The sequence below is a fragment of the Gymnoscopelus microlampas genome (assembly GCF_963454915.1).
Source record: "Gymnoscopelus microlampas genome assembly, chromosome: 6".
Classification (NCBI taxonomy): Eukaryota; Metazoa; Chordata; class Actinopteri; order Myctophiformes; family Myctophidae; genus Gymnoscopelus; species Gymnoscopelus microlampas.
Window position 1 is genome coordinate 40,602,726 of NC_139943.1, and position 114,430 is coordinate 40,717,155.

A 114,430-nucleotide genomic window follows, 5' to 3' on the forward strand; every position below is an offset into this window, starting at 1 on the left:
GATTGTAAATATCAGTGTCCCCACCGCATCACATCCCATCACCATCACATTCATTGTTGTTTAAAGACTATCAAGAAAGACTATGGGAAGATATTAGCTATAGCACCAGTTTTAGTAGGCCTACGAGCAAGCTGTGCCAGGACGTGAATTATTTTTGGCAAGACCAGCAGGGCCAGCCCTATAGTATAGATGGCCATTTTAACTGACTGTGTGACCGACTGACTGACTGACTGACTGTGTGATGAAGTTACAGCATTGTCTGCTGATTGCCCTAACAATGCACTAGCCAATTGCAGCCCAATCATCACTCCAGGCTATGGGATGTAGTCTATCCTTGGTTGGTTAAACAACTGACTTGCTAATTCCAGATCAGTCGTCCCTCCAAATTCAATAATGTTTGATAGATTTTTATTTCCCATGAGCTAAATACAGATTGTGATTTCCTACTGAAATCAATCAACCTGAATACATTTCAGACATATAAATACAAAACTGCCTTGTTAGTTCAATTTTGTTGACAAAGACATCTATATAGAAATAACCCTAATGAAAAGTAAACATGAATAACCCTAATAACCTCTAATAGACATTGACAGAGTGGTTTTGTAAAATTTGCATTACATATAATCGTTACATTAGGATAGTTTTATTAATTTGAATACAGATACAATAATATAATGAAAAGAAAACAAGACAGGGAGGCCTTGAGGCTTGTGAGGTGTGCCTGGTCATGCCATTCACTAGTTGAGCGAGTGCCTGCTCACCTAGTGAGCGGGCTGATGGCCTTGCGCATTAAAAAGCATGGCTTTCGAGTTGGCAAACTGTGGTGAATAGAATAGGTTTTCACATGTTTCAAAATTGCAAATGTACGCAGGACATTGAGTGAAACAAAACGAGTACTCCCCCGTCCCACAACCTAGAAATGTGGTCCTAAATTTGCAGCTGTTGCACAAACCACCTACTCCTTCTATCACTATCAGTCTTCTTTTAGCTTAAATGTCAACAGGGCCATGAAACAGTCTGGGGTGTATTTGCCTGGGCTGTAGCTCTGCCTATGCTCCGGGTCTGTAGCCTCAGCTTAGCAGCTGGTCACATGTTGTAATGCACAAACCAAGCTGCCACCTCTTCCTGTGGAAGTTCTTTGGTGACTTCTCATTTGTAAGGAAACGTTCTATCTCCTGGTAGGAATGTTCCTTGTTAGTAATGTTAAGTTACAGTACATTTATTAAGTCAACCTACAGTAGAAATGTTGCATTTTGTATCATGTGACTAATTCCTACAGTACCGGAGGTGATTGTTCTGGGCATGAAAGTGCACATTAGCTATTACTGCTACGGGGTTTGATTGTTTTAAAAATATATAATGTTTGAATTTATTGTGAAAAAAAATGGTTTTAAACAAATGCATGACTTTTTAAAGGCATGCAAGGGCAGGCAGGCCTGCCTTGTATTCAAGTGATTAAAAAAGACAGCAAGGCCTTGAGGTGCTCCTGAGCAGCCAATGGCCTCGCACTTCCACAAGTGCGCTATTCGAGTTGGCAAGCAGTTGTGGGCAAAATAGGTTATCACCTGTTTCGAAATGTTACATGTGACACGAAACGAGTGCTCCCTTAACCCCAAACACTTACTCTGCAAGCCTGCAGATGGACCATTCCCCCTTGGTCATCCACATCACTAGGTGGTGTTGGTGTCGCAAAAAAGTAGGGTCCTGGAAATGTGGTGCTAGGAGTGTGATGCTGAGGTCTCCAATACTGCAAGAACCCCCTCCTGCAAATTTGATGCAGCTTGTGCCTTCGAGCCTACATTCAACAAGTCTTTCACAAACGTGGCACCAATCAAGCCTCTTGTTCAACAAATGAACAGACCAACATGTTAACTTCTCGGACCATGTTTTTGAGTTTTTGTTTTTATTTTGTATTTGTTTTTATTTAGCTGAAGATGGCTGAAGCCACGGCTAAGTAAGTTCAAATGAAATAAACCATTAAAATGATTTGGGATTTGATATGGGATGTTCTACACACAGCCAAATGTTGATGCTACCTTGGAATTTTGCCACATCAAGGTACCACATAACTAGAAAGGGTCGCTCAATGGAGTGCATATCTCAGCCAGCACCAGGCAGGGTGTAACTCAGTGTGGAATTCCATATTTTGGCAGGAGTGATGCATTCTGATTGGATCAGGCATGCTTTGATTTGATTTGGGAATTGGGAAAGACTGATCGGTGGTTCAGCAGATCGGTGGGATAGTGATTCTGATATTACGACTTCACAAAATGTGAGAAAAAAATAATATTTACACTGATTGGTGCAGTGGTTTGTGAAATTTGCCTTGGACAGACAGAGAGACAGACACACAGACAGACAGACAGACAGACAGACAGTTGAAAACATAATCTCCCTCAAAATGATGGTGCCTAAACTCACCCCAGGCACACGTTTTTGTTTTTAATCTTTTAGTCTTGTGTTATTTTCTTTTGTTGATCTTTTTTATGTAAAGCACTTTGGGTTGCATTTGAATTCATGAAAGGTGCTATAAAAATAATGTTTATTATTATCATTATTACAATGTAAAAAGGTACCCACCTAGGAAGTTTCCTTGCCAAAGACAGAGCCTTGGTGTGCACCTGAGGTAAGCACCCAATATTGCTATTCTTTCCCCATTTGACGAAAAGGAAAGGGGCTTTGTGTCTTTGGGCGGAGATATGCGCTCCACTGGTTTGCCAATTGTTCAGTCCTTTTATGTGGATTATTGTAGAGACACAGCGCTGGACAGTTACTAGTTACATAGAGTAAGTAATCTTACCAAATTATTAATTTCCCCATTAAGCTGAAATGGGGTTTGATTGACTTCCCTAATTGGCTAACAAATTGACTGCACACTCACTGTCTGCTAGGTCTACTCTGATGCTTTGTGTAAAGTTATGATTAAAGATAACAGGCTTAGAATTTTTTATACTCGTGGGCCCATCACTTGTCACTAATGTCACTTTGATGTAATGACAGGGCATTACATCACTTTTTTAATGCCAACAATTCCAAGACCGCCATTAGGGCAGGTACAATTGCCCTCCATGTTCCCACTGCTGAGACTACTGGTCACGACCGACTACTATATATGATGAATTCAATGAGATCTTACATTATGCATATATATATCTTCTACGCCAAAATAACAAATTGACTGTACACTCACTGTCTGCTATATACCCATACAGTGTATGTACAGTATGTGTGTATATATATATATATATATATATATATATATATATATATATATATATATATATATATATATATATATATATATATATATATATATATATATATACACACACACACACACACACACACACACACACACACACACACACACGGTATATATATACATACACACACACACGTGTGCAAAATGGTGAAAATGGAAGTCTGGCACAAATGGCCGAGGCCTATGGCAAGTTGCGCCATGATCCAAAGAATCCAGGGGACAAATTGGTTGGATTGTATAAGGGCAGAAAAAGGGTCTTCACTTACAAACATTTTATAGGGATACATTTCGGTCACTTGGACCTTCATCAGGTCATCAGGCAACCTGATCCAAAGTTTGATTGTATGACCTACTGGTCATGTTACAGGCCAAATTGTGAATCGCCCTGTTATAGCGCCACCATGAGGCCGATTTGAAACATGTAGGGCATTTCTTCCTTGGCCCAGTGGGAATGTACGTATAAGGTTTCACGCCAAACAAATGCTACGTTCATGATTTGAGGCATTTTGTTCAAAACGAGCCACTCCTGTAAACTTTAGATCCCAATCTTAGGCAATCAGGATGGAATATGAACAATCAGACAGATCCGTCTTGATCACATGACTAGAGAGATAATGTGTACCGATTTGCGTGATGTTTGGACAAAACATGTATGAGTAATATAAAAAAAAAGTTTTGCCTTCTGGGCTATAAAAGGCCAATGTGAAAAATGCAGAGCAGAGGTTTTTCCTTGGCTTCTAGGGAGTGTGCGTGCAAAGTTTCACACCGTTCGGTCCAGTCATAGGTAAAAACGCGAATCAGCCCGTTCTAGCGTCACCAGACGGCCGATGATTTGAAAAATGTAGGGTGGTATTTCATCCTTGGCCTAGTGAGAATGTGTGTGCAAAGTGTCACGGCAATCGGATGCTGTGTTAATGATTTGGGGCATTTTGTTCAAAACGGGCCCCTCCTACAAACTTTGGAAGCCAATTTTAGCCAATCAGGATGGAATATGAAAAATTGGATCCGTCTTCACATGACTATAGACTATACTGTGTGTGCCGTCGGCCTGGTGGAGACAATAACAACACAAAGAAATGTACATGAGAATATCTAAATAAATGCAGTACCCTAATTTAAAGTAGGAGAATACCGAGCTACAAAATCTTGTACTTTTTATAATAATGTCCAATGTCTTTGAATATATCGTGTCAAATCTGTTACACAGATGTCAGCATTAGGTCAGCCAGAAAATTGACCGACTGTATGCCCCCCAAACTAACCGTGCCCTAAAAATGTTGGCCTTGTGTGTGCCATTCTGCCAATTGTGTTCACAGACAATTTGTTGGAATGGCCAGCCAGTGTGTGTGTGTGTGTGTGTGTGTGTGTGTGTGTGTGTGTGTGTGTGTGTGTGTGTGTGTGTGTGTGTGTGTGTGTGTGTGACCTTACCTAACCCTGTTTTTGCCACCTTCCTAAAATCACAGATGTAATCACATGAACCTGGATTTAGGAATTGGAATTTCATGTAGTGTCAGGTTTAACATCCCCATCTCGTCTGGGAATTCTTCTGATTGAGGCTTCATTATTACAAGCTGTCAGAAACATTCCCAGCCTGCTGGAAAGACATTTGTGGGGTGGTCACAGCTCTTGTAGGCCTACAGTTGTAGTTCTCATCCAGGACATATACGATATGACGATACTTTGACTAATCAGTGGCACCGAATTCAAGACAAAAGTCTACTTTTAGGACAGATTAATTTGATTTTTAACCATACAATTAGCCAAAGCCAGCCCCATATCGAGTGGTTTCCTGTGTACCAGTGTTGCCATGTCTGCTTATAATAAGCGACTTTGGGCTTGTTTCTAAAGTTGATTATTTGGACTTAACCTAATGTTTTTTAAACCAGTAGTTCCCACATATTTCATGTCAAGTTCCCCCAGATTAATATGTATTTGTCTGCGGACCCCCATCTGAAAATACCCCCATACAAATTTGTGTTAAAATGTTTCAAAACATATTCTATCCCCCCCCCCCATATTAAAAAAATAGCAGATCTACAAGCTCACAACATGTTGCGATGTGATGCGTTGTGAGCTTGTAGATCTGCTATTTTCAAATATCCGCTTTAAAGTGGTAAAACGTAGCCTAGTTGGTTCTTTTGGGCTTGTTTTCATAGACGTGGCCGCTTGTTTCTCTTGCAAAATCTGGCAACACACTGATTACCTGCATTACACCTGCAGCCTGCTATAGGGGAGGAAGTGAACAGATATTGAATGAAGCAGCTGAAAAGGGCAATGCCGCTGGTATGGAGAAGGGCCAAGAATAAGGTGAATAAATAAAGTTCATTATTATTATACTGTATGTCTGAGTCATAGTGTTGGGGGCTTGGTCAGAGTACCCATTGTACCCGTCTGTCTGTGTCCCTTTTATGCCCATGGAGATATCTGTTTCTGTCAGTCCTTCGTCCTTCTACCTTTATGCCCATATATGATATAGGGTTCTGGACAACTGGATATCTGCACTACTCGATGGCGGGCACCGCACTATGTATGGGCATGCCTACCTTTTGTGCCCATATATGGAGCTGACTGATTTGTTTGCAGCTGATGCCATGACGAGACATTGAGGTTAGATAACACACTCCAACTTTAATATAGGTAAATATAGATAAAATCAATCAAAACATTGGTAATCACGTGGTCTAGGTCTAGGACACTCCAAAATTGGATTGTATGGGATACCCAAAAATATGCTGTTGGTCGGGCTCAGCTTGAGGTTGCTTACTCATCCTCTTCCTAGCTAAGGTAGCCTCTTGTCAGAAAATCCATTGTCCAAAGAAGCAACAGCAGTGAGTCAGTCATTCTGACAAGCAGGTTCTAGCTGTCTGCAGGGAAGTAACATTAATTCAAGAGCAATATGCTGCCACAACTAAAGGGATAGTTCTGGTTTAAAAAAAAAATCCTAAAAAAACAACCCAACTATATATGATTGATCTTAAAACTTGTTTTAGTTCATCCAAAAAGCCCTTGTTCTTTTTGTGCTATCAGAGGCAAAAGCTTTTGTCTAAAAAAATGCTAGTTCAAATCAATAGGGCTTAAAACGGTTTCTATTATACGTAAACGTTTTTCTGAGGGTTTGCATTAGCTGAGATCAAGTGTTTGCTAATGTGTGAAATGGCACACTGCCATTTTCTCTCTAAAAATGTTTAATTTAGGTTTCAAGACTAAATTACTTATGGATTATGTCAAATTGTCACGCAATAATTACAATTTGGCCTACAATATCTGGTTGAGAATGGATTGTTTATGAGGCGTTAAGCTGTTAGAAATTATTCTGGAAATTGTGTTTCAAGTGGACTTTTAGTTCTAATTAAATTATAGAATGCCTTAATTTACTTCCAGCTTCTTTTCTGGTTTGACACATTCATTGTAATTTTATGGTCAAAGCTTTAGGATAAAAATAGTCTTGACAGTCGCATAATTGACTGTATCGACTGTTATGGTTCAAAACCGCCGGTTGTCATCTAAAAACTAACCCGGATATTCAACTCCACTCATCAGAAATATGTTGTCAGTCATCACATTATGAAGTGTGTGTATTTTCTTTAAAAGCCTGTGAGTACCAGTAACATCTGAAACGATGTACCTGTATCAAATGAGCACATTTGCCACATTTCTAAGCTATCCTGTATTAAAATTGGCTTATGAGATGGCAGGCGGGCGGACCACGGCCACTTCACTCTGACTCAGACATAACCATAAACAAACCCGATACAGCCATATATACTGTAGGCAGGACCACGGCCACATCAATGACTCAGAAATAACATAAACAAACGTGATACGGCCATATGTCACTAAGACTCAGACATAACCAAATAAACCTGACACACCCATACTGTATAGGCATATATGGAGATCCCATACGTATATGGGCATACTGATGACATCAGAGATCTCCATATATGGGCATAAAAGAGGTAAGGACTGACAGTTACAGAGATCAGATTCATGATGGGTGGCATTTTGTGCAAAACAGGCCACCCCCACAAACTTTGGAAGCCAATCATAGTCAAGCGGAATGGAATATGAGAAATGTGACAGATACGGCTTGATCACATGACTGCATAGATAATGTGTCTATGCAGTTATAGCATACGATAATGTATGCTGTAACTGGCCGATTTGCAAAAAAAATGTGGGTGGAGATTCTCCCTTGGCCTGCTGGGAGTGTGCGTGCAAAGTTTCCTGCCGATTGGTCCAGTGATGCTTGTAGCATATCATGCAAAACGGGCCCCTCCAGCAAACTTTGAAAGACAATCATACTCAATCGTGATAGAATCCGATACATCTGACAGATACATCTAGGTCACGTGATTACAGAGATACTGTGTACCAATTTGAGTGAGGTTTAGACAAAATCGGTAGGAGTTGTCAGTAGCAAAAACTGTGTTTTGCAAAGAACGCAACATGGCGGAAAACTTGTCAGGTGGGAATGTATGACCTAGGGTTGTTGCTAAGTGTTAAGTGTTGCTAATTTGTATTTGAAAAATGTATGGTGGCATTTCTTCCTTGGCCTAGTGGGAATGGGGAATGTTCGTGCAAAGTTTCAAGGCAATCGGATGCTACGCTGCGTTCATGATTTGAGGCATTTTGTTCAAAACGGTGCAAACTTTGGAAGCCAATCTTAGACAATCAGGATGGAATATGAAAAATCGGACCGATCCCTTTTGATCACATGACTATAGAGATATGTGTACAGATTTGCATAATGTTTGGACAAAATCTGTTCGAGTAAATTCAAAAATTTGTTTTGCAGAAATCCGCCTCCTGGTAGCGCTATAACAGGCTAATGAGAAACATTTGGGGCAGAGGTTCTGCCCTGACATCCAGGGAGTGTGTGGGCACAGTTTCGAGTCGGGCCAACGGTGCCGGAGATTAGCTGTACACACACACACACACACACACACACACACACACACACACACACACACACACACACACACACACACACACACACACACACACACACACACACACACACACATGCAGTTATAGCATATGATAATGTATGCTATAATGTATGCTACACACACAGTCTCTGCCACGCCTTCGGCCTTGCGGAGACAAAAGACATTAATATGAATAAAGTATACAGATGTATACATACATACACCCTATACAATCATCCTGCCTGGTGCAGAAAGAACAAGAGACACCATCAATAAATATGAAATAACATGGTATAGGCTATGTTCTCTTATTTGATGTTTCAGACAATTAACCACATCATTTTATTTCATTTCTTTTACATAACACTTTTACAGAAACATCATGTTAACCCATTTCATGGTGCAAAAGGTGTTTAGACTTAGGCCTTTGTAGTAGGCCTAAAAGAAAAATGTTGTTGTTTGCAGCCCTCTAGATGACCAGTCCATGACCCGCTTACAAATGAATACAAGAAGACTCACCTCAAGACAAACTCACCTCAACTGAAAAAGGAATACTCACCTCGGGGGTAGGAACAGTCACCCCGGGGGGTGGGTAAACTCACCTCAGGACCTGAGAAAACTCACCTCGGAACACTCACCCCGGGTGTAGGAAAACTCACCCTGGGGGTAGGAAAACTCACCCAGAAAAACTCAATGGTGTAATGTACAGTGAGTTTTTGTTTTGTGGGTGGGTTTAACCTTTCCCCTCTACACCAAGTCTGTATGTTTAAAAAAGGCACATCTACCGGCTTGTGAGCTTTCCTTTTTCACAGAATGCTTTCATAATGAGACACGTTTAATCCATACTGGATTAAATTCTGTCTTTGAAGGTATAGAATTACCAAATTATGTTGTTCAATGATATTTTTGTGTTTAAAATATTGTCATCATTGTCCATGTAGACAGGAGGCAAGATTATATTGATTTCAGCAGAAAAGCCCAAAACTTGTAGAAACACAGCACTTTAATTAGCTAAATGTAATTTAACAACATAAATTGACATTGGAATGTTCATTTCTCTGGGTTCTTTGTTTGTTTGTTTGTTTGATGGGGGCACAGGAGTGAAGGGGAGGAGGGGGGTTGACCACTTAACACTAATATCCCATTCCACTTAATGATTCATTGTTTGATATCTAATAGGTGGATGGGGCAAGGTGTGGAGCTGGAGACACATAGCAAATGACCATGCTATTTGCTATTTGCATTCCTTGTTCACTTTTCTGATGAAATCTACCTTCTTTTCTGATGAAATCTACCTTGTATTTAAAGCACTTTAATTAGCTAAATGTAATTAAACATCATTATGAAAGCATTCTGTGAAAATGGAAAGCTCACATTATGAAAGCATTCTGTGAAAATGGAAAGCTCACAAGCCGGTAGATCTACCTTTTTACCTTTTCTGATGAAATCTACCTTGTATTTAAAGCACTATTTAAAGCACTTTATTAATTCTATACCTTCAAAGAAAGAATTTAATCCAGATATGGATTAATCCAGATATGGATTAAACATCATTATGAAAGCATTCTGTGAAAATGGAAAGCTCACATTATGAAAGCATTCTGTGAAAATGGAAAGCTCACAAGCCGGTAGATCTACCTTTTTACCTTTTTTTAAACATTGGGGTGAGTATTCCTACCTCTGAGGTGAGTCTTCCGAGGTGAGTTTTCTCAGGTCATGGGGTGAGTGTTCCTACCCCCCGAAAATCTTGGGGGTGAGTATTCCTACCTCTGAGGTGAGTCTTCCGGGGTGAGTATTCCTACCTCTGAGGTGAGTTGGTTTTGAGGTGAGTCTTCTTGAGTCTTCATTCCAGCAATTCTGCATCTCCATGCCAGTGGTTCTCAAATATTTTCATGTCAAGGACCCCCAGTTAAAACATATTCTGAAAATATTTTGTGCCAAGGACCCCATACAAGATTTGTGTTCAGTTGTTTCCAAGATTTTTACAAGCTCACAACACATCGTATTGCAAATTCGTGAGCTTAGATCTGCAAATTGCGTCTGTATTTAACGTTGAAGAGTTTCAACTGATTTTGATGATATATTAACTCATTTAGCTGGGGACCCCCTGGAACCTCCTCAAGGACCCCTGGGGGTCCCCTGACCCCACTTTGAGACCCCTTGCTCCATGAAATACATTCTCCTGCCAGAAGGGGGTACCGTGCACCCATTCCTGATTGGAAGAAATGTGCTGAAAATCATGAGCTATGTTAAAAAGTTGTTGCCTGGTAAACCCTCCCTCCAGAAATCTCATTTCCATTTGATTTGGGTTTACCAGGCTAAAAAAGTTGTCCCATCTACCATTTTTATGCAAATTAGCGCTGCCATTATATTTTCTATTTTCACTATATCTCAACCAATATTGCACTTAACTTAACAAATGAGGTGTCTAGACCTACGTTTTGAGGGTCAAGGATCATAATGAAACTATTCTTAAAGTGATCACATGTACCTGTGGCATGTTGGTGTGCAAATCAGTGCTGCACATCAAATTCATAATTTCTTTCATGCCAATTATTATTATGCAAATATTTTTTTTCCTTCTGTAAAATAAATGTATTGCATGTTTTCTTACAATCATCTGTACATCTCAATGCATTGATAAAGATCACAGAGACTATTCATGGGTTTTAAGTTTTTCTATGTATTATTTGCAACTGTTAAATGATAAGTGATTAATATTGTTTGTCACCAATGCTGTAAAGGAGGGGGGTTTTGTCCATGTTTAAGAGTACTCTGAGTTAAAATGTGAATGAATTGGCGCCTGGAAAATGTATTTGTTGGTAAAGGATCATTTTTATGTAGGTAAATAACTCATGGGCCATGAGTAGCTTTGTGAGTTAATTGATTACCAATTACAGTTCATTTTCTAATGGTACGATCCACCTGGTATAATGGGCAGGTTGGGATATGTGATGTTTAGTTTTGAGTTTGGCTGACAACAGACAACAGCCAGGGGAGAGAGCTGCAGGGCCTTGGTTAGAAGGTTAAACCTGGTAGCCTAAGCGCTGCCTGAGTTTGTTTGTCTTTTTGTCTGCAGTTATCTATGTTTTCAAGTCTACATTTGGATGTATTTTTTATTTTATTCGGTTAACCTATGAATTTTGCCTAGGCCTGCACTGTAAATACTGCACAGGACTTTCGATGTTGTTGTTTTTTGGGAGAAATAAATATACCCCAACTACATTCTGGACAACTTCACAATGAGCTGCTCTTGTTTGTGCATAGCAGGTCACCACTCACACTATGAAGAGAGCATGTGGGTGGGAGGTGAACTTGTGCTGGTCAATGGCTTCTTTCAGATTGATTTCTGACCCTGATTGAGCAACAAGTAGTATTTGAGCAAACAGGGACCTGTCATCCTTCAATTCCACCACCTGATCAACTTTTCCTGCACCCTAAACTCTTTCACATCTTCTGTGACAGAGGGAGGCTGAGTGGAGCCAGTCACAACATGGGATCCCCCAGTCCTAGCCACCATTAAACAACTCATCAAATATGTCTGCAAGAAGACCTATTGCATGTCATGCTGTTCTTGGAGGTCTTAGAATCAACTGCTCTGAGATGTGCCTTTGTGGAGCAGATGGAAGAGGTATGTGGAAATGTCAGCCAGGGACATCTGGTGGGCATCGATGATGACTAGGAAGATGGAGATGCATTTAATAGTATTTATTTTTGTTTGGATGTTGATAATTGGTCTTAATTTATTGTTTTCTTATATGCATACTATGCAGTTTATTGCTACTACAATGAAATTAATCAGTGACTATTTTTCACATTCTTTATTTTTCTTGATTTAAATGTTTACATAATGGTTGCAAATGAGACAGTCTAAGATCATCTTGATGAGTTGAGGGGAAAAAAGTATATTTTGCATAATGTTTGCACATTATGCTAATGAGGAAAGGTTTCATGACTGCACCATGGTAAAAGATACATTTTTGGACATCACAAACATGGACTTATACTCTTAGATCACCGTTCAAAGTTAATGCTATATTATAGCCATTTGACTTTCTAGGAACCCCAAGAATGAAAATGGATCGCTCGACAAACATTTACAAAAGTTATGGCCACCACAATTTGATAGGAGCCCGCCTGAAAAGTATGCATGACCAGGGTGTTATTTGTTACTAAAAAACTAATAGTTGGAATGGATTTGTGGATTCCCCCACAAACCCCTAATTAGACATCCCACAAGCTCATATTGGCCAATTTGTATTTTTCCAGTTTTTCGCCCAGGGCCTCTGAGTAGGCTACCCCAACTTTGATTGGCTCCCACAACGTTTGAGTTGGATTAGCACTAATTGAGAGGTGTTAGTAGATACCTTTATGAACACATTGGTGAAGAAAGTTATTGGTAACCATTTATTTTACAGATGGTAAAATTGTGGCTGAGATTTATTGAACATTGATTTGATTGATTTTCTATTATGGCGCCACTCATTTGCATACAAATGGTAGATGGCACATTTTGTCAACTTTTTAACATAGTCATCATCATCATTCATCATTTTAAGATTTTTTTTCCCAATCAGAAAACAGTGAGACACTGATTAGAAGTATATTTCCTGGAGGTGCACGATACCCCCTTCTTCCCACTATACTATACTCATCATATTTCACTGCTAGCTCTATAGTGAGAATGTGTAGCTCCATTCAGCTGCAACACTCCTTGGCTCTAAATTGTTTTCAGGTATTGTATACAGTTCATTGTCAAATGAAGGTTCTTTCAAACCAGCCTTGAATCATTGTGTTACTGTCATAGACCATAATACCATTAGTATATTTGTTTGCACTGTGCTTTACAGTATATTTTTGCAAAGAAAATATTTGCACATCCACTTCGCTCAGATGCAGGTGCGTTGAACAGTGACAAATGAAGCAATCATGAACAAACATTGAACAAAAATACCGCACTCTGCTCTTGCTCAGCAGCATCAGTTTTATTCAAATTGACACAACGTTTTGGTCCCTCTGGACCTTCATCAAGAGTGTCTTAAAGTGTCTTTGCTTTACAGTATATAATATATACATATAGCTTTAACCACTTAAACCCTACATATTTCATTGATCAGGGTCTCTAGGGGTCTATACTGATCATCACCTCCTTTCCTTCTCTAAACCATCTCTTTGCCACAAATAGCAGATCAAGCTCACAATGCACAGTGTTTCAATGTGTTTTTTTGTGGAATTCTCACCTATTATGACATGCCCAGAGTCGGGGCACAAGGGTTCATGTGGATAACATTTACTATTACTTTGATTAAAGGACCTGAAGTGTGTGATAGCTACTGTATGAGTGTTATAGTAACTTAAACTATTGTCTTTAACACTTTTATGAATGGAACAAATGGGCAGGAGCATTTATTGTTTTCGTCCCATTAAAAAGGCTTTAATGGGTTCATGTGTTCTTGTTATAGTAGTTTAAGAAGGAAGAACATAATGGAGCTCAAGCATTGTTATCTTGCATCTCTAAATTATTTTGTACACAGTGGTGATCTCATATGGAATCTAATGCTTTTTCTACATTAAAATTATGTTTTGCTGCCTTTGTAGGTGGCCTAATTAGTTGACAATTAGCTCCTACGTAGATGTAACACCCTAGATTTGAACCAAACATCTACGCAAGTCAAGAAGGAATTCCCCCTTTGCTTCAACTCCAACTTCAATTTCTTTATTATCACAGGTTTACAGGGGGAAAAGTGGGTGAAATTATTATTCGTAGCTCCCATAATAGGCCAGGGGGATATTAGGAGGCTTTTTGGCTGAGCTTCAGGCTGAGCTACTCTGCTACAACAGTAATTGTTGACATTGAAGATGACATTCAGTCCAATTTGTCTAATGATTTGTAATTCTGCTCCTACCTAGTGCATTTGTTTTATTCAAATGTCATCCATCACCAAAGATCTTAACTATAATATTATTCTTAACATTTGGGTAACATTTATTCTTAAATGTGGGTAAGATACAAATTTTAAATGGGATTAATAATGTTGTCCTTAAATTAATCAATGATGTACCATACCAAATAAATCCCTCAGAGTTCACTTCTCATTAGACATGCAGAAACCCACTAACTTTTAAAGAGTTGGGGTCTTCTTCTCTGTTAAACCTCATCCTTACTGTACAACCCCAACTGCTGGCCAGCAAAGATGGATCAATGGGTTAACACAATTATGATTCTGTAGATAAATTATTTTCTTATAAAGTGCATCTAGCAAGTGAAGTTTTCCCCTGTCCTCTCATTACCCAGAATGATTATTACTGGAGCTCCACAGAGTTGTGTTTTGTCACCAATTGTATACACCCTGTAGTGTGCCCTAATAAATTATTAGCACTTGTGCTCCACAGGGTTGTGTGTTGTGGTTTCACCAATTGTATACACCCTGTAGTGTAAACTAATGAATGTCAAGACTCTGCCTTGGCCCATGCAATGTGCATGCAAGTATATGGGTATTATGTGATGGCATTAGCGTTCCAAATTCAACATCCCTGACTGCTTTTGAGAGTGGTGCCACTGGTGCACTGCACAGGCAATTATCTGCAAGTGAATGTTAAAAACAAAACAAAAGAAATGGTCATAGGTTTTAGACGGAAAAGGTGATATGTCCCTCTTACTCAGATCAATAATGAGACCGTTAAAACAGTATCATTGTATACTGTATCTTGGTCATTGACAATCAACATATTTAACCGCATGAACCCAGTCTGGGGCCCATGGGCATATCATAATTGGTGAACATTTGGCAAAAATAGCCAATCTACAAGTTATTTTCTGCAGATTTGGTGTACAGGTAAAAAAAAATCACACCCAGTGTGAAGAGAGTGGTGCCTTTCATGAGTTCATTTCATTAAGCTATTATTAGCCTAAGACTGCTTTAAAATAACTTTATATTGGCAGAAACATCTTTCAAGTGCTTTGACTTAAATTAGTTTCTTTTTACAGACTTTGATGACTTTAAAGTATTTTTACTAATTTTAAGTATTTTAAGATGTTTTTTACTGACTTTTACGTGTTTTTACTAATTTTAACATCTTTTATGTATTTTTACTCATTTTAAGTATTTTTACTCAAAAGTGTGTGTGTGTGTGTGTGTGTGTGTTGCACTCCTGTTTGTGTATAATTAGTGTAACTGGTTGCATCTTTGTGTTGCAATCAGCCGCAGTTGTTGAGGCCGTGCTCAAACGGACGGACGGACGGACAGACCCACACACAAAGTCAGTCTTTGGAGTGGCTAGCACCACTCAAAAAGGATGGGGCCCAGTATAGACCACTGGTCAACAAAGTATAGGGTTTAGTGGTTAAGTGATTATGCAACAGATGAGGTAAAACAAATACAATGGCTGTTTTAGACGGAGCAAAGGATTTTAAAGTTGTTTTACTGTACATCCGTGCTACCTAGTGTTTGTCCTTTTGCCTTTGTGCCCTTGGAAAGCACTGGCCGGCTCATCCTCTCCACCAAAAAAATCAGCTTAACATGGTGGTCAAGACTCAAGACTCAAGAGGTAGAATAATAGAGCAAAAAGTCAGAACAAGGTACCACAACTCATTGGTTCCCTCATCCATCAAATATCCAAATATTGGTTTACTGGATAATGGTGGTAGCTTAGACAGTGCAGTATTATAATTGGAAGAGTGCAATATTATAATGGTGGTGAAAGGATAGTGCAATATTTAGAATGAGAGAGTGCAATATCATGTACTAGACTGTTGCCAATCTCATGTTTTAGGTAATTTGTCTGTTGTTTTTACCAGCATGTTTTCCATTTTATGTTATCTGAGCTATTGATTGCTGTCCTATTTTAACTTCTCTTTGACCTCATGAATTTTCTCTTACGTGGGGATGATGAAGTTGATCTTGATTACATCAATTACTCAAAGTTTATGTTGCAGTAAGCCAGAATGTCTGACTAAGTGGTTCCCATTAAGTCCTTGAAAATGATGTTAACTGACTAGGTTGATTAATAGTAAGGTGAGGGGTGAGAGCATTGTGCCTCATGTTTCCTCCATTCCAAATCCCACAAGTTTTGATTATGACGTATCATTTGAAGGCCAAACCTGTTCCAAACAAGAAAGAAGTAGGGTTAGTATCTCACTTGGAGTGAGACACAGTATACTCTCACTCCATAGTCTTCAATCTTTCATGCATGAAATCCCAAACTGCCACTCGGGGGGGGGCGCAGTGGCAAAGTGCCTGCCCACCACCACGGGAGCTTGTGGGGTCAAATCCATCGTTTTGCATCCGGCTTTGTCGAGCGTCTACACGAACACAATTGGCCTGTATTCGGGAAAGGGAAGCCGGACGGGATGGTTATAAGCTAATTGTCATTGCACGTAATCCTACGGGCTGGGGAGGCACCTGTCAGCAGGGAATGTTGGGCGGGAGGAGTAGGACGAAGGCTCTATGTCCTCCCGGTGGGGGCTCCTCACTGGTCAGTAGGATACAACAGTAGTGACAACACACATGTGTGTGGGGAGGAATCAATTGGCATAACATAATAGTAGGGGAGAAAAAAGGGGTAAAAAAGCAAAAAAGAGAACTACATAGTTAATTTTCTTTTGCATTTACCCTAGTGAGCTGCGGCGTTCCTCAAGGAAGCATACTGGGGCCTTTATTGTTCCTAATATATGTGAACGACATGACATCATGCATCAGCATGTGACTACAATTTGTTCTTGTTCACGGTCCACGGATGACTCTGCACTCCTGGTCTCTAGACTCTGGCAAGGACAAATTGCAGGTTGAAAAAGCCCTTAGCTCTGAACTCTGTAAAATCTGCACCTGGCTTGCTGATAACAAACTATCATTACACCTGGGTAAAACTGAATCCATTCTCTTTGGGTCCAGAATTTACCTCTGCAAGGCCAAAGACTTCACGGTCACAAGTGGGTGGCAATGTTATCACAAGAAAAGAAGAAAGTACCTACCTGGGTTTTAGAGGAAAATCTTTCCAGTGAAAAAATGGCAACCAAAGTAATCAAGAAAGTCAACCAAAGAACACGTTTTTTTAACAGGATCTCCTCGTTGGTCATTAGGAATACACTGAGGACATTATCTGGAGCACTCATCCAATGTCACTTTGACCATGCATTTACCTCATGGTAGCACCACAAAGGCATTAAAAACAAGGCTTCAGACATCCCATCCCAAAACAAACAAGTCAGGTTACTAGACCTGCTTGGCCTCACACCTAGAAATCACCTAACCCCTGCTCATTATGCTAGGATGGGATGGCTCAGGGTAGAGGACAAAGTACAGCAACTTGCAATGGGCCTGGTCTTCTGAGACACCCATGTACCTGTCAAACTACTTCAATAACGTTAAAGACAAACACAAACACCAGAGGGAGCTCCACTGATCTTGTTCAACCCAGATTCGGCACAAACAAGGGGTTAATTTAGTTATACATAGTTAGTGTAGGGCAACCAGACTATAGTACTCTACTAAAAAAACTTTGGACCGCATCTCCTCCCACAGTTTGTATGCCATATATCAAAATGACCGTCTTGAACGGGAATCGTGCGCTTGTATTTTGCTAAGGGATTGGTTGAATAGTTTAATTGATATTAATTTATTAGTGAATTACATTTCCCCATCCACTTCAATGGAAAATGGGACAATGAAAAAACTAGATTTCAAGTATTTCTTTCTCAGAAACCGTAAAAGCTAGAGATACCAGATTTGGAGGGGAGGTTCATAATATATTGCAAAATTATTCAAAAAAGAATCACACCAGTCAGCCTCATGGTGGCGCTATAACAGCCCCCTTTACGTTTTCGCCTATAACTCTTGAACCGTAGGTCGTAAAATCAAAATTCCCTTTTCCCTAGATTCCTTGGGTCAACACGCAACTTCCCATATAGGCCACGCCCATTTGCGTCAGGATAGATTTTCCGCCATTTTGAATTTTCTTCAAAACACACTTTTTGCTCCTTGTCCTTCAAATTTTGTCCAAATCTCACACAAATCAGTATACATAATCTATGGACCCTTGCGATAAATATCTCCAAGCGGCATTTTGATAGTCCTTACCATTCATCCGTAAATGGCTTCCAAAGTTAGCGGGAGGAGCCCGTTTTACAAAAAAGGGCACAAATCACGAACGAAACGTCCAATCGATCCCAGATTTGAATCACATGTCGAGGGTGGTTTACTCAATGAATCCCCAAAAGCATTTTCACTTTGATCCATAGGGGGCGCCACAAATGCGTAAAATGTAACCGTTTGATGCAAAAACATGATTTTCGGGGGGATCAATCCTCTCAAAATGAAACGCAAGCCATCTCAGGAGTGACGACACAATGTAATTGGCGCAGCCTCCAACGTTATTCCTCCCGACGTATTCCTCGAGTCCCGGCGGCCGCGACCCGCGACCGGCGTCGGCGCAACCACACTTTGCAATTTCCCCGGAATTGCGACGTGTCTAGTTTAGTATAGTAGCTATGCCACCAGTATGTGGAATGCCCAAACATACATAAAAAGTGTGACTCCTTCCTAACCCTCCTTCAAAACCGCCATAAAAGAGTACCTATCTGCAATTTGTGGTCCCTGCATGTAAAAAGTCTAAGCTTAACACCAGAAATTACCCCCCCCCCCGACTCCTCAACTGTTTACTGTACATATCTTTCTTTTTTTATTACTACTAGTAGCCTATTGATTATGTTTAGCATATACTTGTATATTATTGTTTGTCTTAATCTTAATGTCTCGATGAATTGAATACAAAGGACCACAATGGAAATAAGCCCATATGGGCTTTTTGTGTTATCCCTTTAGCACCATTTGTATAATCATACCATTGTACCTTTTTCGAAAACTGTTAATAAAGTATCAATCAATCAAAAACCTTTTTGTTCTATTATTGGTCGATAGGTATATATCTCAATCTCTAATGGAGAATCCTACAAGGCTGTGTGTTTCCTCTCAAACTACCATAGATCTCATTCTAACAACGGACAAGGAAAAAATCCTAAATAGTGGTGTTTCCACCTGTGGCATATCTGATCACAACATGATCTTCTGCACCAGAAAGAAACGTAAACCTAAGACCGGTTACCACAAAACAGTCACAATCAGAGACCTCAAAAATTATAAGAGTGAGGACTTAGATCACAGACTGGAGGAACAGGATTGGTCCGACGTTCTAAACAGCACACAGGTAGACGAATCCTGGCTTTGTTTCAAAACCAAATTCATTCAAATTTTGGACAGTGTGGCTCCCATGAAAACCATCAGGGTCAAAACCCGCTCGGTACCATGGATGAATTCGGACATCCTTACTGCCATGAAAGTCAGAGACAAAAAGTGTTCTGAGCTTCATAAAAGTAGGATCAAACTAGCCAAATGTTTTAACAAAGGTCTCGAATCCCACGTAGCTAAACTTGAAAAGGAAAAAAACAAGCTAAGAAACAAGGTAAATAGCATGCTCCTGTTAGCAGAAAAAAGCTACCTCGATGACAAGATTGAGGAAAATCAAAAAAAAACACGAGAGCTTTGGAGGCTACTCAAGAACCTCCTAGGCTGCAGCAAAAAAATGAAAACCAGGCTTTCAAACTTAAGCCTCAAGGTGAATGACACTCTCATTTCATCCAAACACGAAGTGAGTAAAATCCTCAACATATTCTTCACGACCGTAGCCTCAGATTTGGTTGAAAAACTTCCTCCACACTCTGGGAGATATGGTGAGGAGTATGTTGTCTCATTTTACGAAAAACAGGGTGTTTGCAAAGATGACTTTAAACTCTCCCCTGTGAAAACAGAAGAGGTGTTTAAAAAATTGAGTGCTCTTCATCAACACAGAGCCACAGGCCTCGACAATATCCCCCCCAAATTTCTAAAAGACTCAGCCGCCTCCATTGCTCCAATCATTACCCACATATTCAACCTCTCCACCACACAGGGACAGGTCCCCAACGACTTCAAAAAAGCAAGGGTGACCCCTCTGTTCAAAAAAGGAAACCAATTAGACCCTGGCAACTACCGCCCTATTTCTATTCTAAGCTCCATCTCGAAAGTCATGGAAAAAATAGTCTATGAACAGGTCGACAAGTATCTTGCCGAGAAAAATCTAATCTACAAATTCCAATCTGGCTTCAGAACAAACCACTCCACTGACACATGCCTTCTCTATTTGAACGACTCTATCAAACAAGAGATTGAAAAGGGCAAATATTGCGGCATGGTCATGCTGGACCTCCAGAAGGCTTTTGACACCGTTAATCACCCGATTATGATCAATAAGCTCAGAGCAATAGGTTTTGATGACACGTCAGTGAACTGGATGAGATCCTACCTGGAAGGGAGGGAGCAAGTGGTGGAAGTAAACGGCACCCAGTCCCCCCCCCTCCCAGTGACTTGTGGTGTTCCCCAAGGAAGTATACTAGGACCCTTACTGTTCCTGATGTATGTGAATGACATGTCGTCAGCCTGCGACTGCAACCTGTTCCTGTTCGCAGATGACTCGGCCCTGCTAGTCTCGGACAGGGACAGGCTGCAGGTTGAGAAAACTCTCAGCTCTGAACTCAACAAGATCTGCATCTGGCTCTCCGACAACAAGCTCTCATTACACCTGGGCAAAACGGAATGCATCCTCTTTGGGTCCACTCCTAACCTCAGAAAGGCAGAGAGCTTCACGATCAAAGCGGGTGATGATATCATCAAAAGAAAAAACGAAATTACCTACCTGGGCTCTATCTTGGAGGCTGACCTCTCTGGTGACAAAAATGCTGAAAAAACGATCAAAACGGTCCACAAAAAAACACGCTATTTGCGGAGTATTGATCGTAAAGTCAGTAAGAAGACTCTGAAGACTCTTGCAGTGGCCCTCATACAAGGTCATTACGATTATGCATGTACTTCATGGTATCACAACACCACCAAGGCCTTAAAAACAAGGCTCCAAACATCCCAAAACAAACTTGTAAGGCTACTTCTTGGCCTCAACTACAAAATCCATCTAACCCCTGATCATTTTGATAGGATTGGATGGCTTAGGGTTGCGGACAGAGTACAGCAACTTGCTATGGGCCTGGTCTTCAAGATATATCACAACATTGGGATCCCCCTGTATTTGTCAAAATACTTCCAAAATGTTAATGATGTCCACGATCACAATACCAGAGGCAGCTCCACAAACCTTGTCCAACCCTTTTTTGGCTCAACAAAGGGAAGTAACTCGTTCTCATGCTATTCATCAAAAATGTGGAACGCCCTACCAAAAGGAGTAAAGGAGTGTAAAACCCTACTCTCTTTCAAAACAGCCCTAAAGATACACCTTCAGGAGGCTGCAATTGGAAAATGGCCCCTGTCTAAGTCCTAACCTAACCTACCCCCCTACCCCCCCCCCCCCTCTCCCCTTCTCCTTTTGTACATATTTCTCACTCTTCATACCAGTAACCTGTAAACTGATTGTATGACATTCTATAGTAGTTGTGTATATCTGTCTGTCTCTTATATGTCATCATGATTTGTGTGCATGGGGAACTCATTTGAAACAAGCTCTGTGCTTTTATGAGTCTTCCAGTTTAGTAGACCTTGTATTGTGAATTTGTACTTCCATGTACTGTTGTTCTCATGTCTTACTAAATAAAGTACATCAATCAATCAACAACTACACCCAGGTTTGAAAGAACACAACTTCTTTATATCACAAAGACACTCTGCATTGACATACATTACATAAACATGTCATATGTTTTAGAATATGCGAAATTGGGAAGTTCTACATTGACGTTTGGGACAATCCGACAATGCAATAATTTGCGAATAAAGAACCAAAGAAACATTTTGGTGGGCCTCTCTGAACATGTATTTCATAAAGTGTCCATGAGATGGCACTAGTGCTTTGTTGAAAATATTGTAGACCACCCGCATCATGTGCATTTGTGGGTGTGTGTATACTGTGTATAGTGATGTGTGTGCAAGACTGTGAGAGTGCATGTGCCATACCCACTTCCCTCCTCTTATCTTAATAGGTTAATTAATTGGTGGTAAGTGGTACATTCAGGTCACTACAGGATTTCAAATGAGTTTTGGGGGTACTGTATCAAATGCCTAATTGGTGCTAAAAGCTTTCTTTTCCTTTTCCAAATAGGTGAACTGTGGGAAGCTTGTGAAATGTTATAGCCTAGCGCTATGGATCATAGGGAGCTAGCCCTAGGCCTAGGCTATTGACTTACTACAACTAAACTATATTATAGTTTATAAATGTTGGTATTTTGAGTGCTGTTGCTAAAACTTACAGCCAACAGCCTACTATCCAGATTTTGCGAGTTTAATATCGACCGAGCAGCGAGCAAATAACATCCCAGATATCCTTGTTAAGGAGTCGAGAATGCATGTGCACTGTCCTGTAATTAAATTAATAGGGTAATTCAACTACATTGTTCCCTTTCTGAAATAGGCTAATGAAATGTGTAGGCTGTGCAGTGTTTCTGCCAGTTAATTGTTTGTAGCCTAATCGGTGGCAGCTATTGTTGTAGGTCCAGGTTATTGTGATATTCACTGTGTTGTTATTATGAACAAAGGTATGGAAACCAGAGAGAAGTGGAAACACCTTTCTCCACTTAAGTGGAACTCTTTTGGGCTTAAATGAATGAGGCAGTATAGTATATTGCCTCTTTTGCACTGAACAACGAATCTATCTTTCTCAGACAGGTCCCAGAGATTGCCCTCTGTCTGAACTGGACTCAGATGACCACTAGAGGGAACCCTTACCACCATCACAAGACAACATACAACCTCATTTGAAGGTAATGCATCATCAGCTTACTCATTTCTCATATAGGCTAATCGACTCTGAATACAAGGAAACTGATGAAAGCATAATTTTGAATTAATATAATCCTGGGCAAAAATACTAAAATAGTCAAACTAGATATAGGCTACACATCTTTGTTTTCCCTATGCCTCCAATCCTAATGTATTGACAATAATTGTCACTGTTATTGAACAACAACAACAACAACAACAACAACAACAACAACAACAACAATCAAATAAATATGACATAGCATAACTTCCCATTCCTTTCCATTTAAATAACCCTTTCAGGGTAAACCTATAGAAAATCATAGCACACCATGATTTGGAGTATTTTGATCCAAAAAAAGGAAAAAAGAAGGGAAAAAAATCACTGTATTACATGTAGTCTGTCCTGGATTAAAGCGTGGAAAAGTCAAGTCACAGCTTCACACTTGAATCATCCTAATCGATTTATCCACAATTCAAGGGCAGAGCATTACCGCTTTCCTCCAAATCTAGTGAGTCACAGAGCAGCTCTGTGGGTTTTATGATTGATGTGAGTGAGCAGACTTTGGTGTACATAAGATACTGTTGAGATGGACACTGAACAGATGAAGGCTGTTAGACGTAGAAAACCGCATTGGTCTCCCTTACACACGAGATACCGCTTTCCATAAATGTGAAAATAAAACTTGATGGTAGAATAGGAGACATCAGCTTTTTTTTTTTTTTTTTTGCTACAGAGTTCAAAGTGCAGTGCATGCACTATGCAAACTACATACATACTCCTGATGATAAAGCGCAAATGACATATTTAATATAGTCACTGTCAGGTAGAAACCTTGTATGTCCAAAAGGTTACGTTTACTCAGGAAATGGAAAAAATAAGCTGTGTTCCAATGGATCTAATGTAGTTATTGTTTAGTCCCCAGCTCTTGTTAATATTTTCATTGGTTCTAAATTATGTTTATATAACCCACAGACACACTTAACCGCATTCACTTAAAAAGAAAATGTCAAAGAAATTCAAAAATAGCTGATCTACAAGCTCACAATGCGTCACAATGCGATGCTTTGTGAACCTGTAGATCAGCTATTTTTGTTACTTTTGTGTGACATTGTAGTATGAAGAATATGACATTCATTTACAAAAGAAATGTATAAAATAAAATAAAAAGTTGAAATGTGGAGATACAGGGTTTCCGCCCGTCAGCAACTATATGCTACAAGGGCAAGCTGTCCATGCATTATCACCCATTTAATCCTCACTACTGGTCTGGGCCTGGGCTAATATTACTCACAACACGGCTGTCTGGGGATTGTGTTGTGCTGTGTGATGTCATGGCCCACAGCTCCCAGCTGTGCAGGTGTAGACCTGTCCTGGCCTGTGTTGTTGATTTACTCACATGTTCACTGGAGAACGTCAGGGTTAAAATCCACCAGCCTAGTGCACTGGTGTAAAGTAACTAAGTACATTTACTCAAGTACTGTACTTAAGTCAAATTTGTTGGTACATTTTTCCATACTTCTACTCCACTACATGCATCTCAGAGGCAAATATTGTACTTTTTACTCCACTACAATTTTTTTTAAACTTAAGTTACTAGATACTTTGCAGATTTAGATTATTACAAAACATACAGTTAAGCACGATTGTATGCTTCGGCTTTTCGAAAATAGCAGATCTACAAACACATTGTTACTCAAGTAACGTTGAATGCAGGCCTCCCACCTGAAACTGATTTTATATTGTGGTATTATTCCCACTTTTACTTAAGTAAAACATCTGAGTACTTCTTCCACCACTGGCCCAGTGCATTATTTATGAGCTGGGCCTTGGCTTTGAATACACACATGGGGGCTATAGGCTAATGAACCGGCAGGGGAAGTTGTTTGACTCAGGGGTAAAATAAACTTTAACCACTTAAGGCCTATATACGTTGTCATACAACAATAGTGAAAATAGCAATAACACATCATGACGCTGTGCGTTGCAATGCAATGCATTGTGAGTTTGTAGAATGGCATTTTTGTCTCCGCCAGGCTGAAGGCATGGCCAAGACAATGTTTTGCTCCCTGTCCGTTCATCCGTGTGTGTGTCCGTCCGTCCGTCTGCGAGCAGCTAATCTCCAGCACCGTTGGCCCAATCGCAGCGAAACTGTGTACACACATTCCCTGCATGCCAGAATTTCTCAGATTGGCCTTATATAGCGCTACCAGGAGGCCGATTTTGGCAAAACACATTCTTTGATATTACTCTTACAGTTTCACGTTTTTACCTATAACTGCACCGATCTGCGTGAAATTTTGCACGCACACTCCCTAGATGCCAAGGAAAAACCTCTGCCCTTCATTTTTCACATCTGCCTTTTATAGCGTTTTTCTAGCATGCACAATTTTCAAGTCAACCTCACGGTGGCGCTATAACAGGCCGATTTGTGTTTTAACGTATAATTGCACCGATCTGTGTAAAAATCACACCCTGTGTGAAGGAAGCGGTGCCTTTGGGGCGGGGCTTAACTCATTTCAGTTCGTCCCTATTGGTGGTCTGAGTCCACTTACCAAATTTGTACTTGGTAGCATGCTGCAAACTGGAATGATGGCTGTTTAAAGCCCAGCCAATGGGCAGACAGAGGGGGCGGGGCTTAAGTAATTACAGTTCGTCCCTATTGCTGGTTTTAGTGTATGTACAAAATTTGTACTCCGTAGCATGCTGCGAACTTGAGTTATGGCTGTTTGAAGGCCAGCCAATGGGAAGACAGAGGGGGCGGGGCTTCAGCAATTCATGCTGGTCCCTATTGGTGGTCTAAGTCCACATACCAAATGTGGACTTGGTGGCATGCTGCAAACTGGAGTTGTAGCTGTTTAAAATCCCGTGCTCATACGGGCGGACGGACATAACATACGCTGGGGGTCCCTGGACCCCGCTTTGATAACTTCATCAATTCATGCTCGTCCCTATTGGTGGTCTAAGTCCACATACCAAATGTGGACTTGGTGGCATGCTGCAAACTGGAGTTATAGCTGTTTAAAATCCCGTGCTCATACGGGCGGACGGACATAACATACGCTGGGGGTCCCTGGACCCCTCTTTGATAACTTCATCAATGCATGCTCGTGCCTATTGGTGGTCTAAGTCCACATACCAAATGTGGACTTGGTGGCATGCTGCAAACTGGACAAACGTAGAGCGGTTGGCACCGCTAAAAATGTGTATGTGCATCTGTCTTTCATAGCGCCACCTTATGTAAAACATTTTTTTTTAAATATTACTCTTTCAGATTTTATCAAAATTTCACGCAAATCGGTACACATGATCTCTATAGTCATGTGATCAAGACGGATCTGTTTGATCTTTCATATTCCATCGTGATTGGCTAAGATCGACATCTAAAGTTTGCAGGAGGGGCCGTTTTGAACAAAATGCCGCAAATCATGAACGCAGTGTCCGATTGCGGTGAAACTTTGCATGCACATTCGCACTACGTTGAGGAAAAAATGCCACCCTTTTAAAATTGCCCTGTTTTTGCAAAACCATTTTTTTTACCCACAATGACCTGACATGGCAGAGTACCTGTGCTCCGAGGAGCACTTTTTCTAGTTTTTCATGTAGAGAGGACAATTGTTTACTTGTAGTTTTGTGGTAGTTCTTGTTTGTCCAAGCAATAGTGGAGTAGAAATTAACAAATAAACAAATCTTTCTAAACGTAATGTATGACTCTGACCGAAACAGATTAGAATACAATATGAAGGAATATGAGGAATTGAAACAAATGCTATTTTAACTTCAAGTAATCAGACACAAATTCATTTTGGGTGGAACACCACTGGTTGGTTACCCTAAGATCATTTGTGTCTGAATTCTATATTAGCATGCCTTGTTAGTTTTAGAGATAATTTTGAATTCTCCCAATTTCAGTCAGCCTGAGAAATATGCAAGTATGAGTCTGGTTGTATTTTCCAGGCTGGTAAAACAAAACGTCTGGATGAAAAATGTTAGCTTTTTGTTTCCCATATGGTACCTGACTTTGGCTGGTGTACTCCTGTAATTAAATGGCAGAACATGGCACTTACACTGTCAGGATTAGTGTTTGTACCATGGGGCCACAACTGCTTTGCCCCTCTGGTATTGTATATCACTACTTTGGACAGGAGCACCCACAAAAGAATCTTAGTATAGAGTTAAAAGCTTTGTTCACTGCTATGTTTGACTGCAGACAAGTCTTTACAGCTAAACTTCACCACAGTTTGAGAACTGCTGTCCTTGCCTGCATCTTACTGTGTGCATGTCTGTTTTTCAGGTATAACAGCTTTTCAGGTACACAAGACATTCTTTAGACTTCAAAATGGACCATCCTATAAATCTGTATGCTTTGTGAATTTTATATCATCTTATATATGCAAACCATGTGGTTTAGCCCACACTTTACAATGTACGGTGGTATCAGTTTTTAATCTCGCTTTGTCTTTTGGGTACATGTGTAAATTGAAGTTCATATAATAGTTTATGTAATTTGTGGATCAAAGGCTTGAAATCACCTAGGATATCTCAATGTATTGTTTTTGGGGCATGTTAATAGAAATGATTACTATTTTATTGCATTTACAGTTGTCTTTCAACACTCCTTGCTTTTATATGAAATGCAATTGCAAGGTCTCTCGTTACAAGCTTTGACTTGACTTCTGTGGTGACAAGCCAAGTAACAGACACTAAGCTTTTGTCTATACCCTTCTGATTTAATCTAGCACCTGTTTGCCTATGAAAAGCTTCAAGAAGGGCTCTTTGATATAGGGGCTGTGTGTGTGTGTGTGTGTGTGTGTGTGTGTGTGTGTGTGTGTGTGTGTGTGTGTGTGTGTGTGTGTGTGTGTGTGTGTGTGTGTGTGTGTGTGTGTGTGTGTGCGCACGTGCGTGTGCAGCTCGCGTGCATGTCTCCGCTTAATCCACCATTGCTAGATCCCATGTTATCAGTTAAGGATAGGCATCAACTAATCCATGCTACAGGGGTGGCCATTCGTCTTTGATTTTTTTGTGAATATATCACTTAAGATAGTATAGAATAGCTATAGGGACACTCAACATGGTTTAAGCGTGTCACCTCAAAGGCAGTTTTAAATTTCATTTCACTTTTTGCCTGTTTGCTATAGTTTTTAAATGTGATTTATAAAGAATAGACTATTTGACTATTTAGAGCCGCTGCCGTGCTAAAAGCATGCTTTTTTAGACTTTGAGTGCTCTCTGCACTTGTCACAGAGAGACGAGAAGATCCATACAGGGGCTAAATATAGAACAAAACCAGCCATTGAGATCACATTATGTATGTGTCATGGTCCTTGACTTCTTTTTATTTCTCCTTTCCACATTAAATATTCCAGGCATCAGCGTTATTGAAGCCCTTTGTCAAAAAATCTGTCTTGTGAAAAGCCTTTGCCCTCGTGGATTGATTGGATCTGGATGAATTTTCACTTTAATATATGTTATATATAAAGCATACGCTTTATATATAACCAAATATGTTCCCATTGGTTTTTAATGGACAGTGCATATAGAAAAGGATTGTTGTGCTAGCCTGTAGCTCACTTTCCAACAACACTCACAGTGCTGTGTCATTGCAGCCTGTTTGCAGCAGGGTGTATGATAGAAGTGTGTGTGTGCATGGCATAGTGGAATAGTGCATTATAATGATATGAGACTGCACATATAGCCTACAAAAGTGGGCGCAATGTGCTTGGGTGTGAGTCGCTGGCATTCTCTCTCAACTCACATTTTTCTCTTAGAACAACTTGAGCATGCTTAATTTGAACCTGCAGGTGTGAGCTCTGTGGGGACATGAAACCGTTAGAATCCTAATTGCTTGGAGTATGCCACGGCATGGGTTAAGTAGAGCTGGGAAATTAACCGAAAATATATCAAAACTGATATTTAGAACCAATAACCGACTTAGAAGAGAAGCACGTTTTTTTTATTTTTTATATATAAACCAATTGACACGAAATAATTTGAATATTTTTTTAATAATCCATTAAATCGATCAGTATGAATGGTGGCGCACAGAAATTGTAAAAATAGTTAAAATGGTTAAATGGTTAAAATGTTCACTATTGCTTTTAAATAATCATTCTTCAATCATAATTGAGGCAAAAGTAATCGTGATATTAAATTATAGTTATATCGCCCACTGCCCAGCCCTAGGCTGAAGTATGTGTGTGCTATGTGCTTCAACTGATGTACACATCTAAGTTCATGAAGATCCTTTCCATGCAAGTACAAGATAATTGGAAATCAGAATATATTCTGTACATTTTTTGCACATGTCTCCAGTGATATTGCAATAAACCATTTCACTGGCTATCGATGTTGAGCACACAGGCGAGCTTTCCCTCCTTAAATAGATTAATCATATCTACTCTATAGGCTACAAATAGGCTGGCTCTCCACATCAAAGGACATAGGAGTTATATTACATATTTATCATTCTATTTGATCTTGCACTGGAAATTGCAATTCTAGCATGAACATGCACTTTATATAGGAATATTTTCTCAAATGTTGTATTTTGCTTAAGATAAGAAACAGATCCTTGCTGGCTTGCATAGTAAATAAAAATAATTTGTGGCTATGTTAGGGCTTGGCGATATGAACAAAATCAATTTTTTTTTCAATTTTCTTTTTTCACCCCAAACTTTTCAGGGTTGTTAGGGACAAATCTATTCTCTCTGTTAGGAGTAATTTATGATTTTCTTCTCTGCAACGTACTAATGCTTAATTTAGGCTTTGTTTACAACTGTGCTGAAAAAAGCAGATCTACAAGTTTAGATTGGCTGGACTTTCAGTGTGCAATACCGCTCTACGGTGAAGTATAAATCAGGCTTAAACCTTGTAGGTGTCTTCTCATCGTGAATGTTTTGTCTGAGCTTTTCAGCTCTGTAGTGAAATATCAGCACGTAGTGGACAGTGCAGTTTAAGTGCAGAAACCGTCAGTATGTGGTGGTCTCATAGTGTGATCAGGGGCGTAGCCACGGGTGGGCATAGGTAGGCCTGGCCCACCCATTTGTTTTTTCTGCCCACCCCCCAAAAAAATTAAAAGAAAAAAATTATAACTTTAGGCTATTTTTTAGTTCTAATTTTTTTGCACGCGCTGTACTGTGCGCTGGACTGTGCGCTGGACTGTGCGAGTGCGCACAGTCCGGGCACACATGCACACGCGCTGCACGCTACGCTAGCCAAGGCCCAGCCTTGGCTAGCGCTCTGGCTACGCCACTGAGTGTGATGCTTTCTTGTCAGGGGTGTGACCGGGTAGGACATCTAGGTAGGTTAAATAACAGTCATACTGTAAACTTACCGCTGCTGTCAGTCTACCTCAGTGTTAATTTAACCACTTAAGCCCTATTTCATACTTCATCTTGAGACTCTCTCAAAAATGGGAAAAATAGCAATTCAGGTGTCAGTAAGTAAGAGTAACAGTAAGAGTGTAACACGGGAGTGGTAAATGTACGTGTAAAGGTCCCTCCACTCCAGTAGTAGAACATGGGAGCGTTAAATGGATTAGCCACTATTCATTGTTGTTTTCAGAGCCCAGCTACAAATGTGCTTAAATTATGATCTAATTTGACATTGTTCTTGAGCAGGAGCTGAGCAAGGAATGTAATGAGTACTGAGATGGGCACAGTGACAAGTGTTGTGGAATTATGGATCAATCAGCAATCGATGAGGCACATAGGAGTCTAGACAATATTCTAGGTGGTGATGGTTTATGCTTTATGTACATGAAATCATGGTCAGAAGTACATTAACACTCATGTCAGTGGTACGGTAGTTCTGCCTTGAGCACAGGGGACAGAGATCCTAGTTATACTGTAGCTGCTTGAAGGACAAACTGAACCATAACAAGATAGGCTGTACCAAAACAATAGCTATTAGGCCTAGTGGAGACATTTAGGCTCTTACAAGCTGTCAAATATAATGTATTGTGGAAGTATTATAAGTGATGGTAAAATATAAAGGTTAGATATAAGCAGCCATATCATTTCTTCCTCACAGGGTTCAGTCTGGAGTGTCCCAGGTGAGGAAAGACCCCAACCAAAAGTCAAAAGAGATTCTTCTGGCTACTTTAAAAGTGTAAGAAACAACTCAGACTCATGTTTTCTAACATACAAAACAACTCTAATATTGTGAAAATAAGACATTAACTGGCTGGCTTACTGTTCTGGGAGGACGTGACCCCCAGAAAGGGGGTGGGGATAAAAAAAATAATGAATAAGGATAATTCCTTTAACAGGTCCGTTCATGAAAGTCCTTGCGGTCTTGTTTCCAATGAGGGCCTGTGAGCAATTAGGGGTTAAGAGTCTTGCTCAGGGACAAATTTCATTTCATCGACACATTTGCTGGCCTGGCCTGGAATCGTACCTGGGGCAACCAAGGCCTCTGGCTCCCTAGGCGGGCTCACTAACTCATAGTTTGGACAAAAATCCTACGGGAGTACACCTCGTACAGCACTAGTGTGGGTCATGACCGAAAAGAATACGATTGCTGATACAAGTGGCCAAAATTAGTTTTCTCAGATGGGTGGCCGGCCTCTCCCATGGAGATAGGTTGAGAAGTTCAGTCATCCGCGAGAGACTTGAAGTAGAACCGCTGCTCCTTCACTTGGAAAGGAGACAACTTAGGTGGTTCGGGCATCTAGTACGGATGCCTCCCGAGCGTCTCCCTAGGGAGTTCCTCGCTGTACGTCCCACTGTGAGGAGACCCTGGCAGACCAAGGACCAGATGGGGGGATTATATCTCCACAAGATCTGGCCTTGGAACGCCCTCGGTCCCCCAGGAGGAAGTGGCTAATGTTGCTCGGGAAAGGGTCTGGAGCTCTCTGCTGGAACTGTTGCCCCCACGACCCGATTCTGGATAAGCGGTTGAAGATGGATTGATGGATAGAGCAGAGGTGTATGTTGGAGAATTTTGTCATATATACTGTAGGCATATATGACATGCTAATGCAGCATTATCACCAGAGTGACGGGCAGGTGTGGCAGCTTAATACATAAAATGGCGACTGGGATGTTAGGACCATAAAACTCACAATACACAAGCACACCACCTGTGGCAGGATACTTGACTTTTGCCAGGTTGAGTGTGCCTGAGGTTTGGTCAGACAGAGAGTGCTGTCTGTTCTGATCTGAGCATAGCCCTGTAAATGGATATCTACTTTAACCTAAATAGCAACCAGCCACTAAAAGGGGAATCCCTCCAAGTTTCTGCACTTCTACTGGTCTCAGTCTGACTGAAACCCCCATCACAAAGACCTTCCAGGTCAATGATACTCAACAGGCCTGCACTGTGCCACTTGTCAAGTTGTGCTGCAGGCCTAATTCTCTGCTTTGATGATATACTCCATCACTTCAAAAGATATCATTTTCATTCTTTGTAATGCGTGGTGCCTTAGCAAAATTCCTTTTTATTTGTAATTCACAGACTGCATTGTTCATCATCGCTTTGTATTTACCCTCCAGCAAAGACATGAATGTGTGTAATACCAAATACACATTTTGCATGCTTGAAAAACTAAATAGAACTGTCATGAAATTACAATGAAAGGATGACATTGTAGTAGATTTGGTTTTCTCCATGAAATGGCAATTCAGCATTTCTGTGAATGCTGAAAGGCCGCATGAAAATGGGCATCCTTACCCTCACTATGTTATTTTCCCCTCTTTGTCATGTCAGAATAAAGCATACAAAAGCATTAAAATTATTTAATGAAAAAAAAAAGAAGAAAAAAAAGACTGCACAAATGCTGAATCATCTCCTCACATGTTATATGAGTAGAACAACATGAAACAACCTTCTTGGATTTCTCGAGACTTAACTTTGATTGTAGTTGTAACCCAAGGTTACTCTGAGGTCAATGTCATCTGATAATGAGGTGTTGTATTTCACAGCCTACATGTCATGATTCTCCAGTGCCCGTATCTTGAAAGCAGGTCATGATGGATGTTGCTAAGTAAACAGGGGTTCCATGCACTGCTTTGGCTTTGAAGTGGGCTCCTCAGAAGCACTTATGTAGATGTTGTGTATCGTTATTACTTACACTCTCTTGATGCGTTTGTTTTATGGGTTTTGAGGGCTTTGCTGCTTACTTTTGTCATGTTGGTACTTTCTTTGTACTTATCTGTAGGTTGGTATTACCATGCTGGTAAACACCACCACTATGCACCGATGTGGAACCACAGCTCCACTCGATCTGGGCACTTAAAAAGATCATAACAGAAATAGTGCATAGATGCTGTATTGAACCTGTCACTGCTTTCTTTTAGGATATAAAACAACTCATTGTAACCCTGATTGGGTCATGCAGCTGGATGCTTACGTGGCCTTTAATGTATAGTCAACCATTGTGTACGATTGTCAGCTTGAGAGCCACTTAAGTCATAGAAGTGGCAACATCAAAGCTTTTAGAAATACCTGACTCACCTTCTGCTCACGTACTGTAAATAATTCTTCAAGTGGAGTAGTAGTATCAGCAAATCACACCAGAAACGTACTCCCTCATGTGCAGTGGAAAACGTCTTTGATTTTGTTGTTTCTTGTGCACATGGTGATGAAACTATATGCGGCATGCCACATTGCTTCTGCCTTTGACTTACACCTCTATTTTTTGGGGGGAAAGCAGTTTTAACCATACAATGAAATGTGCTGAAGTGCACATCCTACTATAATTCTAGTAACCTCACGGCGGTGTCTTGGATGGACTCTTGATCAAACTGCGCATGTGTCGTTGCCAGGTTTCGCGAGAGAAACAAGCAGCAAGGTCTATGAAAACGAGGCCAAACCAAACAAACCCTATACCACCAACATTGCCCCTACAGCGCTTACAGTACGCCGACATGGCAACACCGAGACCCCGCCCACTCTCTCAGTACAATTCTTTCTGTGGAAAGTAAACACACCAGACGGACGCGGGGCGGGCGAGTAACATGCCTACGCCATTCTCCGTGCTGATATATATATATATATATATCCGCCCGTGGGGAGGGGTGACCACGGGCCGGGGGTGCCGCGACGGGGGGGAGGGGAGGGGAGGGGAGGGGGGGGCCACGACGGGGACGCGCGCGGGGGAGAAACCGCGCGACAGGACGTGCATTAACCCCAACTTTGCAACTACTTTCGCCTGCGCCCTTCACCGGGTATGGTCTAGTTCCTTTAATTAATGGTACTCATTTCCATCATGTCCAAGAGGAGTGATAGCACAGCAAAACTATCAAACTCATTAATGTGTACAAGGCACGTTGCTGATTACAGAGAACTTTGAATTATAGCAATCAGAATTGTGGTATTGATGGATTAATCAAACTGAGCAGTGTGGTGTGGTTAGGAGCGAACGCAGAACGCAGCACAAATCGTTAGCCTAACTGGTGATGCAAACACAATTGACACAAGAAATGAATAGTCCCACTTCTCTCCATGCTGACAAAGGGTCGCCGGCTCGCCGCATGACACGTTGTGAGCTTGTATATCAGATATTTTCGGTGTGCACAGCATGCTCTACACTACTGTGAAAGAGGCGACCCGTTTCTTTCCAAAACCACACGTCTAACAACCATAACAGCAGCAACCTTTTCTTAACATACTAGGATTAATGAAGGATTAAGTGCTTGAATGAAATGCCACCTCAATTGTTGAACATGAGGGTTCAGATCAAATGGATTTTGATTGCAATCAATGTGTTGATTATTTGTTTGGATTAGGCGCCTGGCTTCACAATGTGCTGCGCTTCCAAAATAACAAAAAACACCTGCGCTGCTGTCAATTTGCCCCAGTGCAACAGATAAGAAAAGCTCCAAGTTCGTCTTAAGTTGGAGCGCAAAGTCTGTGTATGAAGATAGCTTTGCGTATGCGCCCAGAACACGCCTCATATCAACACACACCTCTACGCACAAACTCAGCACACAGCGGAATGTAGACAATCTATAACAAAGCAGTTGCGAGTGGAGAAGATATAACGCTGGCGCAAAACGCTATAATAAACTAGCATAGCACCGGTCACAGAAGACGTATCCGAGTCTTGCAGAAATCGGGGGGGGGGGGGGGGGGGGGGGGGGAGCCGCCGCCGCCGCCGCGAGCATCCGTTCTATAGTAGTGGGCAGTTGAATGTAGGCCAAAGCAACAGAAACAGAGGAAAAGCCATTCTTCCAGATCGAATTACAACGAAGAGAACGGGCTGTTTGTTTTGCAATCACGTGACCCGCTGCTCCTCTCCTTCTCTGGGAGCCAAACGGTGACCCATAGGCCAGCAAACAGCGCCATCTAGTGGAAAACCACTGAAAACACGAAATTGGTCATTCTCGTCATTGGCAAGCTGCGCCTAGGCAAAATATTACATAATTGGCAGTCAAAGAGTTAAGTTACACCATTGGTCGACCCGGCAGAGTGTTTATGTTTCCCCATTGGCCGTTGCTTTTTCAAAATGATTCCACGCAAACAGTTTCCTATTATGTCATCTGTTTATACTGACTCCACAATCTTCAATTATGCTTGCAGGGGTCTACATTACAGTACAATTGCATCATCAGAATCAGTTTATAGCGGTTCCACTCAGCTCTTTCCAAACTAAAATGATTCCACTAAGAACAGAATATATTTCAAATCTTCCATGGTGCCTCTGGCTTGGCCCGGGCGCTCCAACGAACACAATTGGTCATGTTCAAGTGTTGGAAGCTGGTTGGGGAGGGCAATCTCTGTTGCTGCACTAGTGACTCCTATACAGATTGTTTGGGGCACCAGCTCAGGAGGGAGCAGAAATGGTAAGGATTGCATGTTCCTCCATAGGCCCTCCCGGTGAAACTCCTCACCGCATAGGTCAGCAGTGACAGGGACTACGTGGGGTAATTGGGGTATAGGCATTCCAACTATATTGGGGAAAAAGATAAAAGAAAACAGAATATTTTCCTGTTCCTGGATAAAATAGTATCCTGATAAATATACTGATAACTTCATGAGTCATCTTGGTTGAGTGTCACCACTTCTTGTATCGTTTCAAATGAAAAGCCCTCTAGTGTTTTATACAAGGTCCAGCCATATAGGATTTGAACTAGTCTTGTATTTTTACTGAAAGACCAAATTACCCAAAGCCAATATCATGTTTCTGAACATTGATGACAGTGAGAGACTTGATGATATCATACAGTATGGGTGCGATTGGAAGGAACATGGGCTGATTCGGAATACAATGGGGTATTTAGATTTGCATGCTGTATGCATTCATGCATGGATGTGTAATTATGCCATGCAGTGGCGTTATTGAACCCGCAGGGCTAAAGGGAGTGTGAAGACGGGGGAGCTCAACTTAGAAAGCATCACTGTGGAGTGTGGGCTCATCCAGACAGTCATCTCAGCTAATCCTAGCAGGTTGAGTCCTGCGTTGTTGTCAAAATAAATCTTCTCAGATGATGCATCGTTGAGCGATTCCAGTAAACACCGGAGATGCTCAACACGGGAGGTGCGAGCAACACAAGGCCCTTGTCCAACAGATGGTCAGAAAATAGAGCGGCCAGCCTAGAGCTCATCATGCACCACTTTGACACATTCCTCTGTCTCTGTGTCAAAAAGCATTCATCTGATGAGTCACAGAGGTACAGTAGGCTTTGTTGTCATCTGATGTCTCTGAGGTGTTTGTACGTCAGATCTTCAGCTGGGATGACATACTGTCAAGTAGAGTTTGATCATGAACAATGAGGACCAATCACTAACTGTGGTTGAACTGTTACATTACTTTTTAGTTTTGTGCAACACAAACAGAGGAACACTGCGTTCACCAAATTCTCCCCTTTAATACTGATGTTCCTGTTTGGGGTATGTCATTAATTAAAGGCAAAAATGATCAAATATTCTGAAAAGAGCAGATCTACAAGCTCACAATATTATGTTGAATTCAAGTTGATTTTTGAACATTTTAGAAAATATACCTGAAGCGGTGAACTCCTGCATTGTCTTACATGGAAAACAACAGTTCTGTAAACTATTTTGTTTGCAATGAGTGTAAATGGACATTGTACAGAAATAACAGTCCTTTCAAAAATCTTCACATGAGATTATCGATGTCAAATACTCAGTTCAATTTGATGGGCAACAGTTGTACCCATTGACAAAGTACCCATACCTGTCTGTCTGTCTGCGAAGTCACTCACTCACCAAGTTTCGTAAATTTATAGAAGGACAATATCACAATTTAGATGATCCGCTGTGGCGACCCCGGTGTGAATTAGCCGAAAGAAGAAATCACAATTTAACACGTTTATAAAAAATATGTTAACCACACCTGTCATTATTTCAATGAAAAATTAATGTTCACAATTTAAAAGAAAATGCAGATCTACAAGCTCACAATGGATCACAACTTGTTGTCAGCTTGTAACTATTTTAGCTTATTGTTGAAGTATACAGGGCTTAATGGGTTAAATAATCAAACTAAATACTCAACGGTGCAAATACTCAAGAAATGGGTCTTAGTTACATTAGTAGGTTCAGAATCTTCGTATTCAGTACTGTCATGTAAGTCAACTCGGCTTATTATCCTGACCACATTATCAAGCTTGCTCAAGAAGAAGCCACAAGGGTAGGCTCATATCATGTAGACTAGAGTGTAATCAATTGGCTTCAAAACGTCTGGTATTGTCCTCCCATGTGCTATTAAATTAATAAATATGTTGGGTTTTCAGGTAATAGTGGGCTGAGTAATGTGCAGGTTCATATCATATTCCAGCTTGAAACCCCTAAATGCACACATACTGTAAGTGCATGTAGATGCATGTTTATGGGAGTTTGATGAAACCAGACAAAGCATTGTCTAGTATTGACAAACCCAGCCCTAACATTACACACCTGGTATATCTGCAGAGCAGAGTGTTTTTGTTTTCATTTGGATGGAAGAAAGAAAGAAAGATATATTTAAAAAAAACATTATTTGACATGTGCTCGTGTCAAATAATGCCTCTGAAAAGTCTTCATAGCTCTACCACACATAAACTACTCTTCATAAATACGTATCGACTATATGGCATATAGGCATCTGAATGGCGATCTATCTTACTCCCCTGTTCTTATAGAATTGTATAAGTTATTTTTGGTTTGTTTGTTTAATGGGCTGAAATAAATAATGCACTCTTGGGCTGAACTTGAGACCAAACAATGCTCATCTTTGTGTTTTCTGTTTGTGGTATTGTTGTCAGTGGTACTTTATTGCAGTGTTCTTCTGCACACTAATGAGCCTTCTTTTCCTCTCTGTAACCCTCTCATCTCTGTTCCAGTTCTTTGAACAGACTCATTTGTTGCAGTCCAGCCTCGGTCCCTGAGTGAATGTCTCTATTTAAAAAGAAAACACTGAGAGGTCGGCCTTATGCCCTTGCATGTTTCTTGCAGCTGCAGATAGTTCTAAATGCTAAAAGGGAAGCTACAGGATTTGTTTTATTTATTTGTTGCTTTTATGCTCATTGTCAGTGGTCTCCGACTGATGAATACCTTAGGTTGGCTTGGATTATCACATTTTATATTTGTCTTTGATTCACAAAGACAAATTCAGGTGACAAGGTGTTCATCCTTTATAAGGCCTTTGACTGATTCAGATTGAACATTAAACGTCCTAATTGGCTATTTACTGTGTGAGTATATCTGGGCAGGTAAAGATAGATTGTGTAAGCTTTCTGTTTGTGCTAAAACATTTTGACTGCATTAATCTATGTGCATCACATTTATCTTGTCGGTGTCATACAGTCAGACCATCCAAAGAAATTGGTTTGATTTTTGCTAAGCTATTTGATTGCTTTGCCAAGACCAATAGTCTTATTGTTGGCTTATACAGCACAGCGCCAAAAACTTTGCTGTCGTGGGACATGCACGTAAATTATAAGACATTATAGTGAAGCCTTGCATTTTAAATAAACTAGAACCTGTAATAGCCTGTTTGCTCGCCCCTCCCGTTTGTATGCGAGAGCTGGCGAAAACTTCTGGGAACTCAGATTAGTAATAGCCGATTTCTTATGCATTATAAACTACCGTATTCACAGAATCATAATACTAAGATACACAATATCTTAAAGTTTCATCCCGGTGGTTTTGTGTTGTGTGTCTTGTACTCAAGCCTTTAGCGAGCTTGTTTCATTACCACTGCAGAATACTAAGCTAGCTGAATGAGGCATGAGCCTTGTTCAGCAGCCTGACAACAGGCGGTACTGCCCAGCTGGTCGCAGACTTTTCTGGCTCTTCCTGAACACACCTGTGGATTATACCAGGGACAAATTACTTGGATTAGCTCCGCCTCGGACATACCTGTGGACTACACCAGGTACAAATGACTTTTTTTTGTTGCTCTCCCTCATGGAGCTACTTGGGGATTATACCAGGGTCAGTCCACCTTAGGTAGACACGCACTGACCTTTTGCACCTTAATCCCATGTACAGTATAACGCACTGACTTTTTTTTTTTTTGCTCTTTTTTTCTCTAAGCACCTTAACGTCCATAAGTACATCATGCACAGTATACATACATTGCTGCTATGCTCAGGCACCTTAGTTTGTTTCTTTATCTCAGGTACTATGTAAATATGTAGATAACTTGTTTGGCCTTCTGTTGTTCTCTTGTTTGATCTCCTTCCCACGTGCCCCCCACCCCTCTTCTTCTTCCTCCCACCCTCTTCTTTCTATGGAAATTAACGTTGTGATGGGAATGATGTACAAAAACGAATTTCACCCACTTTTTTACTTTGTAAACCTGTGATGTGACAATAAACCTGATTCTGATTCTGAATACGTAATATTAGACTAATGGAGGTTAAAGCCACATGGTTTTGTTGAGAACCTGGCAAAATACCAACAGTGGGGTAGTTTTCAAGATTCCATTCTGTGTTTACCTAGTACCCGAGATTAAACTTAATTTAAGATAAAGCTATATTTATATTGACACCATCAGTCATATGTAAAAGTGTTCTAAAATCCCTGCTGGTTCTGGCTATATGCCATTTATAACCGCATATGAATTTATCTAGGAAACAGCCAGTGAGCCATAGGCTAACACCATTGATATATTCAGTCACATTGCTTGTGCAGTGCCTGTACATGAGTGTCCAGTGCCAAAAAATGTGCCCCCTCTGTCACAGGGCTGCCAGTTTTGCTTAGTGCACATCACCCAATAACATGCCCCGCAGCTGGACGTGTGACTCAGAATGACAGGATCGATAATAAGCCCCTCTCGCTCTGTGAATTGCACGCCCGTTCTCTGCTAGTCAGAGGTCCAAGACGACATGCTAGAGGTCAGATCTGGATGTGGCACGGGACCCATCTGTTTTTCAATGTGAGGAAGCGGACAGTGGTTTCTTTTAATGGCCGCACTGAGAAGAGCATGTCAGCTTAAATAAATCCCATCTTTGCATCGGATCGTGTGGTATGTGCCTTAGGAAGTAGGCTAAAACTGTAGAAGTGTTCCCCGCTTATTTAATGTCTCTGACGTGTCCTTCATTGTCTGGCATTGGGAAGGCCTTGGTAACAACTCAAACCTCTGGGGATTAAAACTGTTGTTGCGTCCCCCACACCGCCTAATGCTAACAGTTGTCACGTACCTCCACACCCCTTTGAGGGTCTGCCACGCGACCTAGTGGCAGGTCCATGTTGTCTGATCTATGGCCTGCTTTCTGGGCTGAGCTAACTTTAGAAATCTGCAGAGAGAAGTGACCTGAGAGGATTTCTGTGGCCGGTGCCAGAGAAATGGACGCCTCTGCTCTCTGTTGTGGCCGTGTCCCTTGCCTGCTCTGGTCAGTGTATTATTAGGCCTGGCACGGTACCACACACACACACACACACACACACACACACACACACACACACACACACACACACACACACACACACACACACACACACACACACACACACACACACACACACACACACACACACACACACACACACACACACACACCCCTCAGTCCCAGGGTAAACCTCAGCTGACTGAGGAGGACTGCTGTTGTTCTGCACACTGTAAGATCCTGTTTTTTAATTAAAAAGTTGACCCTTATGAGTTAAATTAACACTCAGGATTAGTTATGTTTGGGTAAAGTTCCTGTCCATGGCTGGGTTTTGTTTCCTCTTCGGTGCCTCTGCCTTGGCCAGGTTCTCCAAGGAACACAGTTGCCCATGATCACAATTGTGTGTTGTGTCACTGCACTAGCGACTCCTACAGGTTGCCTGTTCAGCTGCATGGAAGCAGAACTGGGAGAGACGTGGTTGTCAACACTCTCCCCAGACCAAACAGTAGGGCTTGACCATGACAGGGACTATACAAACATTGGCAACAACTAAATTGGGGAGATTAAAAAATATAAATATATTGCAGACAGTGTATGCAGCATGAAAACATGTCATCAGTCATCAGTTTATTTCTGGAGAGTTTATGGGAAGGGGAAATGTTTTTTTGAAAACTTGACTTGCTACAGCTATATGATTGTATCATATGGGAGATGTTACAATGTAGGCATTTAGCAGATGCTCTTAAAATGCAGCAGTGTTAGGGCAAGCGGTCAAGTAGATGCCAAGAAAAGTACAAATGTGCTAGTTACTTGCCAAAGTAACTTGGATAGCAGCAGGTAAACCTAGCATCTGTCTAAATAACATACTTAGCATCTCTACAAGCAAAGTTATATACACTAGACCATACCCGGTGAAGTGCGCAGGCGAAAGTAGTTGCAAATGTGGGGTTATTGCACATCCTGTCGCGCGTCCCTGTCACGCGAAGGTGGGTGTGGGGACGCGTTGTGAGCTTGTAGATCGGCTGTTTTCCAAGAGGCAATGTATATGTGTGAAGGCGCTTCGTGTGGGCTTCTTTTCATAGACCTTGTTGCTTGTAGGGCTCGCTTCGTTTGGGCTTGTTTTCATAGACTTTGCTGCTTGTTTCTCGCGCAAAACCATTGTTTGACACATAAACGCTAATAATAAGCTGAGATTTGAGGAAATTGAAAAAAGGGCTTCGCAGTTGAGTTCGGATGGTAATGGTCAATGGCTGTGTGCAAATTCAGATCAATTGCTCCAGCCACTGAGGAGAACGGGGCACACATTTTTGCTCTCAGAGGTTTGTCAAATTATAGGAGGATAACCTATTTGAACAAGTAACCAACATACGCACATTTGGATAACATAACTGGCATCTACAGTATCTAGGCAACAAGTACTGATAGAAGAGGTTCTAGGTTTTTTTTTTGTTTACAAACATTTACATTGTTCTCAATGCAGCCAGCCGCTCGCCGGCAGAGAGACAAAAACACGTTCCAAAATAACTATATACAGAAAATACTATGCACGCAAACCGTCTGTCAAGCATGGCCAGGCGGTTAAGACTTGTGTAGCCTGGTTCCAGACGAATCTGCCATTGCAAAAAAATTGCAGTGATATTGTCTGGCCACGCGAGGTTGTGTAGGAGAAAAAGGAAAAGAGTGAAATAAGAAGAAAAAGGAAAGAAACCTGTTACGCTAACTCCAGCACGACTGCCTCTGAGGGCGCGTGTGTAGATGAACAAGTTTGAAACACAGGTGAGGCACGAGTAAGAGTAACAATCAAAAACGTCAAACCAAATAAAACTCACACGGTCTATAACAACAGTCTGTCAACCTGTTGGATGTGCTGGTGAGCACAGCAAAGCTTGAACCCCATATCAGAGCTTAAAACTGGCACTGTCTGTTCTGTTCTTTTGGGATTACTGACTCCTGTTTTGACTCTGGCACTGTCTGTTCTTTTGGAATATAGACTCCGGCTTTAACTCTGGTGCAATTGTACATGGACTACTAAGATGTGCACTACAGAACCTTGACAGATACATGTTAAAGACAATTTTCTGTTTAATAAATCGATTCAGTTGGATCGTTTCAAATCGATGCATCGATGCAATTACTGTATCATTATGGCACTAATGTTAAGACTTGTATTCATTCATACATTGCTGATAGACTGTATATTAATTAATATATTCAATTAATATATTCATTGTTGATAGACTGTACGTGTAGTCATTCATACATTTTGAAGGCCTGTTTACACTGTACATATATTAATTTTCATGTTCACTGTTTATAGTCTCATACGTATCTCGATTAATATATTCATAGGTGATAGATGCATATTAATTCATATATTCACTGCTGAGAGACATTTAGACTGTATTCTATATATTTATTGATAGACTGTACCATGTTCATTCAGAGACCCAGTGCAGATGTCTAGTAGTAGTAGTAGCAATCTATTACTGTGTTTCACTCTCACAGTGTTGCTGCTATGACACTTGATTTCACCCCGGGATCAATAATGATGTATCTTAATGATGGTCTGAATGAATATACAGTATGTACAGTCTATCAACTATTAATATGTATATGAATATAGTCAACAACTCAACAGTTAGGCATTCCACTTGTCTGTGTGCAAGAGTCCACATGCAGGAGTGCAACAGTCCACATCAACAAGGCAATAGTCAGTGGACAGTCACTGTTCAGTGAAGGTTTTAAGTCTTACTGTAAGTTCTGGATCATATTTGCAGGTAAGGGGTAGCCTGGTTCCAGACGAATCTGCCTGCACTTTAGCTCTCGGCAGATTAGGTCTGGCCCCCCTCCATAGAGAATTTATTTCTCTCCCGCAGAGGTTGTGCGGGACCAATCAGGGCCCAGTATCCAAATGTGGGCGGGCTTATCACCTTATTTGGAGCAATGACGAACAAGGAAGCACTGCTCTGATTCGTTCGTACAAGGATGCACTGCTCTGATTGGTTTAGGTCTAACCAATAGAGTCCGTTTGGATCTTTTTGTAACCGCCCCTTGGAAAAAAATCTATCGTTGATAGGGACCAGACTAATATCCACGCAGTGTGTCATGTGATATTGTCTGGCTACGCGAGGCTAGGTAGGGGGTGCAATGTCCTTTGTCACCTTGTAGGTCATCACCACGAGCAGCATATATGGAAGCCAGTGGAGGGGGCACAGTATTGGGGAGACATGATGAACATTTTGGGTGGTTGAAGACCTGGCATGCTGCCATATTTTGGAGTTGCAGAACCACGATCTGACCGATAAGCCCATATATAGGCATATATGGAGATCTGGTTGTCCAGATCCACATACCCGACTGCTATGCCCATACATACAGTCTGGTCATGCGCATGTGTGGGACCGACCAACTTCAAATGCAGTGCGCGCATCAGCAAGGACTCGAGGGAGTGTGTTGCCCAGCGTCGAGTCGTTCGGATAAGGGGTTGTCCAGAACCACTGATCTGACCGATATGTCCATAGGCGTATATGGAGATCCAGTTGTCCAGAACCGCAGATCCAACTATCAGAGATCCAAATAGGGATCTCCTTATATGGGCACAAAAGGGACACTGACAGACAGGTACAACGGGTACTCTGACAACTGGTACAAGGGGTATTGCATAATAGGGTGGGGCATGCATTTCCAACTTGTATCGTTCCCAAGTAGATGTAATGAACAGGAATTAGGTGTTGTGTCTAAATGTCCAAATGTCTGATCAATGTCTCCCCTTATGCATCAAAACAACATTTGCCTAATACTGTACCTAGTCTCTATGGTGTGGCAGCAATACTTCAGGAAATGGGAAATTCAGATGATGAAAACATCAATTTTCTGTGACAAATTGTATGACTCAGTCAGACAAGAGCTAAATGTAAAGTAACAAAATAGACCAAACTTAAGCACTCCTTTGACGCCTGGTGTCACTGGATGATAACTGCAGCTTCTACTTTAAACTTGGTTTGGTTCATTTTAGGACAGCACAGCACAGCATGGAAAAGAGCCCAGCAACGCACAACATACCCTCATCTCAACTCAGCCGTGGCTCCGAAACTAATCCTGAGTGACTACAGTATGTACTGGTGCCTGCACCGCAGCACTGTTGCATGCATCAAACACTGAAATTTTTATGAAATGACCTGGGATGGACCACTGACGAAAGTGTTATGCTAAAACGCAGTGATCCCATCTCAATTCTGACAGTTTCCTCCTACTGCTTACATGCTGCTTTTAAGAAGGTTCTGTCAGCGTTTCATTATTTCCACAAACCACTAACAGATCACTGAATTTTATTTCCACAAACCACTAACGGATCACTGAATTGTATACTCTTTATATTATTGTATAAAGAGCATTGACAGTGACCCATTGTAAATAGTCTTAGTTTGTACAGTTACTTTTAAATGCATTTTGAAAGTGTTCATATCTTTTTATCAGTGGGGTGGCAGTAGCTGAGTGGGTCGAGAGGCACCAGAAGGCGTCCAGGCTGTGTCAAAGTGTCCCTGACACTTGAACCCGGCCTGCTCCCCGGCTGCTGTATTAATAGCGCCCACTGCTCCTAATCGTTAGGATGGGTAAATGCAGACAAATTTCATGTATGTTCAAATGTATAGTGACAAATATCCCAACAACAAAAAATTGACTAAATTATTATTTATGTTGTTTGCATTAAATGGTAAATGGTGCATTTATGTTTATTACTTTATATTACTGTAATTTTGAAAATTACTAGACTACAGATACTCTAATCTTCAGCGAAGTATTTTTTATCCATGTTGTTCTGTATGACCATGATTGATTGTAATATTTAAGGTACTGTAAGTGTTAAATACGTACCTCTATATTATAATTGTAATAATTGTTATTGTTTGTTCAGTAACATCTCTCCAGCTCAACATCTCCAGCTCTTTAATAAACAGAAAATACATTTTCAAGTCGGGATACGAGTTTCATCCAGGAGAGAGATCTCATACAAGATAAACAAGTAAATTGGAAGTGATTAATTAAATAATTGAGTAGACCAAACTGGAATGCTATAAACATTGAATCTGATAAATGGGTACTCTCTCCTGATTGGATGAAATTGGTGACAGACATGAAAAGGTATTTTCAGTTTAACACACACAAACACACTATAGCAATGATTACTATCATAATAGAGCTTTGACTTTTTAACAAAAATATCACTTGCACCACCTTTAATTCATGTACTCCTTGTGAATCAAAAAACGTATGCCGCCTATGCAACGTATTTATAATTCATAGCGTCCAAGCTTGTGTATGAAATGAGATGCTCTGGCATTTATTACCATGCTTAATCATATTATCTGAGTGCAGTAGACATGAAAATTGAGATTATGTCCCCAACTGATTGATTGTCTAACTGTGTCCCAGTGTTGCACTGGGAGATGTCACTCAGCATACCTTCCACTGCAGGGCTGGTAATGAAGCCCAGTCCTCTTCTAGTCCTCTGAGGACACTCATACATACGCAGCAGTATCCCTATGGGCAGGATCTGTCTTCATCATGCTCATACATATTGTAATATTTCACAATACAGTATAGTATGGCTGGGCAATTAACCAAAATATATCAAAACCGACCTTCAGAACCAATAATCAACTTAATCTTAAATAATCGAAAAGTAAGCTTTTTTCCCCTTATGTATCAGCAAATCAACACAAATAACATGATATAATAATAGTGAAAATAGTTGATCTGCAAGCTCTCAACATGTCACATCGAGACACGTTGTGAGCTTGTGTATCGGCATTTTTTTTTATAACTTTGTTTTTATTGAGGATACTTTTAAGACAGTTACATTTATCACTTTATAAAACAAAACAAAACAAAACAAACAAACCATAAAACAGACATTTACATGTACTTATTAACAAACAAAAAAATAAAGTAAAAATAAGAATATAAATAAAATAAATTACATATTTTGACCTTTGTGGGGGTGCACATTAACCTTATTTTCTTACATCATCACATCCCTTCTCTTTGGATTATATATATTATCCATTTTTCCCATTTTTTTCATAGAGATCTTCCCTTATTTTCAGTTTGAATGTTAATTTTTCCATGTCCTGAATATTGTCCACTATGTTTCTCCACTGTTTATAGTCCGGTGTGTCAGTCTTGAGCCAGTTCCTGGTGATAGCCTTTTTCCCAGCCGCTAGGAGGATTTTGGCTAGATAACAGTCTCCTGGATGTACAGTTCCTTCCATATGACCCAAATACATTACAAGACAAGAATGGGGAATTTCATAGCCTAAAACCTCACATATTGTTGAGTGCAGAGTTTCCCAAAAAGGCTGGATTTTCGTACAGCTCCAGAAGACGTGTGTATGATTGGAGTGAATGTTTCCGCAGTTTCTCCAGCATGGCTGTTGATTTTTTATTTGTTTGTGTGATGAAATACCGAATTTGATTCTTCCATATGAATTCCCTCCATCCCTTTGACTGCGTTGTTGTCTGATGCATTTCCCACATATCATACCACGTCTCCTCTGGAATCTCCTCACCCAATTATTTTCCCCATTTACTCTTAGCATATATTGTTGAGTATTTTCGGCTATTTTCACTATTTAAATAAAGTTCATTAATTGTAATCGAGGTAAATAATCTTAATATTGATTTCAAGTCATATTGCCCCGCCCTACTAGCAAATATACATTAAGTGCCTGTGATATACTGTAGATCGGATGTCAGCCAGTTGGTATAGATACCTACAGTATGTGCCATGCGTACAAGCTCTCCTCCCCCTCCTTCCTGTCTCTCTCCAGTCTCTACTGTATCTGTCTCTAAAAGCAGAAACGACTTAAAATAATCTTAAAGCTACTGTGATACATGCAGAGATGTGTTCATGCTCAGCGCATGTGCCCTCTGATCTTTAGTGTTTCTAATCCTCAAGGTCGCATAGAGGGGGCTGATTATTCGTTATATTATCAGAATCACAGCCTGTCATTAGAAGCGCGGCAGACAGGCGTGTGCAGCAAATAAACGGGTTGGCAATGTGCTTACAGTTCAGTGCGCCCCTTGGCATACCTGCTCTTTAACTCCAGCCCTCAAATTACCACTGCTCATCTTAGACAGAGACAAAAAAACAGAATAATGTGTAGTTTGGGGAAGGAGGTGTCATTGAGAAGAGCAGGCGAGGGCTGCTGCTGCATACAGAGGGGGGATGTTTTAATCTTACCTCAGGGACGACTGCACTTGCCTAATACTGAGGTGAAATCAGGTGAAATGTACTCTCAGAAAGTGTTATATAAGTTATAAGTGAACTAAAGCCAGTCTGGTCTGTGTTGCTAGTTGAAGGACAAGTGTAACAGCAAATGTCATACTAGTATGAGCTTATTTTCCTTGTTGCAAGGACAGGGTAACGAATGAAGAAGATCTTCTCACATTCACATTACCCCCAAACTCCATTCAGCATACATTTTTGGAAGCAGAATCAGATGGAAATCATTGAGTTATAAGATTTGTTTTTGGATTCGTTTGTGTTTAAATGCAAACTCAAATCGCCTGTGCTACAGGGACACTTGCAGCCCGTGATGAAACTGAAACATTTTTATATTTTATATTTCCTCGTACGACGGAGCATAAATTGGGCACGACGGTGCTTATTGTAATGAGTCTCTCTTTTGTTTGCTCGGACTGTGGTGACAACCAGAGTGTTTCTTGGGGGGACGAGAGTGGTACCTGAATGGATAGGTGAACATAATCACCTTGTTGCCGGGTAACGTAGAACATGACACTACAGTGAGAGTGGGCGGGGGAGGTGACTGGACAGGTAGTGCAGTAACATAAGAGCCTACAGCAGTTTACCTGTAGCTCAGCAGCAGAGGGGGAGGTGATAATGAGCTTGTGTAGCTCCACAATAGAGTCATTATTTTCCACAAAGAGTAACAGTTATGTTGTTTTTTTCATGTGTCACGAAAAAAAATTGCCCTGGGTTGAAAATGCATCTAAATAACAATTCTGCTGTTGTTGCTGTGCTAACCTTGTCACTGATATATAAAAGCTTTAGACTTTAGAAAAAACACAGGGTGGTGGGGGAGAGCTTTGAGGCCATTTGGCAAATCTAAAGAGGCATATGCATTTCACTAAAATGTAAAAGATCTTTAGACATGCAGATTTGAGATGATTCTTTCTCTTTTGCACACCTACTGAAATGAACAGGTGAGAAATTTGAGAAGAGCAAAAAGGGGAGGAGTCCCGCACACTGGCTTCACTTACAACAAAAATAGTTTAATGCAGATACAACGTTTCCGTCGCTCAGACTGTATTGTAATAGTAGCAGTTTGTCTTATCGTCTCATTTATCGGGAAAAAATATACTGCGCTGTAGTGCTGTGCGCACACCAGTGAGTGCTTGGAAATATCTGCCGTTAAGTCCTCTGGTTGGGGAGCGAGTTATTAATGTTTATTGTGTGATATCTTTAGCTAGCCTACTGTAACACATGTCCAAATACCTCTGTACTATGAAGGGATTGCGAATGCCCTCCATTGCACCAGCACTTCTTCAGAGCAGCTGACTCCATGGTCCCTCAGATCCTCGGAGGCAACGGGGGGTCATGTCCGTTGCCTTTCATAGTACTCTTCACATTCTGACTGTGGTGAAAGGACTTTTAAGGCATGGTGCCAATAAGGGTGGGGCTCTGTTATCTCCCGGCTTAAGTCACAGCGTATGCTGGGGATTACGACTACCATTCCAAGGCAACGGCGACAGTAAGGTGCAACTGCTGCCCTTTACTGACAGCAACATCTGCACCGAATGCCTTCCACTAAACTAGAGGGTATTAAATTAAAAGCAATAGCCAAATACATCCTTGATAACTTCTCATATCATGCCTTTTTTCTTCATATTTATACTTTAGATACATTAAATAAACTAATATCCTTAGTTTAGGCAGTTGCAGGATACACAGTAACAACTATTTGATGTACCTGATGGCCAAGGTTCAGTAATGGCCCTGTTTCAAGCTAAATGACTACTGTTTATGTGAGAGATTTAAAGAACAAGGGCATTCGAGCCCGAGGGACGGAGAATAACAATGCAATGGGTCATGGGTTACCAAGTATCTCACTAGGTCATATTTGAGTTATCCGTGGCGCAAAAACACGTTTCCTTATCCCGTGATGAAGGTCAAATGTCTGTAGCTCTCTAACCCACTTGTATGTTCTCTGCATATCTGAAGTGGAAGTTAGCTCATTTAGGCCTAAGATGTATATCCAGCATTGTGGTGTTTTGACGTCGTCTTGGAACTACATGTTACTGGTATAATAGAAAGAACCCAGAAAAAGAGACCAGTTTATCAGTAATATATGTAGCTCAGTCTGTCTAATATATGTAGCTGACAGAGCTAAAAGCATTATGCCCAAACCTCAATGCATTAACCCCCTGTTACAGAACTTGGTCATATAATTGTGTGCTAATTAAATATATTTAATGCCTCGTATTGATGCTATTGCTGTCCGGCAGAAACCAGCTAACTCCATTTTTCCGCATTTGCATTTTTTCCCCATAAATCAGTGCTATTGAACACCCTTTACGTCTGTGTGTTGATTAAAAAAATATTGAACCAATGAAAAGTATTAAAAAGCGCTTCTGACAAAACCAGCTAACTCCATTGAATCCTCAAAATTTAAGTCCACCAAAGGGGGTAGGGTTAGGTGGTTTTGCTGACTCCAGGCTCCACCCCTTTTTGACCTCCAACCTCATTGTGAGCTTGGCGGTCCATTCAGCTATTCTTAATCAATGATGGACAAAACCTCCTAATTCCACTTTTTGTTTTGTTTTTGTCATTTCCTGAAAAATGAACATTTTGGAGTTAGCTGGTTTCTGTCGGACAGCAAAGATATACTTTGTGTTTGTACACATCTCTCATCATCATTTTATATTTATTGGAATGTCACCTATGCCCTAATATTATGCATATTTTAAGCCAATAATTATATTTTATCATTCATATGAATGTATCCTATAGACCAATTATTTGTTTACCAACATTGAGACTGGATTCACAGGTGATTGTTTCATACAATCAATTCTCAACCTGTTGTTTCGGGGTGCGCTGGTTTCAGCACACCCCGACCCCCTCTTGTGTGTTGGCTAGTGCTGCGCGCCCTAGTGAGACCTGACAGAATGGGTTTGACGCTTGCGCAGTATGACGCTTGCAACCAGTGTGACGTCGTCTGTTAAGGGGCCTATAAAATGTTGTTTAAAATATATATATACATTATATATAAAATAGTTTTACTTCATCCTTTGAGATTTGTTTTTGCCCATCTTAGTCAACAAAACAAAGTTATTGTATTTTAAATATTGGCGTTACCCTGAATGACACATATCAGTATACAGCCCATAGATATTGATTAAATGTGATTCCTTCAGCAATAATAATTATGGGCCTATGAACTATTATTACTATTCTTTTTCTTTGACCTATTAATCAGTTATGAAACAGCAAAATAACAGGATAAGAGGTTCAAAATGTGCAGGCTGGCTGAACTTGCTTCCATACTAGAGCTAAATGGCCATACAATACACACATAATGGAGATACGTTTGACTGCAATTGTCACATGAGGAACAGTTTCATTCATGTATGACCAGTATTAACTCGGCATTCAACATTTAGAACAAATCATTAATTCAATAAATCCACAAACATTGTGCTGAAAACTAGTTCATTTTTTTTTATGGTGCCCCAAATGTGAAGCAGCTATTAACTAGTATAATTAATTTAGTAATCAGTTTGAATTCATAATTATTCCAATATGACTGTATCTTCAGCTTTGATTTAAAAGAACAGAGTTACACTATACAGTAACAACAAAACAATGAGTGGAAAAAAACCAAAGCCATACTCATAATACAATGTTGCATGTACAGTATTGCAACTGTAATGTCTTTGTCACCTGCACATCTGGTTCATCATGGGAGAAGATGTCATATCGAGGGTACATCAGCATGGTTGATTGTTCTTGTCTGCTCAAGGGCCCTGCCAATCACCTATGACCTTTTAATCAAGGAAATGTTCCCTGCGGTTCCACAGCTGGGATGCTATTGTCAAGTGTGATCAATCAGCACCATGCATCATGGTTGAACACTTCTTACTCCATGTGTGAAATCTGGGGCACTCATTGACATTTAACCCCAAAGTCCTTATTTCAAAGTATTAGCCAAATAGATTGCTTCTGAAACACATACTTGTAAGCTAGGTTGTAATGTGTCACGGCTGAAAAGCTAAAACAATTTGTCTTTCAGCACCTATATTTATAAATATATTCCAAACTAGAAAATGCTCTCAGTAGAGCGCAGACTTCTGCCAAAGAGACAGCTTGTCCGCAAAGTGTTGTGGTGCATTTAAAAGGTTACATTTAATATTATTATTATAATAATACAAGATTTGTTCATGGGTTGAAATATTATTATATCTGTTTATTAGTGAATTTAGTATAATTATCATTCAAAGAAGTGGAAGGGGATTGACTGGCAAATCAGTGGCTATGGGGGACACTGTATGACCCTACATGGCCAAGTGCAGACATTTGAAAAAACTGAAGTGGCCTTGACTGGGATGCAACTGTCGAAGTTCAATGACACTTCACATTGTGTGTGACCCTATATGGCCAAGAGCAGACATTTGAAAAAGCAGAAGTGGCCTTGACTGGGGTGCAACTGTCCAAGTTCAATGACACTCCACAAGGCCCCCTTCAGAGACATTGGAGTACTGGAAGTGGGAGTGATTTGTTTTTTCCTTGTCCCGTCATAAAACCTTTCCTCCAAATACAATAATCTATTCGGAAGTTTCTGTATGTGACTTTCTGTGACGAAAGGCCACTATCGAGCCCCCTTTTAGCCAGCTGCACTGAAAAGTTAATTGGGTCTTACTTGGCCCATAACAAATCTTTCCACAAAGTGTTGTGCATATCCATTCATAACCTTTTTGAGCTATGCTACTAGCGGACAGACAAACGGACGGGGACAAAAACATTTACCGAGATAATAACACCTGAACATGGGCATTCATAAGATTTACATGGAACATTTTCATCTTTAATTTGGTTAAATATTGAAGTGTTAATATTTGTGTGGTAATATACTGTAGAAACAAATCCACCCTGAAATTGTTTTTGGAATTATATACTGTATCGAGCTGTGTTAAATAACCTTACTTCTAATCATCTTCTCTACACTTGTACTTGCTTTATAGAGGATACATTACTGGTATTGTACTGTACGCGTAATGAAAACATTCATGAATGTGTGTGTAGCTCTTAATTATCTCTTGCTCTGGATCTAAGGAAGCATTATACTGAAAGTTTCAAATGATCAAGTGTTACTACATTTTCATTTGATTCTTATAAAAGACTTAGCTTTCATATCACATTTATATTGTGTTGTATTGCTGTGGTTGTATGAAACAGCTGAAATGGCTTATTGTCCAAGTGCTGTGGCCTGTCTTCATTAGGATCTCATGTCAAGGTCATCTTCTCTTCTTTCTCAATACAGTCATTGTTTTTCTCTCTCTCTCTGTCCCTGCAATGACATACTGGAATCTATTTGCAACTTTGTAATTGAACAATTCCTTTAGAAAGAGATTTTATTGCTGTGGGAAATAGAATGAGAGACTGTACTGTAGCAATAATATTTCAATGCTGCTGTCCCCTGCGGTCATAAGGGTTCAACCAATTTGTATTAGCAAAGGTCAGGTCCATCTGGAGTGCTGTTTACATTCTGGGGTAGCCTCCCTCCTCTGCGGTTGTAACACTGAAGAATAGAGTCACACACTGGAAATCTACAAGAACTGTAAGCATTCCAGACAACCTACAATACTGCATGTTTGGAATGTTCTATGTTCCGCTTTGCAAAATGTCATACAAAAGAGTTGTTGGATTGATTTTCTCCCTTGTCTGTCACACTTGTTACGTTTTGCACAGGGCACACAGCGCTCCTTCATTCCGTACGGTTCTGTATGGGCGGATTGCAACTGAGATGATAATGTTGCTGTGTTTGCAAAGATCACTTCTGTCACTTATTGTATGATGTTGGATCTGTATATGAACCCCTTAAGTTAATTGGTTGCTTTTTGTAGTCTAGTGTAGTAATACTAGTGTTGAAATGATGTCACAAGGCAATGAGATATGGCATTATTATTATTATTTTACAAAGGGGTGACTCTTTGTTTTTGAGTTATAGTGTAGGTTGCAAAGCTGGCCATTGTCAGTTTTCTGTGATCATTTGAGGGTCGAGGATCAGTCCTGTAGCTTGTCATCAGGGCTACAATTAAAGGTCTGTGTACAGTCTCAAATTGCTGCACTCATAAACGGGTGCCTGCTGTTAACAAGACTGCATTTGAAACTGTTAACCTTCCATGTGGACTTGACTGACAAGACATGCTGTGACATCTGCCCTTCAAGCAGAGGGTAGCCCTCCAATTTCGTATGCATCTCTTGTCCCCCCAATCTAGTCTGATTTACATTGGATACTTCTATCTGAAAACCTCTGTCAACCTGCATATTTTTGGTTGACAAAAGTAAAATTAAAAAATATATTTTATTAATAATTATAATAATATTTATTATTATTATTTATTATCTTAATTAGTATTATTACCGGTACTTGTAGGGTAGTCTAACCTATTTGCTTTGTGTAACATGTAGCATATGAGGATGAGAATGCAATAGAGATACAGTACCTTCACAAATGGCATTCAGACCTCATTAGATTTAAATTACATTTTGCACATACTGTAGATCTACAATGTAGCACAGGGTAACCCATGTTTTGAGCAAGAGGTTAGTTGTATGTAAAATAGCCCACTGAGAACATCATTTTGGATTCCTATCCTGAGCTCTAAACAGGTGAGTGGAGCGATGGGCACAGGACTTAACCACATGAACCCTAGCATGTCAGAATAGGTGTACATTCAGTGAAAATAGCTGATGAAGAGACTTGGTATAGAGGGGAAAAAGGAGGGGACCTAATATAGACCCTTGGGGGACAACAATGTGCATATGTTTTAACACATACAGTAAGCCTTAACTTCTGTTCAAAGGTATTATCAGTCAGTCCCCCTAGTGAATCAGCGTGACAGGAATCGGAGGCCAATGCTTCTGTATCTTTGTGTGTGTGTGCGCGTGCGTGCGTGTGCAAGGACGTACAGTCTGCACTCTGCCTATAACAGCTGGCTGTGACTGGGAGATGAAAAAAGCAGCTATTTTATGCCGCTTTGACTAAATGTGCTGTGTCAGGCCCTCCCCAACATGCACTCACCCTCCCTCTCAGTTAGGTTTTGTGAACATATCAGGCCAGTTCACTAAGGCGTGTCTCGAAGACTGCATGTATGCGCTTGGTGGTTGTGTGTATGCATTTGTGAGGCTCATGCTTAAGCTCCGGTGGTTCTGATTTCTCCTTGCTGCGGGCTTTGTTGACATTGTTGTCGGTGCCGGTGATCTGTAGTCTTTCAGTGTGTGGGTGGTAAAGAGCTGACCACTAGGAAAACAAAACTACCACGTCTGGCCCATTGTGGCTGGTCGCTCCGTCCCAGACAAAGTGGCAGACATAGGCCTATTTCTAGAGTGAACCTTATTATGACAGGCGGATTTAACTGTAATCGATTGATTCTCTATTAATTCTATACCCTTTCTCAAACGCTGTAAGGGATCTGAATTGACCTTATTTAAAGGTTGAATATAAGCACGCTACTGTATATGAAGATATGTAAAGGTTGAATATAAGCACGCTATATGAAGATATTTAAAGGTTGAATGCAAGCACGCTATATGAATATCAGTAAGCAAAGTCTCTGTCTCTCTCTTTCTCTCTCTCAAACACACACACACACAAACACAAACTGGCTTTGCCCTTGGGACATTAGTCATTAGATCTCGTCTACATCATCATGCGAGTATCAATGGTGACATTAAGCCGCAGTGACGGTACAATGCTAGGAGCATTTAGGTTAATCATTAAGTGGGCTCAGCTGTAGCCACTGAAAGCATTTTACTATTATCAGATCATAAATATTGCACTCCTTCTTGTGTACACATTTCAGGGAGCTCATCGGTGACAGAGAGAGTGCTGTTATACGGAGCACCTCCCCTTCCCGGTTCATTCCTCTCACCCACCCTCTTCCACAGGAGAAACCTATGATGTAATGTGCCTGCTGCTGATAGAGCAATCCCCCTCTCCTCCTTTTGATTCTTTCCCCTCCCCTTCCGACTTGCTATTGCTGCTGCTGCTGGTGGCAGTGGTAGTGGATGAGCCCATGTGTGTGTGTGTGTGTGTGTGTGCGAGAGTGTGTGTGTGTGAGTGTGTCTGTTTGTGTGTGTGTGTGTGTGTGTGTGTGTGTGTGTGTGAGTGTGTGTGTGTGAGTGTGTGGGTGAGCGTGTGTGGGGTGCTGCTACAGCTGCAACCCCGGGCATCTCTGGGATCCCTGCAGAGCTTCTGTTCTTCTGTCACCACTCGACTGAAGGCTGACGCTACTGAGCACCGCAAGACCTTGTCCTCTCTGCTGTTGAAGGTAATTCTATTGGCTTATGACAAAGGAGATGCATTGTAAAATAGGGATTAGAGAAGGGACAGCTAAATGGCAAGACAGAGAGGGAGAGAGAGCGAGAGAGGCTGAGTGTCCAAGATAGCTGCTGAGAGAATTGGTCTGGTCGTGTCGGTGAAAGCTTGTGGTCGCCACGGCGCTGGGAGTCATGGCAATAGATGAATTTGGCTTCCCGTGGCGAGTGTGAGTGTGTGTGCATGCAGCATGGTGTTGGTTTCCATGGTAAATATGGGATGGATTCCCGGGCTGGCTCAGGGGTAAATTCAACGTGTCTCATAGGGAGCTTCAGTCAGTGTTTCCTTTTCACCTAAGCAGATTTCATAGATTACAGGAAACATTTTTTCCTGCTCAATTATGTTAAACATAATTATATAATAGTTTATTTTTATTTTTATTATTCTTGTCAATTATTGTGTAACAATTTTATCTCACTTTCTTGATTACTCATTGGGATGTTTCACTTTCATTTCTGACTTCTGAGAAAACTGGGCGTGCACAAGGACGATGATGTAGCCTACTTCATGAATACAGTATGCATTACAGAATACAGATGTTTGACTATAAATTTATATATTTTCTACATTATTATTAGTATTTAGTTTTTTACAAAACATTATTTGACATGTGCTCATGTCAAATAATGCCTCTGAAAAGTATTTGTAGCTCTACCCTACATAACCTCACCTACATCATCTATTGGTTTTGCTTTGGATGAAATGGTTGCTTAACCTTAACTCTTGTACTTTGTCTGATGCTGGGTTAATATTTTATGTCTGCCCCACATGCAGATGTGGTCATAACTAATTCATTCTGATTTCCCTGCCCAATACAGTATGTTTTGTTTTTTTAAATCAAGAATGCCATCACTGACTTGCAACCATTCAGGGTCACATTTTATTACACCCATTCACCTCATTAAGGGCTTTTTTGTGAGGATGTTCCATGTATATGCTATGGAGCGCAACGTTTACCTCTGCTGTAACTGTGGGCAGATGAACTAACACATTCCCATTAGTCTCCAAGTGAACAGAAGGAAGGCGTGAATGTTGAAGCCCTTTGTGGTCTCGATTTATGGGGGGGAGAGCAACTGTCTGCTTTGATTGGTCAGGGAATACCATGTGATGCTTTAGGGTCATTTCATGATTTCCCCATAGGGAAGAGGTCATGTTTACAGTGAAGGTAATTGGCTCTTTGAGACACAGCAGACACAGTACATATTATCCTTGCAGCAATTTTTTCTTCTGTACTTGCTGGCGAGCAGACAAGCGAAGCCATGGCATGTGTTTAACAAATGTAAATTGCAAAGCTAAAATTAAAAAACAAGTCTCCCTGTTGGCATGTTGACCTTCAGAAGTGTTAGACAAAATGCCATTAACAGGATTACACCAAGAGTAACACATTCTCAAGCGAGGCAAGGACTAGGCTACAGTATTGTGGAAATATTCTACTGACACATTACTTGGTAAGCAAGTTCTGAGGTCTTTGACACCTACAGTATTTGACACTTGCGTATCCTCAGAGATTTTCTAACCGGAAAGGTTTGCTCGCCATGGATTTCATCTGAATATACTGTAGTATATAGATGGAAATCATCTCTGGAATACAGAAATCAAGACTACATCTAGGCCTGTCTTGGAAACAGAATAAAATGTTTTGGTTTATTAAATTATTGTACAAACAGAACATGGAGAGGCCACTTGAATCATACAATTCCATTTTTGAATTTGCCGCCTCATTAACCGAAGTGAAAATAAGTAAATGACCACCTTATTTACTATATGTGGCTGAAAGTAGAGACTTCCATTTCCTGCAGAACAGCCAGGCAGGGTGTCTTAGGTAATCAGTCCTTCATAAGCGCTGACCTCATCTGATCACAGCGACACTAACCCTCACCTGAGAGTAAAGTCCCCCGAGAGAACTGTCTGGGAATAGGCCCTAGCAAGCAGTAATTGCATTGACAGGGAGAAAAAAAAGAATTTCCTCTGAGTCACTGTTAAACACTTAAGCCCTATATACTTTGTCATATAGGACAAATTGTGAAAATAGCTTATCTAGATCTGCATTTGTGCTATTTTTATTATGTATACATTTATTTTTCCTTTAATGGCAGACCCAAAATAGGGATGCCAGTTTAAAGTACCTTTTCTTGGAAGAAAGAAAAGGAATACAGAACCACATTCATGTTACATCATTGATTTGAGCTCTTGAGAATTCAGATGATGGACATTGCTGGACTGCAGTATCAAATTACAAACAATTTGCTTGATTGATTTCCCTCCCCTATTGGACAGAGGAGTCATGTGATACTGGCACCTGCTGATGGGAGGGGGAGGGAGAGGGATTGCCGCTGAAGTAGAACAGACATGAAAGTTGACGCCTTGCCATCTTCAACACGCACACAGGCAGGCCACCTGAGGAGCGTACGAGCTGTTCCCCCTCTCTGTAGCACAGCTGAATGTTAAACTGACTCACTTGACTTGGAGCTGTGCCTTTGGTTTGGCTCCGTTACGAGCATTTTTATTCCCTTTCCTCCCTGCAAATGTTAGGATTGGCTAGTCCTAAATGGTAGTACAAATAAATACTTCTGTTATTTAAACACACTGTAGAGGCAGAACAGATACGACGGCGACAGAGAGGAAGAGATAACCGCAAATGAAGAACGGAAGTTCCAAGGGAATGGTTCTGTGAATTCCTAGAGGACTGTAGACTGATGACATGACATATTCACTATTAGTCACGCTGGGTTGAAACAGAATGTAAGATTCAATGCGACCATCTGATGCAGTGAACACACATGACTGGCAAGTGCTGGGAAGTGCACTGTTGTGGTGAGTAATAGTAATTGGAGGGTTACAGTGGGACGAGTACACATATGCTAAGCACTCTAATGAAAAGGATGAGGCTGAGTCACAAACATTATCACAAAGTGCTCGTACACAGTCTCCTGGGATGGGGCATTGGCATCACACTGCCTTGCCAGAGGGCACACCGGTTCTGCCTTAAAGCCACAGCATCAGGGATACGGGATAATGCTTATGTCTTTAGAGAATATTTGTTCTGTATGCTGTTATTCCCAAGTCTAATTTATACATTGGCGTACGACTACTGTACGTCTCTCGTAAGCGCCTTTTCATTAACACAAGACCTGGTATAATAATGTCGTGGCTTCCCTGTGGATCTCTTGACGTCAGGGGTGATACTAAAGTCTATGGGGGCCCTAGGTGAACATTTCCAGGGGGGACTTCAACTTGCGTGCTGAGCCTTTTGGGGCCCTTGAGGCCTTTCTGGGGGTCTTTTTTGTACTAGAGGTTCGGGGCCCTCACACCTATGTTGCACTGCCGATCCGACCAATATGCCCATATATGGAGATATCTGTATCTGTCAGTCCATGTCCTTTTTATGCCCATATATGGAGATTGCTGATGTCATCAGTATATGCCCATATACGGGCATGCCCCCATTTGTGCCCATATATGACTGATTTGTTTGCGCCTGATGCCATGACGACACATTGAGGTAGCTGCATTGGGAACTCCTTATATGGTTATGGCTGAGTCATAGTGACATGAGCGTGACGTGGTCCGCCGGTCCTCCCTTAAGCCAATTTTAATATAATATTATTGAGCGGTTATAACTAAGCACCAGAAAAGTATACATTAGCCTACATGTCTTATAACTGCCTGGTTTGCCTGCTGGGAATGAGCGACTCTACTTGACATCATTTTGATGATGTTTAAATTGATTGCATCAGTAATTGCCCAAATATGGAGGGCAGGTGGTTCTGAGATTACAAATTCACAATATTCCCACAAAAAAAGTATTCACAATATCAATTACCCAGGTTTTACTTCCTTATCTTACTGGCAGCATGCCCAGGAAATGTAGTACTGATAAGTCCTGTGGTTTGCAAAATGAACCACAGACAGACAGACTGACACCCAAACAAATTCTTCGACCCAGGCGGCTCGCCCGATCCACGCTGTAGAAATGTAAATATATACTGGTGAAGTACCCCGTTATCAGAGTGCTTGGAGCGGAGGCCATTCTGGAGACATACAGTACATTGTGGTACTCCATATTCGGGACGGCCGACCTCTTCAGCCGTCGACAGCCAGTACCTGTTTGGGGAAGTGATGTCATATCAGTCATCTCCATATTTGGGCATAAAGAGAGAGATGAATACACAGATTATTGGAATTAATTAATATAAGTGAGGCAGTCATACAAAGGTCGGGCCAAAGACTTAATCTGACAAAGCACCGTGTCATCATTTCATCACCCAGACGGAACATTGACCTCTCCACTCACCTGGTTGTCTGACTTCAGTCATCTGAGAAGGGCACTCTGGATCATGAGGGATGACGTAGGTGTACACCTCTCAGCATGCTCAACTTGTAGTTCTCTTTTGCCCAAAAAATGAGTCACTCTTGCTTCAACAGGGTGACATAATTCCACTCCTGCTGGTACTTTTCCGGACAGCTGATTCACCTGTCAGAGGATATAATGAGCAATTTCACGTTGAATTGGTGGTAGCAATGATGATCGTTACCACTGGGGGGGTAAATCTAGCTTGACGTCTACAGTTTATTGCATTGTCAAATTATTATACAGTCCAAGTCATAATATTTTTGCTGAACTGATGTATAGGAGTAGGCTAATAACCTCAAATTAGTTTTCGGGGCTGGAAGTGTTTGTCACATTGAGAGAATATAGACACAACTAACACAAGGGCAAGGACAAATCTACTGTAAGTACGAATACAAGGAGTGACCTTGACTTTTGACTGTATGGTATCGCCTAAAGACTTACCAAACATAGATTTTGTTTTCCCAGTGTGTGTTTTCTTTTTCCTTCTGAATGAATTTACTTGGACGGTTGAAAAGAGTCTGTCACTGTGTAACTGATATAGTGTTGCTTGTACTATGGAAGGGCTGGGCGATATGACTTCAAATCAATTTAATTTAAAACATTTTCCTCTATTACGATGAATTAATGTTTTTTTTTTTAAATAGTGTAAATACTGTCGCAAATCTACTAATCTCTCAAGAACAGATTAAGAGCTGCACTACTGAATCTCGTTCAAAACATGTGCGCGTTAGCTTACAAGTGGGCGTGCCTTCAGATCAGGAAGCAGGCCGTGCTCTACCCAACCAAATGTAATGGTCGGGATTTACACCTGTGCGCTCGCTTCCCACTGGAAACAAACCGAAACACATTTAACAATAGCGTCCTCGGAGCCGACAAAATCACGGAAAGTTAGTAACATTTTAACTTGCTCTTTCATCATAGAAACAAGTGGGCTTATAACCAAAATGATCCATGTTCTTTGGGAGAAATGGTGTTAGTGATCCGTGGAGAAATATTGTTAGTGGGAATGAAAACATAGGTGCACCACCAGAAGTGGAGGGCTGAGGGCATGTCCAAACCCCGGTTTCCAGTCAGCATAGGTCTAGTTAATCACCCCCCCCCCCCCCCAGAGTCAAATGCAAAAGTGAAAAACGCTGGGGGTGCTGTTTTTAGCGGCGCTAGCCGCTCTATACCTTTAGGTATAGAGCGGATCCTGTACTATACCTGTACTATACCTGACTTTGTCCGTGTTCACCGTCAACGCTCTGATTGGTCAGACCCGTCAACGCTCTGACGGGTCTGACCAATCAGAGAGTTGACGGGTCTGACCAATCAGAGCGTTGACGGGTCTGACCAATCAGAGCGTTGACGGGTCTGACCATTGGTAAAATATCGTTTTTGATATATTATCGGATAATTGCCCAACCCTAGTTGTTGGTATTGTGTAACTGGACTGTGAAAGTGGAACTAACTACACAGTGTAGCTTCTTCTTTTTTAACCATTAGCAGAACAGAAACGTGCACTGCTGACCATGGCTGTTAACTCTCCTACAATTGACAGTCTGTTTGAGGATGGCTGTATTTTTAACATCTAGTGCTCGCTGCCCTTAGCACTGTAAACATACCAAGCACTCAGCACCGTCTGGAACATGCAACAGTGTTTCCTCTGCTTCTGGATAGAGAGAAAAGAGATCCAGTGTTCTACAGAGAGGTGTAGTTATTCTGTAGACCAGTGGCTCTCAAACTTCTTCATGTCAAGGACCCCCAAATTGATACTGCATGATGTATCTGATATGCAGACGCCCATCTAAAAATACTTTGTGCAAGGGACCCCTACAAGAGAAGGTTAAAATGTTCAACGTTTTTCTAACTTTTTCAAGATTTGTAAAGAAAAAAAGTACGACTGTTAATTTATAAATGAACACTGAGATTTTACTGTGACATGAGCTGCTGCAGGAAGGGAGTGCGTCTGAGGTTTGTTTGCCTTCTAGCACATTTACAGTAGTTTGACTGACAGGGTCAATGTGTTAGGTACAATGTTAATGTGGGAATTATTGCATACTGATGACATAGCAAAATAGCCATTTGAGCACAGAAGTGATAACATTAAGCAACAAACGGAGCTCAATTATTGTCTTATTGGCACTGTCAACCTCAGCTATTCTAAGCAGCAAAGCCTTGCTATCTTGTGTGTCCATTAAGCTAACATGTTTAACATGAGGGCTTATCTCAGCACAGTAATTCCTAGACTGTCCCCCATTTATATAGAAGGACCTGTCAGCGCTTCTGGTGGTGGCTGTGTGTGAGTAAAGCCTGATTTATACTTCGTATGACAAGTGTCGCTCACTGAACATGGCTGTGTCATTTTGAGACTGGTCATATATTATGGGGTCACAAGGAATAAAGAGAGACCGGTCTTCCTCTGTTTGACTAGTCTGAGCCATGTGTTTAGATGTGAGAGGTTCACTGTGCTCTGTGGACTGTTTACACAGAGTCGTCTGCATGGCATTTGGCAGGTGGCCTGACTCAACGAGAGAATGGTTTACCGATACAAGACAGTGGGTTTCCGATGGGGACAGGGCAGTCTGGACTGCAGAATGTCAGAACTTGGCTAAGGAGGCTCTGTGAGGCCTTGGTGTGCGGATCTCGGGTGACAGTCCGCAAAGAATCTCGACTCCATATACTCCCTCACCCAGATGCTGCGAGTCGACATTCCGATTCCCGACACCTCAAAACTTGGCATTCCGTCTCTGCCTCTTTAGCTGTGCCTAGCTGTGACGTATATAATTAGCACCTGCTATTTTAGAGAGAGGCGTCCCCGTCTCAACATCCCTGCTCTCATCACACCCCTTTCTCGTGGTACCGTGATAATCTTTCTTTGAAAAAGCATATTCAGTTATATTCTAATTCCATATCATGACCATTATGATGCAGTCATAATATGCCATTGCGTCATGGCCCATTCACAATCGCAAACATCCCAGTATAGTGTATACTACACTATCCTGGGATAGTGTAGTATACTATACTATATATATATATATATATATATAGTGTTTTTAAACCAAAATACATTAGTATATAGGATTATGGTGCTTTATATTATAATGACCCATGCAAATGGATACGGATAAATGTTAATACAGTAGATGTAAATTAAAGTGCACTTGTCTAAATGAACTGGTTCTTGCCAGCCCATGTGTGTCACACACCTTCCGGATCTGCATAATATACAGTATTAGCTAGTAGGTTGAAGGTATGTGTGTTAGGGAGGTAATGAATGAATGCCCCCAGAGCTAAATACACAGCAACATCTTCTGTGTTAACTCTCAGCTATACAGATAGTTAGATTTGTGTATAGACATAAGTAAACTTCCCGCGGTTGTATATCCACATCTGCCTAACTGCCTTAATTGCTCTCACTCACCCCCCCTTCTCTCTCCCCCCCCCTCTCTCTCTCTCTCTCTCTCTCTCTCTATGTGTGTGTGTGTGAGGGGTGGGGCTAGACAGCAGAGAGTGGCCAGAGGCAGGCAGCACTATGACAGTGTGTCAGAGCGAGCTAGAGAGAGAGAGCGGACTCACACACGCACAGTGCAGGCAGCGAGAGCTTTAAACCCTGTCACCTCTATTTTGGATAAGCAACTGGCTCTTTTTGGGAGGGAATATTCCATCTCAAGTCGTACAAAAGGAAAGGTTGTTTAATGGCATATCTGAAGAGAATTCTGTCTTGAACCTGTGCGGGACAGACTGAGTAAGTACTCCCGGTATAGAAGCTACCCTTGTGTTCATTATCTATGCTGTGCCTTGGCTATTATTAATCATTGATGTGATGGCGTTGGAGTTCTGGTTACCTAGTGAAAATCATGCTACTGTGGTCTGTCATTTTGCTGTTGAAATATGCTAAACTTTTTCTTATGGCTAAAGGCAGTATGAGGTTTGTTGTTGATAGGGCAGAGTGTGTGAGTTAATGTGAGACAGCCCTCCTTTCTCTCTCCCTCCAGTAAGTCTTTATCACAAGGTGATACCAGGCAGGGGGGGTGATTAAATACTGTGTGTGTGTGTGTGTGTGTGTGTGTGTGTGTGTGTGTGTGTGTGTGTGTGTGTGTGTGTGTGTGTGTGTGTGTGTGTGTGTGTGTGTGTGTGTGTGTGTGTGTGTGTGTGTGTGTGTGTGTGTGTGTGGAGAGAGAGAGACAGCTTGTGAGTGCGTGTAGCTACCCTTGCATTAAGAGATATTGGCTTTGGACTTATTTTCTGTGGAAACACAGCTATTTACCTGGGTGTGTGCACACTTTAAGACCTGCTGGCTTGTGTGTGAGGCTGAGCACCTCTGCTAATACAGAATAGCAGTGGCTTTTCCAACTGAATCTGACGTCTCATTCTGCAGCTCATTTAAGCCAGTGCACGACCCATGAGCAATGAGCGTGAGTGCCTGGGGCCTCTCCGTCCACACACAGGAGTGAACCAATGTGGCAGCCAGTGCACGCACATCCTATCCAGTGTTATCTGCTTATTATAACTGACTTTGCGCTTGTTTTTTCTGTAAAGTCGCTTGTAAATATTGGTAGCTGCAGGTTGTGTGTTTTTTTTTTGTTGGCTTGTTTCTAAAGTGTAGTTGCTTATTTGGGCTTGCTTCCTAATGTTGTTTAAATCAGTGGTACCCAAATTGTTTCATGTCAAGGACCCCCAGATTAAATATGTAATTGTCCTCAGACCCCCCCCCCCCTTCCATCTGGAAATATTTAGTGCCAGGGACCTCCATACAAGATTTGTGTTGTTAAAATGTTTCAAATAATATTCAAAATGTTTCACTTTTTTCAAGATTCTTTGGAAAATAGCAGATCTAATCAGCTATTTTCAAATATCCGATGCATATAGGTTTAAAGTGCTTGTGTCCATACCATAATAGTCGCTTTTGTTCTTGTTTTCATAGACCTGGTTGCTTATTTCTCTCGCTTCTCAATCTGGCTCACTGATCCTATCCCAGCTAGGAAACTTTCCATGAACTCTGAAGCCTGAACTAATCATACTTTGTCGCACGACTGTGCTGCTTGCTGAAAATAACACATTTTTCGTGTCCTGTTTTTACCGTGAAAATCTAAATTTGTTTTGGCAAGGAGATATAAATTATTCTTTAGGTTTGCAGTTTGAAGTTGGATTCAAAATCATTCAATCAATTTACTTCTCTTGGCAATTGGCTGTGTGCAGCTTTATGAGTGAACCTGCGGTGAAGGTTTGTAATTGCGACGCTAGCAAAGGGTTGATGATGTGAGTCTAGCGGTGGGGGCAGACGCAGGGCAAAAAGGCTTCAGGTGTCTGTGTGTGAAATTCAAACCTCCCACCCTCCTCTGCTGCCAACAGCATTGTGACGAATGCCTGCCAAAGATGTGTGGGAGGTACTGTAGTTACTCTATCAGTGGTTACTAAATAGAGACCATAATGGATACTGTATTAGGTTTATGAAGAGTTCAGCAACACATTATTGTCCCATTTGTTTTGTGATTCAATAGGATTTGACTTAAACAGCTTTTACTTGCTTTCTCCTCAGCATAGTATGTATGATACAGTATGCACCGCACGATGAGTGAATATGTTTTCTTTTATTGCCTCATTACGATAATAAGGCAATAATAATAAGGTTTTATCATTTGATTGTTTTATGTTGTCCATTCAGAGGCACCTGTCAGTACTGTATGTCAAGTGGGCAATCAAAGTCATTGTCTTATATGACCCCAGGAACGTGAAGGCCAGCCTATCTGATACTGTGGGTGTTGTCTATCCTGTCTAGCGTGCAGTCGGACAGCTGGATGTGAGAGATAACCCTCCCAACCAAGCTTTAACACACACACACACACACACACACACACACACACACACACACACACACACACACACAGACACACAGACACACAGACACACACACACACACACACACACACACACACACACACACACACACACACACACACACACTCACACATTTAGCTGATCAACAAACACCCATTTATTACAACATTGTAATAAAGAGGAGCTTTCATGGGTTATGCATTATTTATTTATTTTTCTCGTAAAAGAGCGGGACTTTCTCTCGAAGTAAGGAGGCGGAATAATGGACAGTTCTATCTCGGAGAGGATCTCGGAAAGAACAGAGACAATACTGTTTTTAGACTTTGTTACATACATGGTGATTCCTCTCTCTGTTGTAGATTTCCAAGGAGAAAAGCCTGGCTTTTGCTGATGACCTTGCTCCGGTGTTTTCTTTTGGTTTGATCCACAAAGAAAACAGCTGGCTACAGCATTCTGGGTAAGCGGGGCCTTGACAATGAGCTGCCTGTATGATGCTGTCAGAATGAGTTTGGCGTGTTGGTAAAGGATGGTGCCTATTATATCAATAGCTGAAATCCAGACCCCATCAAGATAATATTAACAGTCATGAGAGGGAAATGAAAATATCCCGTTTATGATGCGTCATGACCTGGAAAAGGTACTTCCGTTGGATTTGTTGAGTTGTTGTAGGAAACGTCTAGTCTGATTAATGTGCACCAAGTTTGGCATAAGCAACCTTGATGCCTTGTCTGCATTCCATGTCATTGTTTGTAGATAATACCTTCAGGGAAGCCTAATTAGCACTGCTGCTTAACTAATTTCACCACCACTGAATCACTGCCTCTCAATGAAACACAATGTCACTGTTGTACTGCTGTGAATGATATATCACCACTGTTGAGAAAGATCAGCAAAGAGAAACTATGCTTCTGGGTTATGAAGCAAGAGTCATAGTGAAAGCAACAGACAACCTGACTTTACTTTTTCTAAAGAAAAGAAAGAGAAAGAAAGAAAGAAGAGAACAAATGCATGACACTGCTGTATCACAGCATAATCCCTTACCCTGGCCCCATGAGCACATGTTTCCAATCATTGTCAGCATATCCCAGGGGCATTTACTCCGCATTAGACTTCATCTGTTTATATAGGCAGGTTGACTAACCAATCCACCCCCCCCCCCCCCCACCCCACCCTAGTTGTGTGTTTGTGTGTGAGAGGGAGAAAGAGAGAGAAGTATTTGTAAACACGCTTGCTTGTACTTGCGTACAGTACATGTGTGCTAGCGATTATCCTCATAGGCTGGTTGTCTGATGTGTCATGTGTGCATTGCTGTCAATTAGATCACAATTCAGTCATGCAATACGTTCTGGTAGTGAAATCAAGGGATGTATATAAACTTCAGTAACAATAGCGTATCACCTCAAAAGACCCATTTGCTCAAGTTCATTGAAGTGCCAAAGTATGGCCAACTAAATATTGCTGGCCCCAGATGTGAGATTTAAGTCCTAGTCATTCTGGAGAACACTGGCTTCAAAGGATGAACAGATTAGAGGAATAGATTGAAGAATCAGCTACTGTCAAATAAATCAAATAAAATCAAAATTTTGTATGGCTGTTTTATGCAGCCATAATATGTTACATTTTGTTAAGTTGTGTTTAAAAGGTGTCTGTAAAATCTGATGTGATCACAGAAAAAAAGGGTTTGCGGTAGTAATTATCTTATTCATAGCATACCATTCATTGATGACGTCTTTTGAATCGACTGTCTACGCTGTGGCAGTGGAACTTAGCGTAGGGTCAGAGTGTCAAATGCAGTGAGAGAGCTTTTGTGTCTCGGTGGCGACCAAAGCGAGTAAGAAAAGGGTTAATAGTTGAGACGATAGGGTAGGGGGTGGGCGTTGGGCTGTCCTCTGGAGTGGCCAGCCACTTGTAACCTGAAGGTTAAACACAGGCCTTCAGGGAGTTCTTTTACTGTGTACTCACTGATGGGAACTCTGTAAACACATGCATTCTGGGAGCACAGCGGTTGCCTATGTCTTTTCCCAGTCCAGCACAGTGCCATGACGTGGGAAATGACTGTGGACATGGAAGGGGGCCAGATCGTTGTGTTTGCTGTGGCGTCTCAAAGAGCCCTCACATCTGCCTTTTAGCCCCTATAAGACGTGCACAAAAACAGCACATACGTACAAGACTTTTTTTCTGCGCAGGTCCTTATTTTAACTGTACACAAGTCTGTGGAATGTCTTCGGGAAGACGTGGGGTTTTGTTTACACGCGCGTCAGCGTTTCTCATGTGCTCGGTGTGTGTGTGAGAACCGCAAGATTGTCTTTTTGGCGGAGGGCGCGGTGTCCGTCACCCTTTACTTCACACCTGTTCCTCTTGCATGTCCATGTTACGCGCATTATATACGCTTCTATTTTAAACAGTAGCCGACGCTGGTATGTGGACATCCATCCATACGCCTCTTCCCAACGCTGGACCAGAGCTAAAAGAGGGTATGCGCCCCGTCACGTACCTCAGCGACTGTGTAGGAGGTTTTTCGTTAGCCGGCATGGATTTGTTTGTGTGCTTCCTGTCATGAGTAACGAGAGCAGGGCTGATTAATGGAATCAGCCTTCAGCCCAGCTTCAGTTAGCAGCCTGCCCCCCCCACCCCAGGCCAGCCCACCTCCCCCTGCTGTGATTTGATATCTCTGAGCATTCCAGGTTGTGCCCTTTACTCTACTAATGGCGCTACTGACCTGCTCAGACATTCCAACTGCAGGCCGCTGATCACACACTTCTAATTGCTTCACTGCAAAAACAAGCCAAGCTTTAGTCTAGTCTCACTTGCATCATAAAGTGTTGAACTTTCTGAATAGGGACATCCTGACATTTCATGGTGCGTGCGCATGCACACAGACACTGCACACACACACACACACAAACACACACAGACACAGACACACACACACACACACACACACACACACACACACACACACACACACACACACACACACACACACACACACACACACACACACACACACACACACTAACACACACACTAACACACACACACACACACACTAACACACACACACACACACACACACACACACACACACACACACACACACACACACACACACAGTTTCATATTCAGCTGCTAGTGTAGGGTCCCCCCAACACATGGCACTCCGTTTACAGATACGCTTACTCTCAAAGGACAACAATGGAAATGAGCTCTTGAGCTTTATAGTTTTATCCTTGTGAAGTTGTGACAGATATACAGTCATGTATTTGTGCATATGCATTTTCTCAATAAAGATGTCAATCATTCAATCAATCAATCAATCCTCCTATTGGCTTTGTACATGCATAGTGGAGAATGTTGGGATGTATGTTTCTCCATTTAGCCTGCTGACAGTTGTAAATCATAAATGTGCAAAGGAGGAATGAAAGATGCTGGTGTTTTACCACTTTCAACTTGGCATCCCTATTTTGGGCATGTCATTAAAGGTGAAGTCCTAGTCCTAATCCTAAATAGCGAAAATTGCAGATTTACAAGTTCACGACGTGTTGCATGGTGACACATTGTGACGAATGACTTAAGTCATGCAAAGATAAAATCCCAAATCATTAGGCAGTGCAGGTAACTTACACTATATAGTGTGTGTAAGAGCAGGAGTGTGCTGATTTTGTTCTCCCTGGCCACTTATTTGAATTGTCACCAAGTATGAAAACACAACATGTGCTGCTCTGCCTGTCTCTCCGGGTGAGCATGATGCAGGCCAGAGCTGGAATGTTTTACAACCGCTCGCCCCAAAGTCAAAGGCTTTGCCAACTCTTCCTTTCTTATGGTAATGGAGGCAAGACTTGACTTTAGTTACCCTTGAGTTAGGTTATAGCATATGACAGCATATGACCCAGTTATAGCAATATAGTCTGCAGACGTTCGTCTTCCTGCACACCAAAAGATCTACTGGAACCATTCTTCCCCTACATTTACAGACTCATCTCTTTTTTCTTTTTTTTTACGATTTGATAGCAGACTGTATCTTTTCGCTGATACTTGTGCTTCTAATGCCCGACATAAAGACAGAGAGGGAGGTTAAATGTAATAGGGCCCAGGGTAGGATAAGACAGCAGCGGTCCAAAGGCTTCCTGCAGCAGAGCAGACTGTGCGCCAGGCCTAGCAGTAAGGCTGGCAGGGCAGATGTTTTTAGGTGAGAGGCACAGTAGATAGTGCAGTCTGAATAATTCATCAGGTTGGATCGAAGATGTGATATATTAAGACACAGGGCGAGACTTCCTGTGGCCCTTTCCCGTGCTTTCTCTGTGGTGTTTAGGGGCTGCAGGGCTCAAATCCCCGCGTCTTCCCTTTCTTCCTGGCACTTGTCCACCGGCATCTGGGCAGTCTGGAAGACGGTTATAGATACTCTGCTTCTGGGTCTATAGAGAGGGCCTCCAGACATCTGGAGGGGCCGAAGCTGCTTAGCATGCAGGTATCTGCTCACAGGAACTATCACCGTTGTTGCTTTGCTCTTTCTCTGTACGGCTTCCAGAGTCAACCTGGTCTAATTTGCTCAGGTAACAGGGTCCATTCATATCCAGGGATGCTGTAGCATGTGTTACTGTCTGTCAACATGAATATGTGCCATATGAAAGCCAGCCTTCCACAGACTAGTTGGAGGAGGTGTGATATGGTCCATTTCAAGTTCATTTGACAACAAACCACTTTTGACGAACTTCTCTGGAAAACATATTCAGACCGTGTCGGATGTCTTTGTGCAGAAGACGGTATTCATTCAGGCCAGTATGCAGAAGGACTCTATAATTGTGAGTACTTCATGAGGATACTTTGAGAGATTGTGATGTTTGTATCTGAATCTTGTCCTTTTGAGATTAATATTTGCCTACTTTCGCTCCCGCCGATGAGTTGGTTTACTTTGGGTAAAGCAGAATGTCTGGTGTTTATTCAGAGCCCACTCAAGGCCCCACACAGTCTCCTTACATCTTTATAGCCGTCAAATCCAGGAGAATTTAGTGTATTTGATGAATTAACCCATGATGAGTACAACGATAAATCATGTCTGGAATATATAAAGAGTCTAAGAATAAGAGTAGAACTAGGATTAGTGACCAAGTCACTCAAGCACATAAACATTATGGTTTTAAGACATGAAGAGATATGAGGTCAAGACCTCCTTCAGTTTAACCTAGACAGTTTCATATTGGAAAAAACTGCATGTTGGGGAATAGCATTGCATCAGCACACTGTGACTCGACTTGTTCCTCCAGACCCTAAGTTGTGAAAGTAGGTGAATGTGTGTGAGGCCACGCTATGTGGGCTCTGATATCACAATGAAGAGGCTCAGCTTTCCTCTTAACAGATCATTTCACCTCCATCGCTCTGTGACATCGGCACCCACCTACGCGCATCCAGCCGCAGGGACTGCTGCACTGTGTGGACATGTCAAGGCTCTGACTGGCTCTCGAAGTGCACTTGCGTGTGTGTGTGTGTGTGTGTGTGTGTGTGTGTGTGTGTGTGTGTGTGTGTGTGTGTGTGTGTGTGTGTGTGTGTGTGTGTGTGTGTGTGTGTGTGTGTGTGTGTGTGTGTGTGTGTGTGTGTGTGTGTGTGTGTGTGTGTGTGTGTCTTTCACTGCATGAAAAGAGGTTATGAAGAAGTGCTTTATGGGTACTTTTGAAGATCACAGGTACATTAAATGCCTGATAGAAGAAAGCTGCCAAGCACTTGCCGTAATGAGATTTTTGCATTTTACCTCACACAAGCCTCGCATACTAGAGTACTAATTCACTACGTCTTCATACTGATAGTTAAACAAAGCATGTGACATAAGATATCTGCCCGTATACCTGCAGCCAGCTGCACTGAACTCTGTCATCTGATAGGCTGCTAATCCCCTTATTATGCCTGTCTGGTTAAATAGAGCAGTCAGTCGGCCTTTAAATCACCAGCCAACAGATCAATGTAAACTCCATAACTTTACAGTGTACACGGCTCTGTATGGAATGACTGAAATTACAAGGAGATGTTCCAAAACATCGTGTTAACTTAGGCCTAAAATGGGTGATATATCAGCATGATAAATTGGAGTTGCATGCATGAAATGTTAATAGTCTGTGATACAGGACCCATGGCTTGGCCAGGCTTGGCCAGGACAGGTTGAGAGCTTGAGTGACGGGAACTCATCTCCCCCCGTATGGTTTGTGAATAAGGCTGCCCTCATAGGTCAAATCTGGTTGTCTAGGACTTAGGATGTCAATGACTGGAATTTACCCTAAATATCTGCATTGTAAAGGATTCAGAACATGGCTTGCATAACTGGGATACCGATGCCAGCGAAGTGACTCTTGAAGATTCGGGGTAAGGAATGTGCAGCCTGCTATTGATCTTGACTAAGTGAGGTCACTGCATGTGGGGGGCGGCTGCCCCAAAGTCAGACCCCACATGAAGGGGACAGCCCCTCCCATGCAGTGTGGGGGCGCAGTTTGGCTGCTGGTGGATATCATCCCTCCACACATGTATGTCGGGGACTGTAGCCAGAGGAGAGGAAACCCGTTCAACCACAGGCGTAATCATGACAAGAAAGTCTCTCCATGTTTGTTGCCCCAGGATCAGTTGTACAGTAGACATTATGACAGTAGTATGACATTTGCATATTCTTATCACTGTGAAGTGATTCAGTGAACCCGATTTGGAGGAGAATTATCAGACAGACAATCTTTTGCACTCTCACATGCTTTAGAATTCTCTCAAAATGCTTAGAGAGCATTTTATGCCATCAGCGGCACAAAACACAGCCTATTAATATGCTGAGCACGGCGTGTCTACAAAAGGGAGAGACGCTTCAATTTAATGGCACCTTCAGGTTTGTTAATATCGGTCCCATGTTATATGAGCAGGACTGTATGTAAACAATTGACCCTCCATTGACAATAATTGCACATAATAAACCACTCAAAAGATGCTTCACAGGAACCGTTATAGAAAATACACAGTTATACAAAAATATGAGATTAGTTAGGACTCACAACGCTTTACGCTGCACCACGTTGTGAGCTTGTAGATCGGCTATTTTCGGGCAAGCAACTAAGTATAACTTAGGCTTCAATGTCTGAGCCGTACAAGAGTGTCAGTCACAGTTGGAACAAGCAGAACTGTTCTAGTGTGTAGAACTAGAAGGTTCCTGCTCAGTCTCTTCCTGGCATCGGGTTGAAGAAGTGCCATTGAGTCAGACACTGAACCCCTAACTGCTCCCTCTGCCCTCAGTGTGTCATGGGTGAACAATTTGAGTGGCCGTAAGACTAGAAAAGCACTATATAACTGCAGTCCATCTGCAATACAAATAGAATATTGTTGTAGACTTCCCAATGTGCTCTGTGTGTCGACAAATCTCTCTGCACTGGAAAATCACTGCCAGGCTTGCCAGCCCACGTTAAACTGTTTGTTTTATGTTGAGGGCAGCGATTTTCTGACAAACATATTACGGAAATGTTATTTCAGATTTCCACATGTCCACATCACAATATATGAGGATTCAGGTTAAATATTGGTTAAGGTGTCCTCCTCTACAGTGTCCATTTACTCAAGAGAGTATTCAAATGTGCCCTTATAGGTCCATTTGGTTCCATTTGTATACTCTCTGAGTTAACCCATTCAATACGGGAACGCTTGGGAACAAAATATTTTAATTTTTAAAGCAAACATTTTTCTCAACTCAAATCTTTGCTTCTCAAAATGTTTAGAAATGGGGGTCCGCGACCAAATTACATCATTTTGGGTGGTCCTTGACGTGAAAAAGTTTGAGAACCACTGATATTATAGCAACACACGGTTTTCAGAAAACTAGATGCGTTCGCGGATTGATTGGGTTAAATGAACACTATGGATTTTACTGTGTAAGTAAGGGATGTCTGTGGTCTGTGTCATTGATGAGCAGACTTCCTGAGCCTTTTATCAGTGTCACACAGTGATGGATGTGCTCAGCCCGCTGCCCAGTGGCCAGTGGGGATGTGTCGGTGGAAAGCCTCTAAGCTACTGGAATGCGTGCAGCCCCTTGCTGGGGACATCAAGGGAGAACAGCCACGCTGCTTTGTTTACAGCATTGCAAGAATGCCACACCATCCTAATCGATTTTGAGGCAGACAAAAGGTTTCAATGCGTTTTTAGTGGTGTGAATAGAATCCATGACTCGGCATGGGGAAGAAATGGGAACGTAGCCGAGGCCCTTTATTAATTCAAATGAACTATAAATATTTGCTTACTGTGTAGTCATACTTTTTATCAGGCCAAATTCCTATTTTTAACATGCACTCTAATCCACAGTTTGGGGTAACTAATGCTTTAAGGACTAACTTAAGTCAGGTCTTTGTTTTGCTTTTTGCTTTTTCTTCAGGTGGTATATGCCTATTGATCTATTTTTGACCTCTCCTTTTCTAAATAAATAAAAAAAACTAAAGTACAAAATAGTCATTATATGCTGAAGGTTAAAACTTAACACTTGTGTGCATTATTTTGACAAAGGAAAATGTTTGCATAAGAAAGGCTTGATGTTTAACTTGTTATTTATTTAAGAACACTGTTCAATACAAAAGCTGCTTTTAAAGGCAGATGTTGTAGTTAGATTACAGCAGTATTTATATACACTGTAATTACAGTAAAGTAAGGCATTTTAATATAACAATATTCCAGCAATAGCTACAACATTCTGTAGATGGCTTCTGTTGACTTGCAGTACCACATATCAAGTCAACACAGCAACAAAACAGGAACAAGAGATAAGGTTTTGCAGTGTTATCACCTCTCAACCCTATCAGGGTCAATATTTCACAATGGTGAATGCAGAAGGAATTATTGGGTGAGATAAATCCAAGCAAGTGGGGGCATTTGGAAAAGCAACAAGTGTTTCAACAGGCCTGACCTACTTACAGCAGCCAGACCTTCAACAAATCCTCACCTGTGACGTTGGGATCCCTCATAAAAACATCAGCGCATGATATCTTTAACAGTGCACAGAAAAGATGAACCTTCAGGAACACAATTACATTTAACTTGCGCGCTTGCAAGTACTGTATGGCTTAGGATTTTCAGTCCTTTGTTTATCTTTCAGTATGTAGCATGTGCAAATCTGAAGTGGCATTATAAACCTGCTGGAAAATATCCCAAGGCCTTTGTCTGTGACCCTACAAGGTTATATAAAGGAAAGTGTGAAGTCAGTGGCCTGGGTAACTATAGTGAAAGCCCCGATCCCACTTATGCCATGGAAAATAGAAATGGAAAGACAACCCCATACTGTAGTCTCAATGCCATATGTGAACCTCATCATATGCACATCTCATCATCACTAGCCCACGATATGGCACTTGGCGAGCCAGGCTGACGGAAAGTCCGTCGAAATGGCTGTGGGAGATAGTGGTCTTTTTCCTAGCGCCTCCTTCCTGTCCCAGTACTGCATGTTAAGCATATGTGAACTGAAGTGCTAATTGCTGTGACTGCATGTGGAGCGTCTCTGACAGCTTCGGCAGCCAGGAGCCTTAACAGAGTCTTCTGATGGAAGTGTTTTGACTCTTCTGGCAGCTGTTAGCGGGGGGGGGGACTTGCACTTACTTGCAAGTGATGTTGTCAAATTCTTCATCACGTACAGAGAAAGGGAATGATCATTTATATAATATTCACTTCTAGACTCAAGTGACTAGAATCTAGTGACACTCCCAACGGGAATCGTTCCCAGCGGGCATCGGTCTATTGCGAATGTTACCTGTTGGGAATGCTTGCCCCTCCGGTTATGCAATATCCGTTGTACCCATTGTACCCATTGTCAGAGTACTTAGTGCAGTACCCATTATCATAGTAACTGAAGGCCAGCTTAAACGTCAGTACTATGGGCATAACGGTCGGATCAAGGCTTCCGCACAACCGCTGATCCAACCGACTTCATACATCGCACTCCCTACAGCCCTTTTCGATACGCATGCCGAGTTTGAAGTTGATCTGCCAGCAGGTTCTCGAGATACACGATGGACAGTTACACACACACACACACACACACACACACACACACACACACACACAGATTTGCATAATTTATAGGATTTGAGAATTTCACTTTAAACAAAATACACAAAGTGATGTGCAATATGTTAAAGTCGTTTTTTATTCTATACAAACTACCATAATTGCATAAATAAAAACACTTGAAATTAACAACCTGGACTCGCTCGTCAGTGAAATCTTTTTCAAAACATTGCTTTGACAGTTTAACTGTACGTCAGCTTTACTTATTCTCATTGCAGAGCCTCCGGCATTGGCAGCATTTAAGTATGGGAGCAATTGTAGAGTAAGCAGTAGGCTTAATATCCTCCTAGTATTCACATTTCACTGCAAGCAAATGTCAGGGTAAATTATTTCCCCCAGAAAAATGGAAATAAATTCCCAGGAAGACACAAATCACAAATAGTAATAATGAGTTGAAAATTGTATTATTGATATTATAGACATTAAGATTGTAACTCCAAGGTTACATTTGTATACTCTCTGAGTTTCACTAACTAACTAACTCAGGATTTTACAGTATGACTCGTTATTAGCCGAAAATAGCAGACCTACAAGCTCACATCCCGACCCGTTGTGAGCTTGTAGGTCTGCTGTACACTTATGATACACTTGACTTGAGTGTACCTACTTTTTCCAGGAAATGGACTGACGAGGTGAACCCAGGCTAAAGACATTTTCTGTATTGATTAGGAGCGATGTAGATGAAGGCAGAGAGACATCATAAAGGATTTTTATGATGTCTGATGTTTATTATTTTATTTTAAAAAATAGACTGGATTTGCTAGATGTACTAACTTTCATTCTGAAGCCTCGAACAGTTCCTTTTTAAAGTTTCATTCTTTAGTATTTCGTTTTTTACCTGCATTTGTCTGAAAGGTAAATCTCAATGTTGAGGTGTTGCTGAGTGTATCAAAGGAGAAGGAAGGGGAGTCTCTGTTTCTTTTGAAGTATTGTCCGTGCTATATACGAGGGAGGGCAGTTAAATGAATCATTTCTGTTCCTTTTTAAAACCTACAGAACACCCATTCCACCCAAGAGGATTGTCACCAATGCTATTAATCCCCTGGGGGGGGTTCTCTTCTGGACTTCCCATGCTGCTGACCTCACAGCATTGTTCTCACACCATCATTGAATGCTTTATCAACGAAAACAAAAAGATCTGAATTTCATTTTTGTTTTATATGCTACGAGGCAGACATTTAGGCCTCAGGTGTCATGGGTATAGGTGTTCCTCTCCACAATACAGGGTGTGATGAGAGGAAACTGCACTGTGGAATAGAAATAGGCCACTTCAGCTTGATCAACAGGGCAGGCTACTTCCCAGAAGTAGATCAACTTACACCGGTGTTAAACTAAACTAAACTGAGTCTAAAAGATGGACCCGTAAGGGTTACATTTTACATTCTAGAGGTTGAATTAGCACCCAGGAATTTGCTAAGTGCAAGCTTCTAATTCCACTTCTTCTTGTCAATCCCTCCGTGTTTACTGTGGCATGAAACTTTATTCATGACAACACATGAAAGGTTTTAATTTGGGTTTATACTCTCTCTGAAGTGTTTTGACAGGGAGATTTGGCTCTAGTACCAGGAAGAAAAACAAAAAGAAGCTGCAAAGTTACTCATACACTGGCGAGCCAGTTAAATGCACTAGACAGAACTGCTTCAAGTAATAAAGATCTCATTGCGACTCTAAAAAGGGACATCCGTCGGGTGGGATTAGCTGCTCTGGTGGGACGTCCGTGCCCACACAAGAACCAGAGAAGAATACATTTGAGTTGAATGTTAACAGAGGAGCCTTTGCCAGCAGCGATGTGAAAGCCTTTTTGCTTATTGTTGCATTTCACAGAAGTGGGAAAAATCCTTGCTGTTTCAGGTCACTCCCCCCCGCCCCCCATGCACTATTAACACTTTTGGTGCCTGTCTGAATAAGACGTGCGCCTTCACCCACCTCTGCCCTGATAGTGATAGCAGGCCTGTCGGCAGACCGTACGCAGCTACTTTACATTTTATCAGTGAGCTGCTTCTGCTGGCTCCACATCTGTTATGGAAATTTGCACAGAGGAGAAATGGAATGAAATGGAATATCGTTTCAAATATTTTCACTACTGAGTGCTGGTTGATTTTGGGCACTTGTGAGGTTTCAGAGACAGAGGTGATGAGATGTTCCCGTCCACTTTCACAGCCATATATTACATTAATCTATCACTACACTTGCAGTGGCTGATGGCTTCAAATTTGAGACATTTCTATCTAGTCAGCGCTTGTGATTAAATTAACCTCTGACCATGTGTCAGAAGCCCCAATGGTAAAGCGAGCTTGATGAATTTAACCCCCCTAAACCTTAAGTTCAAAATGTCCCCTATCTCTGTTCAATAGTTTAATAAGATTTTAATTAGGCAATTAAAAGTCTTTGAAATAGCATATGGTCATAATTACAGCTGGGCAGTTCACTCAGGGATGAATGAGCCATTAATTACTCCTAGCTGGGTCTGGGGACTCGCCTTAAAATGGGCCGAGCAAGAAAGACGCAGGAAAGGTTTTTTCTTTTCTTTTTTTCTCAGTCACCTAATCACAAATACAGGCTATAGAATGTCCATATTATGGGAGGGACTGGAGAATCACTCAAACAGGAATGGCAATGTGGGTTAGTAAGGGCAGTGCCTAAAAGACATTGAAAATATGTTGAAATTACAGAAACTTTCTTCGTCATTTTAGTCACTTTGTCACCGATACTTGAAGCTCTGCAGTGGAGTCACTTCCACACTGCAAGCTCCTATCTGACTCACAGATAGGTATCTTTAGAATTGGGTGAATGGTTGCGAAAGAAGAACCTGAGCGTGGGTGAGCGACCGCGTCCACACTTCCGCTCTGACATGCCAGTGAATCAGTCACTCCATCCAAATGTGCTCCCTTGCTCTCCCATTAAAGCCCCTCCTGACAGATGACATCTTCCACATCTCACATCTGCTCCACACTGCTGAGGGGTCCTTCAGCAGGCGAGGAGTGGCAGTGGGAGGTGTTGATCCCAGGTTGAAGGCCACATCTGGGAGCATGTGGCCTAGGGGGCCTGCGCACAGTGCGCAGGTGGCGTGACGTAGGTGGCCTAGGTTTGTGAGTGTTTACAGGTGGTTCGTAGAAGGCAGCATAGGCATGCCAAGAGGCCTTATTTATCACTCGACAGTTTTCCGGTCAATGGGCAACAGTGTGTGTGGAATCCAGCCCTGACCCCTCCCTCTTTACTCAAATGACAAACCCTAATGGCCATGCCACCTGCTTCTGCAGTGTAAGCCGCACTGTTATATATACACATACGTACGTACACACACACGCACACACGCGCGCACGCACACGCACACGCACACGCACACGCACGCATATATACTGTGTGTGTGTGTGTGTGTGTGTGTGTGTGCGTGTGTGTGTGTGCGTGCGTGTGTGTGTGTGTGTCAATGTTACTCCCAGAGACTTATAAGTAGCAATGCCAGTGCTGTCACTTTTTTCCATTCAGTGATATACTATAGGCTACTGTGTACTGTTTTATACCAGCTGTATTACAGGAACTGACTGATAGAGTGGGGTTGGGAATTTCCCTGTTTGGTTAAAATGAAGCTTACTTCCTTTTACTGTGTCCGACTCCTCTTTGAGGCATTCTTACATTGTAGGAGAGATAAAAATCCAAAGGTTTGCGTTACCTCTCTTCAGAAGGTTTGAAAGCCTTTAAAACTGAACGCACTTTACTTTGCTGGAATGTGTCATTCTGTTATATCTTTAAATTGGCAGGAAGGTGGTAAGAGATGGATGTTTCTAAATCACTTAGGAGGAACTCAAAGCTTGTTGGAAAGACACAGTGTTCCTTCAAATGTGCGCGTCTTCACAGCCCTGCTAACTTATGGGTCTGTTTTATCGCAGCCATGTGTGAATGAAGCAGTTCATCAGGTGTGTTGGCTTCTCTTTTTATTCCTAGGCAGAGCTTTACACACACATTTAAACGGAAAGGAAGCAACAATCACTTGATTCATGGTTTGCCTCTCCCCAATTAATTCTTCGCCCGCACGAACGGTCAAAATTGTTGCTGTTACTCATGCAAACGATGGGCTGGTGAGAAAGCCCCTTTGCACCCTCACTGAAAAAGTGAGTAATAATAGTGCCAGTCCAGTGTCAGTCCTTTAGGCCAGTGGTTCTCAAACAGTGTGCCGAGACACGCTGTGTGCCGTGAGACAACTCCAGATGTGCCATGGGGTTGTGTGACAACCACTCATTATTGCAAATTCTGTATTATGCAAGTTAATGTTATGAATTATCTTTTGATTTACCATATGATTACTTTGTGAACTATCGTTTTCCAATACAGAGCAAAGGCAAATTCTATACCCAAATAAAAACATTTTTACACCACTTTCAGTCTGGATAGGTGAAAAGTTTAAATTATTTTTATTTATTCATTCATTTGTTTTGACTGTATATACATTTTCAAAAGTAGCAGATCTACAAGCTCACAACGTGTCGCGGTGCATTGTGAGCTTGTAGATTGGCTAATTTTGCCATGAATACTGGCTTGCCTTGAAATGTTGTCTTGTCCTTGGTGTGCCTTGGAAACAAAACGTTTGAAGACGCTCTACCCCCACCCGTCAGTGTGAGAGATGGCAATACACCTAATACTTCCTACTGGGACTGGTGATTTTATGTAGAAGCAAACCCCAAAAAACATTGGGTTTTAACCAGAAATGTCGCTTTCAGCATTTTAAAGGTCCAATTAGTTCCATTTGCTCGGTGTTTTAACAAAAAATGTCACTTTCAGCATCTATAAAGGTCCATTTAGTTCCATTTGTACACTCTCTGAGTTAAAGGAACACTCAGGATTTTACAGTGTAGTCAATAAAGGGATGATTCAGTACGTTGCTTATGCACGATGGAGGAGAGAGCAGTGGAGTGCAGAGTTGCATATAGATTGTGTCGCGGTCAGAGGGGCCCTTGTTCTCTCTTTCACACAGAGTTGATCTCTCTGCGTGGCTCCGTTCATTTTCAGCTTTATGCTATGCTAAAAAACTTCTCTGTTTTTCTGTATGTCACACCAACCCCAAAAAAAACCTACCTGTTGGTAAAGTGGGGCACGACTCCAAATAGTTTTCACACAAATATGTCTGTAAGTGCGCACAGGCTTCCCTCTCTGTTGGTGGGACATCTATCCACCACGGTTTGGACCTCTGCACCAGCCACCTGCCAGCACTGGCCCCTGAAAGCCCATTGGCTGCTGGTCAAGCACATATCTAGCCTTTGAGTTTGGAGTCTTTGGGGATCTGAAATCATAAACCCATCTGCCACCACATTCATTTGCCTTCATCATAGTGATCATAGGCATTTTAATTAATATCCATGGAATACCAGGGATATACAGTAGTAGGCTACTGTATGTACATGATGCACTGTGGCAGATGTTTTTCTTTAAACCTGTATGAGCACAAAACACTTATCAAGCAGGTCATTTTAGTTTTTTCAGCTTTATTGAATACTATACTACATACTGTACATACTTATACTACTATATGACTTTGGCTGAGTTTCTATAAAAAACAAAAAAAAAACAAAGATCAGAAAGTAACTTCGCATGTAATTCTCCTGATTGTCAACAATATCCTACTTTACTATCTCTTGTTTTCTACACTGAAACATCATCACTGATCACACTCAGATCAGTGATGATGGCTGACTGAGAGTCAGAAATGTCGTGACAGAACCCCCAAAATAGTCTTGCTTCACTCGCTAACTCGTGCCATTGATTGGCAAACCTCACATGTAACCAATCCTCCATCTTGGTTGTATTTAAAGAGCTGCTCCCAACCGTGGCATCTGTAATAGAATCACATCATAAAAGCCATGTCTGTATTAAGTTACTGTATCATCTTCTGTCTCTTACTACGCTCAGTCACATAAGTGCTTACAACATAAATACATCATTAAGGCTAATGCACAGCATGTGTGGGGGTTTTCTTTCAAATATGGTGTAATTGTTTAATTGCTTATCACTGATTCTAATGATTCTACTGTAGCATACTGTATCTGAAGCAGCACAGAGATCTCTTTAACAGGGTTCTGTGGTCTGTAGGCCCTTTTAGTTCCATAATTCCCTTAGCCACGAAAGCCTTAAATCACTACATCCTAGTTTCTTAATGAGTTTTAAGGGAGTTTATAATTGAAAGCAGACCACAAAGGCTTTTATGCTCTGCAGAAACCAAAGCATCTTATAATGTGATCAATTGTAATTATACACACATTTTTTGGCAGTCAGAAATCAAACAAAGCTGCCAACTTGTGTTAAGAGGTACATTTGTTTGTTTTTTTATGTTGCTTGTGAGCTGCATGTTAGCCAGTGTCAAAATTGGACAACAGCTCTGACTATTCCTGTAAACATGAGCCTTTAATTGCAGGCACATTATTTCTAAGCAATCTGTTTTCTTTTCATTTCTGTGTACCTGAGTGTACACAATCCTCAGTGTTAATTTAACTCAGAGAGTGTACAAATATAACCAAAATGGACCCGTATGGCTCCATTTGGTTACATGATGTGTACACTCTCAGAGTTACAAATGGATAAATTAACACTCAGGATTTTACTTTGTAGTATTGTGCATGGACAAAGTTTATTCTGGATACAATATTGTTAATGATTACTACAATGATGTCGCTGGTTTATTCTTCTGAACAGAAAGTGAAAGCAACCCCATGCAACCTCTGGAATGATAGTAATGTTTAGTGAAAAGGTCAGCTGGAGACCCACAGACAAAGAAATCAGCTTTGGGGTTGTATCCCCTCCCATGGCATTTCTTTACTCAAGCTTTCAAATATAATACGTTGTGATCATTATGTGGCTGGAGGATTATTTGTATTTGTGAAGATAGAGTCTAGACATTTTTTTTCTGAGTCGTGAGCTCATTTAAACTGCTGCCAATCGGCCAACTATGTAGTGCTTGAACAGTAACAGCAAATACACAGTTGTATCTTTGTCAGCAGAGTATTGTAACTGAATGATTCTTACAAAGTACTTTTCCAGCATGTATAGAGGAACTGTGAAAGCTTTATTATACTGTATACTAATCTGAATGAATGTTCTATTGTGTGTCCTTGCAGGTCCCAGCTAAGAGCCTGCAGCGTGTGCATATGGAGGAATATTTGCGGAGGCCGGCAGTCCAGGGAGGCTCATTCTGAGGTCACAGGTCGTCATTCCGAGCCCGGTGTCGTCTGCAGCCCTGGAGGAGTGCCTCAGCTTGGCTTTCACAACAGTGCACAGGTCTCCCATTCAGGGAGCACCGGACCTACAGGAAAAGACCTAGTGAAAACAAACACGGGCCAGAGAAAGGCGCTCTTCATGAACTCCCCAAAACCCTGAAAGGCAAACACTGCTGCCAAGGAGACATGAGGACAGTGAGCATGGCCCGGCTCTGTCTCCCAGCCATCAGCATGCTGCTGGTCGGCTTCATTCACGCGGCGGTCGCCGAAGACGACGTCACTCCGCGCCTCAGCTTCTCCTACAGTAAGTTCAGTTCAGGTTCTCCTCTGCAGAACAGGCCCCGGTGTGGTTGGCAAACGACCACAATCTGGACTGCTAATTTAACTGTGTCAAAATGGACTGGTAGGGTCCATTTTTACACTCAGGGTTAAAAGTAACACACACGTAGCTAGACGATCAGATATCTCCACCTACTGATACATCTGGGGAAATCTAACATACAGTATAGGCTAGAACAGTGAGAACGGCCGCTGACAATGAATGACCAATGACCACCCTATGAATGAATGACCACCCTCAAGTCTTTGCATTGTTTCTGCAATGCTTTTATGTTTTTCATTTCTGAATTGTTTCCACCCAGTTTTAACCCATACATTGAATTATTGATGTCACCACACACAGTAGGGCGGAGATCTCTGATCGCCGAGCAACGCCAGAACTAGTAGTTTTTGCTCCTCTGGGTAGCTCATAAGGAGAAACCCCAGCATTCCTTGGATGTCGGAGAAGGACGAGCGAGAGGCCTCCTTGTTTACCCTGACATTGTGTCCGCTCCACTGACCTGCAGTACGTCTGCGGATCATCCGTTTACTGGAGCGTAAGGGAGCACGCTCTTATAATTGTTATTCATCTATAAATAAAGTGTGGCTTTGAGGTGGCCCCAGCTCGGCCACGGTGATGAGAGCTAAGGAGGTGCCCGGGGCTGCGTGCGTGCCGGGGCTTTGTGAGATGCTTGACATGGACGGCAGGGTGTGGTGAAGTGTTGACAAACACATAAACAAGAGCCAGGGCTGTTCTTTTCTGGGCCCTGGCTCTGTGAAGTCTCTCTGGGAGACACGGAGGTTGGCAGCACAGCATTCACATAACTGCACACTGATGATGACCCTTAGCTGTTGCGTTTATACCGCAACCGTTTGACTTTTAATGTGTTCATACCATCGTTGTCAGGCAGAAACCTGTCCAAAACTTTAATTCAGTATGGTAAAAATAACCTCTGTTCCAATGTAATTATTATTTAGTCAAAAGCTCTTGTTACTACTTTCGTTGGTTAAATATTTACAAAACCCACAGAGAGACTTAAGTACTTTAACTTGGTGTCTTTATTTTGAGCATGTCATTGTAGGTGAGTAGTTAACAAAAGAAATAAGCCAGATCTACTGGCTTGTGAGCTTGTAGGTCAGCTATTTTCCCTATTTTACATTATGCATTTGTGTATTCAACCAGATACACCAAGATGCTTCTTTATTTGTATTTTGAGGTCCTGCCTGTACTGTAGATCTAATTATGTAACTCACATCGGTGTTCTCATTCATGAACTCGAAAACCTTTTCAGAAAGTGTCCATTCCAAAAGGTGAAAGATTCACAATAGTTCATAATAGAGTGTTTTGTTTTGTCTGTGTGTCTAGACTATAATGGTAAGAAATCCAACTAAATCCATACTATGAATGGCGTTTCCATTGGGCTGGCTCCGTCAAGTACTCACAGGTCACCCCTAATCACTAAATGAACAGGGGCATTGTGCTGTGCCTTACTCAGTACAATGTGACACAGACGTCACCAGCATTGGGAGTAATTGCTCCTTTACAATCTGCATTATATCTATTTGTAGGTGAGTTATGGGGACATGTTCTCTCGATACTAACTTGAGCCTTGGAATGCAGAGTAACCCAAATGAATGATGAGATTCCACTTTTTTCCAAATGTGTTAGATATCTGTATCGTTGATGAAGCCATAGCTGTGCATGTGATATTTTACACTCCGGTTAGATTCGCTTATAGTTTACACACAGAAGACAAATGCAATGGATTGCTGTGCACGGCATTAGTGTCAAGTATTGATTTTTTAATTTGCCATACAATTAATCACATGTGACAACAAGGCTTTAAAGAATAGGGGTTGGGTTTAATTATTTTTTTCTAGCATGCTCAATCTATGTGCTCCATCAGTTCTCGTGTTTACTGATGAACCCACAGCACCGCAGGTCGAGGTTGCAGAAAACAAAGCATAATGATGGATTATTATGCCAATGCAGGCTTGCAGTGATTGAACTGTGACTCACGTTTTGGGCATCATTATAGTCTTAAAATACGGGGAAGGGGGGCTCAATCAGTGCAATGCTAGTCCTATCTATCTAGATTGGGATAAGCCAAGCGGTGCTCCTTGGGGCTGTGGGCGAGCATGCATCCAAATGGGTCAGTCATCTTGCATGTCTGAGCCTGCAGCCTCTCCCTCACATAGGATCTTTATACCAACAGGTAATCTCTCTCACCTGCCAGCCTCTACAAAGCTCACAGCTTGGCCCCGGTGGAGCGTTCCACAATAGCACACACCATCAATCACTCACTGAAAAGACCCTTCACATTCACACTCCTCCTCGTTCTGACGGGAAGATTTTCTTTCAGGGCGCGTTGCCGGTGTTGAGCACGGTGATAAAACTTGTCAAATGCACATGTGACGAGCTTAGATGACTTTATGTAGACGAAAATGATCTACTTTTTCCTCCTAGTCTATTTTAGTATGGTTTTAACATATTAAGACCTGAGGCCGATTCTACAAATGCCTTCTAAATCAACTTTTTCAAGATCAAAAATAGCATATGTACAAGCTTGCTGTGAGCTTGTATATCTATTTTTGAAAAGCCAACGCTAAAATATGAAATGACACGCTTTCCCGGTTTTAATGGGTTAAGTAGTAGTTTAACTAGCTAACCTCATTTTAACCTTGCTATATATAGAGCCACTATAATAACATTTGCTGTAACTTTCGCCATGCTGATGAGCTCTGCCTTTTTCCATGCATGTTAACGTTGGGAAATGATTGACTTTACAGAAGCAGTTACGCTCTGTCAGTCGTAAAGCATCTGAGCGCTTGGTTTTAGAGGAAGTATACAAGCTTATCAATATCATGGTTACAGTCATATCCAGTTGACTAGCTGTCTGATGAGGCATTACATCTGATAGGGGAGCTGTGTGGCTCAGGTGATAGACTAAGGGTACAAATGACCCCTGCAGGCCTTGGCCTGTGTCACAAAGACTGAAGTGACAATCTATATTAGACTGGTAAGGAAGCAGTTTTATGCCACAGAAGCCAGCTTTATTACACAGCTAAATTCCCTTACAGGTCAATTTTCACACTCTCAGAGTTAAACTAATGCTCTGGATTTTTTCTGTTTACCATGGGGACGTTAGCTTGTTTCCGTGGTGACAGGAGTTGCCGTGGGATGGTAACGTCCGTTCTGCTACACTGACATTTTCCAGCCTCCCGCAGAAGGGCTTTGTCACATTGTGTTTACTGTATCGCCGCTGTGGGACTCAGAGACCTGAACTTTATGCCGTAAAAACGACCCCCCCGCACACACACCACCCCCTCGCCGCAGGCCCTCTGTGTCTTCTCTGGATGTCTGTTAGCTCGATGCGCTGCGTGCCTTTAATGTCAGTGAAGTGGGCAGGCCAGTCGTTTCCCCCTCGTCCCCAGCGGCGGCAACATTTTCCTGGACAGATTTCCCCTCCCCTCCTCTTTCTCTGCCTCTCGGTCCCTCGGTCCCTGCCTCGCCTTAATGAAGAGGGTAATCTGCCATGAATAATGAATGGGGATTTGTGTGTGTTATGGTGTGAACGCTCGTCTGGTTCTCATTATGCGCCTATCAGGATGGATCATGGGTTCGGGGAAGAGAGCCTACATCTGCTTTTCTGTCCTGTGCTTTGTTCCTGGTTTTAATGTGGACCATGCTGGCTGGCTTAGTGCGTTACATTGCAATTTTAAAGGCGCACCTACAGTATAAGCGTTTTACGTCGTCTCTCCTGGCTCGTCCGTTTATCCCCTTGTTAAACATTATGAATGTGGTCAGTCATGCTATAATTTGGTTTAGGAGCCATCCCTGCAGCCGCTCGACACGTACAGCGTTATTAATCTGAGCAAGTGAGTGCAGGCTACTTGCATCAGCCACACTCAAGTAATGGAGAATGACAGTGACACTAAGTGAGACAGCATTTGTTTAAAGCTTAACAAAAGAGCTATACGTATGCTTTTAATTGTACGTAGACTGTATGGCAGTGGGAGATCTCTCTGGCCTCAGGGTTGCTGTAGACATGCTACTTTAGGCCACAAACGATAGGCAGATTGTCGATTAGGCAGTATGAAAAGTGCTGTCCGAAAAGTGTGACACAGCGTGATGAGCGCGTCTCATAGTTATGTAAATATTGAAGACATATAGCTTGTAAATAGACAATTCTTGAATTTGTTTTTGAATTTTTCCACCTATAATAGGCCCAAAATAGGTACGTATGCCAGGTTAAATGGGGTTATGTGAGGTGACGATGATGATGTTGTTGTGTGTGATGCCATCATATCTACCTGTCAAGTTTCTGTCACTGACTCTCGTCTAGGGCTCATGAAAGGACAGACTATACTGCTGTGATGTGGCAGTGTTCACTAGACCCACTGTCTCCAGTCCAGCAGAGAATAAACTATAAATCACGCTCAACAGACCCTGTAAAAACACTCCCATGGACTCTCACACTCGTTTCCAAGGTATCGTGGGGACATCCTTAGTGTCGTTCGGCTGCTAAGCAAGCACGCAGCATGAATCCACGCCAGTCAAGTAGACGCCCTGTGCAGTGCTTGGCCCATGGGGACTATGTGTACATGAGGTCATGGCATATGGCTGATGCTTCCGACCTGTTCGCACAGGAGGAGAGAGGGTCACGCCGAGGTCCTGGGGAGGCAGCCGGCTGGTTTGCATTATTGTCTTCCATATTGCGGTTGAACCGTGGGTCGGCTCCATGTGACTCCCCGACCGAGAGGTCTCGATGGCAGAGCAACATTCCTCTCGCTCGTGGAAGTGGGCTCCAGTATAGCTGAGGTGCACACTCGTCTATAAACTGCTGGGCTTACACAGCACTTGGAAACTACCGCTTTCCTTAAATGAACAGTTTAATTTCATTCCTTCTCCCAATAAACGTTTCCATGGTAAGCTTAATGGTAAGTTTCGTCAGTTTCCCCAACATTTATATGCCCATCTTTGTGGCACTAATCTTGTGGCACTAACCTCCCAATGTCTGTTTTCCGAAGTTGAACTTAGAATTGAGGGCATTCTCGGCATCACCATGGTGCTTGCATCAGGCTGCCAGTGGAGACAATATCCTGCTAACAAGAGAAAGCCTCAGCACTTACCAATACAAACAGCAGGCTCACAGCTTGCCTAATGAATCTCCTGGTGAATCACCCCTCCTGGCCTGTTATCTTAATGCAATCCAGATGCCTCTCTGTCCCTGCGCTTCCCAGGTTGAGTTGCCTTGCACTAATATACATTCAGGAGCTTCGAATATCCAGTGCAATATGACTCAGGCTAATTACGTTAGCACTCTAGCACGGCCTTGTCCCCATCCTGCTGCCATCGGACAACGTGACAATCGCTGGAGCTCTGACACTGACCCAGTCAGGCTTCCTTCAGTATATCTGTGGACTGCTGTTTCTCAACAGAGGGCCGTTGATCACTGCCTTCTAGAACCATACTGTAACATCCGAGTCTTTGAAGAAGTACTGTGTGTGACATGGACAGTCAATCAGCCTTAGTATATCCTATATTAAAATGGAAAATTGGAAAAGTTGGAAAAGTGTTATTTTCCAACTTTGTCTTCACCTCTCCTGGCCTTGAATATTCTTCAACAAGGGCAACCTAGAGTTGTGCATAATTGATATATACTGTAACCCTCTTGGCCTTGACCTTTTACTAACAAATTGCACCACAGGTCAGATACTGGAGTTAGAGATCTAATATATGAAGCTCATGGCCTTGTGTTTTGACTTGATGATGATGCTGTACGATAGTGTTTTGAGTCATTGCAGACATACATGTATACATTACATACTGCACGTACATGCCTTTTCGCCGGAATCACACCTCTCACACAGTAACATTTTTGCTATGCTAGTATTCATGTTTCTATACTGTTGATAGATAGCCCAACTAGACCTACGCTAGGGCCTGATATAATGAACCTCACATAACCTTATAGGCCTTGTCAAATCCTAGCTAGTTTATATAACCCACCAAGCACAGTATAGTGATCTCTTTAACCACTTTAACCCTGGTGTCATTACTTTGGGCATGTCTTTCTTTGTACATTTCATTATGCGTTGTGAACTTAAATAATTTTTTAAATAAAGGTAGATGTTCAAAAGAAAAAAAATAAGCTGCAATCCGTTCATATTCTATCCAAGATTCAGATTTTTACTGTTCAGCTATAACAAAGCGCTCATTAGGAAAGGTGAGATATTTCCTTTAGAATTTCATGCAATACCTAGTCAAATGTCTCAATAGAAGAGCAGGGAGACCACTATCTAACCACCACAGTTGTGTTAGTTATATTTTACTCACATTCTCTACCGTACAGATGGGTTCAAATAACATATTGTTCAAACAAAAAAGTAATACTTTAACATTTCTGAAAATTTTAAGTGGTTAACATGACTCCCCTTTTGGAAAGCATAGTTCCTGTCTTGAATCTTCTCTCATGTCCCTTTTCAGATGAGAATGTAGGTCATGTTTATGGACAGACACTGGAAATGGGGCATGAGACATCTCTTAAAGACGTCCCATCAGATTTCTATAGCATGCCCTCGCACTCTCAAAGAGAGATGGGTATTTTTTCCAGGTCACCTACTGGTGGAGCATGACAGGCACTAATCTTTTTCGGCACTAGACAGACAGCGTTAGCTTATTGCCACAGTGAGGAGCTGTCATTTATTGCTGATGATGTCACGCAAGGCTCTTTGTTACCCTGCGTGCCTTGTTTTGGGAGAACAACGAGCTCTCTAATATGAATGAACAGAATCTGGCCCTGTTGTAAGAGGAGTTTGCTACACAGAACACTGGCAATTTGCCGCTCAGTGATGTGCATAAGAGATAATTAGATTTATTTATACATTTTCTGCTTCTGTTTCCTTGTAGTTCTGCATATTTTAAGTAAGAACGTGTGTGTTTTAATGAGATGTGCGGCGTTCAGGCTGTCAGAGCCGATACAAACGGCCGCCTCCCGAGGAAGGGCACTGATTGAATCGTTCTGTTGTAGTTGCCTCATAAAATTAGGCACTTAGATGTTCCACAAGGAGGGACAGATTGCGCTACATTTGCCTTTCAGGGGGGATGCTCCATGCTTTTAATTAACTGTACTTTTTTGGACTCAAACCCATCGGGAACTCCACTGCGACAGAACGTGGAGGGTTCCCTTAAAGCAGAGTCTAGGAAGGGCGGCGTATTACAATCCATTTAGCAGTGTCATTTGCAGAAATGACATTTAATTGCATAATGACGGTAATGATCTTATATTGCTTACAGCTGCGAGAGGTCGAAGCAACCGCTGTGTGCTCTGTTCGAAGCACTTCATGTGACCGTGGAACTCTGGAGTCACAGAGGAAATACTCTGAGCCACACAAAAGCTGCTCTCTATATCACTGCAGGATGTGGGATCACAGGCCTGGGAACCTCGATACGATGAGAGCCCTGGCACGTGCGTGTGCGTGCACGGACACAGGCGCGTGCGCGGCGGCACACAAATACTGGAGAGGTGTAATTGGCAAGATAGTCAAGAGGAGGTTTAAATAGCACTGTACTCAGCACTGGCCTGAGTGAAGTACTGGAGGTGTTTGAAGCTGTAGCTGATAGTCACGCTGTTGTATTTGGACCCAGGTGACTCTTAACACTTGTTTAAGGCAATAACTACCCACTGCCATCTCAGCACTACTTCTTATTTTGTGTCAAAATGTGGACAAAACTGTAACCTGTTAACCTTGATAATAATTGACCATTTTGCTTCTTACATCAGGTTTTGGACATTCAGCCTTGTGATCAGTCTCTAGAATTGTGTCACTACTCAAACCTTGTCCCCAAATAACTTGCCTCTCTTTGTTCATCATTGACTCTGTGGGCCTCAATAATAAGAGTTTCCCAGTGAGACTGAGTGACAAACTGCCGCGAAGTGCTGTAGCTAGCACAATTGAACACTTGTGCTCATACTGTAGGCCTTTGAGAGGAGGCGGGGGCCCCCGACACGACGAGGATAAACCAGCTATGATATGTTGCATCTATCTGGTTTATCCCTGCTGCCCACTTGGCTGCCCTCTCACTGACACCCCTACTGTATGGCTCCAGCAGACACTACCCACTCTTACACACTACTGTACCGCTCCAGCAGACACTACCCACTCTTACACTCTCTTAAGTGCCGTCTCTGAAGTACAAGCCTGTCGGTTTCCCCTCGTCCAGCTGTACGCCACAGCATTTTCTGGGGCTGCGTTGTCATGGGATAGCCCCAAGGAATCAACGTCAGATGGTCAAACGACAATAGAATGGTTTCTTTGAGAGAATGTGGTGTGTGTGTGGAGGGGGTTCAAATGGAATACACACACATCCTGGTAATGGTGACCTGAGGGTAACTGTCTGTACAGTGGGTGACATGCAGCAGTTACCCCATCCTGGCTTTGTCATTTGTGGTCCCTGGAATATGAATGTCTTATTATGTCTTTTTGCTCATTCATGGCTGAATTGCCTATTTGGGATCAATCTGGTTGAAATGAAGGTCAGCAATAAAAAAAATCACATTGCCTGTCTATTTCTGCGCCAGAAACTATCACAGTATCAGATTATCTATTGAGAATAGATGAAAAAATATATATATTGGCAGTGTGAAATGTATTTTTTCCTTTTTGTTTTTATTTTCTACTATCCTAATGTTTAGCTTAAATGTTCACAGTTTTGGATTCTGTACAGTATGTGTATGTCGCACATGTATCCAATATATTGAGTCATTGATAAATATAAATGATATATTGGCTTGTGTTACAATATACTATACTGATTCTCCTTACAAACATGATGAAAATGTTTTTTCCCCATCTCCAAATTAGTCATTGTCCATTTTTATTGTCCCCACCATGTTTATAGTCTCTGTCACTGCCAACCCAACTGTTTGGTCTGTGGAGGTTGTAGACAACCACATGTCTCCTCTGATACACATGGGGCCCTATTTAAACGGCATGGTGCAAGTGCATTTAGGGTGTGTCCAAGTCCAATTTTGCTAGTTATACAGTGCATTACCTGGGCGCAATGCAAGACGCAAGTTGCAAATGGGTTGTTTTTAATCTTTTAATGAAGCGCGGGTGTGTTTTGGACATAAAGTAACAGGAATTAAACCAATCATTGTGTCATCTTCCATTACCTCTAAGAACCAGGTGCACCTGGTTCACCAGCGCATTGTTGTTTAACGACTTTAGACTTGTACCCTATATACAGTACTTAGTTGACCCCCCCAGGGCTCTATAGTTGGTCCGCTCCTTTTTCCCCTCTACACCAAATGTCTTTGCTGAATATACATTAGGCAAAAATAGACGATCTACAAGCTTGTAGATCAACTATTTTTACAGAATGTTTGCTCATTTTCTATGTCCAAAATAGGGACACCAGGGTTCATGTGGTAAAATTGTGTATTCAGCAAGTTGGAGGACAAACAAACAATATTTTGCTGCGGAAACGGGTCTGCTCGTGTGCCAAGAGTTTCCTTATGAATGGAAAGTAGTTGACAAGATTCAGACATTATGAAAACCATTCACTTCATACGAACTAAGCAACTTGTCTTTCATATTTATGTCTTTTCTGTCTTTTGGATGGATTTCTCAGGCATGCTTCCTCTCTCAATCACAGGGAACATGATGGCGAAACATGATATAATACATACAGTTGTGGTGATATTGAAGACTTTACAATAGCCTCGACTTTGAGTGGAACACGGTATTGCGGACAAATAAATCTAAACGGGGAGATGATTAATGTTTGCCTTAAGTTCTGAATGGAAAGATTCATACCGTTTCAAGCCCTCATGGATCTCTTTAATGATACACAATTACTGGCCCTATTGTTTTTCTGCGTCAGCCGTGGTTGCTGAGTACGACGTCGGTGGTGATCTGACTCCTGAGAGTAATTGTGTAGATATCCTCCCCTCACAAACCCCCTGAAAGCCTTTGTTTTGGTTCAAGCTCTGGCCTTTGTCTCCGTCTGTGTAAATCACCGTTAAATTTGCCCAGGGCTCTGAAGGAGGAGAAAAGCTCTCGTTATACTTTGTTGTGCACGGGTGTCGCAAACGGCAAATGCAAGCTCTACAAGCTCTCCAAGCTCACAACGGGTCGCACTGTGAACTTGTAGATCTGCTATGAATCAGTGCGCGACACCCGTTTGCAACCAAGTATAAATCAAGCGAAAGAACACAGCCATGATGCAGCACTCGATTCATCCTTTAATCACAGAGACAGAGAGAAAGGGCCCCAGTGGGTCGTTGCTACAGTATGTAGAGAAGAGCCTCTTGTGGTTTTGCAGACAGATTTAACCATAATAAGGCCCCCTGTTGCTGTGGCGATGTGCAGCTATTAGTGTGTTGTTTTCCCAAGGGGGAGGAAGTCTCTGAGCCTCCTGCATATGCCCTCTGTGAGGCCGGGTTACATTAGGTCACATGGTTCTGCAGGTATAGTACTGTTTACTGTACTTATTACCTCTAGAATCTAATTACAGTCTCAGATTGATACCATGGTCTGTAGTTTATTCTTCACCTGGCCCAAATGTCAGTTCTTCACCTTCACAAAGATTTAATTTAACTCTGAGTGCATAAATTATGGGGCCTCCCATTAGTCCTCCCACTAGCCAATTTTAATATAGGATATAGTACCTTTATTAGAAGAATAAACCCCTTGAGATGCATCATCTCTTTATCGAGGGGGTCCTTGTGTACCCTGCTTCACTTTTGTCTCTTTTTGACTACAATAACTAAGTGAACTGTGCCGTGTATTTCACGGGTTCAGCTTTTTTCTTTTTCCCCATATGCTAATGTTTGGTTTCAGATACGGTTTTGACAAACCTACTTTGGGCCCTGCTCAGTGCTCAGGATGTAGTACTTGCCTGAGTTGTGGGAACCCAGAACATATACTTTCAAATGTTTCAAAAACAATGAAAATAGCTGATCTACAAGCTCACAACACGTAGCGATGTGGCGTGTTGTGAGCTTGTACACCTGCTATCTTCACTTTTTTATTCAGGGGTGGTGGTATATAATGTTTTACAATTGAAATATAGGTGGACCTAACTAATACACACATCGACAATGTCTCCTGTGCTAAAAGTAAAAACCCGCACACCAACGATGGTAAAGACATCTTTATTTCAAATAGGTTAGACGTTTGTGGATCTTTTGAAGATCCATACCGGATCAAAACGTTGTGTAACTTATTTCAAGTAAAGACATCGTTACCATCGTTGGTACCTGTCTTTTTAATTTAATTGACTCTAGGCCAACCTTTTTCATGTCAAGGACCCCCAAAATGTATTTGGCCACGGACCCCCCATGTGAAAATATTAAAAATAAGATTTGTGTTAAAAAAAAAACCTGGAACCCCCCCCCCCCAAGAACCCCTGGGTGGGGACCCACTTTGAGAAGCAGTGCTCTAGGCTGTGTGACTATAGAGCTTTAAGGCAATCATGAAGTGAGACTGGATGTTTTGACAGCAGGCTTTAGGAAGCAGTGAGAGGCTCTGAAGTGTGTCAGTGTGTTGAGAGGACAGACATCCTTTTAGGGAGAGACTGCTTGCTTCCTCCACTTCCCTCTCTCTGTGTTGAACGGAAGCGCGGTGATGAAAGACGTCTGACTGGACACACAGACACACACACAGACACACACACACACACACACACACACACACACACACACACACACACACACACACACACACACACCGGAGAGAGAGGGAATCAAGGTTAACTTAATAAAAAAATCTAATGCTAGTCGGTATAGTTGTCATGGGAACGGGAAAACAGGCCCAAGGAACCTGGTTGATAATGACACACTGCGTTGGTGTCTCGATTAGCAAAGAACATCTGTGTCCCTGCTGTACAGTTGCGTTTTGTGACCACACACACACACACACACACACACACACACACACACACACACACACACACACACACACACACACACACACACACACTGCACATATAATGAGTGCGTTTGCACATATTTACATGCACCCAGACATTTGTGTGTGTGTGTGTGTGTGTGTGTGTGTGTGTGTGTGTGTGTGTGTGTGTGTGTGTGTGTGTGTGTGTGTGTGTGTGTGTGTGTGTGTGTGTGCGCGCGCGCGTACGTGCACACACACACATACATACACCATACTGTACATCTGTACAGCACCACATACTATGAACACACAGACACACGAGGAATTAGCATAATTTCCCGAGTTGGCACCGTTCCAGTAATCGTGTGTCTCCTCTTGTCTGTGCTCTCATCATCTCCAGATGCAAAGGAAAGAACAGCCAAGCATTTCTCGGTCAATGGGGTCTCCAACTTCACCTCCCTCCTCCTCAGTAAAGAAGATAACATGCTGTATGTGGGAGCAAGGGAGGTCCTCTTTGCTCTCAATCTCACCGATATCAGCAGAGCCAAGCTACAAAGACACGTAAGTATGCACAAGTGTCTGTACTGTATATATGTCTGCATAGTTCATGCATAGCGTCGCTGTCGGCTGAAAACCCTGTCCAAAAACTGTCAGGAAATGGAATTAACCTGTGTTCCAATGCATCAAGTGTAGGTGTTATTTAGTCACAGGTTCTTGCTAATACCTTTCATTGGTTAAATATTTATAAATCCCACAGACACACTTAACCACTTTTACTTTCACTTAAAAATAAAAATATCTAAAATAGCAGATCTACAAGCTCGCAACCCGTCCCATCGTGACGAGCTTGTAGATTAGTATGACACTATAGTATGACAAAGTAGGGCATTCATTTACAGAAAAAAACATAAAAAGTTGAAATATGGAGATACAAGGTTTCCACCCGACAGTGACAATATACAGTGTGTGTATACACATACACATACGTACACATACACATACACATACACATACACATACACATACACATACACATACACATACACATACACATACACATACACATACAGTATATCACCCCCACAGGTGCAATGGGAATATGACATGGCGCAGCACGCAGGTTTATTCTTTTGTGACTCAAACCCTTTCCCCTCCTGCAGCTAACATGGAGCACTCCAGAGAGGAACAGAGACGAGTGCAGCTTCAAAGGCAAAAACTTGCAGGCAAGTGAACTGCTGGTGTAGAAACTCATGTAGCCCAGTTCACTTGGCCCACATAGCACTGATAGGCCCAGCTTACCTGTTGGCTGGGCCTGAAGGTTATCCTCACCTGTTTGCAGGCTGACGTGTGTGTGTGTGTGTGTGTGTGTGTGTGTGTGTGTGTGTGTGTGTGTGTGTGTGTGTGTGTGTGTGTGTGTGTGTGTGTGTGTGTGTGTGTGTGTGTGTGTGTGTTGTGTGTGTGTGTGTGTGTGTGTGTGTGTGCGTGCGTGCGTGCGTGCGTGCGTGCGTGCGTGCGTGCGTGCGTGCGTGCGTGCGCGCGCGCGCGCGCGCACACACACACACAAAAATCTATAAAAATAAATAAAAGAATAAGTAAGGGAGGGGAAGCGGATGGAGGCTCATAGGGCTGAGATGTTGATGAGATCAGCCTAATCCGTCAAGTGGACCTCCCAGCCTATTTGGAGAAAATGTGTTACATCCATGTGATTTGGAAATGCACTTAACCACTTCATAGGGCGACAGTGCCACGCGAAAATTGCCGTTCTATCAGCTCAAAACGTGTCGCATTGCGATGCGTTGTGATCTTGTACTGTACATCTGCTATTTTTTGCTATTTTTGAAAATTATGACGTCATAATTACATTTACTATAAAGATATGCCCAAAATAGGGATGCCAGGTTGAAAGTGGTTACAAATAGTAGAAGGGCAGCCCCTATTTCATCTGAGTATCTCTGAAGAATGTGTGAAGTGGATAAGGGTGTTCAGCGTCATCATTCATTCTGTTGTTGTTCTCTCTCCCGTGTTTCCAACACAGACGGACTGTTTCAACTACATCAAGATCTTGCTGCATGTGAACAGCACTCATCTCTACGTGTGCGGAACGTATGCCTTCAGTCCCATCTGTGCATACATAGTAAGTGTGCAATGTGACTCAGCTTTGCCTGATGTGGTGACATTGTATTTAATTTGTTTATGCGTAAATGTTTGTTATATGTATTTTTTATTATTGTATTTATTCCCTATATGCAACCCCGCCCCCTGTATACTCAAACGTCAGGACCACAATGGAAATATTAAGCTCTTGGCCTATTTTATTTCATTCATTTGACTACTGTGTGCAATCAAATGTTTGTACGTAATGCTTTTCTGTCAATACAAAAGTCATTCTGATTGACTGACTTTTTTCAATGAATGCTGTAAATGCAGCTCCACCGTGTATTCTGAACCAGAGAGAGAGAGAATGAGTGTGTGCAGGGAGAACTCAGCATTGTCAAGCAAGACGTGCAGCTTGTGGTGGATGAATTGAGCTGTTGTGCTCAGATCTTTTTTTTCTTCCCAAGGACTTCTATCCAATGTGTCTCCTTGAAGGCTGCATATTTTCCATTTGGAATATTAACAGCCGCAGTGGACATATACTGTTAGTTGTTCCTCCTGATCCCCTTTGCTTTACTTGGATATGAGACAGAGAACACTTAGGGAATGGAGAGACCCGTTGTTAGCACAGGGGCTCTGACCCAGGGTTCCAGGTACTTCTGAGCTCCCTTAGAGCACTGGCTGAGGCTCTGCCCACACAGACAGAACCAGCAGTCTTAAATTGAATCAGTCGGACAATAAGATTTCACTGTGGAAACCGAGTTAGACAAAGCACAGTACAGCGGTTTGCAGTCTTTTCATCACTCTATCAAGGCCTTTTATTATGTCCCACAATAATTGACAAACATACAAGCATGACCTGAGCTTGAACCATAACCCAAGAGAGTCTGAACCACCCCTTCATTTGGGTCAGGATGCTTAAGTGGGCCAAGTGGCCAAAGGATTGTGGTCAAGTGTACTGTAAGTTTCAACTGTACTTTTCAACTAAGATCTGTGGTGTGTGTGTGTGTGTGTGTGTGTGTGTGTGTGTGTGTGTGTGTGTGTGTGTGTGTGTGTGTGTGTGTGTGTGTGTGTGTGTGTGTGTGTGTGTGTGTGTGTGTGTGTGTGTGTGTGTGTGTGTGTGTGTGTGTGTGTGTGTGTGTGTTTTCTTTCCTTGCATGTGTGTGCATGATTTCCAGAACACAACAGACTTCTCTCTCGTGAGGAGCCAGGAGACCGGGGAAATTGTTACAGAGGATGGACGCAGCCGTTGTCCTTTCAACCCTGATTACAAGTCCACCGCCATTATGGCTGGTAGGTCGAACACACCCTATAAGATTTCAGAAAAATCTAGAAATAAAACCTCTTTAGGGACCTCTGTGGAAATCTAGTAATGTACTGTAACTGGATACAGGTGATTGGCATTCATTCTGGGTTCATGTTTTTCACTGGATACAAACAAACAGAGATACAGCTTCTGGATCACATTAGCGTGCATGACGCAGACAGAGGCCCATCCTGTGTTGGTAAACAGAGTATGATTAACCCTGGTTCTCCTGTGTGTGTTGCAGATGGAGAGCTGTATGCTGGCACGGTCAGTAATTTCCAAGGAAATGAACCCATCATTTACAAGAGCCTCGGTCAAGGAACGGCTCTAAAAACAGAAAACTCGCTGAACTGGCTACAAGGTAATGCTCCACGGTCACATGGCTGCAATACAGTATGTGTACGTCATACAGAACTATACAGGCAGTGATAGTTTCTCCCAAATAAGCCATAGTTAAATGCCAATCAGCTGTAACTATGATGAAATTAATTGATGCTGTTGAAATATCTCTTCCACACTGTAACAATACAGTGTAGCTCTTCTACACAGTAATATACTCTCAGAGTTAAATGAACACCGACTATTTTACTGTGCAGGGCTTGCCCTCATGCTGCCGGTAGCAGAATTCCTCCTGCTATTTGCCAGTTGCATGGAGTATTTTGACGTCACAGGGAATAGGGACTTCTCCGCCCCCTGGGTATGAGCTGACATCTAAAACCATTGTGTTTACTCTTTCAGACCCGGCCTTTGTGGGCTCTGCCTACATACAGGAGAGCCTGCCCAAGGGCAACCCAGTGGGTGATGATGATAAGATTTACTTCTTCTTCAGCGAAGCAGGGAAGGAGTTTGATTTCTTTGACAACACCATCGTGTCACGCATTGCTCGCGTGTGCAAGGTGAGCTATGCCTCGGTGGATACCGTTCAACTAAAGGGTAGAACATGGGTCTGTTACTCCTCTCGAACAAGGCATGGTAACCATTCTGCCCATCACCATTCTGTCATAGACAGATAAATTGGTGCATTTGTGTGTTTGGGCATCTGCTGCGTGTATAAGCATGTGTCTGTGTGTGCATGCGTGCGTGAGGTAAATAGAGAAAAGACAGACAGGGAGGAGGATGTGTGCGTGTTTATATTCTCACATAGCATGCGCTGCTGAACAGCTGTATGTGTTTTATTTAGGGTGGTGCAGCATGCAGTGTTTTTGGCCTGACGCAGGATCTCTCATTACAGAAAAACATTCCTCTCGCGTGTTTTCCTCTGCCCGAGCCCTCTCCACCAGATCCACTCCACCCTCTATTCTTATCATATTTCACCAAATATTAGCATTCAGACAGGATTCACAAACGGCTCAGGATGACTGCACCACCAGACCCTTTGCACATAGATGGATTACCACAACATTGTGTATATACAGTTATACTGTATATACATATTCAGTGCTTTTAGATTTGAGAATTTCTTATATTATTGGCTGCTGATTGTTTGCTCTGCAAAGATTGTAAATGATCATCAATATCCTAAAGGTCTTGATAATCAGAATGTCACACACGAGATGGTGACATTGCCTCCAAGGAGAGTGACAAACACTCACTGACAGTTTAATGCACACCTCCCTCTTTGCTTTGAATTTCTGAATTGTGTCTGCTGGCGACGCAGGCTGCCTTGTAACATCAAAGACACCTTTCTTCATAGAGTTTTTTTTTTTACTTTTTTCATTTTACACTTTGACAGATTCCACTGAAGAGCTGCAGATGTGAGGGTTATGAGAAGTTGTGGTATGACTCACTAGGCTTTGCAGCCAGATCATAACAAACATATTGGAAGCACCAGAGCCCTTCATCACCCTTAATTAGAACTATCAATAGAGCCAGGGGCAACACAGTTTTAGTAACAAATGTGATTTCTGCATTTCGGAATTCACTGAAGTCCCCTGCAACGTGTTTTGATTTTATAGATCTGCTGTTTTAGAAAATGTGAATACGTTCTAAAATTAAAGTCATCTCTAGTAGCAGATCTGTTTAGTCTCTGTCTATGGTCTGTTAGAACTGCAATTCCCAGAATTCAGTTTGAAACAAAACCACGGAAATACCTCACCAAAATGGATGCTGCATTGGACGGGTCCTAGTGCTGAATATGTTTTGGCAAGCAACAACAACGTTGCCAGAAGCAGTATGCAATAACTTTAAACTAAATACATTTCCGGTGCATGCGTCATTAGGTATGAGTGTCAGGGGCAGGCAAGTGTGACTAAAAATTGTGTTTAGAGAATTCAAAAAACACATTTGGTTGAATGGTTACTGTGAAAAATATACCAGTGAAAGATATCAAATCTTTTAATTGGAAAAAAAGTTACACAGTAGGAGTTTTTGAAGTTATTCACAAGAACTCTTTCTCTCTGTGACATAATTTGGAATGTCCAGTATTTTCTGTATTGATCACACACACACACACACACACACACACACACACACACACACACACACGCACACACACGCACACACACGTACACACACGTACACACACACACACACACACACACACACACACACACACACACACACACACACACACACACACACACACACACACACACACACACACGCACGCAGTAAAAACGCAAGTGTTGATTTGACTCACTTTTTGTATGTACTGCACAAGCAGACGGCCAGTGCCCACAGAATGTAGAGAAGTGGCTGGGCTGTCCCCAGGTGTTTCTCCTGACAGTTACCCTGCTGTCAGAAGCAGGCAGGACATCAGACATAAACCCCCAGGAAGATGGTGGAGCCCAGCTGTCAATCACAGCCATAATTCACAGTCAGAAGCAGGCTCAGTGTGTTGAATACATCTCTGGCTCTTTTCTATTTACACACTGCAGTACACTGATACATTTGATCAAAGGCAGAGATTCTCAACCCTTTTTCATTTCAAGGCTCCTCAGTTTGATATGTTTTAAGTCCACGGATACCGGTTGAAACCTTTTTTCTTTTTTTAATCTCGGGGACCCAATCTACACTGTAAAATCTACACTGTTTATTTAACCCATATATTAACCTGTGTAACCACTTAAACCATTAGTTTATACTTTGGCTATTGTTTTTAAATCGTGAAAATGTGTGCAAATCTTTGAATATGCATATTTTTTAAAGCAAACATTTTTTTTCTCAAATCTTTGCTTCTGGGGGTCCCTGGAACAAAATATTTTCAGTTGGGGGGTCCGTGGCCAATTACATATAATTTTGAGTGGTCCTTGACATGAAAAGGTTTGAGAACCACTGATAGAAGATAGAAAACTGTTAGGATTTAGAAGATATTTGTAGAATCCCCAGAAGCAAAGATTTGAGTTACAAATGTTCACTTTAAAAAAACATATGTTCAATTTTCAACAAGTTTAAGTGGTTAACTCTGAGTGTGTACAAATGGAACCAAATTTGTCTCTCAGAGTTACATGCGTATTAGCGTCCATTTGGACGTCTGGTGGTCCCCGGACCCCACGTTGAGAAACAGTGATCTTTCTAAGGTACGGTAGCTTTGCAATTCAGTTAAAGAAACATCGGTGTCCCTTTAAAGTATGTCTTGTTTAGAACATTCTAAGTATAGTGGCTTATAAATCACTACCGTGTCATAACACATTATGAACGTGGTTCTGCTGTAGTAAATATGATTATGCTCATAAAATAATATACATGGAACATATTCATGCTTGGCATGAGATATACTGTAGCTAAACAAGATGTGGTCCAATAACGGCATGGCTTCGTGTGGACCTCAGAGACTTCACGTGGCAAACCTGTGACATTATCTATGATGTAATCTATGACATACAGTACGACTCCATGTTTTGGCAAGGTTTCAGCTCAATCTGACATTATGAAATGAAAGTTATTATCGCATGAAGGTACTTCCTTGGCTTGCTGGCAGCGGGCACAAGGAATTTAGTGTTGAGTGATTTGTCCTGTGGTTTGCGAGATTAACCTCAAGACAAACAGACACCGTAAAAATGCAGTGTACATAAATTGTTTTGGTACAGAATACTATGGCTCACAAAGGAAAACGACAAACAAAGTGACACTCCTCCTGTAAAAGCTTTTGATCTGGTTGGACTATTGAAATGAATACAAAATAGAATAAACAAATTAGCTGTGACATATAAAATACAATGACAGTTAAAAAGGATGGAAATTGCTGCAGAGGTCAGATGGCGTCACTTAGTTGGAGTTATATAAGGAACAGTGATATTTACACACAAATCAATTATTATCTTCGGTTCAAGCCTATCTTTCTCCTTCCTAATCCAGCGTTTGACTCATGGTCGTTGCTGCAGCTCTGTTGTTCACTCAGGTGTTTAGTACACAAGTTCCACTTCATTGAGGCTTGCTCTGGAATCATAAACAGTGTTTTGGGGCAAAACAAAGCATATAACGCTCCCATGGAACCTACTGTTCATGTTCCCAGAATTGAGCCCTAATACCTGCTTCTTCATTGGTTTTTCAACAGCCTTTGGGCTGTTCAGTAGATGCCCTCATGGGGTTAATGAGCGGGAGGGATTGGCCACAATTATTCCACAGTGCGTTTATGTACAGCGTGGCACTAAATCGTAAAGTTCTGTTCGGGCAGAAGGAGCAGGGAATGTATGTTGCTCATTAACTGGCTCTCCTGCTACAGAAAGTAATGGTTCAGAAGCTCAGCATCAGTCACGTGTCATTTCCCTTTCCATCCTAGGCTGTCATTTCCTCTGATAGATGCAATACTAAAAGAGAACACAAATGATGCTACATGTTGTAGACTTTTGTTTTTTGTGTAGTCTTGCTTACTTACTGTAGTCTTTCGCTTTGATACGCATGTTTTTAAAACTACTTATCAGCTGTTTAGTTCTCTTCAGATCTATGCTTGACAAACATTGGAGTAATTGCTGCCATGGACTGAGTGTAAACAGACGGTAGATACACGGTTGATCATCCTCCCTTCTAATCCAATGTCCTTTCATAAAGAAAACAGGCACTTATTTATGGCTGATGTAGGAATAACATTCAGCGTCACCTAATGTAACCTTAAGGCCCATAATTCCCAGTGAAATATAACTTAGGTTCATGTTTAGCATTCATGGCCCATATGCAATCACTCTCTCATTGAGGCTCCATGATGTAGTTAGCCCCCATTCTTTTAAAGGTTTCTCATTGGAAGAGAGCATGAGAGCGAGGCTGTATCCCACAGACTAGTGGGCAGGCTGGTGCCAAAGGCACCAGAGAAGTAGTGTCAGTGAAAAAGCATTGTCTAAGAGCAGTGCCCTTTTTCCATTTTCTTTTAAAAGCATTTGCCCTTCCCAATGCCTGTAATGTTTTGTATACAAGCCAGGTTCCAACCGCGCATACGGTTTTCTTTTCCTAGAAGTCTACTGCGTTAAGTGATATCTATGGGCACAGTCTGTTTTGCTTGCCATGGTTTTCCCTTTGGGAGCCTAATTTTTTTTCAATCAAGTCAATTCATACAGCTGTACTGTACTTTATGGCAATTTAAGTGCTCTCTTTGTTTATGGTCACAATGAAGGGGACTGATCATAGAAATGCCCAGCATATGTCCGATGCTGTATTTTTACATAGAGATTTTAAACTACAGAGATTATGCAGTTCTCAGCTGTGACAGTTCTACGACAGACTGGTGTCAACGTTGTGTGCTTGCACCCTCTGCTGGTTAGATTGAGAGCAGCCCCTTTAAAGATGACTTATTTCTGTTGCAGGGTGACCAAGGAGGGGAAAGAGTCCTGCAAAAGAAATGGACCACGTTTCTTAAGGCCCAGCTGTTGTGCTCTCTGCCTGACGATGGCTTCCCCTTCAACATCATCCAGGACATGTTTGTCTTGACACCCAGCCCTGAAGACTGGAAGAGCACTGTGTTCTACGGAGTATTCACATCTCAGTGGTGAGCTCTCTACACTTAAATCCATTTCACAGACGTGAAATGTAATGCCATTTAATAGGTTTGTATTCATGAGGTAAAAAAAAAAAAAGAAAGAAAAAAGAATAGCTCCTCATCTGCAGTATATCAGGGTTATAAAATTCTTCTCAAACAAAGAAGTGTTTCACATGATGAATGGGTCAGTCACATTTTGTCCTGTTTAATTCAACTCTCATTCTAACATACCAAGCAGAATAAAAGGGGAATATGTAAGAGATAACGCACAGCGAGATGTTGTGATATTGGAAGATAATGGACAAGGCAGAGGCGAATTGCCTCCACCAAGTCAATTTTCTTAATTAAATCAGAGAACCTTATCATGCATTATCGCACATTATTTTGCCCCGATATCCTGCTAGCCAATCAGAAATAAGTATTTTCCATGGCCGTTGTATGCAGAGCCAATGCTAAGACGATGCTTTATGTCTTCAAAGGTATAAAGGGGCGTCAGGTAGCTCTGCGGTGTGTTCCTTCACCATGGACCAGGTGGAGAAGGCTTTCAACGGCCGTTACCGGGAAGTGAACCGGGAGACCCAGCAGTGGTACACCTACAACCACCCTGTCCCTGAGCCCCGACCTGGAGCGGTGAGTTACTCTCACACCGCCCTCTGCTGGGCAAACCGAACAGTTACTGCTGGTGACAGTAATGAGAAAAATGTAACTTTAGTCTGCCATGTGTGGTGCAAGATTGTGTTTTCTCCTGCTCATCAGCCACGTCCTCAATCTTTGCTGAAGATCAGTGCTCGAGCAGCTATCTGTCCCCCCAAACCCTCCCCCCATTCCCGTAAGACTCTGATTCTTATCGTTGTGTAGCTGCTTTCATTTCCTGGCAGGTTTATCACAGGCCAATCAATCGAAATCCCACAAACATATAACCCATTGATGAGACAGCGGAGATGGGCAGGAGGTTGTAGCTATATACTATTGCCATTGGTAGTGTTATCCTGTCCATGAGAATGACTGTGTGAGAATAAAGGGTGTGTTGCCTCCACAGTGCATCACTAACGCTGCCAGAGAGCAGAACATCCCATCGTCGCTCCACATGCCTGACAAGGTGCTGAACTTCGTCAAAGACCACTTCCTGATGGACAGCGTGATACGAAGTCAGCCTCTCCTGCTGAAGCGCAACGTGCGCTACACGCAGATTGCTGTCCACCGCGTCCAGGCCATACACAAAGCCTACAATGTGCTCTTCATTGGCACAGGTAGGGAACTTTAAAGCACCCTCCTGGCCAATTCATCACCATCCCTGTGATCGCATTTTATATGTCTTTGCAGCTCTTTACAAAACATATCTCACCTTTTGTAGATGAAGGGAAGATTCACAAAGCAATCAACGTGAAGAACAAAATGCACATAATTGAGGAGATGGTGCTCTTCCCTGATTCCCAACCGGTGCAACACATTGAGCTGGACTCTGAGAAGGTATGTTGCCCTGATAATTTCTGGAAGTGTTCTCATAGTGGGAAGTAATAACAAGCCCACTAAATGCCTTTATTGGCAGCTTAGGGATTCCATGAGCCATGAAGAGCTGCCGCCTAAAGGCGGCTCTCACGTCCATCGAGATAATTACATGCAACGTTCTCTCTGGGGAGCAACAAACAGATGGGCTTTAAACAGCATGTGAGACTTTATGAATGTTGCCCTCTCTAAAGTCTGCTCTGTTACGCAGTTCACCCCTTAGCTTATTGTGCAAAAGACATGAAACTAATGGAATTGTATTGAGGAAAAAGTTAAGTGTAACGTATTGAGATCGAGGCCAGTTCTGGACATGATGGGATGAAAATAGTAACCCCAATGACTGTATCTGGGACACCTTTCTTTCCCTTCCCCCTTCCCTGGTCATCCGTCCTCCACAGGGCCAGCTTTACGTTTCCACTTTCTCTGGCCTGGTGGAGGTCCCAGTGGCTAACTGCACAAACTATCAGAGCTGTGGGGAGTGTGTGCTCTCCAGGGACCCGTACTGTGCCTGGACCGGGAGGCAATGTATGGATGTCAGACAGGCTCCACCAGGCAGGTGTGTACATCCTCTGCACAGCACTTTACACACAGGATATTCTACAGTACAGGACGACCACAGTGAGATGGTCTTAATGCAGTGGTTCTCAAACATTTTCATTATTAAGGAACCGCAAAATTGGTAAATTTGGCTGCAGAGCCCCAAATAAGAGAAATTATTCACAATCTTTTATGTTCTTTCTAAATGTTTAAAATAATAGCAGATCTAAAGGCTCACAATGTGTCACATTGCATTGATTGCAGCTATTTTTGAATAGTCTAAGTATAAAATAGAATTAGAGTGGTTAAACTGTTCCTTATTTTGTGGGGAGGGCCCTGGAACACCCCCAATTGACCCCACTTAGAGAACTCTGGAAAGCCTAATTGTTCTAATAAAAAATGTATGCATTTTCAGTCACTGGCAGCAGGATGTCGATGATGCGGACACATCAGCTATTTGTAACAAGACAGTGCCCAGCCCACGGCTTGCTAAACCCCCACCTACAAGTAAGTCACAAAACAACTGCATGGATTCTTCCCATGTGCTGCATTTGAATTTACCTCTTGATTACACATTTATTTCGTGTGTCGTCGCATAACGTTTTTTTTGTTTCGTTCTGTTCTTTCAGGAATGTCTTCATGTCAGGTGATCATTATACCCGCCAACACGTTCAAAGTGTTGCCTTGCAAGCTGCGCTCCAACTTGGCTGAGAGGAGGTGGGAGTACAGCGAGACTTCGGGCCACTTCCATTACCCTAGCCCTGAGGGGGGCCTGGTTGTCGTGGCTCAGGCCGACAGGCAGGACACGTACGAGTGCTGGTCAGTGGAAGAGGGCTTCAGACAACTGTTGGCCAACTACTGCGTGAGGGGCGAGGCCAAACAGGAGAGCACCACCCTGACGGGTCGATCGCGCACCCCACAAGTCCCACAGGAGGAGCCCATTTTGCCGGGGGAGGCGCGCTCCCCGCAGATCAACACCAAGACCTACTGGAACGAGCTCATCGTGGTGTGTGCCCTCCTTGCTTTCTCCCTGGTCGTTTTCTCCTTGTTTGTGGTCTACAGAAACCGGGACCGCATGAAGTCCATGCTCAAGGAGGGGGAGTGTCCAAACATACAGCAGAAGAAGCCCAGGATAGTAGGGAAGCCTGCAGAGAACCTGCCACTCAACGGCAACGCGGTGCCAGTATCTGTCCCTGATCATAAGGGCTACCAGACCCTTAATGACAACTATATCTGCAGCACGCCTCCACATGAGTGCTCCTCACCAGAAAACAGCAAGAGTTTTACAGAGTCAGAGAAAAGGCCTCTGAACTTGAAAGAGAGCCATGTAGAGATCTCTCCTACATGCCCGCGGCCCCGGGTGAGACTGGGCTCAGAGATTAAAGACTCCATTGTGTGAGGACAGCTTTTGATAAACTGTGAACTGTAAAATGTAAACTGAATTGAAAAGAGTGCACTTGCTGAAAAGAAAAAAAGAAAAACTTAAACGAGGGAATACTGAAAGGCGTCGGACTCTTCGCGGAGTGACATTTCATTACACAGATTTTGCACTTTGTCTCTTTTTGTTCCTGACGCTGTGGTCCGTGTACATTTCCTGCATTCTTTTTGATGCTCCCCCTCTTTCTCCAGTGCACTAGAAGCACAACTAAAAAAAGAACAGTTCCAGTTTGCCTTCAGATGTTTTTTGGAAGCATTTGTATTGTACTCACGGAGGGAATGTAACATACATTTACGTGGAAGTGATGAAGCTCTATTGCCCCTCTATGACTCAGTGATGCAAGTTCACAGCGTTACCACTCAGTCCGTCCAAATGATCTACAGGTAACGTGTTGAAACATTGCGGGATTTTCTTTGTTTCCACTGAGTTCAGACCTACGGTTTAGTTTTTTCCCCCCAATGTGCATCATCTTATAAGACCATGTCTTTTACTGAGCCTATGCACAGTGTGCTGTACTGTCGGTAGGCAAACATTCGCACACACCCAAAGTCACTACTTATTGGCAGGTAAAAAAAAAGAAAAAAGGTATTTTTATAAACCACTGTGTACATCCATTCTAGTATACCCAATGCTTAGACTTGAATACATCATGGCGTTCAAATACGAGGTCAGAAAGAAACAGGGACCACTGGCTAGGATTACTTTAGTGATGTTTTTTTTTGGTTTTGTTTTTTTGCTTCGACTAGACTCCATCACTCCAATCAAAAGAAAAACAAATGTATGCCCACATGTATTTTCTTAGTATATCGCCGCTGTCGGGCAGAAACCTTTTATGACCGTTACGTTTCAGGAAATGTAAAAAATAAGCTGTGTTCCAAATGGATCCAATGTAGTTATTGTTTAGTCCCCAGCTCTTGTTAATACTTTGCATTGGTTAAATATTTATAAACGCACAGACAGACTTAACCACTTTCAACCTGGCGTCCCTATATTGGACATGGCATTATTAGTGAAACGAAAAATCTTTAAAAATGTATCAAAAATGTCAAAAATAGCAAATCTCACAACGGCTCGCATCGTGATGCGCTGTGAGCTTGTAGTTCTACTTTGCGCAACACTGTCATATGATGAAGTATATAATAAAGCATGAATTTATGGAAAAACATAAAACGATTATATGCGGAGATACAAGGTTTCTGCCCAACTGTGACGATATCCAACAATGAGTAGACATGTTTAGGGTTGAATCTATATTCAACAGGGTTTGAGTTCACCAGTGTGATGAATGGAACCCCCCCCCCCTCCCCCCCCATTCCAGGTATTACTATGCTGTTCCTCATGAAACAGGCAGACTATGCAAAGCAAATAATGTGAAGTGAGGTGAACAATCCTCACCTTGAGAGACTGTGTGAAGCACAAAGGTGTCAGCGCTGTTCATTACTGAGGATCAGAGGCATTACACACACGCGCACACACATACACACATGTGCGCACGTGCACGCACATGCATAAGTATGCAAGTGATTTTAGCCATTCTTGTGTTATCAGGCAAAGGAAAATAATGGACATTCTGAAAGCCTGACATCCAAAATCAGATGATAAAAGATGAGGGTCCACTCCAGACACAAACCTTTTACAGACAGAACCATGAATCAAGGCTGAATATATTTTCAGTAGTTTGTTCACAAAGAAATCTTGGCTATATGAGAGTCAGTATGGTACTCGGCACGCTGATTATGTCACAATACAGACCACTAATATTTTAGGTGTTCATTTATCTCACTACATGAATTAATATTGGATTCATTTTTCTAGACTTACATTTTCAATATACAATATGAACTGTTTTGAATAGCTGTAAACAGAGGTATCTGGTTTCAATGACACCTGACTGCAGAGTAAAATCCTGAGTGCAAGTTAGTCTTAAAGTGTAAAAATGTACCCTTACGGGAGGGCGCAACCTGGATTTTAATAACTGGGCCTAGATCATAATTGACCAGAGTGAATGAATGAATTAATGAATGAAGAAATATAACCAGATTTTTTTAAGAACCAAAAAAACAGTTTGATCAAATAGTCAACCACACTCTCATTCTGACATTCGAAATTGGCATAATACGTGCTTTCTGATTATGATTAGAATCTGTCCACTATCCATCTTTACAGTTTAAGACAATGAATTTCATCACACAGTCCAACATGTGCTGGCTAGCCGATACAACAATATATTGTAGTACATAGGGTTTCAAAGCATTTTTTCAACTAAATGCAATTATATTAAAGTGTCATTTCAGCTTTGTTAAACATGGTTAGCAAAATAACAATTTCAAACAAAACAAACAAACATGCACAAAGGCGTATCGTTTAACTCAGAATGCATTCGTTTTGCACATGAAATTGGAAAGCCTTAGTTCTGAGCAGGTTCTGTATTTGGTGACACGTCTGCAGTTTGGGAAAATCCACAATGCCTTTAAGCAAAACATAATCAAGAGACGTGCCTCTTGGAATACTAATGTTTGTTACAAGTAACATATAATAACCAGGTGGTAGCACAGTAGAATCGCATACTATATATGACACAATTGACCATATAGCAAAACAGCAGTGAGCTAATTTTGTCAGTAATGTACTGTATGTGTTGGAAAAAGTTATTTTTGTGGCTTCAACTTTAGTCAGGGGTAATGTTTATTCTTTACGGTATAGCACACAAGTATAACCACTGGCTGTATTGTTTTTAAAGCACAGTACTGAGATAGAGTTCATGTAAATGGCAATACATACCGGCTCTGTAGAGATATCAAAGACTGGACTGCTGTACTCAGTCATATATGGAAGTGGCTGAGGCGGTGTTTGATTTGTGGGGGCGTTTTCTTAAGCACTTAAACCCCATTTACTCCTTTGTACAAATAGCAAAAATAGCCAAATAAGCTCACAGCGTGTTGCAGCACAACACATTATGAGTCTATAGATGTGCTATCGTAGCTATTTTTAATTGTTTATTGACAGACAAATTTGCCCAAAATAGGGATGCCAGGGTTAATGTGGTTAACATAGCCTACATTTTTTTATTCAATTGTTAAATTGTGATATATATAGACAGTCTACATTTACCAAAAGGAAATGTAGATGTATTCAGTCTGAACAGAAACAGGGATAAAACATAATCCCCACCGGCGATCAAAATGAATGACCAGAGGGGGAATATCAAAAGCAGAAGCATGGATCCCCCCCCCCCCCCCACCCATCCCCCACCCATCCACACACTTCCTTCCAGCGAACACACAAAACACACACAAACCGTACTTTTTTTTTTTTTTTAAGACTGTTAATAAAAAATAAAGGGCAGCTTTTAGTGATATGGTTGTTGGAACAATAATACATTTGCCAAGTGCAAAACAATAAACATGGTAGTGATTTAGTACAGTATGTGCAGGTCATTATTTTATTTGATCGCAGATCTGAACAAGTTTATGGTTCATGAAATGCATAAATGGTCCGAATGCCAATTATTGCTGAGTTGCAGTGTCATCTGTTAAAACCACTACGGTCAAGCCTGCTATCTTTGACACTGCAAAGTTGCTCAGACTCTTGTCAACATGTATTGTAAGTAAGACAGTTTTTATGTAAAGTTGTTTTGTAAATTGAGCTGCCAATGTAAAAAAAAAAAAAAGATTGTGAATTGTATTTTTTGTATCATACATCACTACTGTTTTGTTTTTCTTTTATATTGTATTGTATATAAAAGCACTTTATTTTAATTTTTCAAATAAAGATCAAACGGATACATTTTTATTTGGATGGTTCATCATTATTTGGTGATATCTTGTCAAAGATATCCTACCATTCCCACTGAACATAATGTGTCTATACTGGGTTTGCATCGGACACTGATGGCCATGCTAAAAATAAGCGTAGGTCTGGGGGGATGTTCATGTTTCTTATGATCTGCACATTCAAATATAAAAATTTGCAAGTTGAGCCTGTTATCAAACATTCCTAGTGAATAGTTAACAGGAAAACTATGTCAACAATTGTATTGCAGACAACAGGCTATAGAGGCTACTGACAGAGTTCATTAGGATTCAACCTGGTTGAAATCTCATTTGAAGGACATTAGAAATAAAATTAATACAATTGACACGTTATCAATATTAAAAAACACCACATACAGCAGGTAAATTAACTTTACCATAGGAAAAGTTCAGCTCAATAGATAATTAAAAAGTACTAGCCTGTCAAAATTTCACTCATGGGTGTAGTTGGTAACAGTGGTAAACATTCAACAGTTGTCATGAAGCTCACACATGCACACACCTTAAAGGTAAATATACTGTAACAGAGCACTTTAAGGCAACTTTGAAATAATGTATTGACCAAGTGCGTTACAACATGAGGGCAGAGGTGGAAAAAGTACTAAAATGTTTTACTTAAGCATAAGTATCAATACTGCAATGTAGAAATACTCTGTTACAAGTAAAAGTCTGGAATTCAAAATTTACTTGAGTAAAAGTACAAAGGTATTGGTATCAAAACATACTTAAAGTACCAAAAGTAGAGAGTACTCATTAAGTTTTCAAATGTATAAAATGTATACAAATCTTTTGAAATGTGGGCTGAAGTGGTTAATGTATGTTTTGTAATAATAATCAAAACCTACAAAGTAACTAGTAACTAAGGTTTTCAAATTTGCAATGGAGTAAAAGTATAATATTTGCCTCGGATGTAGTGGAGTAGAATTAAAAGTACTGAAAATGTAAGATACTCTAGTAAAGTAAAAAATACCTCACAATTGTACTTAAGTACAGTACTTGAGTATGTACATAGTTACTTTACACCACTGGGTATAGGCTACAGCAACTCTAAATTGATGACAGGACATAATCAACCTAAAATGTAAAATGTTGGTGGCTAGCTATAAGGTATCACAGAAATTCAAATGACAATAATGAACCAAAAACAGCATGGCATGATGACTGTATCTATCACACAGTATAAGTAGAGTTAATTAGTCAGATGGTAGGCCTACACCTACACGGCTACACGCCCTTGGTAAACTGTGACCAAGTGAGCCAAGAATCCATGGTCAAGCCAGTTGGCATTTGTATTTGGTTGCACGTCTATTGGTGTAATTACGGCAGGATACATACAACAGAGCAAGACCCGAAATGTAATAATCCATTATAACTCTATGGTAGCAGTGTCAGTAGCATGATGATGCATTGTCACATAAATTCAAAATAACTTATGAAATATTAGCCTACATATGGTGTTGTTTGTTTAGTTATATATTATTGCAAAATGTCTGTGGCAAAACACGTCCTGTCGCGCGTCCTCTGGCTTCAGTGGTTTGGTCTCAGACACTCTCACAGGTTTGGCTTCAGTGGTTTGGTCTCAGACACTACTACAGAGGTTACTAGAATTATAGGAGGATGCCACCACAGTTAGTCCAGTGCTTGGTTTGGGGTTGAGATTTCATGTAGTATGTACTAGTGTAGCAGACTAGCAGTAGTGGCTCAGAGCCTTTGCCTGATGACCAAAAGCCTAATATCTCCCTCAGTCAAGGGGGAATTCATCTTTAGGCTAGTGTTTAAGATG

At 41.7% G+C, this 114,430-nt stretch overlaps 1 protein-coding gene across 1 annotated transcript; it reads left to right on the plus strand.

Moving 5' to 3' along the window:
- The first annotated feature begins 64,284 nt into the window (after positions 1 to 64,284).
- On the plus strand, positions 64,285 to 112,627 carry sema4ba (sema domain, immunoglobulin domain (Ig), transmembrane domain (TM) and short cytoplasmic domain, (semaphorin) 4Ba). Its single transcript, XM_084059048.1, has 15 exons — positions 64,285 to 64,473; positions 83,732 to 84,134; positions 96,447 to 96,607; positions 97,207 to 97,269; positions 98,082 to 98,180; positions 99,319 to 99,433; positions 99,691 to 99,807; positions 100,185 to 100,342; positions 105,182 to 105,363; positions 105,834 to 105,984; positions 106,394 to 106,604; positions 106,709 to 106,824; positions 107,259 to 107,416; positions 107,813 to 107,904; positions 108,027 to 112,627. Exons 2-15 carry the CDS (start codon positions 84,017 to 84,019, stop codon positions 108,794 to 108,796), a joined length of 2,511 nt encoding a protein of 836 aa, XP_083915174.1. The 5' UTR covers positions 64,285 to 64,473; positions 83,732 to 84,016; the 3' UTR covers positions 108,797 to 112,627.
- Positions 112,628 to 114,430: the final 1,803 nt, after the last annotated feature.

Bases quoted from the DNA above. Each gene is read 5' to 3' on its own strand.
- sema4ba (XM_084059048.1), top strand. From the start codon at position 84,017: ATGAGGACAGTGAGCATGGCCCGGCTCTGTCTCCCAGCCATCAGCATG. The intron at 98,181-99,318 runs GTAAGTGTGCAA...CATGATTTCCAG, and splicing joins GTCCCATCTGTGCATACATA to AACACAACAGACTTCTCTCT. The intron at 100,343-105,181 runs GTGAGCTATGCC...TTTCTGTTGCAG, and splicing joins GCATTGCTCGCGTGTGCAAG to GGTGACCAAGGAGGGGAAAG.